Source organism: Xiphias gladius, chromosome 22 (assembly GCF_016859285.1).
Source record: "Xiphias gladius isolate SHS-SW01 ecotype Sanya breed wild chromosome 22, ASM1685928v1, whole genome shotgun sequence".
Taxonomy (NCBI): domain Eukaryota; kingdom Metazoa; phylum Chordata; class Actinopteri; order Istiophoriformes; family Xiphiidae; genus Xiphias; species Xiphias gladius.
Genome location: NC_053421.1, coordinates 628186 through 772364, shown reverse-complemented (window position 1 = coordinate 772364; position 144179 = coordinate 628186). Strand labels below are relative to the sequence as shown.

The 144179-nt window shown below is 39.1% G+C and overlaps 6 protein-coding genes across 17 annotated transcripts; 3 read left to right on the top strand and 3 right to left on the bottom strand.

Annotated features, from left to right (window-relative positions):
• Positions 1-3407: 3407 nt before the first annotated feature.
• On the top strand, positions 3408-16261 carry kpna5 (karyopherin alpha 5 (importin alpha 6)). Of its 4 annotated transcripts, XM_040118165.1 has the most exons (14): positions 5414-5652; positions 7351-7484; positions 8236-8337; positions 8513-8612; positions 9217-9311; positions 9768-9899; positions 10779-10867; positions 10955-11054; positions 11187-11350; positions 12652-12730; positions 12852-12977; positions 13066-13193; positions 13600-13778; positions 15505-16261. In XM_040118165.1, exons 2-14 carry the CDS (start codon positions 7356-7358, stop codon positions 15690-15692), a joined length of 1611 nt encoding a protein of 536 aa, XP_039974099.1. In that variant the 5' UTR covers positions 5414-5652; positions 7351-7355; the 3' UTR covers positions 15693-16261. The 4 variants fall into 4 exon arrangements, with proteins under 4 accessions (XP_039974098.1, XP_039974097.1, XP_039974095.1 ...); XM_040118164.1 differs by lacking the exon at positions 5414-5652 and adding an exon at positions 3408-3470 and having other exon boundaries at positions 13600-15610; XM_040118163.1 differs by having other exon boundaries at positions 5411-5670; positions 13600-15610.
• A 13902-nt stretch (positions 16262-30163) lies between these two features.
• gprc6a (G protein-coupled receptor, class C, group 6, member A) lies at positions 30164-40655 on the bottom strand. The gene is made up of 6 exons (XM_040118276.1): positions 40369-40655; positions 38878-39172; positions 35840-36643; positions 34619-34834; positions 34193-34316; positions 30164-31281 (listed from the first exon to the last, which is right to left on the bottom strand). The coding sequence occupies exons 1-6, from the start codon at positions 40566-40568 to the stop codon at positions 30164-30166; spliced, it is 2757 nt and encodes a 918-aa protein (XP_039974210.1). The 5' UTR covers positions 40569-40655.
• Positions 40656-43573: 2918 nt separating this feature from the next.
• On the top strand, positions 43574-49403 carry cnih4 (cornichon family AMPA receptor auxiliary protein 4). 5 transcript variants are annotated; one of them, XM_040118835.1, is made up of 5 exons: positions 43574-43683; positions 44714-44782; positions 44962-45074; positions 46483-46623; positions 46749-49401. In XM_040118835.1, exons 1-5 carry the CDS (start codon positions 43615-43617, stop codon positions 46774-46776), a joined length of 420 nt encoding a protein of 139 aa, XP_039974769.1. In that variant the 5' UTR covers positions 43574-43614; the 3' UTR covers positions 46777-49401. The 5 variants fall into 5 exon arrangements, with proteins under 5 accessions (XP_039974769.1, XP_039974771.1, XP_039974773.1 ...); XM_040118837.1 differs by lacking the exon at positions 43574-43683 and adding an exon at positions 43694-43810 and having other exon boundaries at positions 44736-44782; positions 46749-49402; XM_040118838.1 differs by lacking the exon at positions 43574-43683 and adding an exon at positions 43838-43876 and having other exon boundaries at positions 44736-44782; positions 46749-49402.
• A 3268-nt stretch (positions 49404-52671) lies between these two features.
• Positions 52672-73802, bottom strand: wdr26a (WD repeat domain 26a). Of its 2 annotated transcripts, XM_040117090.1 has the most exons (14): positions 73129-73802; positions 71707-71806; positions 71444-71500; positions 70194-70330; positions 67208-67305; positions 65842-65998; positions 65025-65163; positions 64774-64914; positions 63261-63380; positions 60684-60829; positions 57575-57653; positions 57334-57463; positions 55892-56086; positions 52672-55243 (listed from the first exon to the last, which is right to left on the bottom strand). In XM_040117090.1, exons 1-14 carry the CDS (start codon positions 73407-73409, stop codon positions 55221-55223), a joined length of 1803 nt encoding a protein of 600 aa, XP_039973024.1. In that variant the 5' UTR covers positions 73410-73802; the 3' UTR covers positions 52672-55220. The 2 variants fall into 2 exon arrangements, 1 of the variants encoding a protein (XP_039973024.1); XR_005706382.1 differs by lacking the exon at positions 52672-55243 and having other exon boundaries at positions 56025-56086; positions 56675-57463.
• Positions 73803-76095: 2293 nt separating this feature from the next.
• Positions 76096-123974, bottom strand: adcy3a (adenylate cyclase 3a). 3 transcript variants are annotated; one of them, XM_040117192.1, is made up of 22 exons: positions 123734-123974; positions 122400-122820; positions 121578-122292; positions 114056-114205; positions 107903-108033; positions 105560-105671; positions 103029-103156; positions 102415-102573; positions 101175-101340; positions 100820-100939; positions 100249-100391; positions 93292-93453; positions 92778-92865; positions 89623-89739; positions 88784-89070; positions 88524-88605; positions 86592-86750; positions 86105-86251; positions 85658-85771; positions 85284-85410; positions 82912-83036; positions 80654-80833 (listed from the first exon to the last, which is right to left on the bottom strand). In XM_040117192.1, the coding sequence occupies exons 3-22, from the start codon at positions 122250-122252 to the stop codon at positions 80654-80656; spliced, it is 3372 nt and encodes a 1123-aa protein (XP_039973126.1). In that variant the 5' UTR covers positions 122253-122292; positions 122400-122820; positions 123734-123974. The 3 variants fall into 3 exon arrangements, with proteins under 3 accessions (XP_039973125.1, XP_039973126.1, XP_039973127.1); XM_040117191.1 differs by having other exon boundaries at positions 76096-80833; positions 121578-122820; XM_040117193.1 differs by having other exon boundaries at positions 121578-122820; positions 123739-123974.
• A 5387-nt stretch (positions 123975-129361) lies between these two features.
• On the top strand, positions 129362-142562 carry preb (prolactin regulatory element binding). 2 transcript variants are annotated; one of them, XM_040118256.1, is made up of 10 exons: positions 129362-129559; positions 132452-132611; positions 133221-133419; positions 135039-135292; positions 136840-136920; positions 137035-137162; positions 137260-137433; positions 140869-140941; positions 141044-141203; positions 141304-142544. In XM_040118256.1, exons 2-10 carry the CDS (start codon positions 132477-132479, stop codon positions 141396-141398), a joined length of 1299 nt encoding a protein of 432 aa, XP_039974190.1. In that variant the 5' UTR covers positions 129362-129559; positions 132452-132476; the 3' UTR covers positions 141399-142544. The 2 variants fall into 2 exon arrangements, with proteins under 2 accessions (XP_039974190.1, XP_039974191.1); XM_040118257.1 differs by lacking the exon at positions 129362-129559 and adding an exon at positions 129567-129807 and having other exon boundaries at positions 141304-142562.
• Positions 142563-144179: the final 1617 nt, after the last annotated feature.

Here is a 144179-nt window from a genome sequence, read left to right as displayed (position 1 = left end):
CTCAATTTGAGATGTAACCGAAATTTAAGTCTTCTTTTTTTGAATGTTAATAAGCAATGGGTAATGGGTTTATTCTCTTCTGCATGCACTGGTCGGGGTTTTTCTTTGGATTTTTGATTGGACCTACAGAATTCTGCATGGAGGCCCCTATGGTATGCTTGTCCCATCTAGTGTAGTCCTGAAGACTGAGTGGACCCCCAAAAACTCCAATACCCTAACTGGTTGGATTACAAATATTTTAGTCCAAATTCTGATTGGAATGTCTATTTTGTAACATTTTCTTCTAATTAAATAAAATTCTATACATGCTTTCTGTTTCAGTGCATTCATTGCTAGACCAAAGTTACCTGAGGCCCTGATTTTGAGCAATCTAGATGGGTGTTTCCTAATTTGAATTGGTATTTGGTTTCGTGAACCATTTTGGTTTCGTGGGCTTATTTTGGAAGATCGTGATTTCAGATTTGTTAAAATTGCCTGTCAAGGCCCAGTTCTGACAGTACTGCTCCAGGAGGTCCAGATGCTGCTGTAGCCCTTGTTGTGTGGGTGACAGCAACACCAGGTCATAAGCATTGGCAGAGTTTAACTTCTTTATTGTTAAGGATTAAGCCAGGGGTTCCAGATTGCTCCAACTGCTAGGTCATCAATGTAGATGTTAAATAGAGTTGGAGATAAGCTGGTACCCTGAAAGATGCCTCTCCCTTCAGTTAAGAGATCTGTAGTTTTGCCAATTTTTACTTCACATTTATTACTGACATTTTTAAACTTAATTATGTCATAAAGTTTATCCCCTACACCGATCTGGAGAAGTTTATAATACAGTCAAAAGGACATTACCCTGGGCCTGGTCTTTTAAATGTCCCATATTTTAACACTTATAGTTATATCTTTACCATTTATGTGTGTCTATTAAACACTTCAGTCATGGTGTTAACAAAAAATAGTGTTAATTTGATTTTACCCCTCTTTTCTGTGGGCCTCTTTCTGTCCCAATCATACATGGGCAGGTTTTACTGGTAGGCGGAAGTAACCGCCCACTATTCATCAGCAAATGCTCTGATAGGCTAGGCACAGATCAACTCACAAGGTGGCCTGGGATGAGATTTGGCAGAACGCTACGGTAAAAATGGCTGTAGAATCAGTATGATGCAAAATGTGGACAGTAATATGCATGTACAGCCACTCTCAGTTTATACTAATCAACTAGCTCCGCTCCAAGCACACCTTTATCTGCCCTTACAGCAACCATACCATCACTGCCTCACTCTCGCTCGCCCACACACACTCCGCTAGTTTACTGTTAGCCATTAGCCGGCACAATGCAGTTAAAACAGTAGTGGTACCTAAAACATGCAAAGACCATCTAAAATTGCAAAGTACTTGCTCTTCAACACAACTGATACCATAACTTTCTGTCTTACAATTACAGTTAGTAACACAAGATTGTTTACACTGTCTTACCCAACCAGACAACTTAGCTGCCGTGCCTATTGGTTTTCTGGTTTCAACGTAGAAACCGGATCAAATTTTTACTGACTTGTAAAGCTGAGGGGCCATCTTGTTGTTCAGGAGCAAGAGCAATGAAAGTAGTAAGCGATTTCATATTTTCACAGCTTTTATTGAACACCTCCGAGTTAAAAAAAAAACACTAAACACAACCTTTAATGCTAGAGATGAATTCTGAGTCTATGCTCTTTAGTCCAAAAGCTGAAGAGTACAGAGTCTGAATGTAACATGAGCTAATAGATAGCGATTTCATGAATAGTTTCTGAAACACCAGATAGCGCAACTTGGACAAATCATCAGTGATGAACCCGGGGTCATAGGGTATTTCAGGTCTTAGATAATCAGACACCCTCATTCAGTCAACCAAGCTGGGGTTGATCAGTGCCCAGCTTGTGTCCAAGTAGCACTCCACACCATGGATCACCCCTCTCAATCCACAGCCACCTCAATGCTTGTTCTACAGCTTCAGTGATGTTCTTGGTGGCTCTAACCACTTGCTAACTTTCAGCTGCCAGTCTGAAAGCTGATGCTAGCAGCCAAGTTGAGGCCCTGAGCTCCACCTGGGGTTTTTCTCCCATCCTGACAAAGTTGATGTTGTGTCTTGTTAGGAGCTGATGTTTGCTCTGTTGGATTCTGGTGCAGATAGTGTCAGCTACTGCAATCAGCTCCTGGTCATGGCGGCACCTGTACCTCCCCTCTCCCATGGCTTGTGGGCAGCAGCTCAAGATGTGCTCCAAAGAACCTCATGCCAGGCACATCTGCGAAGGAACTGACTGATGTTTTGTTCGAAGCCCTCCAAGATGGTCATTGGAACTTCATATATCCGCATTGACAAGAGAAGTCTTGGCAGGATACCATGCGGATAAATCCATGCCTTGAACTTCCCTGGAAGTCCTGACTTATCCACTGCTGATAGCCATACTTTCAGCTCCATACGAGTTGACTGGACCAATGCAGTGTCTCTCAAGGTGCGGTCGAAGATTTTCCACAGGCTCTTCACAGGCTTCCTCGACACCAATGGAATCTGGACTCCTCCAAAAGAGAAGAAGTGTTTGTCAGACACCCCTCGCTTCCTTGGGACCAAGGACCTGGATTTGTTTGGCTTTAAACTCAGTTTTGCCCATATAATGAGCCTTTGTAGCCCTTGGAGGTACCACTGGCATTCTGGCACTGCTGATGCTGTGACAGTCAGGTCTACCATGAAGGCTCTCCAAGATGGTTAACGTGTGCCAGACACTGACAGGGGGCCCCTACATTCCACTTCTGCTGACTTGATGAGAATGTTCATCGCCAAGGCAAACAATGACACTGATATCGTACAGCCAGTGATGAGACCTTTCTCTAGGTGATGCCATGCAGATGTTTTTGTCCCACTGGTGAATCATAATAATAATCAATTACACACATAGATCATATATAATGGCTCATAAAACAGTATGTTGAAATATAAATTTAATTCAATGATGATTCAATACAGAAAGTACAAAATACAATCAGGAAGTAAAGAGCAGGCAACAGCCTAGTTAAGGTTAGGCTGTGCCTTTCTGTTATTTCCTTTGTTTAAAGCTGTGTTCCCCTCTCCTGTGTCTCTTGTTTGTCCCCAGTTTGTCTCTCTCCCTGTCTGTGTGTGTTTGTGTGTCTGTTTGGGCATGGCTATCTGGTTTCCTCCTGCCACCAATCCACCTACACACCTGAAACCCATCCACTAAACACTCAACACCTGCACTATAAACACCCCAGTTCTTCACTGTAGTCTTCGCCAGATCATTCAGTTTGCCAAATGGTCCATTCTCTGTCGCTGCTTCTGTTTGTTTGCCTTGCCAAGCTCCATGTCTGTCTGCAACTTCTGCCGAAGACCTATTAATCCCTGCCTGCTTTGCTCCACTGTTTTTCCTGGCTTTACCCCCAAACCCTCACCACTACTAGTCTACAATAAACCTGCTTTTGAACCTTTGAATACCTCTAGTGTGAGTGCTGTCTCAGAGTCCAAACTACAACGAAGCCTAGCAATGTATGTCTGATGTCTGAGTAGTTGGCCAGTACCTGTGCATAGGTAGCCTGCATCCCAGGGAGTGGCATGTCTTGATCCATGTCAGGCTGTGCTTCTGCATAGTGTGCTGCTCCAGATATGTGCTCTCAAGGTCTGGCTCCACTGCCTGCCCAATTTGGGTGGGGCTCTGCTGGGTTGGGCTCCGGTTAGCTGGACTCTGGTTTACTGAGTTCTGGTGGGTTGGGCTTTTGTAGGCTAGGGTCTGCTGGGGTGTGCATTCCAAATTGCAGTCTCCTCTTCTTTGGCCAGTTTGATTTGTGCTGCTATCCATGGTTGGGCTGTGGCTGTCCTGTGGTGGGGTGTGGGACTGGAGGCTCTCTGTCGGCTCTTGTCCTTCTCAGGTCCTCAGCAACTAGCATCCAGACGTAGTCCCGGTCCAGGTGGACGCCTGTGTGGATTTTGTTTAGTGATGCAGTGTGTAGATGATGATGTTAGCCCTAGTGTGCTGTCTGAGCCACCTTGATGATGGCTTCTGCCACGCTCTCTCATTTGTGGCACTCTGTTACAGAGTGGATGATGATATTGTCAGGGTCACTCAGGTGTGTCTCTCTGCTCCATATCCTTTCTCATCTGACATAGTTTAATTTGTTCAATGAAGCTCATTTCAGTTTCATTTCGTCTTTCAGCTGCTGAATTTTGTCAGACTCCAACAGTTTCTTTCTTTCTGAATTCTGTTTTCTCCACTTTTAGAAGGGAGAGACGCTCCCGAATGCACTGCACTGACACTGGTGTGTCCTGGGTGTGTGGGGGCTGTTGAAGCGGGCTGGTGGAGGGGTGCTGGAGACTGTGTGGACATGGCAGGTTGGAGCAGTAGTGCTAGGAACTGAAGGCTGATCGGTTGAATCTGATGGAACTGTAAGTCTGGTAGTTGAAATCTGGGTGTTTGAGTCTGATGGAGCTGTAGCTGCTGTTGCTAAAGGCACAGAGGACTTTTCCCACCAGCAAGAGTTTTCAGTCTGCTCAAGTCTCTTCCAGTTTTGCCTGAGACCCATGAACCATCACTGTGCCTGTGTTGTGAAGACTGATGTTGAATTTTGGTGCGGTGTCTTTAAATAGCTGTCAGATGCGTTTGTTGCCCATCACTTTTAAGGTCATTATATTATTCATCGAGAGGGGAATGCCAAGCTCCTGGGTGCTCCGTAAAGAATGCCAGGTCTGTAATTAATGCTGTTTTAAAGTCTTCTCTGAGTTTCTCAGGGTGGTCTCTGACCAGCTTGCTTCTGTATTTCTTTCTCTCTGCTTCACTGGTCATATCCCTTTAGTAGTGGATCAACAGACTATCTAGACTCCATCTATTTGGTTGTAGCTGTTTTGGCTACACTTTCCAATGGAGAAAAATTACTGCTGTGTTCTCAGTTTTATTTATATACAGAGCTAAGTGGTACACCTATGTCTTTACATGGATGTACCAGAAGTCCAGTTTTTCTTTAAATAAAAATGTTCCTATCCTTCAGGAATGGTCTGTAGATGATAATAATTCATATTCTTGTTTCTTTCCCTGGCTTATATTTGTTGTTACTTTTCTCCTCCTTTTGCTGTCCTTTTTAGTAATTATGTCCTGGTCTAGGTCTGAGATTCCATGGCAGTGGGTAGCTGAGAGTTGACGGTTGGTGCTGTTACCAGTTAGTTTGCAAGGTAGCTAGCTTTTTCCACAGATTTGTTTACTTATTTTAGTTTATTGGTTTCTCAGATTGACTTGAAACTTGCCAACTTTATTCCCAAATTCTTAAAGTTTAATTTAATATCAAACTTACTACTAAACGTGATGTAAAAGTTAAATACATTGCTTAAATAGGAGCTCATGATTTGTTTCTTCTTCTCTCTCTGTTTGCTATGGTCACAGATAACTCAGATCAGCTGTTCTGGAACCAAAAACTCGGGATTTCCCATTTCAAGGGTCATCAACTCAGAGTAAAGGGTTAATATGAGAGTTTGTTAAACCTGGCGGGATGACCTAACACAGCTGACGGAAGTAACTCAGGGTATTGTTGACGCGAGGGGCTTACTGGTAGAGTTTTAACAGGACGCCATTTTGCTCCTGGAAACGGAGGGAGAGCAGCAGAGGTTGTAGCGATTAAACAAACTGTACGCATCTTCAGGTAAATCAGATATATTCAGTGAGTAAGATTCAGTGTTATGAGAGTGTGCTGTTGAAGCTGATGTGGTTGTCATTGAAACAAAATACAACCGAGATATGTGACACAACGCAGCGTTAGCTGAGGAACTAGCCATGAAGCTAGTAACTGACCACGAACAGCCCAAACCCATGTTGTTGTGTTGCCCGGAAAGGTATCAGTAAAGTCAACTGAACAAAGTGCTACTGGATCATTAGTCTTAAGTATGTGCTTTTGGTCCTCGGCTGAACAGGTTCGGTCCATGTCAGCCATGACTGTTAGCATTTAAAGCTAGCTGGTTGTTGGAGGGAGTTGAGCACGACCTCCTTTCCTGTGCGGGGACCGCTGGTGTAACGCTGCTTAACACGGCCTACACCGTAGAAGCCTCCTACATGTGTTATTTAAGACTAGAGATGTAACTGTCTGTCACCATGCACGACCCTTCAGCGAACAGGACCTTCAGCGTTGGCTCGCATGAACGTGTTGTGGTCTGCATCTTCATCGCCCACAGCGCAAAATCATACAATGCTGGGTGATACAAACTTTGAAAATCCTCATTGATTGGAAACCGACTCGTGGTCTATCTGTATAATAGAGATGGAGATTACAGCCACTTTAAATGTTGCCTAATTTCCAAATTGTGGTGCCTTTCAAAAATCTCAAATTACTAGTTATTCATCATCAAAAAGTAATGAAGTCCACATCAGTCTGGATGTAGAGTCGAGCATTGCACCATCTCAGCTCTTAGCTTGGCTTTACATGCTGTTGTTGGTGTAGACTACTTTATATAAACACGGTATCTCCATATTCTGAGATTTATCAAAAGCCAGTCAATCCATTCTTTATTTATTTCTTCTCCTCGGTCAGCTTTAATTGGTTTCAGAGCTGTATCTCAGACACAAATGGGTGTGACTATTGGGCTGGACCAATCTCTACATCTGCCAGTTACTATATAAGTGCAGCAGGGAACAGTTCTGGGCCCAGTCTTGATCACCATTAATATAAATTATATACAGTGTATTGTCTCTGTCTGCAATGATAGTGTTGTAACTGTCGCTGTAACTAATTCATTTTCCTCTCGAGTGACTCCAGTGTCTGACTGATGCGTCACAAATCCTGTATCAGACATTGAATAGGTGTCAGGGTATGATAGAAATGTGTCTCTGGGACCCATTCTACAGTGCAATTAGTATTGTATTTGTTTTTATTGTATTTTGTAGTGATTGTATGGACTTACTTTATATCTGTAATTTTTGGGTATCTAGTTGATAAATCTGAAACAAACTGCCTCTTATCTTGTTTGAAATTACTCTTTTGTTCCTAGTTCCTGAAAAATAAATGTAATGGAACTTAAGTAATAACAATCTGCAAAGCCACCTACACGACTATTTTCAATAATTGTCCCATACCTCCCTGTAGAAGAGTCAGTATTCTTTACTGTTGATGTTTGTTTTTTGTAATATTATTTATTTTGTAGCATAACAGTAAATAGTTTTGCTGTTTAAACAAAAAAAAAAAGCATGCATACTCAATCAACTTACCCTGTTTAAATTAATTAAAAATAATTAGTATTAAAGTTTTGCTGTCTTGAACAAAATGCTGTCATAGAGTCATAGATCCTCAACATTTAATGAACGAATGCACCTTGACCATAACTGCATGTCTTTCACCCTGACTCTTCAGACACAATGGCGAGTCCAGGGAAAGACAGCTACAGGATGAAGAGCTATAAGAACAAAGCTTTGAATCCTCAGGAGATGCGTCGAAGAAGAGAGGAGGAAGGAATCCAGCTACGCAAACAGAAAAGAGAGGAGCAGGTAAACACTCTTTCACCTTGAACCACTTGTTTAAAACCCTTTTTACATTAGGGCTCTATTTTAATTGCATAAGTGCAACTGCAAATGCAAAGTGGTAGGTCTTGGGTGCACCTGTCATTTTGGTTTATGTTTATGCAGCAATGCAAAGTGCAAAAGGGCTGGCTGAGGTGGAATATATAGTATTGCCATAAGTATTTGGACACTGACACAATTTTCATAATTTTGCCTCTGTACACTACCACAGTGGATTTGAAACAAAACCATCAAGATGTGATTGAATTGTAGATATTCATCTTTAATCCAAGGGGTTTAACAAAAATAACTGTTTTAGGTATTAAACAGATATAAATACTACTTACTTCTTTAAAAAAAACACAAAAAAAAAACCCTACACCATCTGCTTTTGGCTACAGATTTGTGGTGCCACTCTGCTCCATCCAGACAGTATGATTTCCTGAAATAGTAATTTCTCCAACTGTTGATTGGTTATTGTCATGCTTCACTGTGATTGGCACAGCTTTTTCAGACCGATTAGACCAGTGATGTGGCTGGCTGAGAGTGTACTTGTTAATCACCACACCATCTGATCTACAGTTAGGTCCATAAGTTATTGGAAAGTGACACAATTTTTGTAATTTTGTCTCTGTACAAAATAATAAATTAATTAATAGTTTCACCATCTGTTCATCAAGCCAAGGTGATAAAATATAAACACCAGGTTAATCATGTGACCTTGACTCTGTGCCCACAGCTGTTTAAGAGGAGAAATGTATGTGTACCTTCAAAAGATGATTCAATGCTGGAATGTCCAATCCAGGATCCAGACATCAGCTCCACAGTACCTGTTGCAGGTGTAAGTGTTTTATGTTGAGTTGAGTTTAATGTTGTGTTCCTTCCTTGAATGTATTCATAGTTGAGGCCCCAATATCAACCTTATCTGACTAAGCTCATTTGTTTTTATTATTGTGCTTGGCTACAAACTGATTTGAACATCGTTCTAATGATATCTAATGTTGATTTTTGTGCAGGATGGGGTAATAACTCCAGAAATGGTTCAGATGATTTTTTCAGAAGACCCAGACCAGCAGCTAATTGCTACACAGAAATTCAGGAAATTACTCTCCAAAGGTTTGTGTTGCATCCTGGGAATCCTAATATTTATATAAATTATTTGATCTGAATTTCAAGTAATAATCTCTCATGGCTTTATTTAAGTATCTTTTTTTACCACTCCTTTATTGATTAATACAACAGAGATTAAACTGAATGAATAAAGCGCCAGCTTTCGGATGCATTAGTAACATCATAAGTGAACAGACTGGTTGAAAAATGATGATGATAATGCTGAAATGCATCAGTCGCAACCACCGAAGATGCAACTATTTAAGTTTAAGTAATTAAAAGATACAAGATACAAAAAAGAGAGTCTTGATATTTTTGAAAAATACACAAATTTGGGCGATCAACTAGATACTGTTCAGTAAGGTTTCACCTGCCTGAGCAGTAGAGTCAAGTAGAATCACTTAACTCTCTAATGGTTTGTGTTAGTGTCATATTACAAGTTAGCTTTATATCCAAGTACACTTTATGTTGAACAACAAGTTATACAGGCCTATAATCTCTCCATGCACATTAGTTGATCAGAACCACTGCCTTCTTTTAAATCTCTTTCATTTTTTGAATCAGGTTACATTCAATAAGAGATGAGATCTGATTTTTTTCCTCTGCACAGAACCAAACCCACCCATAGATGAGGTCATTTCCACTCCTGGTGTTGTGAATCGTTTTGTGGAGTTCCTGAAGAGGAGTGAAAACTGCACGCTGCAGGTAAGAGCTCCACAGCACCGCACACGGCCTGTGTGCATGAAGCTATGATCAGCATGACATATCAGACATCTTTTTACTGATTTATCTGATGGTGAAGCCTGAATGGTTTCACTGTCAGATAAAAAACTATGGTTTTCTAATAGATGTGTTACTGAAAACACATTTTGTGTTCACCATGGGATGTGAGCAGTATCCAGAATTCAATTTCTGGCTCTCAGAGACATGGTACATCTCAAATGTTCCTATCCACAAGAGCTTCTATCAGTCAGAGTAGTGAATGTGTTTAATATATATGAAATGTCGATTAAGCAGTATAGAGGATAATATTTTTTATATTGGTTTATCCATTTGTACTTGCCCAGGAACAACTGTCATGTTTTTAACTTGCTGGGTGGTCATTTCAGACTGTGGATTGATTGAAGTGCCATGTGTGTATTATGTGTGTGTTTCGTACAGTTTGAGGCAGCGTGGGCACTAACCAACATCGCTTCTGGTACCTTCCTGCACACCAAGGTGGTCATTGAAACAGGAGCTGTTCCCATTTTCATTGAGCTGCTGAACTCTGAGTACGAGGATGTCCAGGAACAGGTGTGAGGCTACAAGATAACATATTAAACATGGGCAAAAGTGTTAAACCATAAAACATTTTAAATGTGTCTTTGTTAAAACAGATGCTCTCTACATGCAGTGTTGAAGCTCTTGCCTCAAAATGCAAGATTACTGTTTTACAGTGACAAATATCAAGTAGGCTGTGCAATAGATGGCTGATAGTTCTCTCCTTCATTCAGAAACTAAAAGAAAGCCTTTCTACAGCTGATTGGACAAAAGCAACCACTAAGAGATGGATAATACAGCGATATATACCATGAAAGGATGTACATTTATTTAATATTTCTGGTGGTATTACACCATGTTTCAAATCAGTAACCAGGATTGATTTGTCATATTAGGTATTATTGGACTTTTGTCAGGTTTTTGCATCAGTGTGATGAAGATGACTCATAATTTATTGAATAGTTGAATTTGCTGATTTGACAATTGGAAACAGACAGACAGGAATGTCTGGTTCTTTTATCCAGAAACAGTTTCTGATTAGATTTGCAGAAAATATGTAATATTACAGCATTAGTTCTTTTCCAATACTCACCTGTATAATGAACCTTCCTTGCTGTGCTTTTTTAAAACACATGTCCTGCATTATTAATTGCCTTGTTTGTGGTGTTACAAAAAAGCTGCTGCCTTTCTTTCCCTTGAGAGTACCTGGAACTTTGATTTAATATCACCTCCTGAGCAGTGCTGAAATTTAGGTTCGGGGACTTGCCCCCGAAGTGGGGGGGTTCAGTGGAAACAAAAAGAGGAACCTATGACAATGGATACACTATGCTATGGGTTACTAAGTTCCAGTAGTGGAATAGACTGATAGACTTTGATATCACAACCACTAAGTGACTGTGTGTTGTGTTTCAGGCTGTGTGGGCGTTGGGGAACATTGCAGGAGATAATGCTGAGTGCAGAGACTATGTGCTCAACTGTGGCATCTTGCCGTCTCTACAGCAGTAAGTGTCCTTCCTCTGTCTGTCTGAATGTTTCAAATAGTACATTATATACATTACAACAACTGGATCCCTTGTTGTCATGTCCAGGCTACTCGCTAAATCCAATCGTCTCACAACAACCCGGAATGCAGTGTGGGCTCTGTCAAACCTATGCCGAGGGAAGAACCCGCCACCAGATTTTGCCAGGGTGAGTCCAGTTGTCATGACTAAACTGGAATAAGGCCTTATTTCTGCTCTCAGAATTAATTTTTGTACAAGCTCTGGTATTAAACTGGACCCCTTTTTTTTTTTTTATGTCCTTGTCTCTGGTGTTTGTCAGGTGTCTCCTTGTCTCAGTGTGCTGTCCAGACTTCTGTTCAGTAGTGATCCAGATGTGCTGGCTGATGCTTGCTGGGCTCTGTCCTACCTTTCTGATGGTCCAAATGAAAAGATCCAGACGGTCATTGACTCTGGGGTCTGTCGCAGATTGGTGGAGCTGCTCATGTAAGATACTGACAGGTCCACATTATAGGAGAGTAGTTAGTTCTTGATTTACTAGAGGAAGAGCAGGCCAAGTTGAATTGTCAAAATATCAAGCTGACATGTATGTGACAATGCATGACCAGGTGTCCTGTTACAATAAAATTATGGAGTCCATTATTCTCTTGGGACACTCCAGAATGTATTATCATATTTATACTGAAAAACAAAAAAGATCTTCGTCGTTTATAACTATATAATTTAACTGAATGAAGGATTTTAGTCATCTGACAAGTTATCAGAGAACCAAGCTGAACAAATGACAGTGGCAGCTCAGCTCTCAGACAACTGCCCCTCCGAGAATTCCTGTGCCTTATGAACAGTGTCAGAGAAACACTGACTTTTTTTTTTTTTTAAATGTGTAGTCAGTGTTTTTACCAAATTTAGTCACTGGGGCCACTTGTTTTGGAGAGGAGGAGACATCTGTGAATAATTCAGCTGACTGTAAAAACCTCCTGAACGACTGACACTGAAGGAACCTTAACCAGGAGAAGCTGTCTAAGGATGGCAATGGTGGTGAAGACACCAACTCCCATGATCCCACGCTACTTCATGAAGTCACCAAACTCAGTCTTTTGTGATTGTTTCGATTGAGAGACCCCTCGAAGCAGAAATTACATACTGTGCGTTTAACTGTGGCCTTTTTGGCTTTATTGATCATCCTTCGTGGAGATTCAGGGAAACAGGGACTCACGTAAAACAGTGTATATCAGGGCAAGCAGTGAAAGTCCGCAAAGGCTTTTATAACAAAACTTTGTACTCGCCTGTGATCCCAGCGCAGTCAGCCATAACGGCAGTTCCATATGGCTACTTTCTGTTTGGGTTCAGACTCAAACAAATGTTTGAAATGATTCATGTGAAAAATATTAATTTGTAAAAGCTGTAGAAGGTTCAGGTTGCCTGCTCTGATACACATTGTTCTGCACCACTCCTTGTTTCCGAAAATCTCTACAATGGGCCAGGCGAGTACGAAGGTAGTACCACCCATAGAGCCACAATGGCCACATTTATGGGAAATATGTCAGGTTAAAATATACTGGAGTGTTCCTTTCTACTGTTCTTCTTGTCAGTAGAAAGCCCTAACCTGAATTAATGTATGCACATGTTTTTAGCAGATTCATGCAGAGTGTAAAGATGTTCGTTGTTGGAAAAACTGATCATTTTTAATTTAATATTTTCAGTTTTGTTTTAGTGTGAAAACTCTAAAACTGAATTTTAGAACAACACTCTAATCTCAACATTGTGCACTGTGAATTTTTTTATAGGCACAGTGACTATAAGGTTGTTTCTCCTGCTTTACGTGCGGTTGGCAACATTGTAACGGGAGATGACATCCAGACTCAGGTAGAGGCTCAGTTACTCACAGTTTCCCTCACTTAATTTTTAAACGGATTTAAAGGGATCAAATACAGTATTTAATATAAATTTTGCCCTCTGATATCTGTTTGCATGTTATTCATCTTAGGTAATCTTGAACTGCTCAGCTCTGCCATGTTTACTCCACCTCCTCAGCAGTCCCAAGGAGTCCATAAAGAAGGAGGCGTGCTGGACTGTGTCGAACATCACAGCAGGAAACAGAGCTCAGATTCAGGTAAAGGCTGCCTCACCTGTGTTTAGTGTTTCATCTCTGAAGAAGGGCTGCTGTTCAGTGCAGCTGACAACGTTTCTTCTCTTGTCAGAATGTGATTGATGCCAACATCTTCCCAGTACTGATTGAGATCCTTCAGAAGGCTGAGTTCCGCACAAGGAAGGAGGCAGCATGGGCCATTACTAACGCCACCTCTGGGGGCACTCCTGCACAGATAAGGTTTTTACAAGACTTTCACACTCTGGTTCTCAATGATGCACCAAAGGCAGAGGAACACTGAGAATTTGAGATTTCTCCCTGGATAACAGGGAGCGTAACCGGGAATTATAGGAATGCAGTACACATTTTTTCCAACTCCCACACATTCAGTGCATTGAATAAAAAATATAAATCAGTATTCCAGAATTGATCAACTGATTTGGTTAGATCTGCCTGTTGGTAATGATCTAAAATTAAACAGGCTTGTATTTACAGTTTGAAAGTTTAAAAAAAAAAAATCAATAATACAATAAAATGAGCAATTAAAAAAACAATAAACAAAACTATCAATAGCCAAGTTAATGAAACTAAATTGAATAGAAATTGAAATGGTTTATTTGATTAACAATTCTCCTTTTGTGAACAGGTATCTGGTGTCTCTGAATGCTATCAAACCCATGTGTGACCTTCTAACAGTGATGGACTCTAAGATCGTGCAGGTGTCTCTGAACGGTCTGGAGAACATCCTTAGATTGGGAGAGCAAGAAGCCAAACAGAACGGAACAGGCATCAACCCGTACTGTGCTCTTATTGAGGAAGCTTACGGTATAGTTCTGCAGCACATCATGGCTAAAATGCCAGAACTGGACAAAATACATTACTCACACCATTGGCTTCTTAGACAGATGGGACAGGAATTTCATTTTTTCTTTGCTGCTACATTCAGTGAGCCAACATTCTGTCCAGTTACATTCAGGTTTTTTACTCTGATCAGCCTCTCATTGAATAGTTTTCTTGTTATAATACACTTATCTTGTTTCTGGTACATGCACCAATGAAATAATCTAGTAACTGATAAAGTATGTGTGACACATAATACACACACATTCCTTACAATACAAAACATTCAGACAGAACCAAGAAAAGTGTTTTTTTTTTTTTTTTTTTCTTTTCTTTTTTCTTCTTCTAAAAAGCTCACAAGCACCATGTGCACATACATATCTGAGGTTTAGTTCTACTCCCACTTGGATTATTAATATAGCATAAACTGCAAAAGACGAAGTAAACTAATAAAGAAGCACATTATTAAAGAGGTCTGACCTTTGAATCAGGCTCTTCCAGTCCAAAATTATTTGTAATCGCTTTCACCTTGTCAGCAGTAGTTTCATTTAAAGTCATCCTGACCCTCCAAATAGCTAAATAGACAAATCGCTGTGGAAACTACACACAGCTCTGAGATGTCTCAGTGTATTTGTGAGCCAGTGTCACCACCTACATTCTTATCACATAAAATTAAGCTTCCTACACAATGGTGAAAGTTTTTTCATTCAACCTGGCTTTCTCTATCCACTTCACTTAACTAACTAATTTACCGTTAGAAATATTTAATAGCACTTCCTTCCTTGTAATGGATGGTTACATTTCAGGTCATGTAACAAACAAATTCTCAGTTTGAAAAAAAAGAATCACTACCTGTGCATGTTTTGCTTCATTGGCCTTTTAATTCTGCTTGTTGTTGTTACCTCAGACAGCTAAGTGAGAACTTTGCCTGAAGAAAATACTGTGTTAAAATGAACAAAGTGTCAGTGCAATATAGGCCTGCCACTAACAACTACTTCTGCATTGATTAATCTACAGACTATTTTACCGATAAATTGATTTATCCAAATGATTAATTTTCCTTCTGACACTTGCGGTGTCAGAAGGAAAATTAGCACGCCTGTGTTATCTCTTCAGGTGCTCAAGCATAGCGCAACTGCTGCTGTGGTATGCCATCGAAACTTTGCATAGTGTACAAACCACCTTTTTGTTTTGTGATAATCTGAAATACTACTTTCGAGGCCTTGGGTCTTTAGAAACTTTTATACTGAAACAAGGCGGACCATCATTTTCTAAAACTGTAGCGCTGACTGGAGCTGACCAATGACTGGAGTCAAAAACGTAGTGATGTTTAAGAAAAACATGTTATAATGAATTGAAGCATTTTTAGAAAAATTTTTTAAAAAGATGCGTCAGTTTAAGATATTGATGTCAATGTCATTGATTACGGCAACTAATCATGGCAGCCCTACTGCAATGCAGGAAATGGCTTATCAGAGAAGTACAGTATTTCAAACTGGTGTGGTGTAGTAGTATAGAAGTGTAGCACAGAAATAGACAAGACACTATGAGATTTAAGGCACTACAAAGCCATGAACTGATCTTGAATTGTATTATCCTTGACGCTTTGGTAATATCATTCACCTGACATTCATGCAAATAAAGTATACTGAATTGAAATTGAAAATAATTGAATAGAATGAACTGTGTATGTGTGCGTGCTCCCCTGCAGGCCTGGACAAGATCGAGTTCCTGCAGAGCCACGAGAACCAGGAGATCTACCAGAAGGCTTTCGACCTGATTGAACACTACTTCGGCGTGGAGGAGGAGGACGCCAGCCTGGCTCCACAAATTGACCAGAGTCAAGGCCAGTTTGTCTTCCAGCAACAAGAAGGACCCATGGAGGGTTTCCAGCTTTAACCCCACCTCACCTCCACAGCCCCTTCTTCCTGGTCTCTGAGCCTCGGCCTGCTGGCCTGCCAATTCTCCGGGGACCTCACCTAGTCTCTGCTGGGCCAGCTCCACCAGCTCCTCCCCACACCTCCACCTCTAATATGCCTTCACAACACAACACATACTCTGGAGAGACAAAGAGATTTGTGAAAATTGAGATGGAAAGTGAGAGCTCATTTGGCTCCTTAATACTGTTTAAGACTGTGGTATCCTGAATGGAGAGCTCAGCTTTGCTGATTTCCATCCCACTGATGAGATGTCTATGCCATGTTAACGAAGAATTCTCTTTTTTTCCTTATTGCTACAGTATGATGTTCCTTTGACTTCCTGTGATATTTTTTTTATCGTTCTAAATGAAGTTAATAATATTTATGTTACAATTAGAAACTAGTGTCTCCAAATCAACACCCATATCCCTTTTTGAATGTGAAACTACCTCTTCAGTCATCAGAAATAAAGAAGCCGAAAGAGGAAAGAGGGAAAGAAAATCCCTAAATAAACTGAGCATCAGACTGACCCCCCCCCCTTTTTTTTTTTTTTTTTTTTAATTTTAAATTTTATTTTTTTTAAATTATGGCTAAAATCCAATCTTGAATAAAAACCTTGGTATTGAGATTTGGGTGTAGTGGCTGACCTGTCAGCAGTCTGTCTGGCAGGTAGTGGATGTACATACAGTACTACTTTACGTCCTGCTGTTGCCAAGTCTGAAGCAGCTGCATTTGCTCTCTGGGTTTTTCTCCTCTCCTGTCCTTTTTAGCAGGACTTGACAAGCACCTTGAGACTCGAGGTCTTTTATTTATTTGTCTTCTGAGAGCTGTGGAGAAGCTACTCTTTCTCTTCTCCAGCTCTGACAGAGGGCAACTGCTTCCTGGATTATGTAACTGGCCTACTGGCCAAAGTTAGTTTTAAATCTGTAATAGTGTTGGCTGTTCAATAGTGTCTTTGCTGCTTATTTTAAATGTTTTTTTTTTTTTTTCAGAAAGCAGTATCAGAGCAGGATGGGTGCTGTCTATGTTACAGGGTGCAGTGTGTGCAACAATCTTGCTAGTTAAATGAGATCTTTGTTCTGTTTTCTAGTTTGTCACTCTGAACTATCAAAATGATATACCTTAAATTATTTTTTCTGCATGCAATCATTTCCTTGAGGTGATGGGATTAGACTTGGGAGGTCTTGTATATTATATATACATGTAAGAAAGTGAAAAGTATGTAATTGGCTGCAGGAAGGTGTGATATGCAATTATGTTTCCTGGCTGATATGCAGTTGTAGTATATCAAGTCCATCACTGCTTCCTCTTTATGCATCCTTGCAATTTGTCTCCCCTGAACCTTTTTGATTTTTTTTTTTTTTTTTTTTTTTTTTTTCTCTCCCCTCTCCATGTTCTCATTTTGTGGTTGAAGTCTTAAGATCAAAGCACAATGTTTTTTGTTTTTGTTCCTACTTTTGGCTCCACCCCTGAACCATGATTTGACAGTTTTTCGATACATACAAATTTGAGTACAGCAACATTAATTGGTGGACAACCAAACAGGAAATTAATCTATATTTATGTGAAATGGAAAATATTTGTAATGGAGAAATTACATCAAGCACATTTAATTGTGTATAGTTTTCTAATAATTCTGGTTTGTACAATTGTATATCATTTTTTAGGTTTTTGTAGTGTTTTTGTTTTCTCCTCTTTGGGAATTAATTTGCTGTGTTGTTGTGGCTCTCACTAGAAATGTACAGGAGGGAATTACTGTATGCAGCCACAGTCTGTGGTTCCTAACACTGACTGGATCAAAGAGATCTGAAAGTGAAGCTAGCTCAGGCTGTGTGTAATGATGCCTGGCCCCTCTGTGTGGGGATGCACACTTACATTGTGTAACAAGAATTAATAAATTGATCTGTTGGGCTACAAACCATACACACTTGCTTTACTGTTTTTTTGTTGTTGTTTTTTTAAGTTGACTCACGTTTACTGGTGAATTGAGTTGGGAAATATTGTACTTTTTACTATACTACATTTATTTAACAGCTACGGTCACAATATGATAAATTGTTAAACACTTACCAACCCAAGATGAAAAGATATAGTTCAAATTAGCTCTATTTCTATGAGCTATATTGACAAAAGGATGAGTACTTAAAGTATATTTTACTCTTGCAAAAACTGTACTTCTAATGGAGTGTTTTAAAATTGAGGTATCGCTTATTTATGTAAATAATACAAATTATTGTATAATACAAATTAAATGCAATTAACTAATGAAATTAATTCGTATGGCCAGAATTTTTTTTTGTTTTTACAATAAATCTCTCAAAATAAAAATGAATCATTTTTGTACAAAACCTTAGAATTGCATTCATTTTTAGGAGGAAATTGTATTATGTGTAATTAGAGAAAGAACCAACAGACATATGAAATGATTGCAGATTTCATTTTTGGTCGATACACTTACTGGTTTAGTAAGAGCAGACTGGAACAGTAAAATAAGAGGACATCTGCTTATTTTCCAGGACGATTTAAATGCTGAAAAGCTATTGTTGGCTATGCTAGCTTGTTCTTCATGTCTGCCCACTACAACTGGATAGATGTTGTGTTTAGTCAGTGCAAATAGAGCATTTGAGTATTTTGAGTAGGCATGAAGTTAAAGATGACACATTTCTTTAATATTTTAAGCAAGATTACTTTATTTCCACCTTTAACAGTTTCAAAAAAACAAAAGTTTGGGCACCCTGCATGGTCAGTGATTAGTAACACCCCCTTCGGCAAATATTACAGCCTGTAAACGCTTTTTGTAGCCAGCTTAGAGTCTTTCAGTTCTTGTTTGGGGAATTTTCGCCCATTCTTCCTTGCAAAAGGCTTCTAGTTTTGTGAGATTCCTGGGCCGTCTTGCATGCACTCCTCTTCGGATGTCTATCCACAGATTGTTGATGATGTTTAAGTCAGGGGACTGTGAGGGCCATGGCAAAAGCATCGGCTTGCACCTCTTGAAGTAGTCCATTGTGGATTTTGAGGTGTGTTTGGGATCATTATCCTGTTATAAAAGCCATCCTCTTTTCATCCTCAGCTTTTTTACAGACAGTTATGTTTTCTCCCAGAATTTTCTCGTATTTAATTTAATCCAATCTTCCCTCTACCACTGAAATGTTCACTGCGCCAGTGGCTGCAACACAAGCCCAAAGCATGATCGACCCACTCACCTGCTTACGAGTTGGAGAGGTGTTCTTTTCATTAACTATTTTAACTTCCTCAGTCCACAGGGCTTGTTTTCAAAATACATCAGGCTTGTTGAGATGTGTCTTTGCAAAATTTTCATGCTGAATTTTGTGTGAGGATGCAGGAAAGGTTTTCTTCTGATAACTCTTCCTTGAAGGTCATAATTGTGCAGGTGTTAATGCAAGGTAGAACTGTGCACCACCACTCCAGAGTCTGCTAAATCTTCTTGAAGATCTTTTGCAGTCAAACTGGGGTTTTATTTGCCTTTTCAGTAATCCTATGAGCAGTTCTCTATGAAAGTTTTCTTGGTCTTCCAGACCTCAACTTGACCTCCACAGTTCCTGTTAACTGTCATTTCTTAATTACATTATGAACTGAGGAAATGGCTACCTGAAAACGTTTTGCTATCTTCTTATGGCCTTCTCCTGCTTTGTGGGTATTAGTTATTCTAATTTTCAGAGTGCCAGGCAGCAGCTTAGATGAGCCCCTGGCTGCTGATCTCTGGGACAAGGTTTGAGGAGTCAGAGTATTAAACAAGCTTTGAAATTTGCATCACTAGGCCTTTCCTAACAATGACTGTGAAGAAGCCATAGCCCTAAACAAGCTAAATAAGGTCTGAGACTTCAGCCACATTATAACCGGTAACTGGTTTTAATGTTGTGGCTGATCGGTGTAAATACAAATTACCGTAATCTTGCTTCACTTGTCTTAAAAAACAATGTTGTGATAAAATGTTTAAACTGATAGTTCTAACACATGCCAGCCACCTGAAGATGGCATGTCACCAAAGAGGCAAGATCATTGGTGGACATCCTACCCTGTCAGTTTTATCTGCATACACCTTTATTAATGTGACTTAATGAGTCACATCCATTATTGCCATGCCACCATGATGTTTCACGTTGTTAAATGCAAGCTCCTCATTACTGAATAAAGCTGATGAAAGTTTGAATGACTGGAGAAACATCTTCAAACCTTAAATCAGAATTCAGAAAACAATACATCATTGTTATTTTTGCATTTTTTAAACAGTGACAATATATGATGAAAAAAATAACACCTTTATGAGAATATACTCAACTTCCTCTTGTATCAGTCACTGAGCTGACTGGCACGCTGCACATTCTAACACCAATACAAAATATACAGTCCAGATTTGCACAGTTACACATTTTTTGTTCTTCAGGCTCTGAGCTTCAGCACATTCAATTTGAAGCTAGAAAATGTGCTCAGTAGAGTCCAGACCTCCACAAAGGCCAATGTCAAACAACATACAACAGAACATAGACTTCAGAAGCAAAAATTCAAAGTTATAGTAAATGACCGAGCCCCAATATCTGAAGGGTTCTTCTCTGGCTCGTTGTTCGGTGCAAATTGGTTCAGTAGTTTTTGCATAAATCCTGCTGAAAAATAAACAAACGAACAAACAAACACATGGATAAACGCATAACCTCTTTCATGGAGGTAATGTAGTAATGTATACCACGTTCAAGTGCCAAGTCTCAGTTTTAATTTGAGTGGGTTAAATCAATATAGAAAGAACTGTGTGGGAGGTATAGCCCTTTAAACAAATAGTGCCCAAACTTTAGGGGTTCAAATTGAGGCTGCAAATTGAACAGACATATTGGTATTTATAGATGATAATTCACTGCTCACAGAAGCAACATAAAAATTGCAGAGGTATACAGGAACATTCTGTGTGCTCAGATTCAGCCAAATGCATCCAAAAGCAACTAAATAGCTTTTCATGGTGAAGAGGTGAAATATCCTCGACTGGCCAAGTCAATCACCAGACTTGGTGAAGACCGGACTAAAGGCAGAGACCCCACAACAAGCAAGAGCTGAGGTGGCTGCAGTGAAGCTCTGAGAGAACATCACTAGGGAAGATACAAAGTGCTGATGTCCGCGGGTCGAAGGCATAGATTGAAAAATTTTCTGCTAAATTTTAAATACAATGATTTTGTTTGACTTCATGTGTATCTTGTAACTGTTATACTTCTTTGTTTCATATTTAATGCAGAGCTGCCAGTCAGAACTTAGCCTGATAAAAAACCTCACACCATAACATAGGATGTATGCAACGTAGAACACACCCCCTTTTTTCACTCCTGTTTAGTCCTTTCAGTTCCTTAAGTAGGGGTGTCTTTAATTTTCCATTCAGTACAACATTATTCCAAACCCTATTCCATCCTTAATATATACAACCAAAAAAAGTTCCTCTGGTTTATTGCATTGTATGAGTATATTGTAACAGGGTCAAACTGGCAACAACAAGCAGCCCGGCAATTTGCTGTCAAGCGACCCAATCTGATACACGAAATTCAAGCTGACACAAAGTGTTAGTCAATCAGTGAATCATTATCAATCATATCAATCAATCAAGGTTTTCCTCCTGATGTTTTTGTACAGAAAGCAAAAATTGAAAGCTGGATTAATGTAATAATCACCTGAAACGTAATTTGACTTAATAGCCTGCTTTAATTAATAGAATTATTTAAAACATTGCAAAACAGTCAACAGTGTTTGAGCACAGAAATAAATTAGAATCAGCAAACTCTATCCACAGGATCACATTATATCCTCACTATATATTCACACAAATTTGAATTCAATTCATTTTTATTTATATAGTGCCATATCATAACGGAAGTTATCTCAGGGCACTTTTCATGTAGAGCAGGTCTAGACCATACTCTTTATAGTTATATTTACAGATATCCAACATTCCCACAAGAGCAAGCACTTGGCGACTGCGGCAAGGAAAAACTCCCTTTTCACAGGTAGAAACTTTGAACAGAACCCGGCTCATGGTGGGCGGCCGTCTGCCCCGACCGGCTGGGTTGAGAGACAGAGAGAGCGAGAGAGAGAGAGACAGAGAGATAGAGGGAGAAAAGGGGTGGGGTGGGGGGGGGCATAGCAAAGTAGATGTATAACATAAAGATGTGTAACAATAATGAGACTAATAATAAAACTAATAATTATAATAATAGGGTGAATAATAGTACTAATAAAACTAAATAATAATATAGATGTTATTATAATTAATAATTATAAATGATAATCATAATATTTGAAGCAGTGGGTGATGAGCAGGATCATGGGGGCAGTAGGTGATTTGCAGTCACAGATCCAGACTCTCTAGCACCAGGGGCAGAAATACCTGCAGAAAGCGACAGGAGGAGAGAGGAGACAGAAAAAAAAGCACAAAACTACGGGAGAGAGAAGAAGTCAAGTTAGTAACAAGCATTTATGCCATATGAATGTGTGCAGATGGAGAGGAAGAGGAGGAGAGAGGAACTCTCGTAATGGGAAGTCCCCCAGCAGTCTAGGCCTCTAGCAGCACAACTAGGGGATGGTTCACGACAAGCCTGAGCCAGCCCTAATTTTAAGCTTTATCAAAAAGGAAGGTTTTAAGCCTACTCTTAAACGTGGAGAGGGTGTTTGCTTCCCAGACCAGAACTGCAAGATGGTTCCACAGTAGAGGAGCCTGATAACTGAAGGCTGTGCCTCCTACTGTACTTTTGGAGACTCTAGGAACCACAAGCAAGCCTGCATTCTGGGAGCACAGTGTTCTACTGGGGTAATAGGGTACTATGAGCTTTTTCAGATATAATGGTGCCTGACCATTAAGGGCTTTTTAGGTGAGGAGGAGGATTTTAAATTCTATTAAGTATTTTAAAGGCAGCCAATGCAGAGAAGCTAACAAAGGAAAAATGGTGATCTCTTTTCCTAGTTCCTGTCAGTACTCAGCATTCTGGATCATCTGGAGAGTATTTAAAGATTTGTTGGGACAGCCTGATAATAAGGAATTACAATAATCCAGCCGAGAGGTAACAAAAGCATGGACTAGTTTTTCAGCGTCTTTCTGAGACAGGATTTGCCTGATTTTTGTAATGTTACACAGGTGGAAAAAGGCAGTCTTTGAAGTTTTTTTTATGTGAGAATGAAAGGACATATCCTCATCAAAGAGAACTCCGAGATTCCTAACAGTGGTGCTAGAGGCCAGGGCAAAGCCATCCAGAGTAACTCTATCATTAGATAAGGTGTTTCTCAGGTGTTGGGGGCCAAGCAGAATAACTTCAGTTTTGTTTGAGTTTAACAGCAGAAAGTTGCTGATCATCCAGGTCTTTATGTCCTTAAGGCAAGCTTGAAGTTTAGCTTACTGATTGGTTTCACCAGGCTTAATTGACAAATACAATTGGGTATCATCATCATAGCAATGGAAGTTTATGGAGTGTTTCCTAATAATAGTGCCTAAAGGAAGCATTTATAGGGTGAATAGAACTGGTCCAAGCACACAACCTTGTGGAACTCTGTGACTAACTTTTGAGTATACGGAGGATTTATTGTTAACGTGCACAAACTGAAATCTATCTGATAGATATTACCTAAACCAACTTAGATCAGTTCCTTTAAAGCCAATTAAATGTTCCAGTCTCTGTAATAGGATATGATGGTCAATGGTATCTAATGCAGCAAAGGTCTAAGGTCTAACAAAGCACACTATATTTAAACGAAATTCACATAAAGAACACTATATTTACACGGTATCAAACAAGCCATATTATACTACATCACACAAAGCACACTGTATTCTTGATATATATCACACAAAGCATACTACATATTCACAATGGTTTTCGTTTGTGATTTCCTTTCTGAAAACTAGTGTGTAAAATGTTTGGGTTTCATATGTTTTAGATCTGAGATTATACCATGAATGGTGAGAACAGGCCTGAAAAGATACTTGAAAGGTGCTGGTCATCATGGATGATGGACTCACACAAACCTCTGTTTGTTTGTAATCCCCACATTCTGTTATTACTGTTTGTAGCTGTTGGAAAAATTCTTATGCTCATGGCTATGTAATCACCTCGTATTGACCTCGTATTATTACTTGTGTGAGAATCTGTACAACTCTCTCATGACAACAGAGGCTGCGCCCAGGGGAGGAGGTGAATACCAGAGAGGAACAGGGCACTCTTGTTCCTCTCCTCAAGGCCATCTCACTTGTCTATTCCTGTATGATAAGCAAATAACTATCTTCACCATGTGTGTGATATATGTCAGCGAGAATACAAGCGTCTGTCCATCTGGCATTATAAAAGTTTCATGTGAACTCTGTATTTTTGAACATTTGCACTGCAGATTCTCTGTGTGTAACTTGTTCCCTTGCTGCAAGAATAAACAACCTACTCTTGTGAATTTCAGATGGTGTTCCTGAGTTTGTTTTAGAATTTTCCTATCAGTAGCTGCGACTCAATATCCTAAAGTTAGGAGGGAAACTGGATCATAACATTAGCGAGACATATTCACATGTTGGGTAAGTCACTAACTGCCTGTTGCCAAGGAGACACCCTTACCTATTAATAGCCACTCAGACAGTGGGCATCAGTTGGCGAATAATGCTAGCTGTTAGCAAGTACATTTTAACACAAAACTGCTGTGGTTTCAGATCGCTCACAGTAATCAGATCAGCCATATGCATGACAATGGATATCACATCAGAATACCAAAAAGTCTTTGCACCTCACTCTCACGTGAAGACATCTTTCCCTCCCTCTCTACCCTGGTCTTGTGCCGTAGTCTGTTCCCCTGAATAGTGTTTTTGTCATGTTACAATAGTGCTGTATGCTCTCTCAGATGTTAACCAAATTAAATGCACAGGATCTTCGGCTATTTGCACTTATGTCTGTGTTCCTTTTACTGAAAATAATAAGTTTGCAAAGGTAAAGGTGACAAAAATGTTGCATTGACATGATATTTCAAGTTTAATCAACACTTTTTTTAGTGATACAAAGACATTTGAAGTTGTACAAACCTAAATCCTAGTTGTGACAACATAAGATGACTAGTCAGCCAACATTTGCTGATATCTTCAGTTGCACAAACATAATATTAAACTATCCAACTGAGCATCCTGTTGAATCAATTTACTATTTTCAGGTGCTTAAACATAAAATAAAAGTTGGTTCAAGTAATTATCTTGTTGAATCAACTTACTGTTTTTAACACAACCAGGGTACTTTTTGAGAAATAGTTCATCTTATTTACAACTTGAAATTCATTCTTGCCCACACAACTGAAGTTTCTGTTTTCTAACAGTATCAAAAGAAAATTATCACTACCAATTTTTCATCACCTTCAGAAATATTGAGAGATTAAACAAAGAAACCATGTAAATTTCATACCAATCGTATTAAAAAAAAAGAAGCTATTTTTACGGAGTCTAATGAAATGATGACTGAATGTTTATAACTATAGACTTCAGGCTGTATATTGTTTTTAATCAGGACTTTGCCTTAAAAATCATTACAATGTCTTATAGTTTTCACTTCAGCTGTGTGAGGGTCATGCCGTTCTCTGTAGGAAGGCAGAAATTGGTATTAAGTGTTAAGATACTATATGTGAGTTTTTGCTATCACTACATAGCAAATGTTAGAATTAACAGCTGTTTACTTACCAGTCGAGAAGGAATGTTGTGAGTTCAGCTTCAAACTTCATTCCCTTCCTCACCAAGAGGTGCTCCAGCGGTGGAAAGCAACAAATTTTAGCTCTTGTTTTGGTTTTTCTTCTGACACTTTTCAGCTGAAGTTGAAGAATGCTAAGCATGCTAACCAATGAGCCCTGGCCTGGCCCATCTCATAATAGTACTTTGCGATAGTGAGTCACTGTAGCATCCAGTCAGCCCTCAGTTCAGCATGAGAGGATGAAGAAGTAGTGCTGCCTTGTGAGTGTATCCTAACCTCTTGTCTTGTAAAAGCAACTACGGCTGAAGCTCTTGGCAAGCGACTATTATCACCACCACCACCAACTGCTCCAGGCAAAGAAACAATGTTCGGCGGCAGAGAAAACTTACATATTGCATTTTTAAGTAAAGCAGACACCATCTTAGAGTCTGTTGAGAAACCCAGCTTTTATTTCACTTCTCTCCATCGCGTTATTGTTGGACCAAAGGTTATTCTTGTCTCGCTTTGCTCCGTTTGTCACTGTCTTTTTTTGCCTGCTCTGACCCTTTGTTGATATTACTCTTTTGTTTTTCTTGAATGTTCAAAGTTTGGGTAAATGGTGACTGTTTCATTTCCTCTGGCATGTTTGTTGTGGTCACCTTCCTTCTTGTTGTTTTTGTGTTTATGGTGGCTGACAAACAATTAAGTGATACACTACCTGCACCCACTTCTATGCAGCATGTCTTTAGTGTCTGTACTTTTCCCTCAGAACCTTTGCTTACACCTTGTTGCTTGGGAACACAAAAATGACCAGCAAAAACCTTTAAAGTGCTCATACTTGACCACTTTAGAATAGTATATGTCGAAGCCAGAACATAAGTTTGGATGGCCATTGTACATTATTTTTATTGCTTACATATCTAACTTTTTTTTTTTAATTTTTTTTTATAAGAACAAAGGCACTTTTTGTACATTTAAAAGTAACATAGTCAGTCAGGTTACAAATAATTTTAAGTTGAACCAGCTTGTTTGTTTTTACAGTGTAGATTCCATCAATTCCAATAGCTTTCCCTGTTTTAAAACTTCAGCTACGCCTTCCTATGTTGGTAGATCAGTGATATTTATTTCAAGGTCTTCAAATGTAAGTTTTTTTCAAATGGAGAAGTGGGATCTGGCAAGTTGAGGACAGATAAAGTGTTCCACTAATTTCATTTTTAACTAATGATACCATGGCCTCCTTTAGTCATACTGTATTTGATGGTTCCCATTGTCAACGTTCCTCCTTTACTACTCTAGTCTCCTGTGTAGGACGTCAGGTGAAGGTGTTTTGCTGAGCCTTGCTTGGAAAGCTTCACATTAAGCTTTGGGGGTTCCTCTTGCCTTTGGAGAGGTTTGTGGTATGCATGTAATAAAGTTTTATACATTAGTTATAAGCCATTAATAAAAACAAATTTGACCACTGACCTTTTGGAAGAGTGCTTCATAGAACCTGGACTAAAACTCAATAATTGACACCTTTTTCAACAGTTTAACATTCACAACAGACATAATGAAGTATGGTAAGAACTTTGCTGTTGGCTTATGAGAAACTAAATATCATGTGACCATCCATTAATGATTTTATTAGTGACTTACTTTGTTTAATAATGAATTTAAAACAATTATAACTCCAGATATGTTGTCTTCTGAAGCTATATTAATACTTAATCAACATTTATGACTGCATTAGTACTGTATTTGGGTTGTTTTGCACCTCTTTGTAGTTGTTGTCTCTTTTAACTAAGCTCTGTGACAAACAAAAAATATTAACAGTCAATTCAAACAGAGGCTCAGGCCCAGAGGCCCATTGACCTCTCAGGCCCCTAAGCCTGTGGCCAGCAGGCCTGTTCGGTAATCCATCCATGGTTATTACCTAAAGATTTTATTTAAACAGCACACTGATGCAACAGAGGCTTTATTCAAATGACAAAATGGAAAATTCCCAACTAGAAAACTCCATTGTCATAAACATTTCATCTATGCTGTACAGTTTTCTTTTCGCATCTTGTCAATCCAAAAGTTGATTTTATTAATGGCTTATCATAGATTTATAAAGTATTATACTTTATAAACATTAAGTAATCAATCATTAGTGACTGTTTTAATAACCATTAATAAGCCATTCATAACAATTTATAATCCCTTTTATAATAGGTGGCTTTTTAGAAAGTGCTGCCAAAACAATTGAAAACTACTAGGAATGGTGCACAATATGAAAAAGAATTACGTAAAATAAATAATAAGGTATTATAAAAATGATCCCCAAGTTATTCAAAATAATTTCATTTTAGAATTGTGCACATGTGGACTGAAATTTTGGGACTGTCAATAATTTTTAATTTATTTTAATGTATGAATATAAATATAAAGAACTTTGGTGTTTTTTTAAGTACAGTAGCCCATGAACTCATATGAGCATTTTAGGATGTTTTGAGTCTAACTCCTGGCATCTTTAAACATGTCAGATGAAACACTGGAATACCTGTCAGGCTGTTTATTGTTAAATGTGATTATTTCCTTGAGTATCAGACAGAATGGATTAGAAGACTGGAATTTCAGCTCACTTATATCCCATTACAATGTGGCATTCTTTCCACAGAGCAGGCTGGAGTTTACGTTCCCCACAGTTGTGATGGAGTTTCAAGTTTCTGTTGAGCTCTTAGGCTCGTATTCTGCCTACAGTCATTAAATAATGGTCTTAGGGGGCCTTTTTTGTGCAACAAACGGAGACCCAGTGTCACTTCAGCTGTCCAGTTCTCACAACCCTACTTTCTCTTTCTCATTAACATACACAGGATCTTGACTCACTAAAAATTATTTGAGCAAAGCTGTGGTGCCATCTAATTTTAAAAGTTGTCATGGTTTCCCTGTCCCTTCCTATTTTCTTAATGTATGTTGCAAAACCAGACAGACAAGTTCAGAGCTGGTAATTTTCAGTGTGAAACTTGATGACGAGCAGCACCTAAGGCTGTTTACCCTCTCATCCTACCAAGCTGACCACAGTCATTTTCATGCGATAGATTAATTGTCTTAAATGTCATTCTCATTTGTGTAATGGATGAACTGCCTTATTAAAAAATGCCTTTGTTTTGTCTCTGCCAGCATGACATGACACATGACGTACAAAAATGTGGAAATGTGGAAGCAGATTAAATAATCTTTGCAAACAGGTTAGCAGATAAAACAAATTTTGCAGAGAAAAAAAAACTTAGCCTGTTGTTTACAGCAGTTTGCCGAGCTGTCAAAACAGATACATCAAACTCAGACACAACCATGAGAATGGGATACTACTTCATGGTCTTTGGAAGTGACCAAAAGTCAAAGCCCACTTGAATCCTCAAGTACATGAGTGCAACCAAAAGATATGAAGTCATTACCTTCTGCTTTCTGCTTCTGTTAAGACACATGCATAAATTCAAAATTCTGAACCATTTGGTAGAATGTTGCTTACCTAACAGAGGAAGCCAAACCTATATTCATCACTGACTGAACAGCATCCATTAGTACATTATGAAATGAGATAAGTGTGTATGTTACATCAACGGACGATGGCCATAAAACATTTAAGGCCAGATGGAGACTATCAGACTCCACCATCAGACATATCTTTTCATATCGCATTCATTTACTGGGAATGCTGATGTTTATAGGCCCATATATCTGGATAATAAATGTCTATAGATGTGTTTTGGAACAAGCCAGTATCACTGCATGTTGTAATGGGTTTGTACATGCTTTGGTGCCAGGGACAAGGGCCTATGGGTGTCTTAATCTCTGTCTGTCTCACTCAATGGACAGATAATTACCTGATGACATTGTTTAGAGAATAGTCAGTCATGAAAGTGATGTGAGTGAGTGGTGTTCATTCATTTCATTTCAAAGTCAGGACTAGAGGCAAAACGGTTAACAATATCTTTGTCCTACTTCTTACAGACTGTATTGTATTTCCCTGGGGACAGCTGATTTCTGTGCTCTTGACATCATCATTTTTTTAATATATCCCGGGCAGCCAGTACTTAATTCCTTCACGTGGGTGTTTAGTGGCTCTTGGTCCGGAAGCAGAGTGGCTGACATAGAATAAACAGGAGGCACAATTTTATTTTTTCCCATCAAACCTGCAAATGTTAATTTCCTGCTCATATTAAAGTTTGTATTATGAGTAAACCATCTTGTTTATGCCTCTTTTAGTTTTTAATAGTGGAATGAGTTGTAGCATATTTGATTTTATGTTTCTATGTCTTATGTTTTGTTTAATATGTTGTATTCATGTGTTTCACTTATGAACAGTGTTGAACGGTGTTCATGTTCTTGTGATGCATTTATGTTTTGATAAAAACAAATTTCCACCCTGATGGACAATAAAGTTGAATTAATTTCTTATTTGAAATATAGTTCATTTCTCATTTTTAGTGTTAAATTAAATTTGAATCATAATGATGGGATTCTCCCAGACCTCTTTTGTGATTTCTGTCAAAGCCACTGGGACTGATCTGACATCTGATTTGCTAAAATCCACCAATCAGAGAACATGATTCTGCTGCTCTGGTTTCTGGTCAGAGTTGACATGTCTTCATGGTTTAAGTAAATTTGCACTTGTTTTCCTTTTAGGATATTCACTGTCATAAAGACAAATGAAAAATGAGAAAATACTTACACTCAGATCTTGTAAAATGTTTAATCTTTAGAATGAATACTTATAAGTAAGTATAGAAGATTTCTGAGAACCAATTTTAAATAATGACAGTTACATGCTGGTGCTTCTTCTGAGGCAGTGTCTTGTTACTGAACCTCTGTGCAACCTTGTGCAGCTGGTCCCGTCTCTGCAGTATGTCACCAAAGCAGGCTTGAGAGGATTAGCTGCAGGTACAGAGAGGGACAAAGAACTGATGATGAAGTGCTGGTTCCTGGACTGTTGCTCTGACACTGAAATCCCAGACATAGAGATGGAATCTGTGGTTTTGCTGGAATACTCATACAGATTCTTCCTGAAAGCACTTTTGGTGTTTTGTTCCTTCTTAAAAAGGATTATATAGCACTTTGGGAAGAAATGACAGCTTAGGATGCCATAGTTGGAGATCAGAATCACCACCATCTCCACAGCCGACAGGTACACTCCTGAAGTGGTGACGTGGACAGGAACAAAGAGCAGCCAGGAGATAAGGTAGAGCAGCATGCTGAAGGTGATGAACTTTGCCTCATTGTAGTGCTGTGGAAGTCTACGTCCTTTGAAGGCGCAGATGAAACACACAAAAGCTAGGACAGCTATGTAGGCTAACATCACCCCGAAGGCCAAGTGTGAACCCTCATGACATTCCTCCAGCAGAGTAGTTGGTTGCCTGATGATGTGATTAAATGGGCTTTTGAGGACCAGCCAGCAGATGCAGGTAACTGCCTGGAGGGCCACACAGATGCTGACGATGACATAAGGCTGGTAGACCCTCCGCAGAACCTCCTGCAGCTCAGGATTGAACTGGAAGGCAAGAAGGATCTGCAGGGTCTTGACCAGGATGCAGGAGACACACAGAGTGAAACTGATGCCAAAGAGCACCTGCCGAGCCTTACACTGGAAACTGCTGGGCCGACCTACAAACAGCACGGCACTGATGTAACTGATTACCAGAGAGAATAAGATGACCTGGCTCAGCGGCCCTCCAGCAGCCTTCACCACAGGAGTGTCACGCTGATGTAAAAAAAGAGCTGACACTATCAGAACCAAGAGGATGCCCAGAACAGAAAAGGTCAGTAGCACCACAGCGAAGCCATCCTGCCAGGAGAAGTAGTGCAGGGCTTTGGGAATGCAACTAGAGCTGCCCTCAGCAGACCACTCTATGTTCGTGTCACAGCTGAGACACTGGTCCATATCTGCAGAGATAAAGAAGCACAAGCAGAGGTATAGACAAAAAAAAGTCACATGCAGGCTCACAAAGATTTGATCTGACTGTGCAGAGAAGCCTAAACTGGTTTTTCAGCTAACCTGGTTTTGGGCCCATGTATGCATCATAACTGGATGAGAATAACCAGGGAAGCGAGAAATCAAAGCCTGGATTTACGGAATTTATTGATTTAGTTGGTTTTAGAGTAAGTTTCTTCTGTCATCTGACTTTACGTGCCTAGTAGGGAGTTCTCAGGCATTCAGATCTTTATGGGTCATTTCCATGTTGATGTTAGATGAAGCCTATGAGGTCACATTGGAGTTGTGAGGGTCACATGACGGTCATGTGAGAGCTATTAACAAATGAGGAGTTACTACCTGGGAAGGAACATCATTAGTTAAGAAGTGTCACACCAGTTCACACTTTGTGGCCCATGTATTGTTCTTTCACTATATTATTGTGAAGTAGTATGCACGTTTAAAAGTATAGAGCAGAAAATTGTGGTTTCTTGTTTAAATAACTTTTTGTTAATAAATGTGTGTGTGTAGTACCTTCTTCTGGTGTGCTGTCTGTTCACTCTCATTGAGGGGCTCTACCCAAGGAAAACTAGCAGTATTCTTGAAGAGCATTGCCGTATTACAATTCTGTATACCCAATCCTATCCTCTGGCAACTTCACAACTCCACAGCCAACTGGGAAAGGTTTATATTGATTTACCTCCATATCGAGTGGGTTAAATATTCATGTAATAGGCAGAGGATTATATGTGTTTGGGGGACATAGAGACAAGTTCCAGGATTATTGTTGCTGCCTCCTGATATTTTCTGCCCTAGGGGTAACACTCTTTAATGGCCAAAGAATCAACCTGATGTCCTGGCATTTGTTGTAATGCAGTAAAATGCTGCTGACACAACACAAGCCTCAGGACTGCTACAACTTCATTCACACAGTGAAGGGCTGGACATACTCCAGATAGGGATATGGACAGCAAACACACCACTAGTTTTGTTTATACTACACTGGGTGTCTGCATACACAGATATGTTCAGTCATACAGATCATAGCTTGCAGCTATGCGGACAGTGAAAGTTCATCTAAAAAGAGCAGCCTAGACGTTCCTCTCTCCAGAAACTTTTTCCAGCTCCTCCTGCGGGATCCCGAGGCATTCCGGAAGACCTCCAATGGAAGGCGCCAAGGAGGCATCCTATTCAGATGCCCGAACCAACTCTACTTGCTCCTTTTGATGAAAACGAGCAGCAACTCTACTCTGGGCTCCTTTACCCCTATCTCTAAGGCTCTGCCCAGCCACCCTTCAGAGGAAACTAATTTCAGCCACTTGTATCTGTGATCTCATTCTTTCGGTCATTCCCCAAAGCTCATGACCAGGGTAGGAGCGTAGATCAACTGGTAAATCGAAAGCTTTGCCTTACGGCTCATCTCCCTCCTCACCGCAATGCTCAGGTACAACGCCCACTTTACTGCTGATGCTACACAGATCCGCCTGTCAATCTCCCATTCCATCCTACGCTCACTCGTGAACCAGACCCTGGAATACTTAAACTCCCTCACTTGGAGTAGAAAGTCCATCCCAACCCAAGGGAGCAAGCCACCATTTTCTGGCAGAGAACCATGGCCTCAGACTTGGAAGTGCTGACCCTTATCCCTGCTGCATCACACTTGGCCACAAAAAGCACCAGTGCATGCTGAAGGTGATAGTCTCATGAAGCCAACAGAACAATGTCATGTGCAAATAGCAGAGATGCAATTCTGAGGCCCCCAAACCAGACACTCTCCTCCCCCAGCTAGGCCTTGAAATCCTGTCCATAAAGATCACAAACAGCCCATCTTTGCCAGGTGTACGAGAATTACGTGCCTGATTAACTGACCCTGGATCTGCTATAAATGATCCAATCACATCTCTGTCTTGAATTGCAGATTACAACCTCTAATAAACTCGTTGTGAGTGTTTGTATGTTTTAGTGTCAAACTGTTTTGTTTGTTTGGTAAGGGACAAAACTGCTTCACCTGTGACTTACACAGCTAACACGTTAGGATGCATAGTGTGCATTGTAACCTAGCTGGTGGTCTGCCTGAGCCGAATATTTTGTTTTTTTGGTACCTGTGAACACTGATACAACCCAGGATGCAAAACGGTTGGAGATAAAAATGTAAAGCTCATTCTGAGGGTGAGTACAGGACATTAAGATAAAAACAATAGGAGATCAACATACCTTTTTCATACATTTTGACATCTTACCAGGAAAGGCACATGTGTACTTATAAAACTAATGATGGCTCAGTTCCATTGTAGGTTCCACGAAATTCACATCACTGAGCCAGCAGCCACAATACCAGAGCTCTGAATGCAGCCTTTATTAAAGTTATTAATTACAAGTGCTTTTCCTGCTCTGACATATTTGACCTGTGTCCAACCACAGCTTCTAACACACATACACAATGGAGGCTTTAGACATGGCCCACTCAGATTCCATGTCCCCAAGCTCCCCCAAGATGTGTACAAAGTTCTTCAAGAGGTGGGATTTAAAAAATCTCCTGGACAGGGGACTCCACTAGACATTCACCCTGACTACACGTTTGGGTTTGCCGGGTCAGTCCAGCCACCTCCCTTGCGATCTGAATGATGGCAATTTTAAAAATGGAAACCACCACCACCGATTCAGAATGTGATTGGATCAAAGTCCTTCATTGCACCTTGAATGTGATCACACTTTTTTTCACACACTGGGATCACACAGTTATGAGCACCCATACCATGATGACAGGTGAAGATAGGACTCATGTCAACACTTGAATCTGACTTTTAACCAGAGCATGGCTATTAGTCACTGTGCATGTAAATGCATCCATCCATGTGTATGGGGGGGGGGGGGTTGTCTTGCCTGTCTCATTAGAGTAGTAGTTCTCAGTACAGTTGATGCACTCATAACAACAGGCATGTTGACCCTCAGCCGTTTTCTTGAACTCTCCAGGGACGCAGCTATTGGAGCATTTTGAGATGATGTTCTGAGGAAAGCAGGGAGAGCCCATGATTATAAACCATTCACCATTACTCTATTTCATTGTTTTTGGCATTTTTTTCTTGTATTTCTTAAATGTATTGTATTTTTAAAGTATTCTACAAAACCTATTCTTTTTTTAGAAGACTCATACTGGATGTAGTGTATATTTAAGCTGAAATGCTACTTTGTTAGTATTGCTTAAGTCAGCTGCAAGTCTCCATGTTTTCAGTAAACACACTGCAGTATTTGTGTGTGCGGGTTTCTGTGTGTATAAAATTACCTAAGGGCAACAGAATGAGGGCCTACCTTTAGGTCCCAGAACTGGCAGGTGGTGCTCTGGTTGGTATTGGTGAAGTTGTTGGTGTGCGGATGGTACTCAGCCACAAAATCATGAACATGGATGTTCCCTCCAACTGACCTCCACATTGTCACTTCATAGCCCAGGTTGATGTCTCCTCTGCAGTCAAACTTATAGCTCTTTTCTCTAACTTTAAACTCCTGCATCCACAGAGATTTCAGGACCTACAGGACATGAGACATTTCATTATCAACATAGTACCTTGGATGAGTCTATTAAACCACACCATCTTGACTTGACAAGGACAAACAGCCTTTTCCTAGCTGAGAAACTTATCAATGCCTATCACATTTGGCCATGGTGGCTGCTGGTTGCTTTTTGCACTTCAACTCCACTCAGGCTTCCTGTCAGGTTGGTAGAGAGCAGAGAAACCAGAGACCTCTGGGTGACTGTAAAGCCATGTTTCTCTACAATATACACCATCTGGACCCTCTTGACCCATTTGGATTCAGCCCTTATCCTCTTTAGTCAAATACACTAGACAGTGGAGATGAGGAGGCATAAATCGTTTTTTGGGATATATGGTCTTAATATAGAACTAGAATTACTGCCTTGCGGTTGTATGCCTCCACCAACCAGTCAAGTTGCAGTTTACATCCATGTCTGTCCAGACTCATACAATATATGTACTGAAGTACTCAAAGGTGTTAAGTGTATTTTATCCTAATTAGCGTATTGATTCTTGTGTTATGGCCAAAAATGGTCACAAGGTCAAGGTCTTGAACTTTGACCTCCAAAATCTAATCATTTCATCCTTGAGTACAAGTAATTTGTGCCAAATTTGAAGAAATTCCCTCACGGCTTTCCTGATATTTCACATTCTTGAGAATGGGACGGATGGAGGGACAACCCGAAACCACAGCTGTTGTCGGCAAGGTGGTATAAAAACACCTGTTCCAACAGTTTCACAGGTGTGAGAGACAGGTTGTCTCAACCCTGTATTTACAGTAAGTATACCAAGGTATCATATTTAATGTGACAATGATCTGTCTCAACAGCCATAACTTAATCGTCAGCTTTTATGTGAATCTAACCTTACCCCTAATCCTAGCTGCCTGTAAACCTAAACCCTTATCCTCATCCTAAAATTAACCCATGTGGACCCTATAAATACAGCACAAGAGCATACAGACACACCCACACACAAACAAACACTTGTGTGTAAATACCTCCCAGGGTTGCACTGTGCCTGGTGTTTTGCAGTCTCTACTTCTGCAAATAGACGCCACAGCCTGAGCGATGGCGCTCACAGCCAACTCAACACTGAAGATAGTGTCAGCCAGATAGTGTTTTCTGAGTCTCTTCACACCTTCAGACACCAGCTCAGTGTCTGTAGAACCTTTACTGGCATTTAGCTGCATGTAGAACTCCTGCAGGAAGGAGTTATTCCTTGTGTATTCATGTCCAGCAGCCTCCAGCCTGCTCAGGTACTCACGGAATGATGACAAGTCTCCACTTTTGAAGGTGAAGCCCACAACATGTCCTATGTCCTTCAGGGTTAAGTTTCCTTTCACAGAGCTGGAGGAAGACCAGCTGTCACTGGCCACCCAGACTCGTCTCATTGACCACATGTTCTGTCCTGCTCTCAGCGTCTGATTCTTAAGCTCCTGATAAAGGTACATCATGTGAGTCGGCTTGGCAAATGACACAATCACCTGTACCTTGGGATTCTTGTAGATGGTTTTGGCAGCCTGTGTGATAGCAGGGAATACATCCTGACTGGTCACAGATTGAGGCAGAATTGATTTGAAGGCCACACAGATCCCCTTTGCAGAGGCCTGGGACACAAAGCGGTCAAGAGCTGATTGGCCATAATCTCCATCTGTGGTAACTATTCCCACCCAGTTCCAGCCGTAGGTGCCGAGCAGACTGACCATGGCAGCTATCTGATGCACATCATTTGGAGTGGTCCTCATGAAGGCAGGGAAGCGACTCTTATCACTCAGAATGACAGCGGTTGATGAATAACTGATCTGGAGAAAACAAAAATAAGTATTTAATTTTCAAAGATGTGATATTTCTAATTTGATGGCCAATAAAGGTATGAATGATCAGCCTGATTAACTGTCCCTGGATCTGCTATAAATGATCCAATCACATCTCTACTGAGATCTTGACCTGCAACTTACAACCTCTAATACACACGTTGCAAACTGTTTTGTTTGGTCATAGATTTGCTTGGGTAAGGCACAAAACTGCTTCACCTGTAACTTACACAGCTAACACATTAGGATGCATACTGTGCATTGTAGCATCATTGGTGGTCTGTCTGATGCCATAGTAGTCAGAAAAACCCATCTCTGGATGTACTGAGAACAGATTTGTACAGTAAATGTCACAAACTCAGTTCTGCTCATGCCACAGTTTGCATTTGAGTGTTTGAGTGTACATGTTTCACCTAAAATTCAATTCTGTCTTTGTCTGATTGTTTTATTTGTTCAGTACCTGTAAACACTTATACCAGGATGCAAAACAGTAGGATGGTGAAATGCTGATGATTTTACTTTTGCTAGATCATGAAAACAAAGAGGATAAAAATATAAAGCCTGTCCTTAGGACACAAACAATAGAAAATCAACAGACCTTCTGAAGCAGACATTTTGACATGTCTTACCAGGAAAGGCACATGTGTACTAATAACACTAATGATGGCTCAGTTCCATTGAAGGGTCCCAAAAAGCCATGTCACGGAGCCAGCAGCCACAATACCAGAGCTCTGAATGCAGCCCTAATTAAAGTTATTAATAACTTGATTTTCCTGCTCTGACATATTTGACCTGTCTCCTTTCCTGTAACAACTTATGGATCATTTGCATTCTATAATTTGATTTTTCTTAGAACACAATGACTAATGACCGTTGCCATGACAATTTCATTGTAGTGAGCACCTGACATAGTTTTTTGAATGTATTAGTTTGTAATTGTTTTAAAATTGCCTATATGGCTCACTAATCTATGTTAATATCTGTGAAAATGCCTGCTTGTGTAAACTGTAATTAGATTCTGTGAATGTATGTGAATGTCTGCTGCGCGGTTGATGTACCTCTCAGATTTAATTTTGTGAAATGGCCTTAGATTTTTATTAGGGCAACTCTGAGCAGCTTGACACACCTGATGTTGGTGACAAGTTAAAAAAGACTTAATCCTGAAGTTGAATGACTATTAGAGTGTTTGTACTGCAATGTTTTTGTTGCTTTAATGAAGTAAGTTAAAAAAAAAATCCATATATTAGAGATGACTGCCAAGAATGATCAAGGAAGCCATCTTTGGAACAGAGACAAGGGTTACCTTTTCCCCACCATAAATGACTTATTAGTTATCACATGACCAAATTGCACACTCAGGTCATGCAGTGACACCTTAGCCATCTCCCCTCGTTGAATGAAGATCATAAAAGCTAGTAATGGACCTTTGAGCTTTGATGATTTTGTTACATATACTGTTCCTAAAGGATAAAGTCGCATGCTCAAATGATGGTTCCTCCTCTACACAGCATGAATGCATACTAGTTGATGTTGCTCAAGTGTTCAATGGACGGACCAATCAAATTGCACAAACCCCCTTCCTGTGGCTCTGCTGCTATGAGGGCAGAAGTAAATTTTTTAACTGTAAATAATTTTTATAAGGTGATGTTTTTTCATCTATATGAATGTACATTTTCTACATGTTAAGTGTCTACACGATCAGCCACACCATTCAGCCAAAACATTAAAACCGTTAACTGGTTTTAATGTAGTTGCTCATCGGTATATATGTTAATCCCAAAACAAATGTACATTTCCTAATTTCATCGCAGGGCCAGGGGACTGTGCGAATATAGTACGAACAGTTCTAATGCAACACACCTACACAGATGCTAAGGTGCAGGTCATTTCTGCTGCAAGTAAGACAATAGGTGTATAACAAGAGAAGTATTTCCTTCTCTCATTGTTCCATTTAAAGTTCCACTCTAAGAGAATGCAACTGATGCAGCTGTTTATTTTCCTGTTCATCTGTTGTGCCTCACCTTGAAACAGTCCTAGCCTCTGTTATCTAATGTAACAGTAAATCATGCATCAGCTGAGAGTTTATGATCGCAAAAGCTCTGGCTGATGTTTATCAGTGTCTGTAACAATCAATGCTCTGTCCACCAGTCCTACCACAGAACCTGGACTCCTACCTGCTCCCATAATAAATCAACAGCATTTTCCTGTTTCTCACAACTTACTTGAGGAATCATCCTGAGTGTCAGTTGCCTGGCGATGGCAATGGATGTTTCAGAGTAAGAGGCACCTATAACAGTCATGACTGGCTGGCCACAGGTGGAGGTGTTGCCTCCCGTGTGGCAGTTGGTCTGTTGGATGAAATCTGCTGTGGCTCTCAGAGCTGTGCTGACATCAGAACAGGAGTCTAGGATCCGGTAACCCAGAGTGATGTTAAGAGCAGTCAGCAGAGGGGATTTATTAATGACTTCTATAGCATTGATCATAGCCAGAGCTTTCATCAGGCCTTTTTCTTCAAACCTGTGTGAATAGTACAGTGTCACCATTTGTTGTTCAAATAATAAATACATTGCAAATGTTATAGACTGGAGAAATTACAAGAGACATGCAAGCAGGGACAAGGAGGGAGAGAGCAAAGTTTGCTTAGTATTAGTTTCTAATAGAAAATTCAAGTAACTAATAAGCATTTCAAAACTCAAAGCTGTTTCTTTTTATTCTAACTTCTACATATGAGATTGAAGCTGAATTATTCAAAAATAGTATCCCACACCCTGTTTCTCAAAGTGTTTTCATCAGAATTAGTCAAACCCCCACAATATTTTTTTTTCTGTGTAGAAATACTACTTACTAGTTAAATTTTCTAAATCAAAATGACATCTTGAGGAGAATAACATCAGCGACAGAATCTAAGTCATCATCTTTGCTCTGAGAAAGCCACTGATGAAAAGTGTAAAATGTACTTCAAGGCCCCGAAAAAGTTAGTAAGCATGTGCTGAGTTAACATTATTTTGTGAACGTTAACAAAGCAGTTAAATTAGTACGGTCTAGAACCAACTACAGCTACAAAAGTACTCATTTATTCATCAGTAGTTTTGACACAGGCTCTCTTTGACTGACAGAGAGAAAGTCATACATGTTGCTTCCTCAACTAGAAAGGGATTAATGAAACAGTGTCCGTGTGGCCTGCTGCACATATTCGAAAGTACAAAACCCTGCTGCTAGTGTCTTGACTCTAAAGTAGATACATATGTTGTATAGTGTTTATTTGTTATGGAGTATTTTTATATTTTGCCAGTACTACTTATATGGTAAATGGACTGCACTTATATAGCGTTTTACTAGACTTATCTTCCACTAGAAGAGCTTTACACTACATGCCACATTCACCCAGTCAAAAACACATTAATGCATACAGCACTTTCTATACATAGACACACTCACACACCAATTGGGGCAATTTGGGGTTCAGTATCTTGCTCAACGACACTTCGACATGCAGACTAGTGGAGCCAGGGATCAAACCATTGACCAGTTAGTGGCTAGTGTATGACCAGCTCAACCTCCTGAGCCACAGCCACCTCTTATATTTAAGTACAGACTCTAAAAAATATTGACTATCATGTTGATTTGACTCCTGAGTACTCACAAGACTTAACTGTCTTATTAAGATTCTTGAGAATCTTAATCATTTATTTCATTAGTTTGAATGATCTCACCTGATACATGGCTGTGCTTGGGGTGCAAAGGAGTTATTCCTTTGGTCTACATCCTCATGAATGGGAAAGATTCCTCCGATTATGATATCTCCTGGGGCTGTAGCTCCCAGCACTCTGGTGTCCTTTTCAGTGGCATGTCCTATTTCCAGAATAAGGAAAAGTGTAATGTGAAAATAGATTACAAGAGCAACCCAGGCCATGTCACTGTCCTCTCTGCTGTTTGTGCTCTCAGCTCTCTCCCCTCGCTCTGTGGCTTTTCACCTCCAGCAGAGTGATACTCTCCTTTTTAAGCATCTTCACAAGGCTAAAAGAAAAATCTCATTGCTTCCTCTTTCACACTTCACTATTCTCATATTCTCCCCTGCAGCCCTGCCCACTTCTTCATGACTGACAGCAGGCGAGTCACTGTTCTGCAGAAGCAGCTTTCGTCATATCTGTTGTGCGTAAGTATTTTTTTCAACTGATAGAGCTGACAGAAAATATAATTATGGGACACCTCATCTTTCACTGGTTGGAGACAAACTGCATGAAAACAATCACACATACTGTCAGTATTTTTGAACATGAACACATTCTGTGTTCTGGGTACCACTTTACTGTATGATATTTGTTTAACTAGGAAATTATGGGGTCATTGTTGATACTCAACTTTTGGTACTAAAAATGCAATTAAACATTTTTGATATTAATTAATGTGTAAATGGGGACAGTAACTACCTCCGATTTTCTGGATAATTATAGTCATACACAGATACATAGATTATCCATTAATGTTTGATACAACAGAGCTAATAATCAATAGTTAATAGTGGGCCCAAGTATTACCAAAATCCAGAAGACACTGATAAGCATCCTGCAAACAGGTAGTAGGGTAACTACAGTTATACAACTAAGAAATGTTTTCATGATCAATTCATCTGTGTATTTTTTTTAAATAAATAATCGATTTATCATTGAGTCTAAAATGTCTGAAAAAAGGAAAAAATGTTCATTACAGTTTCTCACAACCCAAGACAGCATCATCAAATGTCTTGTTTTACCCAAACAACTGCACAGAAAACAAAAAAACCTTACAATGATAGAACAGAGGAAAACAGTAAATCATCACATTAGAGAAGCTTCAACCAGAGAACGGCTTAAACAATTAATAGATCATCAAATTACTGACAATTAATTTTTTGCAGATGTTGATAAAACCGTTATTAGTTTGAATACTAGGAAGTAGACATTGAAAAGTAATTGTGTTGGTGACTCTAAAACAAGGCACTGACAGTTCATAACAATATCATAGAGTACCTTTTTGTCCTTTGAACTGTCTGGAGTCAGGCATGATGAAACAGAAACACGTTATACAAGCAGGTCTGCAGTTTGCACGTAACCCAAGCAGTGGTTAGGTCAAACCCTGAAGATTTTGAAGACTGGACAGCACAAAAAGTATTTATTTCAGAGCAGATAGAAGCAGGACTGTTGTGCTGTGTTTCCTAACCCAATTTTTGGTGCATTTTATTTGGCCCTTGTCATGCATGAGGATATGATGCACTCTCAGATAATAACAAGCCCCTGCCCCTTGCCTCTGTAGACTGTGTCACCCCATCATCTGCTATTTTCTGGAACTGTGAAAATTCTAATCTCCCCACAGCCCTGCAGCACATAAACTCCCATCTTTTAATAAGATCTTCATTTAATAAGATTATTAAAGATGATATTTTTTTGTCTTTAGTCAAAGCTATGTTCTGAGGAGTTTAAGTTACAGGGGCATGAAAAAGTTTAGTGATACCCCCTTTGGCAAGTATCAGAGCTTGTAAATGCTTTTGTATGTTTTTCCGTTCTTGTTTTGGGGGACTTTTGCCCATATTTCCTTGCAAAAGGCTTTTAGTCCTGTGAGATTTTTGGGCCATCTTGCATTCACTGCTCTTTTGAAGTTTATCCACAGATTTTTGATGTTGTTTAGGTCAGGGGACTGTGATGGCCATGGCAAAACCTTCAGCTTGCACCTCTTGAGGTAGTCCATTGTGGATTTTGAGGTGTGTTTAGGATCATTATCCTGTTGTAGAAGCCATCCTCTTTTCATCTTCAGCTTTTTTACAGACAGTGTGATGGTTGCTCCCAGAATTTGCTGGTATTTAATTTAATCCATTATTCCCTCTACCACTGCAATGTTCACTGTGCCACTGGCTGCAACACAAGCCCAAAACACGATCAACCCACTCCTGTGCTTAACAGTTGGAGGGGTGTTCTTCTCATGAAATTCTGCACCCTTTTTTCTCCAAACATATCTTTGCTCATTTCAGCCAAAAGTCCTATTTCAACTTCATTATTCCACAGGACTCGTTTTCCAAAATGCATCAGGCTTGTTTAGATGTTCCTTTGCAAACTTCTGACGCTGAATTTTGAGGTGAGGACACAGGAAAGGTTTTCTTCTGATGAATTTACCATGAAGGTCATATTTGTGCCGGTGTTGCTGCACAGTAGAACAGTGCACCACCACTCCAGGGTCTACTCATTTTTCCTCAAGGTCTTTTGTAGTCAAATGGGGGGTTTAATCTGCCTTTCTAGCACACCCTACGAACAGTTCTCTTAAGAAAGTTTTCGAGGTCTGGAAGACCACGCTAATTAAGGTCTGAGACCTTGGCAAAAGTTATCTGAGAGCTCCAATCTCCACCGTTCCTGTTAACTGTCATTTCTTAATTACATTACAAACTGAGAAAACTGCTACTTGAAAAAGCTTTGCTATATTCTTATAGCCTTCTCTTGCTTTCTGGGCATCACTTATTATAATTTTCAGAGTGTTAGGCAGCTGCTTAGAGGAGCCCATAGTGTTTCACCTGGCCTATCCTAACGATGACTGTGAACAAGCCATAGCCCTAACAAGCTAATTAAGGTCTGAGACCTTGGCAAAAGTTATCTGAGAGCTCAAATCTCTTGCTCCTTTCCCTTTTTTTCACTCTAAACTTGTACAAAACAAAAATAATACACTAATCTTGCTTAAAATGTTTAAAAGGAATGTTTCACCCTTAATCCTTTTGGAGATGAGTTCATCTTCTGGTCACGTTACTACTCAGAGTAACAGAAATTTTGACTAGGATTTGTCTTTTTCATATCCCTGTATTCTGACTAGTAACTGTGGCTGTGCCTGTCCTGTCCGCCAGGTGGAAGCACTGCATTAAAGTGACCGTCGGTGTCTCGGGCCGCACAGGATTTAGAGCTGGCCGGAAATCGAAATGAGTCAATGACGGAAGAATAAAAATGGAAGCGGCAGTGTTCATTCTGTCGCTTGTGGACTGCTGTGCACTGATTTTCCTCTCGGTTTACTTTGTATCCTCCTGGGCTGTGTGTTTTCTGGCGGATGTCGAGTTTATGCACCTAAGCGGCTTACTGAATCCCTTCGTTCATATGAACATAGTAACGCGGACTAGCTGACCGGTTATTCGCCGTGTTCCAGGTGTGGGTGAGGCCAGTATAAACTGAGATGAACCGGTTTCTGTCCACAGAGTAACGATAGGACAAGGTGTGGTCACAGAAACCTAAAAACAGCACTGCAAGCTAGGTGGAAAGTCTAAGTCAACACAGCCACGGTGGCAGATAAAAGGCTCATCTTGAGTTTCCTTCCTCTGTCTTAGTTACTGACTCGGCCGACGCTTCGACCGAATATGTGACTATTTAACTTTGACTTGTGAGTTAGCAGATGTGTTTGCCTTTTACAACTTTACTAATGGCCTTGTAGACAACACTGGCATCGCGAAAGGCTTTCCGTGTGGAGCTACTGACTCATCAAGTAGCATTTATCAAGACAGAATTAGAATTTAAGACTGTCTCCAACCTCCATTTAACGGTTTAGATTAATAACCGCGTAGAGACAATATAATCTATGTGGCAACGCTTAGAAAGGAGTTCTTTGATTTTTAAAATTAAGAAAAAGTTACTTTTTCAAGCATGTTATCAAACCTTTATACAGTTTTAATGTGGAGTAAACCATCGGATGAGCCAAAATAAATGTACTGAATCAGAACCATGGGATGAATTCAGTCATCCTATATAAATCAGAAGTACAAAGTACACAGACCTGTTTTAACATGGGCATCACTATCAGCTCGGTGTGCTCAGTACTTAAAAGTTGCTAGAAATCTGTTTGTAATCCATGTCTGAAGTAAAACAGTGTGCAAATTCGATCCAGTTTTTGTTCAGCAGCGTTAGTTAGCTGACATACGTCAAATAGTCACACAGTGATAATATCTTTGAGGGTGTCTGTCATCAGTCTGTTTTGTTGAACGGAGTTAATAGAAGCAGGGAATGAAGACGTTAACAAGAATCTAGGTTTTCTTTATTACCTTGACTTAAAACTCAGATTATCACCCTGTCTGATCTAGAATGTGACTACATCAATGCTAGAGCCTGCTGCTCCAAACTGAACAGAGTAAGTCACAATAGTCTGGATTGTTACTGATTTACATATACATATACCTCAAAGATTTGGACTTTTAAAAAAATAAATAAAAATGTTGATGCCTTTTATTTTTTGTGCCTTATTACTGTTATTTCTGATTTTGATGTTTGATGTTTGATGTTTACATGTTTGATATGTTGTCTTTCCAGTGGGTAATTCCAGAGATGGTTGGCCAGTGTCTCTCCACTATGCTGATGCTGGTCTCCATGCACTGGTTCATTTTCCTCCTCAACCTGCCTGTAGCAGCCTGGAACATATATAGGTATGTTTATACTGCAGCTGTTTCTTGCAGTGCCTGTGAGATAAAAGGCTCTTCTGTGGAGTAGGGTAATATGACAATATATAGTGTGAGACAATAGAAATATAGCTATACAGTTTATACAGCAATAGGTACTATGTTATTATCTCTGGGTGAATTAGGGCATTGAAAGCAGTGTTGCAAATTGAGCATGGCTGCTTCAGTGTTTACCCTACGATTGCCCCCCCCCCCTCCTCAAGAAACCAAAGAAACTTTTTAAAAAATTGTTATGTTATATTTATGTTATTTACCTAAATTATGTGCATTTGTTTCATCTCAGCTCAGTGTGAGAGTCTATACTGTAATTTGCTGTAATTTATAGTCACATTTCTCCTTCTGCTTTCTGTTTCACTGTGTATGTGTCATAGCCCCTCCCCACACATGAGGAGCTGAGCAGAGCAGAGGAGAGACAGGTTGAGAACTTGTTACGTTAAGTCCAATAAAAGCTAAAAACTTAAAACCAAAGATAGACAGATGTCTACCCCAAACGTCTGACAGTCAGGCCAAAATGTTTTTTAAATGCACACAATGTGGCGACAGTGACAAGTAGTGTTAGGCAGAGGAGGAATAACAATCCTACTAATAAATGGATAAATCTCTCCTTCTGCTGTCTGTCTGTCCTTCAATTTTCTCAATCAGATGAGCAGTTGCTCATCTGATCGACTTTAAAATTGGCGGGTGTATTGCTGAAGACCCAAAGGTCAAGCATCAGCTTGCAAGACTCTAGTTATTTATTATTATTATTATTATTATTATTATTATTATTATTATTATTGTAGTGCCAGTCGAGCTGAAGCATGACCTTTGATTACGTCGTCAGTGACATCAAAGGGTTGCCTTTCAATTCCAAAGAAAACATGGTTAACATGGTTAATTGTTGTTTCATAGAACCCTCTGTCAGTTGGATGGTTGTGTAGGGCTTATCTAAATTATTTTATGTCTGTTTTTTCTGTTTTTTTTGTTGTTGTTTTTTTTTCTTCAAGAACTGCTCATCCAAAAAACGTCACAATCAACACTGTGCCAAGTTTGTAGTTGAGCAGATAAGCGGTTGTCAAGAAAATTGAAGGACAGAAAGAAAGACAGAGATTCCTCTATTATTAGTAGGATTATTATCAAGCAGTCAACCTAGGGGAAACACTGTGGCCTTATGGCCTTATTAGATTTGTCAGGTATTTCATTCACTGGATCTGGTCTGGTTCACTGGAAATTGAATGATCAGGAAATATACAGTAACATAAAGATACTGCAACATAAAATTACATAGACAGTGAAGATTTTATCCATATCTCACACCTCTGGTCTGCTGTAGGTAAGAACACAGGGTTCATGGTACATTGAGACTCCTGGGTTTAGTCTATTCTTGTCCCTGCAGGCATGTGAAGGTACCGATGGGAAACATGGGCGTGTTTGACCCCACTGAGATCCACAACCGCGGTCAGCTGAAGTCTCACATGAAGGAGGCCATGATTAAACTGGGTTACCACCTGCTCTGCTTCTTCATTTATTTGTACAGGTGGGAGCAACAGCATCTGCATTTGACATTTAGTGACATGTTGACGGCTTGCAGCAATCACCTAACTGATGGCTGTTTATACGCAGTCAGTTATGTATTAACACATTAACCACCTTGTTTTCCAGCATGATCCTGGCTCTGATCAACGACTGAAGTACTCAGCAAGCTCTCTGACCCTAGCTGCCAAATTCCAAATTCCAACTCAAGGGTTTGCTTTTTTTCCCCCCTCACATCATGCTCATGTACTGTATGCATCAAATCTTTCAGAACAGCCAAGAGAACAAGTTTGCTATTACTGTGGTCGTACTGAGGTTCACACTGTCATCTGTGTCATCAGAATCACAGAGTTTTTACTTTGATACAATACTAATGTTGATATTAACCATTTAACACTTCAGTACCATCGTGACAAAATTCTATTATGAAGTAATAGGGGTTAGGGTTAGTTCAGTTGCACAGTTGGGGACACAGTGGACTGTTTGGTGTTTTAGCTGTTTGATTGATAAGAAGCAGACAGATAAATGACTGTTCAGCCGAATCAGTACGTTGAATTGGGTGGTAGGACTCATGAACAGGCTGTTCAGTCATCAGTTTTTCCTTAATTTCCCACTTGTGCCTTTCTTTTTTGCTTCATAATGTCTAATAAGGTCTTTGCAATTTCTTTTCAGACATCTTCTCGTTTAGAGTTCATATTATGAGACTGCTGAATAAGTCACACCTACATGTTTTTTGGATCACAAACACCCTGACAAGATATTTCCTCTCACAGACACAGTGCACACAGATAGATGACAAATGAAAATAAAACTCAACATAAACTAAAAATAGTAACTTTTAACTATATAGTACATTTCAAAAACAAAGTTAAAAAGTGCATTACAATAAAGAAAAAGAATAATAAGTAAATACAATCCAAAACAGACAAGATAAAACAAGGTCCACTAATTTAAACAATTAGGACATTTAAATGGGGACACTGAGTTAGTGCAAAATGTGTGAATAAGGTTCAGGGTGGAGAGCACTGTATAAGACATCCTGCCAGTATCTCCCACAGGTGTTCAGTTGGCTTCTCCTGGTGGCTGAAGTCCAGAACAAATGATTTTCACCAGTCACCAGTCCGCATGTCCACATTTCAGTCACCGGTCTTTCTTGTGTGGGTTTTATTTATTTATTTATTTTTTGCTTGCTTGGTGTGTCACTCTGTCTAGTCCAACACTGTTGTTGCTCCTTCATTTCTCTGAACTCCTGCAGTTCCAACCTTCTCCCACTTTACTGTAACAAAATTGATTTTAGGCTTGTATATCATATTTGGTCAAAGTATCAAAGGTTTTCAAAAAATTTCAAAAGCTTTGTATTGGTATTGAAGTGTAGAGAATACACTGTTATTGTGACAACATTGGTGACCCTCAAATGGTGGATCACTAATCTGCCAGACTTCCAGCATCACACTTCATTACTGATCACCTACCAAAACTCAGCAGACACACACCACGTACACACAAGTTAATAAATATAGTCATATTTGCCTCCATATTAGTATACACTGTACACATGCACTGTATGTATTTGTATTCATCACACATCACTGGGCAGAGTGAAGGACAATCACACTAACCACACACATACACACATTTGTCCTGTCTCACTGTGTCTTGTGTCGTGTTGGAAGGATGTCTGAACTGGGCTGTTAAGTGTTTTGCCATAAAACAGGCTGTTCTAGCGAGTCTGGAAAGAAATTATACTTTATCTGAGTAATGGCTGTTGTATTGTTACCGTATGAGTGGGAGTTTGGATTGACCTCAGTCATGCACCGATGTTGTTTACTCAATGACTTTTGCATTGAACACACACTGTATTTTAAAGTCTGATGTTCCCTGCATTAGCAGGTGTCTCAGTTTTTCACTGGGATGATGGATGTGTGCACTCCTCTTTATGTGATTAAGTGTATAGACAGAACAGTCATGACTGTACCATACATTCATACCTGCTCTGTACTATGAAAGGCCTGTTCTGTGAGCCACAAATACAGGTTTTCTGGAGTCATTTCTCTCTTCAGTGTGGGTGAACTGGGAGAACTGATGGTGAATGAGTTCATGTCTGATTCATGCTATAATGTCTTATGTGGTTTCTTTTTTCTTAAGTTTCTTTTTGGGAAGGAAATATGGTGTTTCATAAATAAACATGAAAGACAAGTTGTTTGTCTTCATTTGCCTCAAAATGGGCGATTGCATTGATTTATACAGTACGCTATATACTGTGTGAAATAATCTTTATGAATTGAGACCTAATGCAAGCAACTACAGATGATAAGTTGTTTAAGCATTTCTTTAGAAGGAGAGCTGAAGTTGTACCTCTACTGTGTTCTTCTCCGAAGGAGTTTCATTTTTCTTTCACCTCTGAAACTTTTCAAATTTATTCTATCTTTCAGAGACGTGTTAATAACACCTAATTCTGATTTTAGAATCCATGTTATGTAAAATTCGATAGTGACGTGAAGATTTGTTATTAAGCAAAAAATGTTATTGGAAAAGTTCCTGCATTAGAAAAGGGTCCTTACATGTATTAATGGTATCACAGATATAAACTGTACATCAATGAATTTTAGTTGGCTTTGAGTCAGTAATAAATTATAAGAAATTTATTTATGATGGACTACTGTTGATTTATAATGATTAATTTCTTTTAGTGTGCAGTCATATGATCTGCACGCAGACAATGACAGTGCTGCTGGTCATGGTTCAGACTTTTTCCTCTTGTTGTATTAATCTTAAGCCTGCAATAACTGATTATTTGGCCACTCGCACTTGATCCTGCCGCTCCGGAGTCAGAGTATTCAGAAAGTATTCGGACCCCTTCACTTTTTGCAAACTTTATTGTGTTGTGGATTTCATTTTAAATAGATAAAATTAACATTTTTTTGCCCATCAGTGTACACTGAATAATCCATAATGACAAAGTGCAAACATGTTTTTAGAAATGTTTGCAAATTAATTAAAAATCTAAAACTGAAATCTCTCATGTACAAAAGTATTCAGATCCTTAATTCAATACTTTGTAGAACCCCCTTTGGCAGTAACCACAGCATCAAGTCGTCTTGGGTAAGTCACAACAAGCTTTACACACCTAAATGAGTTTATGTCATTATTCCTGGCAGCTCCTTTCAAGCTCCATCAGATTGGATGGAATGCGTCCGTGAACTACCATCTTCAGGTCTCTCCACAGATATTATATGGTGCTTAAGTCTGGGCTTTGGCTGGGCCACTCAAGGACAGTCAGAGACTTGTCCCAAAGCCTCTCCAGCGTTGTCTTGGCCGTATGCTTTGTGTCATTGTTGTGCTGAAGGTTGAATCGTCGCCCCAGTCTCAGATTGCGTGCACTGTAGGAGAGGTATTCTTCAAGGACCTCTCTGGATTTGCCTACATTCATCCTTCCCTCAATTCTGACCGGTCTCCCTGTACCTTCCACTTGGAAGCAACCCCATAACATGATGCTGCTTCCACCATGCTTCACCATAGGGATGATATTAGCCAGGTGATGAGCAGTGCCTAATTTTTTACCAGACATGGTGTTTGGAGTTCTGATTGATGGAGTGCTACTGAGACGGTAGTCCTTCCGGCAGGTCCTCCCATCTCTCCCAAGTTCTGAAGCTATGTTAGAGTGGCCCTTGGGTTCTTGGTCACCCCCCTGACCAACGCCCTTGTGAGCTCCTGGAAACACTCAGAGCTTTAGAATTGGTTTATACCCTTGCCCTGATCTATACCTCGCCATCATTTTATCACAGTGGTCTACCGAGAGATTTTTTGACTTCATGGGTTGATTTTTGTCATGACATGCAGTGTGAATTTTGAGAGTTTATATACACAGCTGTGTGCCTTTCTAAAATTGTTAGATTTGTCACTAGGTGATTTTGTGAAAAAGTCTTTAGGGGTCTGAAAAGTTGCTGAATCTGGTGACAAAGGTGCTAAGTTGGCAACACTGCCTGTAAATGCCCCCTGATGACACCATAGAAACTCTGCCAATTCATTTTGAAAGAGCAACGGCCAGTGGGTAAACTCCAACACTCGGCTGGCCAACCAATTGTGTAACTTCAGCACTTAGTCATGCAGAATTCGGCTAACCAGTGGTGTAACTTGATCACTCACTCACTCAGTTACAGACATTCATGTTTATAGGGCTTGCATCACAATTGGGTTCCAGCCAAAAATATTCTTTATAATTATGCTGGTTTGTCCAATTACTTTTTAGCCTCCTAAAATGGAAGGACTACAGTAAGGTACATAAGTATTTGCAAAATGACACATTTTTTGTAATTTTGCCTCTGTACATCAACACTATGGATTTGAAAAAAGCCATCAAGATGGGATTAAAGTGTATACTTTCAGTTTTTGTTCAAAGGGTTTAACAAAGATATTCTATTAACTGTTTCATACCAGGTGTGGCCTGTTCTCTCATTATTTCATGACAAATAAAGCAGATGAAAGGTCTGAAGATGATTCCATTGGTTGAATTTGGATTTGGTAGCTGTTCATGGGAACTATTAATATGCTGTCCAAAGAGGCGTCGATGCAAATGAAGGAGGCCATCATTAGGCTGAAAAAACAAAACAAACCTATCAAACAGATGGCAGAAATTTAAGGGGTGGTCAAATCCACAATTTGGTACATTCTTAAAAAGAAGGAATTCACTGGCGAGGTTAGCCTTAGCCAAAAAGCCTGGAAGACTACGGAAGACAGGGATCACAGAATTCTTTCCTTGGTGAAGAAAACCCCTTCCCAACATCTAGCCAGGTCAAGAACACACTCGAGGAGGTTGGCTATCATTGTCAAAGTCTACAATCAAGAGACACTTTCATTAATGTAAATACAGAAGATTTACTACAAGGTGCAAACTACTGGTAACACTCAAGAAAAGAAAGGCCAGATTAGGCTTTGCCAGAAAACCACTGAGAAAGCCTGCAGGTTCTGAAACAAGATTCTTTGGACAGATGAAACTAAGATTAACTTGTTCCAGAATGATGGGAAGAGAAGAGTTTGGAGAAAGAAAGAACTGGCTGATGAGCCAAAGCATACCACATCATCTGTCAAACATGGTGGAGGCAGTGCTATGGCATGGGCATGTATGGCTGCCAATGGAACTGGGTCACTGGTGTTTATTGATGATGTGACTGCTGATAGAAACAGCAGGGTGAATTCTGAAACGTATAGTTCTATACTATCTGCTCTGATTCAGCCAAATGCTGTACAACCAATAGGACAGTGTTTCAGAGTACAGATGGATGATGACCAAAAACATATTGCAAAAGCAACCTAAGAGTTTCTCAAGGTAAAGAAATGGAATATTCTTCGATGGCCAAGTCAGTCAGACTTCAGGCAGTCATTGACTGGAAAGGATTTTCTTCCAAGTATTAAAAATAATCCTTATACTCCTTATAATTATTATTTGTCCAATTACTTTTGAGCCTGTGAAAATGTGGGACTGTACAAAAATCTGCAATTCCTAAATGGTTAATGTGATATTTTTGTCAAACCCCTTGAATTAAAGTTGAAAATCTACACTTCAATCACATGTTGATGGCTTCGTTTCAAATCCGTTGTGGTGTACAGATGTAAAATTACGAAAACTGTAACACTGTGCAAATACCTATGTACCTAACTGTATATTCCATATTGAAACATCTTCAAATTAACATTTAGTATCATAAGTTAATATACTAACATTACATTATATTGATATTAGTATACAGATAGATGTTTTGTCTGTCTAACATGTCTCACTCTGACAACTTATAAGTCACAACATTTAATGGTTAGAATGGTGAATCTACTTACTGGGCTGAGGTCAAATTTTACAACAGTGTACTTTAATGGACTGAAAAAAAACAAACAAAACCAAATATAATACAATAAAATAATGTAACGTCCACAGTGGATGCAGACTGAAGGGGTTACGGTTAGACTCAAATGTTTTTTGCTCAGGTGTTGTTCAGTCATATATGAAAAAGAAAAACTATGCTAAGTTTAGATCAAGTGAATGACATTTCCAAGTAAATGACATTTTAAAACCCTGAATGCTTTATTTAAAATATGAATACATAACACTTCTCCTACAGAACAATACAGAACAGTACAATCACTTTTTGTAATAATACATTTAAAATGTAAAGTTGTTTCTGGCAGAAATTGCCTGCAAGCAAACAAAGTTCCTACTTTGGCTTCTTACAGCGAAAAGCGAAGCCTGAAATACTCAGAATAAAAAACCTTAAGAAAGTCACAGAAGCTAGACCGTCACATCTGTGATTGACTCAGAAGTGTGTGTGAGACATCTATTGTTGTGTGCCACTAGTGTGTGTGTTCTGTGATGAGCTGGTGACGGTGCCTGGGCAGATAAACAGGGTTCCCATAGTACTCGCTGTTCTGTAGTTATCATCCAGGACTGGAAAGGTTTTGGAAAATGAATTGTCATTCTAATAAACTTGTCAACAGAATCTGTAGATGCAGTTTGGAAAAATGTTACAATAAGCAGAATGAAATTTGATTTTGGCTAAACTCTAGTTTCTGAATCTCAAAACAAATTTGTGTTAGCAGGTGAAAATGTCAACTTGTATTATATTACAATAGTAGTACAGTCAAAAATATTTGGTATGAAGAGCAGCTAACACTATTTTTTTTTAAATCTGTAAAAACAGTTGTGGGAACCCTGAAACTAACCATAATACATGCCATATCATACAAATATACAGCACATATTACATTAAACATCATATCAGGCAAGACTGATCTTTTAAATCTGACAGGAAAAACCTTGTAGAAGTTCATAATTACTGAATGTTACAGTTGTGTACAAATGTGTTACACAGTGACTGTTAAAGACACACATTTTGTTACTGTGTGTCCTCTCAGGTCACTGGTAATGTGTTGAACTCAAAGGATAAGGCTACCATTAAAAAAAAAAATAAATAAAAATAATGAACAAATCTCATTTACAGACCAAGAAACACGGACAGTCTTCTACTAACAAGCATTGTACGTGTGTGTATCAAGGCATGATAAATCTTATTCCTCTGTGCAATATAGCTCCAATGTTGCCCACAAACTATGAAAAACACATAAGTGAGCCACACTGTTGCACTAGTTGACATGTTCCTTCATTACCATGAGCACACACACACTAGTTTATTTTGACTCAGTCCCACACACACCATCCTTCTGCCCCATCCTGCTGCCCTGAAAACACTATTTTCAGTTCCCTACAAATACATTATTTTCTCCTGTTAGTTTGATAAACACTACAGTGAGCAACTGTTTTACGAAATTAACAAGCCTTTTTAAGAATTAAACTATTTGTGAGGTGTTTTTAAAAATTCATGTCCTTAGTAGGAACCAATGGGCTTGGAGCTGAGAGCTACAGACAGTTGAGAAGTCAGAAAGTTTTGAGAAACAGACAGAACACAATGTTGGATCTGATCTTTTTACATAATTTGAAGACAGAATGAAACGGAGAATAAAACAGTTGACAGTTGAGCTGGGGCCTTGGGGGCTTCACTGGGTCAGGGAGTGTATCCTTGAATGTCAGAGCACCACTTGTAGTAAATCAAAAAGAAACAGTGATAAATGAAACTTAAAACACGTAACAACTAAACCAAATTAAAAGAAATTCATATGAAGTATGTTGTTTGTATGCAGGGAGAAGTGGCAACAGGTTGCAACAGAAAAAGACATAGAGCAAATAGTGAAGCCAGAGCAAAGATGTAACAGCAAAATAAAGAGCCAATCCGAACTGACAGCATAAAGGTGACTACACTCAGATAATCCATATGCAGAGGTAAGGGTTGACAGATAATCCTTTGAACTCTATAGGCTTCCACACATCAGCTGCTGTATATACTCTCAGAAGGCAGCCAACAACTCAACATATTTTAGTAGATAAGCAGGACATACTGCAAGTGTAAAACACAAGCTAGCTATCAAACACATTGCCCTGTGCAATCCTATGCAACGTGCTCATCAAATACTAATCTTTCTTCTTTACGCAGGAAAGCTGAAGGGAGAAAAAAAAAACAGAAGGTGTTTTGCATTAAAAAAATGCATTTTCAAAGATCCTCCTCTTCAAGGGGGTGTTACAGCCATCAAATGTTTCTGCAGATAAAATCTCTTAAAAGGGTCAGGAGTTGAAAGAGGGATAGAGCTGAAGCTTCTTCATTTCAGCAGCTCAGACACAGACCTGAAGAAAATTAAGAACACACGCCTCCACCAGTCACTGGTACGTCAAAGACTAGCACTAGTCAGTGAACTACTCATGAATAAATAATGTAGCTGATAATAAATAAGAGGAGGTGGGTGGTCCTGGATGGTGCTGAGGTCCAGACAGGAGGAGGTGGGTCAGATACTGGAGGTCCTGAAGCCCAGCTTTATCTAGCTGGCTCTGCTCTTAGTAATGTGACTGAGTCGGACATCTCTGAGTGGTGACATCCTGACACGGAGCACTGCCAGCCCCGCCTCCAGGAAGCAGCTGTCCAATCACCAAAGCTTCCCAAGCTTCATCCATTCAAGTGTCTACAGAGTCTTGAGACTCCTCAGGTTCAGAGCACCAGCAGATCATCAGCTGTCCATGCTGCAACATACTGGCAGGACAGGAAAAAGACAGAAATCACATCATCCTGATAGCTCACCTGCTCCACTTAGATGTGCTTATCAGACGTCCATCATTGGATGAGCAAGAACTTCCTACAGTTGAATGCCCAAAAGACTGCAATGTTGCTAGACTCAGACCCTTTTGATAAATTTTCCCATTTATCTCAATGGTTGCACAATTTCTCAGAGCAACTCAGTTAATAATTTGGGTGCAGTTTTTGATCACTCTCACTTTTAAGCCACGTATTAAGTACATTAAAACTGCCTTATTACACCCACGTAACTTAAAAATATGCAGTTATCCAGTTCAGATACTGAGATCCTTGTACATGCGTTATAACATCCAAAATAAATTACTGTAACATTTTGAAAGAAAGGTCCATTATCCAACTTCATATAAGACATGGAGAGTTAATTTCACTTAATTTCAAATCAAGACTATAATATATATTAATATTGTTTTTATTTAATCGACATTCAGAACCTGAAACATCCATGTGGTCGGGAGGCCTGATGAAAGTAGTGGCTAAAAGATAATGCAACAAATACAACAGTGATAGAAATGTGCATCCCTCAGCACTTGGATTTCATACACTAATGAACTGTACAACTATGAATACTAGTTTTAATGTTCATACCATTGAGCCCCTCTCCATCCTGGACATCCAGGAAGGGGGCAGGTCCCCAGATTCGGACGGTTCCATCGTCTGAGGCGCTGGCCAGCAGTCCGGGCAGGACTGGGTTCCAGCTCACACAGTTGACTGTGCGGGTGTGACCAGTCAGCTCTGCAATGGGAAGCTCACTGTGCCGGTGCCAGATGTAAACTTTGTGGTCTGACAGGTGACAAGAGAGTTCATTAGCTACTACCAGTTTACTGGATTCGACTTAAAGGGCAACTCCGCCAATTTTACAAATGAAAAATCTGTTTACTCATAATTTGGAATACTTCTCAAGCTGGAATTCTGCTTTTCCAGGCTGCAAGCAAGGTGAACATGCACAATGTTCGCTCAGAGATGATCACCTGGTTGTTTCTTTTTATACTTGTATGTACAACTTGTATAATGTTTACTTTGCTTGCTTGTCATGCATGTCGGCATGATGTTTTGTTGGGATTGAGGAAATGTGTGACCTAGGGTTACCCATAACACCATTCTCTGCATGGGTTTGCAGAGATGTTTTCATATTGTTCTATGCAAAATTTTAACACCCTTCTAGTCGTAAAACACACAATTCATTAACTCTTCTGTTGTAACGCAGATGAAGACTTGCCATTAGGAATTATCAGCTGATAATAAATTCTCTGATTCTTTAAATTTCCACTGTATGAAATGTCATTAAGAAATGGCAGGGTGAACTGTGGAAGTCAAGACAAGAGCTGGATAAAACTGAATTTCTGCTGCGCAGAAAGCCAAAGCCAAAACCTGAAATGACTGCCGAGGAGCTGCAGGAAGGTTTAGCTGATGCTGGAGTGGTGGGAAACTGTTCCACTATGCAGAGTTGATGCACAAACAGGGTCTACAAGGAAGTCATCAGAAGGAAACCTTACCTGCGATCTTAAGACAAAAGTCAATGTCTGCAGTATTCAAAGCAACATCTATATAAGCCAGAGTTGTTTTGGAAACAAATGCTGTGGACAGATGAAGTTAAAACCAAGCTCTCTGGCCACAATCACCAGGTGTTTTTTTTTCAGAGAAAAAAGGAGCATAAAACCTTGCCAGCTGCCCCATGTTGGTGTGGAAATACTCTACTTTGGGGTTGTGTGGCAGCTAGTGGCACAGAAAACATTGCACAAATAGAGGAAACAATGAAATATCAGCAAATTCTGGATGCAGATGTCCTGCAGTCAGTCAAAAAATTGGAAGTAAAAAGAGGCTGGCTTTTTCAACAGGACAATGGCCCAAAGCAGACCTCAAAATCAACTGGAATAGAGTTTGCAACCTGTGAAAATTTGCCAAAAGGGGGGTGGGTGGGTTACCAAGTACTGACTTAGTAGGGTGTCCAAACTTCTGCAATTGCCACAAATACTGTTTAATTTTTTTTTCTTTTCTTTTGAATTTTGCTAAATTTCATGCTGTCTTGCCTTCACTGCCACTAGCAATGAAGTCTTCATTGTGCCCTCCGAGGCAGGAGTGGATGGTGTATACGCCCTGGGTGACCCCTTGGTACTTCCTCACCAGCACCCGGTCCTGCAGGTCCCAAAGGTGCACTCCCTATAAATGTACATGATTTCAAAATCACATTTCAAAATCTGTAGTAACTAGTTCAAGTTCAAGTTAAAGTACACTGTGGTGTGAAATGTGAGGAGGTAACAAGCTGCTCACCTGATAAGCAACATTGAGCAGAGCTAACCTTCCATTTTTGGAAACAGTGAAAGACATGATGGGACGGTCCTCCTTCACTCTGGAATGATACAACACACAACATGATCCACAGGCAGAGCAAATACGGCTACACAGAGATGCCCACTGCTTCAAGACAGAAGAAAGTACAATTATCTCCCTGTGGTTGTATGCCTCCACCAACCACACAAGTTTGAGTTTACATGCATGTCTGTCCAGACTCATATAATACATGTAGTGAAGATTTTGTAGGAATTTAATAAAAAGGCAATAAGTATATTTGCAGAACATTATGATGTCACAGTGAAGTTGACCTTTGACATTTTGGATATACACTGATCAACCACAACATTAAAACCAGTTACCAGTTTTAATGTTTTGGCTGAATGGTGTATATAAACAGTACATACAATTAGGTAAATAAGAAACTTGTGTCTGTTCAAAGACAGACACAGGTTTCGTAATTTTGCCTCTGTACAACACCACAGTGGATTTGAAACAAAGTAATTGAAGTGTAGACTTTCAGCTTTAATTTAAGGGGTTTAACAAAAATATTGCATTAACCATTTATTTTTACAACCATTTTTATACATACTTCATTTTCAGAGTCTCACAAGTAAGTGGACAATTGACAATTGATCAGTTTCATGGCCAGGTGTGGTCTTGTTCCCTCGTTTTTTCATGACAAATGAAGATGACAAAAGGTCTGGAGTGGATTCCAAGTGTTCAAATTACATTTGGTAGCTGTTCATGGGAACTCTCAATATGCGGTCCAAAGAGATGTCGATGCAAATAAAGGAGGCCATCATTAGGCTGAAAAAACAAAACTAACCTATCAGACGGATGGCAGAAACTTTAGGGGTGGTCAAATCAACAATTTGGCATATTCTTAAAAAAAGAAGGAATGCACTGGTGAGCCCAGCAACACCAAAAAGCCTGGAAGACAACAGAAATATAAAGTGGATGACTGCAGAATTCTTTCCTTGGTGAAGAAAACCCCTTCATACCATTTGGTCAGGTCAAGAACACTTTCGAGGAGGTAGGTGTATCATTTTCAAAGTCTACAAGCAAGGGACACCAACCTGCTCGAAAGTGTTCTTGACCTGGCCAAATTTTCATCCTACAAGAGTAGGTCATTTTCTAGTATATGACTGGACTGCCCTTTATCTGTTTAATTCTCTCCTACTGCCTGTGCTCACATATATAGTATTTTAATACAGCAAAATTCCCAATGAAACTGTTGTCATTTACATGTTTTTGCTGCTTCTGTTGTCAAACAAAGGAACAAGTATGAAATAGTGACTTGAAATGCAGCCCATTAAGACCACATGTTTAGCAGAAGTCACTTCCAAGCAATTTCCAAGCTGCTGCTCTGCACTGCTTTTATGATTTTATAACCATGATGTTGTCTGAGAGAGAGGTGTGCCTGCAGAGGAAAAGCCCAACCTCAACCTCATGTGGCATTGTTTGTCCAAAAAGTTGCTATATTTTTGCTACGTGCTTTTTTGAAAAAAGTCACTTAAGGCGGTGGCTGTGGTTCAGGAGGTGGAGCTGGTTGTCCACTAAACGGAAGGTCGGTGGTTCAATCCCCGGCTCCTCCAGTCTGCATGTTGAAGTGTCCTTGGGCAAGATACTGAACCCCAAATTGCGTATGTAAATGTATTGGTGTGTGAGTGTGTATAGAAAGTGCCGTATGTAAAAGAGTGCTGTAAGAATATGTGTGTGAATGAGTAAATGTGGCAGTAGTAAAGTGCTTTGAGTGGTTTATAAGACTAGAAAAGCGCTATGTAAGTGCAGTCCATTCAAGTGCATTCCATCAAAGGGGTTTGAAAAGTCAGTAAATCTATTAACAAAGGCATTAAGTTAGCAACACTGCCTTTAAACGCCCCCCTGATGACACAAAAGAAACTGTTTGCGCCAAATTTATTTTTAAAGCGCAACGGCCAATGGGAAAACTCCAATATTCGGCTGCCGACTACTGGTGTGACTTCAGCACTCACTCACTCACTCGGTCAAAGACATTCGTCTTTATAGGGCTAGCAGCGCTATTGCAGTCCAGCCAAAAATAATCCTTATAATTATGTTGGTTTGTCCAATTACTTTTGAGCTACCAGAAAGTAAGTAAGTATAGACTTTCAGGGTTCATTCAAGGGGTTTAAAAAAATATTGCGTTAACTTTTTAGGAATTATAGCCATTTTTCTACATAGTTCCTCCATTTTCAGACGCTCACAAGTACCTGGACAAACTAACATAATTATGATTATAAGTATTGCAGTGTCTGAAATGAAATCATAGAATAAATTAACAATTCGAGATTTTAAAAACAAGGAATCATGGAATACATACATATACACGTGGATATGAGTTTAAATATTCACCTAAATTTAAAATGTATTAACTCAAATAAATCACATATGACTGTGATCAACACAAACGTTGTTTGTACAAGACATATTATGCTAAGACATTTATTGTCACTACATCCTCAGTTTTGGACATACTTCAAAACTTTTAATCTCTGGAGATTAAAAATCTAAACAATCTGTGAATCAATATTGGCAGCATTTTAACAAATCATTAGGTTTCAAGTTTTTGGAGTTAATTTTGCAAATTTTGAAAAATAGAGTGACAGACTTCGTAATTGACCATCAGTTGCAGTGAAGCAAAATTTCTTCATATTTTGCAGATTGCGTTGCAAAAAGATTGAAGTCTCAAGGACCCTCTGCTGATTTTTGACATTTTTCAACTTTTGAGCATTTCTAGAATTTTGATTATTCGCATTTTGAGCATTTCTAGAATTTTGATTACTCACATATAAACCTTGCAGACTTTGATCAATCAAAACTAATTTTCATGAATGAGCGTTTATGTAAAATGGACCAATTTCAAGACAATGTGTTGTATGTATAATTGTATGTATTTCTATGACCTTTTTTTTGTCGTCGGCTCATTTGTGGTGCTGGAGTTCAGTACTCCACTCTGCCTTTTTCCTTCTGTCAATATAACGGGATTAATTTGTGCAGACATCTACAGAACGAGCAGGAAAAGTGGGTGTTGAGGTTACTCAGCCCAGTTAGGGTGGTGACGCACATGTTTCTGTCTGTCAGGTCCTCAAAGTTGTATCCTCGGATACGTCGGTGGGTGTCAGATGCAAGGACTGTCCGGCCGTCACTCACACACCACAGGCACTGCACTCGAACACCTTCCCATGAGTCCAGCAGGTTTCCATCCAAGTCCTGGGAGTCAGGAGGAAACAAAATGCATTCAGGAACAATATCAATACCAGACTGCTGCAGTGAGATCTACGAACCTTACATATGTGATTTGGGATCAGTGTTTTCTTTTCTGTACTAAAACTGAAGATATGCTCAGGACATGATCAGGTCCAAAATTCTGTAGTTTCAGTACTCTTAATGACTACGTGACTCTGAGCTGTGAGACCAACAGCCCGGTGGACTGTCAACTGCTCTACAGCATCCTCCGACAGCAGGGAAGATGAGGCCCAAGTGCAGCATATTTGAACATTCACAACTTTCTGTAAACGAAACAGTGTAGCAGATAACAATGCACACTGCTACTCCCTCCCCTTCACTGATCTGACCTTGTGACACAAAATGAATGGCCATATAGCAACACATAATCAATTTTCAATGGCAATGTTTTTCTAAAACAAAAAATTGAGCCATTATAATGGTTTGAATGATGCTAAAATCATTTAAATGCTGCTCTGAGGAGCTTTATTAGAAAAGGTTTCATTTTGAGGTCAAAACCATTAGGCTGTCTTGCATACTCTGCTCTTTTGAGGTATATCTACAGATTTTAAATGATGTTTATGTCAGCGGACTGTGAAGGCCATGGCAAATCCTTTAGCTCACATCTGTTGAGGTAGTCCATTTTGGATTTTGAGGTGTGTTTAGGATCATTATCTTGTTGTAGAAGCCATCCTCTTAATTTTGCTAAAAATATTACAGAAATGTGTCATCTTTAAGTTCATGCCTGTTGGAAATCAAGTCATCTTTTACTTGCTTAGCTATTCAAAGTAACAGAAATTTTGACCAGGGATGCCCAAACTTTTTCATGCCACTGTAGAGTGCATTCGAAAAGTATTCAAGCCTCTTCATTTTGTTAAGTCTCAGTTTTTCCCCCCTCATCACTCTACGCTCAATACCCCATAATGACAAATCGAAAACAGAATTTAAAATTAAAAAAAAAAAAATTTGTTAAAAAAGGGAAAACTGAAATATCACACTGACATAAGTATTCAGACCCTTTGCAATTACACTTGAAATTTAGTTCAGGTGCCTTTCAGTTCTCTTGATCATCTTTGAGATGTTTCTACACCTTGATTGGAATTCACATGTAGTAAATTCAATTGATTAGACAGGATTTGATAAGGCACACCTCTGTCTATATAAGATCTCACAAATGGCCATGCATATCAGAACAAAAATCAAGCTATGAGGTTGAAGGAACTATATACATATTTACCAACTCTTCAAAAACTCAATAAACACAGTTGTGAAAAAATAGTCAAATGTCTTTTTTCGTCTGACCCGCAGCCCAGATCACAAGGATATTCATTGACTGTTAATACTGTGGACACTTGGTTGGTTATTAATTAAAAGAAACATTTCTCTAAATTCAGAAATAACATAAACCAGCCTGTTTTTCCAGTGGCTGTGAACAACATGTATAGCGGCTAAACATGGAGCTGATCAGAAGCTGGTTTTATAAAAGATTTTCACAGGACTGAGGCTTGACATAATTAATAAATTCCTCTCTGTGCACTACAGATTAATTTTTGGGTGATCTACCAGTGGAGTTTGTGACTATAGACATATCTGACAAGTGATTAACTGGCTTCTTGGATCTTATGGTTCTGATAAAGTGAGATAAAGACAAGTTACAGCCTTACCGCCCTCTTTGTGGAGGGAGGTAGGGTTATACTGTACAAACTTATAATGCTCAAAGTGGACTCAGATGGACTTCAATCCCAACATTGTTCGTCTGTGTGATGCTGAAGGTTTGTCATATCTTTTATGTTCTGTCTTAAACTGAGGGAAAAGAGAATAAAATCTCTGAACATCAGAGTGATGATGAGACCTTGAGAGGAATTCATCATGATAAGGTGCGCACAAAACAATAATGATTGATGTGATACAGCCATGCTACATAAACTCCTGCTACTCCGCTCATGAAAATAACACTTAATACTTTGCTGAAAGTTACTGTTAGTTTCTTTATACAAAGGTCCTCCTTTTAACTCTGAATTGTTTAAACTCACAAGTCAAAGTCTGGACAGATTTTGTTTACATACCAGCCCAGATAAACTCCGATCAAAAACCTCAGTGTTCGATATATCAGAATGTCATTTCAATTACCAAGGTTCCTCTAGTGATCAAAATAACAGCATTTCAGCATTTAAGTTAGACAAAAGACATGAAAAACCGTACATAGTATGTTTTCAAAGTGTGTGTCATTACAGTATCAGTATCAGACAAACTGTGAGCTGGACTGGTACTGGCTGTAGTGCTTAACACTCTGTCAATGCACCTCTATTAAATGTGTTTTTTCCAAATCAAAGAGTGTGATGTAAAGGCACTGCATGCAATGCGCAGAGCCCGTGGGCACTAACAGCACAGAGTGTGTGCTGTGAAAGATACTCACACACTGGTAGAACTGGCCTCTCTGGCCACCAGTGACAAAGCGTTTGCCATCTGGATTCCAGGCCACGCTGGTCAGGCTATCCTCATGAGACTGACTCACCTTGGTGCGTAACTCCCCTGTCTACACAGCAGAGCCGAGAAGAGGGAGAAACATCACTGAAAAGATCAGACATCAAACACTCTACAACATACTGATTTTAAGGTTTTTGTCATGTGATCCTCTTATTACCTGAAAACACAATCTCTTACTGGCTAATATGGTTCTCCCTTCAAGTTTGAATGGGTTTGGAAAAGACTATTTGGAGTGAGAATACAGTGTGTCTGCATTCAGTGTCCAGGTGCTTTTTACATGAAAGAGACTGGGTAAGACAACTGAGCTAGGCTTAGTAAAAGCTGTGCTAGTCAATATTTTAATTTTTTTTGATTATTGCAGCTGTAGGTTTTAAGTTTAATGTGAAAGGAGTCATGTGCAGTTACAAATCCAAAAATTACTAACACCAACTATTACTATCATCAACTCTCAGATCTACAGAGAATTTGGCCTCTTTGAATTCATTGCTTTGGTTTTTTGGTGCCCAAACTCCACTCTCAACAACCTGGTCTCCAGCAGCAGCAGCAAATTATGTGCTGCTATCCACATGATTTGACTCAGACTACTGAAGCCTCATATTATGATCCTTCATTTCTTACATTAGAGTCATACTCAGTAGGGATCTTTTCACAGCCAGTATGAGGAGGAGGGTGACCAAAAACTTTTTATGTACGTAAGACAGACTTCGAAAAAAATGTTAACTTATCCTGTAAGTGCATCAGTTTGGAATACAGTTTGTGCAAAGTCTGTGACAGGTGGACAAGCTGTGATGGCTGAATGTCATGGGGAAGTTGGTTGGCTGGTTGTGGCAAAATCTACTGTTTCTAATTAATTATGAGCAAAAACATATATTTGAGCTACAGCTGGATAGTTAATTACAGATCATCAAATAATCACAATTGTATTTTGCTAAATTAATAAGCATGTCAGTATTTTTATAATGCTGACGTGTTTGTATTATACTGAATTCAGAAAATTAAGAGGTCCACCATTAGTTCATTCTCAGCAAAATAATTAAATAATGTGACAGGCAATGGAATGTGTTTACTGATATTCAAAAATCTCACTACATTTGTCCTATTATTATATAACTGACTTCTATGATAAAATATTGTCTTTGTCTTGCAGGGACCCCCACCTGCTGTTAAAGAAAAATAAAAAATAAAAAATAAAAAAAATAAATAAACATGAATAAAATCATGCAGAGTGATTCTTTATGCCTCATCACAGTTGTGATTGGTCAGTGGCCTGCTGCTGATTTATGTTCACTGTGTGGTGAACATAACTCTTTCATTCACTTACTTTGTTGTTGTTTTACTTGTTTGATTTTTCTGAATGTGGATCACAGTTCAGCCAGCCAGGAAGGAAGCAAATGACCAGCTGACATGCATGTCCACTCTTATCCTGTGTGAGAGAGGTTTACCTGTATATTCCACAGCCACAGCTCAGAGCAGTCATCAGGACCGCAGGCTATCAGATAGGCATCATCAGGGCTCCATGCCAGGTATGAAACACCATAAGCATGACCCTCCAGAGCCTTCATCAACTTCAGCTGCTGGGTTTCCTTTTGACCAACAGACAAACCAGTCATTAACCCAGTTATTTTAGCTCTCACACACCTACTGATTTTTCCTGTTTCGAAATGGAACTAATGATAAGAAAATTATTGATTACCACGTCAACGTGCCACACAATGACTGTGGTGTCTTTGGACCCTGTTGCCAGTTTTGTACCATCGTTGGAGAACTTGCAGAACCAGACTTCATTGCAGTGTTCAGTGAGAATCTGCTGAGTATAGCAGGGTAACTGTTTCCTAAAGATTAGGAACACACACATACATCAGGCAGGCAGATCAAATTTCTTAATGCATACTATAATCTGTTTGCTTATTTATAGATTTTTTGGTCAACTTGAAGCTGTTTACGCACTTGTTTGCAGTTTGTGTATGTAAATATATATTAGATATATATGATCTGAGGTTGTCTGCTGTTTTGTGCAATGTAGTGTTCTATTCAGATGTGCAAAGCTCTCGCTCAGTCAGCTCCCAGTTGTTGATGTTAAAGTTAAAGTGAGACAGATTTTTCAGTAATCATGTGTCCACGCTGATAATGAAAGGTGTTGTAGGCATTCACAATTTTAAAAAATCATGATGGCTAATTAGGCTTGATAAAATTACTCTGCCTAAGGTGTTTAAAGAAAAATGTGGCTTAATTTTCATTTCTGTTATCTGTTTTATTTTTTTGTTTTAAAATCAATATAAAATTTATGGTACCCACGGGTACACAACCTGGTGCAGGAGTCCGTACTTCACTCATTAGTACTGGGAAAACCTTGATCTGAAATTATTCTATATCTAAACATCATTATGAAAATGATTACAAAGTTTTCAATGGACGAAATATTGGATACAATTCTGTAGCACACACAGTAGTCACAGTAATAAATTAGCCTGGTTGGAGCCCTGGTGCAGCCCTGGTGTGTGGGTTCTTACCGGCTACAGGCGTGGTCCAGAAGCAGAGAAACAGAGTCCAGTCCACTGTCAAGCTTGGTGTTGTGGTAGAGGCAGCGCTCCCTCTGCAGCTCCACTGCCTGCTTCAGCAGAGTCTGCAGACGGCGAGGGGGCAGCATCACAGAGGGAGGCAGGTAGGCTGCGCGCACACCCAAACACACACACCCACACACACACACAGTGTGTGATTCTATTTAGTTCAGAACTATAGTAATACTATACTACCATAATATTACTGCCACTGTACAGTGTAATATTCAGCACATAGTATAGTCTACATGTGGTTCCATATATTTTATTTTTATTCTATTTTTTAATTTTTTATTTGGTGTCTGTAGTTAGTTAATATAATTTAGCCTTCAATTGTATTCCATCCATCCATTCATAGTAAGGAACATCCAAGTATGGAATCAACCACAAGACGACATGTGACACACATGGAGCTGCTCTGATAGTTACTGAAGCTGGAATTCTGCTTCTCCAGGCTGCACGTAGGTTAATGTGTGTTGGTGTGTGGTTGTTTCTTTTATACTTGTATGTAGAGCATTTAGGTTTGTTTTCCTCTCCATTTTGAACCCAACAGGAGTTGAATCAATCAATCAACTAGCTGGATGTGCGTATACTCACAATGCTTTGTCAAACCTTCTGGTTTGTAGGTCCAAAGAGACGCTTATATTTGTGTCTTCAAAGAGGTAATATTCCAGCCAGTTGTGGAAACTTTGTACATGTGCAACAAAGTGAGGTGAGGTGTTTCCAATCGGTGTTACATGGTCTGAATATTACCCAAGACAAGGGGGACAATGTTGAACTACTCTACGGACAAAAGTTCAAATTTTTGTTTCATGCATTTAAATCCTTCAATCCTTCAATTAAAAAGGGATTTAATTATTTAAATTGCGTGAGAAAAAAATTCAGTTTTTTTGTAAAGATTTCCATCATATTTTTATGATACACTATATTATCCATATAATATTTTATTCCAAGATAATCATGGCCAAGATTATACTACTACTAAATTCTAAATATTAATAAATGTCCTTATTTGCACAGGTCGTGATTTAACTCTTGTGAAAATCTCTGTTTTGGTAAATTAGCAAAAATCTGATTTCAGGGTGTATAAGAGATTCATATTATCATAATGAGTACATATAATCCAACTGAATCTTACCTAAACATAATCTAGACAGGACACACATGCTAATGTCAAGTAGGTGTCAGCTGCATGATTTCAGAGTGGGCAAGAGAAGCATCATTTTCATACACATACTAAACAGAGAATGACCCACTGCTGTTAATGCTTACAAATCAATGTACAGAAAGTTTGGGGTGTGAGTCAGACTGCACTCACTCTGGAGCTTGTCCAGAAGCTTTGTTCGGGATACCGTGCCTTTGCCTTCCCACTCTGCTTTGGCTCGCAGGTCCTCTGCATGACTGCACATCAGGTACCTTCAAAACACATGATGACATTTTCTCAGCTACCGTCAGATGCACTCATGCCTGCTTTTACAATGAGCTTACATGAATGTATCACTTTGTCAGTGTGTTGATCTCTGCCCGTTCTGTCATGCATTTCATATAATAAAGACTCCTCCTTCACAAATACTATATCATAAACAAGCATGAAAATTATGTTAGATTTTCAGTCTTGGACGAACACCAGTATCAATTTGTTTTCCTATTGATTGTTGCCATTACTGCACATGAAAAGTATAATGCCATCAGTGTATCTGCTAAATATATATTTGGCCAGCTTTGAAAAGTACGTAATTTTTTTGTTTGTTTTCTTTCCAGCATTAAAGTGAGAAAAAACTACCAAAGCTACTCTCATACTAGTACACATGAAGTCCTACTGGCATTTGGGGATGTTGATCAGGTTGACCCAGAGTTCCATCTCAGCAACTACAGGCCACTTTATCATGTCATGAATATCCAGGACATGCTACAGTTGCTGTGGATGTTCATGGTGCCCAGATGTTTTTCAGTGTTTATGGTGACTAAGACATATCCTCTAGCTCCACCCTCAGGCCAAACTGTCAACTTTGCACACAAGATACTGAAGCTCAACCAGGATATTTGTTGTTTGCTCAAAAACTTTCAGATGGTGGGGTAAGATGAACGTTGCAGCCCCTGATGTTATCTTGTGCTGCAGCAAAAGTTAAGTCAGTATCAGTCTTGTTCACACTATTGTTCACGCTATTTTTTGCTGGAGCCTTCTGTGGATGCACCCCCACTGCACCAACACAGTGGTCTCACTGAAATGCATGAGGAGCCCACAAGTTATGATACAGGGTTGTCAGTCTGAACACAGCCTTACTGGGAATTCTTTATCAAAAGCAGGAATTCGGCATCATGTAAGCACTACTGAGGCGTCCATTTGTGCAGTCCACACTGACTCAGACCTCCGTTCAGCCGTCTCTTTCCTCAGCAGCAGCTCTCCTGCCAGCAGCAGAAAGACGACAGAAGGAGGACAAAATGTCTTCACCCGGCTGAGGAGCATCAGAAATTTACTGGACATAAATAGTTTTACAGTGGGCTCCACAAGGAGTATACAGGAAGAAAACTGCATAGTTCTCAGTTTTGATTTGTAGATTTTATCCCACCTCTTAGTTGGAAAGGGAATGCTTATAGTGAACTTGAAGGCTCATAGCAAAACTGGAGTGTTGATTGATCATTGTTGATACCAATAATAAGGGAAAAAACATACAGACTGCAGGAGATTTGTGTGATTTCGAAAGGCTGTCTGTGGAGATTATGCTTGTGGCATAAAAAAATATAGCAAATCCTGTAGTGCCGTGCATCACATGCATGTGTCTTGGAGTCTGTTTTCATTGTTATGTTTGCAAGAAATGGAAGATCCATGAGATGGAAAAGTTGTGGAGATCAGAAACACCGTCTGTGTGGATTGCCTTTTAGTGTGTCAGTGTTCTGTGATGGTCTTGTTGTTTCAGAGAGTTTTCCACACTGACAAGCATGGAATTCTGAGGGACACATTGATAATCTAATTTTGATCATGTTCAAGTTCTGTCACAAAGGGTATTGGCAGCTTCAGTACTGTTTGCTACTAGCCTTCAATGGCCAGTAGCAAAGTGCATGACAACCCAGAGTTAAGACCAGCCGGTAGAGTTGCAGTCTTCTCGCAGAATGCAGGCTTACTTTTGGTTCTTAGGGTCTCCAAAAGTAGAATGGGAGGCAGAGCCTTCATCTATGAGGCTCCTCTATTGTGGAACCTTCTTCCAGTTTGAGTTTGGAAAGCAGACACCTCTCAATTTTTAAGAGTAAACGTGGAGAGGTGTCTTAAAACCTCCCTTGCTTAATGTTAGGGCTGGCTCAGGCTTCTCTTGAAACATCCCTAGTTATGCTGCTATAGGCCTAGACTGCCTTGGGACTTCCAATGATGCACCGCACTCCTCTCTCCTCCTCTCCCTTTCCATCCTTACACATTCATATTCCATTAATGCTTGTTACTAACTTGGCTCCTTCTCTCTCCCATAGTTTTGTGCTTTCTCGTCTCTCTCCTCCTCCTCCTCTCTCCGCCTGTCACTTTCTGCAGGTGTTTCTGCGTCTGGAGAATCTGTAACTGAATCTGAATCTGTAACTGCAAACCACCTACTGCCCCTATGATCCCTATTAACATGCACTGCTTCAATTATTATTATTATTATTATTATTATTATTATTATTGTTATATTTAGTCAGGTTATTATTAAATTATTATTATTATTATTAGTCTTATTTGCCCTATTATTATAATTATTAGTTTTATTATTAGTCTTATTATCATTACACATCTTTATGGGGAACCTGCATTGTATTTTCTCCTGCCCCCCCCCCTTCTTTCTCTCTCTCTCTCCCTGTATTTTTCTTGACCCAATTGGTCAGGGGAGATGGCCGCCCACCATGAGCCAGGTTCTGTTCAAGGGCCTACTTGTTAAAAGGGAGTTTTTCGTTGCTACTGTCGCAAAGTGCTTGCTCATGGGGGAATGTTGGGTCTCTGTAAATATAAAGACTACGGTCTAGACCTGTTCTATATGAAAGTGCCCTGTGATAACTTTGTGTTATGATTTGGCGTTATATAAATAAAATGAGTTTAAAAGAATTGAATGTTCAATCTCTGCTAATCAGTGACAGCAAAGTCAACAGAGAGACTGCCAGAATCATTCCTACTATACCTCTGAGGGATATGACACGTTCTACTACAACATGGAAAAAAACAAACTTAAAAAAGTAAACAATGAACAACATTTGACAATTTAAGTGCAGTGAACTTCTCTGTGCAAATAATAACTCTGCCTCCATCAGTATGACTCAGCTTCCCTGTCTGCTGGTGAACCTACCCGCTCAGGATGTGGATACGCTCTGTGTTGTACTTGAGAGGAGTGAGCTCGGCTCTGAGGACCTGCAGGGCCTCCAGGACCTTCCCATCTTCCAAATACTCCAGATACTTCTGCTGTTGCAGCAGGAACTTCATCCGCTGTACAGGAAGACAAGGACAGGACATGGCCAGAAATAACAAAGAAGGACAGTAGTCATCACGATATCCGCAGGCTGTGTGTTCTGCGACATTTACCCATATGACATCAAGACAGAAAATTCTAATACTTCATTACCAACACACATGACTGAAATGAGTGTTCATTCTTTTTATTTATTTGAAAGGTTCACCAACTATGATCTGTACGTTTGGTGCATGTTTATGAATCACTTCCAGCTGATTTGAGAGAGAGTAATAACCTTTGATGCTGCTTTGCAAAGTTGAAAACACTGTCAATGTGATATTTGGCAATGTTTTCAACTGCCCTGGGTCCCCACAAGTCCAACAGCCCTATCCTGAAGAGGACTCCTGTGTAAAAATCTAGTTCTAAAACCTTTGTACTTACATGTAGCTAATTCCTAAGAAAAATTCATGTGTTTAATCAAATTATCACACAACAGGTATTCCAACATATAAAATCTGTACACACTGCACACAGACTGGAAAGACTATAATTTTAGTGGAGACCAGCAGTGCATTTTTGTCCCCCCAGCAGGTGAGAGAAGACTCTTTCTGTTCTGGTTAAGGCTCATAATTAGTGTTGCATGTCTGCCCTGCTCTTTTCATCTCAAAAGGTACTATGTAGACAGCGTGAACACACTGAAAGCAACACATCCAGAATGAACCAGTTATAACTGAGGCAGTTATAGACCACTCAGACCACTGAGCTCCAGTACCAGGATGTCTTCAAACAGTGAAATGATTTGCATTTTCTTGGCATGCTCACTATATTTTGTTCTCACTGCAGACATAAAGTACTCGCTGAGGTCAGGATTTAAGTCAAGTTATGTTTTCCTGTGGTTGTTTCAGTGGTTGTTCTGTGAAACTGCTGATTTCACAGAAATCTTATTCTTTGATGCTGACACAGATATTTGAACTTTACTGCTAACTACTGCTGGTTTCTTGTATTTTGTCCCAATATTCACAGCTCCATGGTCAAGACTGCTGTGTTTGTGTACTGCACATAAAATGTTGATTTGTTGATGAGACAACACAGCATTAGAGACAAAACTGTCTGTCACTGGTCTGCGGATTGCTGGACTTGCCACTTACCACTATAGCACTTGGAGAATGCATCAATGCCTTCAGCTCATTCAGATCACTCTCAGCCTGAATAAAGAGAGGGAAACAGCACGAGAGTTAAGTTTTACTAGGTTAGGTTGACTAGCAGAGAGTTCAAGCACGGAAACAATCCTGTTTCTTAGCAAACTGAATCCACATTTTCTCCTCTACTTTGTTTAAATACAGTGCATAGATGAATACAGTGCAAAGACTCCTAGGAGTATGGATATGCACTGCAGGTAACTTGTCTCCACCTGGTCCCACTCTCCTTCCATGACATGATTGCGGAACTTGGTGGCAGAGGGGTGCTCCAGTCTGCAGCCAGACTCCTGCATCAGGAGGTCCACCGTCTGACTGTCAACAATGTACACAGCAAAACAGAGAAGAAAAATCAATTTACATCATATCAATGACCTGGGAATGCATCGGGACTCATGATCAATTTTTAATATGGTGACTGGAACTAGAATATGTTCACTGTTGTCATGTGAAAAACTGTTAAATAACACATGACTGCATGGGTGACGCTCTGCACTGAGTGGGCCGAGCCACAGATTTGATTCTTAGCTCACTATTCTGTAACTACTATCTATGAGCAGTGAAAATAGGTAAAAAGGGTGAGTTGAGCAAAAATGCATGATGCCTTTCATTGCTGAATTGATTAATTAATTAATTATTCAACTGACAGAAAATTAATCAACAGGAATTTTGACATTCATGTAATGGGTACAAATCAATGGTTGCAGCTTCTCCAATTTGAGGATTTGCAGCTTTACTCTGTTTATATTGTTATAAAGTATCTTTAGGTATTGGACTGTTGGTGTTTCAAAACAAGACATTTGAATAAGTCACCAACTGAAAACTGGTGATGTGCATTTTTCACAATTTTCTGACATTCTATAGACTAAACAATTAATAGGTTAATTGGACCAATAATAAATAAATAAATAGATAGATTAACTAATAGTAAAAATAGTTTTCAGATTTCCTCTTAGAAACCTCAGTTCTTTGATGGTTCATTAAGTCCCATTTAAAGTACAATACACAGTGTACTGTATGAATATAATAACATGAATTTGGGTCATGAGGTTAACCCCTTCACTTCATCCACACCTTTGACATGTAAAAATATGCAGCCTCTCCCACAATGTGCCTATTACAAAACTAATCCGGCCACAACAAACTTCCTTTAAAAACAAGCATTTTTGAGCCGCATTTAGTATTTTGTCCAAATTTAGGATTTTTTTTGTTAATGTTTCAATGAACATATGACCCACCAAGCTGCATCTGCTTGTTATCACTTACTTTCTGTTGCCGTTCGCCACAGCGCTGCGTCAAACAGAGGTGTGCAACAGGAAGAAAACTACTTTAAAATTTCATCAAAACTTCAACCGTGTCCGGTACTGTCTGATCCACTGCGGAACACCATCCCAGACAGAGCTGTGGAAGGCTATTTGTTTGGTGGGTTTTATACGTCAAATGCACCTGCGGGGCCTACAGATTCCCTACATTTAAACATGATGTACCGGACTGGTTTGTTTTCCTCTCTACACTGGAGAGAAAACAGCATATCCAGAGGTCATCTTGACTGTCCCGGCTGCTTGACGGATCTGAGTGAGACACATCATCTGACAGCTGTCTGATGACACGGTCGTTCAACTGGCCGACTTACTTACTTGAGCCCTAAGTCATGTAGGTGTTGTCCTATCAGCCTGATGACATCCTCCTCAGACTGAGACAGATGCTTCTTCTTCTTGACATCCGACGTGCTGCTAATGTTGTTGAGCGCAGACTGGGCTGACACTCCGTTGTTATCGCTAACAGTGTTTCCATTGTTGGTGACTGACACAAGTCCGTTGGAGTGAGCTACCCCGGTGGAGGACGACTCACCGTTCTGTGCACCGTTTAGGCAGGACAGTTCTGAATCTCGGCCCTGTCCCGCCCCGTTACCCTGCATGTTAAGGCGGTTTAAACAGGTTACACGATATGTATACAAAAGAATTACAGGCGCAGCGGGACACTGCGGGATAACAAAACCACCGCTTCGGCCAGAAACAGGCCCACTGACCGAGATGCAGCCCCACACTGCCCTGTTCCCTCTACGACCGAGTCTCCGTGTTTGTTTTGCGGCGGTGGCTGCGACGATAACCTAGTTTTCGGCTCGGAGGACGAAGAAACGGAGGCCAGAGTTGTTAAGAAAGCCGCATTTTTTAAACTCGGCGGCCTGCGGTGCTGTCAGGTACCATTAAAGCCGCGGTTAAGTTGTTGGGTAGAGGTTGTTATTGTAGCTCTTAGACAGCTGCAGCTATGTTTATGGACATACGCAGTGACGTCGGCGGAAAGTCTTTCACGTCGGTTTGTGCGGGCTGCGTCACCGTTAGGGGGCAACCAGACTTCAAGTTTTTAATCTTACATGCATCAATTTAAATGATTTAAATCATACAGACACAGTGGTCCATTTCTGGATTTATTATACCATTGCTGTTGACGCCATTAAATTGCCTTCATGTGGCAGCTCGTTAAAACACACACACACAAATTTGTTCCACTATCTCCGTGAGGACACTCACTGACATAATGCATTCCCTAGCACCTTACTCTCACCTTAACCATCACAACTAAATGCCTAACCTTAACCCTTACCCTAACCGTAACCTAAACGTAATTCTAACCTGAACCCTAAAATCAAGTCTTAACTCTCAAAAAGCAGTCTGTATCCGTGGGGGACCTCAATTTTTGTCCACATACTGACACAAGTCCCCATGGGTTAGTGTGCATTCAGCTTAAAGTCCCCACCAGGATATATCAACAAGTACACACAGATACACACACCCCTAAGGCCTAGTCGCTCAGACTGTTTTGCCTGAATATGTTATACTGCAGTTAAAGTTACACAGAAGAAGATTAATTCCAGTTGTAATATAACTGATTAATTTCAGGTAAAGAAGCAAGCTTTTCAGACAAGAATGAAAGTTCACCCCAGTGTTAATCCAGTTATCATTCACTGGCAGCGATTATGTTCTTTACATTACTTTATCAGCGGATTTTGTTTATGCTGTCCCTTGTAGTGCAGTGCAGTGCCATGTAGGGAAGTGTAGTGTAGTGTAGTGTATTGCATTATAGTGTATTCTAGTAGAGTTTGGTGTAGTGTAGTGTAGTGTAGTGTATTTTAGTATAGTGTAGCGCAGTGTAGGGTAGTGTAGCACGGTTTCGTGCAGTGCAGTTTTGGGGTAGGAGGTGTAGTTTACTATAGTATAATGTAGTGTATTGTAGTATAGTGTAGTTCAATGTAGTGAAGCCTAGTGTAGGGTAGAGTAGTGTATTGTACTGTAGAATTGTGTAGCGCAGTGTAGTTTAGTGTAGTGTGGTGTTGTGTAGTGCAGCGTAGGGTATGGTAGAGTAGTGTAGTGTAATGGAGTGTAGGGTAGTATTGTTTAGTGCAGTGTATTGTTGGCTAGGGTAGTGTCAGAGACGTTATGAGACAAACCACTTAAAGTATCATGAATAGAAAAGCCTGATGTGCCAAAGATGGCAGCTGTATAAAACATATCCTGCCCCTCCCTCCAATAAGCCAATTGTCTACTTTAAAATAACTGCCTGAGGTCGGTGCCAAGACGGCTGCAGAGCCACTATGACTTGCCTGTAAGGACTTTGGTAGTGTAGCACAGTGTACTGTATTGTAGGGTAGCATAGCGTAGTGCAGTGTAGTGTAGAAAGTGTTTCACTGGACCTGCCTGTGTTGGGGCTGTAGGTACACTTTCAGGCACATGATCAAAGATTATAGTAATATTTAGGTGAATATTTTATACATGTAATAAAACAAACAAACAACAGCTATAAAACTAGTGAGGTTGAGAGCTGTGAAGTAAATTTGCTACTTTTAGGATCAAATTCAAATACTTTTATGTAGAATTTATTTATTTTTTATGTATTTTTTTTTTAATTTACCATTTATGGATAGCTAATAGTAAATAAATGTCAGAAATTGCAGAAAATGTTACCTTTGCCATAATTATTTTAATACAATTAACTTTATGCTCAGAGAAACCTGTTTTTCCCTTTAACTAGGAGAAACTATGGACTTTTACATCTTATTACATTTCTTACAGTACTCATCCTCTGTTCACCTGCTGCGTACCCCAATTTTATTTTTAGATTTGTAACAACTACAAATTTTGTTAATCATTATTACTATTGCTTTATCTCTATATTAATATATTGTAGTGTAACATACATGTATGTGTATAGTAATGTACAGCCTACGATGAGGCACTGTCATTGTATACATTTACAGTATGGTTTTTAGGTTTTATTCCATTTCAGTTCAGATTTTTTAGTTTTGTTTTTTGTTATTTTTTAAATGATCTTATCTCATTGTTAATGTCCTAGTGTTGTTTGCTATGTGATTGAAAGGGCCCATAATCCAATCCATAAGTATGTACAAATTAATGAAAAGTCAAGCTGAGCCAATCTCACAAAAATGCAGCAGCTGTTATGTCAGAGTTTTAGCCTTTAGCTGAAGCACTTGTCAGCCTCTGTTTGAGCTCAAAGTCAGTCAACCTGCAGAGATGTTGAGTTATTTCAGAATGAATGTGCTGTAGTTTCCCCTTTGTTTTGTAGTAATCGTGACACTGAGACTTGTCTTTATTAGATTTCTTTAATCAACTCACCTTATGATGACAAACAACTGAAATGAAAGACGGTACACTGACTGAGAAATTCTTCAACTTAAAAACCAGGATAAGGATCAACTGCTCAGACCAGGCTAAGCAGACCCACAATATGTCTAATTCAATCAAAAACTTTTTTTTAAGAGGAATCAAAGTTTTAATTGAATTTGTACAGAACTGGAAAAGTAACAACTAGAACCACAGGATTGAGGAATTTGGTTGCTTTTTGACTCCACCAGCTGGCCCTGCTGGCGAGGGCTCTCCAGATGGCATTTCAGTGTTCTTGTGTAGGTACTTAGCTCAAAAATTTGGTTGCAACCAAAACCTGGAATCATGCAGAGTTGACATACTATTCAAAGTGCTATTTTGTTCCCAAGCCTGAGATTCTTTTAAAATACAAATAAGGAAACAGCTGTGGTCCATGTTTTAGCTTTTACATCTAAAGCCATTCCTTTATCATTGGCATTTTCACATCTCTGTAAGAAAAAGACAATGTCCCTGTCATTTCCAATAAACAAATCTGAAATCTATATACAATGAGGACATGTTCAGTCCTCTTTCCCTTTCTTTAAATAGAACAAAACATTATATTATAAAAATATGAATTAAAGGGGAAAGAATGATTGAACTTTTCCTTAAGAGAGGAGAGCATCAGGATTGTAGAAGAAGAAACTATTGCACTTTCATCCCATTCTACAAAGACACTAATGGGTTTTACAATCAGCAGAGGAAAGAGCAGTGGCTCCCTAAATACTTTCCTCAAAACTCAAATACAGTACAACTGCTTCCCGCCAAGTGGGTGTGCTCATTCTCCTGCATGACAATGCTGTCATGTCAAAGCCTAGTACATCTTAAATACAAACTTTAGGGGGAGTAATGTCTGAAGTTCCTCAAATGCAATCAAATTTGGTGTGTTGTCACAAGCAAAAAGACAGGTTTGTGACTAAAAAGAAGCCCCATGCTGGGCTTCAGGCTGTGCAGGTGAGCAGACTGACTTGTTAGAACTACTGATAGTTTTTGCCCAGTCTTGTTTGCCACCTATCAATACACTGTTTGTCTGCAACTGGTCCAAAATGTCATACAATTGGCACAGTTTTTAGTTGTTTTTTTTTTTGGTAAGCTTCAAGTGACACTTGACACACTTTTCCCGTGTGCCTGATCTGCTGCGTCAAGCTTTTCCACTTTACTTCCACCTTGGGTAGAGGGACCAAGATGATTCAGTTGGAGGTGAGACCTGCTGAAGCAGTGAGAGGACGTGTCCTCTTAAGAGTATATTAGAATGTCTGTGTCCACATAGCCACACGGATTCAAGTGATTTCAATTCTTTTATCTGTCCAGGTCTCTTAGGGTCAGTGCAAAGACTAAAAAGACACACAGATGACAGCCAACTTCAGGCCAGAAATCACTAGAAAAGTGAGACCTCATTTCTGCCTGGTACTAACATGAGATCTGTATCTGGACACCTTATCTGGATCATTGAAAACATGTCAATGCAGGTGTAGATGCACATAGTATTTGGCTCACATTGTGGTCAGATCTCAGCCAGGTGTACCAAACTATACAAATGTTATATCTGTATAGTTTGGCCCAACAAGTTGAAAGGTCACCTTACCCTTATCATGCCTCTGAATCCTATTTAAAGCTGCCTGGTAAAAAGCTATAGGCAGCTTGTAGCATACTTTCTCAAGAAGTTGTTTAAAAGTAGATGACACTTGTTCATGAAACACTGCATAATAGCACTGTCAAAGCAAAACTGAAAACTACTTTCTGCTGCAGAGAGTCAGCAGCCTCACGAACCTAAATTATGTGTTGAGATCCGACCACAGAGTAGTCAGAGTTGAAATAAATATAAATTAATTCCAGGTGAAAATGCAAAGGCCTAATAATCAGATATCATTATGCAGCTGCAGATCACATGTTACTATATGGTGGAAATGGGGTTTATCCACATCTAGTGCAAACAACATGGAAAGGCTGAAACAAATTCAACTTTTTGTTGCTGTTGTCATTTTACATGATGAAATAAATCACTTTTTCAATATACTTAAAATTCTTTTGTTATTACCAACAGCCTTCTTTTCCACATGATCATCATGCAGTCAAAGGAAAATTCCAGTTTATTACAGCATGCATCCTTTGTCGTTTTTCTAACATTGTAAGCACCAAATTAATTTCTGAGCTCATATGTCACAGTGACATAACTAAAATAGGTCTAATTTGTCAAGAAACATGAGCAGTCAGACGATCAGTCCGGTTGGGAACAAACCAACGGCTTATCAAGATTAACTTGAACACTTTATTAGGAGATCAAACTGAGTGCACCTGAAATGTTGCTAATAATAACTCACTGTACAGTAAGAACAGAAGAAGCAGGAATTGAGTCTGTAATGTGTGATGGATGTTTAAAACAGACATTTTACTGTTAACCTTCTTTTTCTCTTTCAGTTAAGTCTGACACACTCAGAATTTTGTTTCCAACCTCTCTGATCGACTGACTGCTCGTGTGTCTTGGCCCATCATTTTGGTGATGCCACTGGGTTTCCAGATCTTAGCTATTATTGAACTAACTGGAATTACCCTTTCACAGCACCGTGAAAGGAAATGTAGACTTTTCACTGCCTGTAGAGGGCCTTTGCATTGTTCAACTAAATAAAAAGATGGTGATCACAGCCGTGATAGGCACTTCCACTAATCCACAATGAGCGTGAAAAATATTTCTGCCACGTGTCACCTGTCCCTCTCCTAAAACTGACAGTATAGACGTCAGTTGTCCTTCATGTTCAACACAGCTCTGAGGCACACAAACATCTAGAAGCCAATGGTGTAGTTTGCGGCATGAGGTCCAGGAGCAGAGAGGAGAGCAAAGTACTGACAGATCTGACCTGTCCCCAGATCAGAATCAAGGAGAACCAATACTTTGACTGTGGAAAAATACACTATAACAAATGCACACACTCCTATGCACACCCACGATCACACATAGGCAGCAGCAGGAGACAGATCACTCTTTATCATCACACTCTTGCCTCTCTTTGGTCCACTTCCAAATCCTCTTCCTCATCAAAGACAGAAAATCTGAACTCAGATCAGTGTGTCAGGCTTCTGTACATGTAAATATTTGGGAAATGGGGAATAGTGTCTATAAATTAGGCTGGGCGTCCTAAAACCACTTTGTGTTAATGTGCTGAGGAGATGGCATCAAAATTGGTGTGTTTGCAAAAGGGCTAATGTGTGTCAGTGATCAGTATTCTGTTTCTATCTGAGAGACATCTCTGGAAAGAGATAAAGCCCATCATTGTATTTAAATTATATCACTTTGAATTAGTCATCCTCATGCTGAATGTGGAATCCACACAAAACACATGCAAAAATAAAAATATAATAAAAAAACTTGTAAAAAAAAAAAAAACGAGGTTAACATGTAGGGATTTCAAAATTACAAAATTGTATTTAAACGTTTTTTTTTAGTAAAGGGCTAAAGTATGCACAAAAGGACACAAGAGGTTGATTTTCTGCTGCAGTGTTTAATTCAAAATGTTGCTAAAACTGATTTCTCATTTTTGATTAAGCTGCAGCAGAGGCAGCTGCATGTGTAACTGAAGGCCTGAAAGATCTGCAGTATTAGCCACTATGGGGGCTGTTTTCACTCCGAGGTGACACTCTGTGTGGTTGACAACGCTGGAGAAGCCGTTTCAGATCACTTTTGTTTTGTCACAGGAAAATGTGAGTAGTATGTAATTTGGAATTTAAATTTGAAGGCTGTAGCATGTTTATGCTAGAGGCGACTACCTTACTCCATACTCCAGTTACTAATGAAATTCCTGTAATCACATTCAATTTTCAAGTCACTCAATTAAGTGGGTTATGTTTTTGATTAGTGTATTTGTTAATTAGCAGGATATCTCAGGCTTGAATTAAATTTAGTGAAATGTTAATTCATTGGCCAACAAACAAGTAATTCATTTGGGTGCAAATTCAGGATTTCATTCAAAGAATTTGCAAGTAAGTGCTTTTTATATTTCTGAGTTTCTGTGAGCAGCTGCACATGAATGAAAACTTGTAGCCATCACTAGACTAGGTTACAATGATGTCACTTAAGTCTGACTCTGCTGAAGCCATCTTATCCCACCTAGTTACTTTATATTTACTATTATTTTTTTGGTATTTGTTTAATCTTATATAGTGTCTAGATCTATATGTTTGGGGCTCCTGTCTTTTATTGTAATTTCCTTTCAGTTAATTCTTTCAAATATCCATATTTTGAATTTTGTGGAATTCAATCAACTTGAACATGACATTCAAATTCAAATACAATCTTTACTGGCACATATATCTTTCCATTGACAATTAATGTGTGTGTTCAGTAATGAGTGGTGGGTTGTCACAGGTGTGTATGAAGTGTGTCAGTAGTATTTTAATTTGAATTGTAAACTTTCTGTAAAGTTCAGGTCAGGTTAAGTCCTCTGCCCCCTCTCTGCATTTATCACACTATAGATGTGATTGCTGGGGAGTGTATATGTGAGTGTGGTCCTTAACTGTCCACCACCTGGTGTGGCAGAGTTACAGAGGAGCCGTTGATAAATGAGCCTTGTTTGTCTCTTCCCTTCAGAAAGTAAGTAAGCAGCTCCCCTTTCCCCTTCACAAAGATGGGCCCCCTCCTCACAAAGCGGAAGCCATACTCCTTGAGGATGTTGTAGCAGTCCTCCACCACCTGGGGGCAACACACACACATACGCACATGCACACACACGCAAAAAGAGTAAATTCCAAGGCTATCAAATGTGACAGGTATTTAAAATTGCATGAATTAAAGCAGCACCAAGGAGATAATGAACGTGGGAATTTGATTATATCATTCCGAACTACTTCTTGAACAGAAGTAGCATTGAATCTTTGCTGCAACCAAGCGAAACACTATGTATGATATAAAAAATAAGATATCATTGTGTAATTGGCAACTGGCCTTACTTACTGTATATGTACCCTATGCATAAAAAACAAGGGAAGGTCATTTTGAAAAATTTAATTAACTCATATTGTGGTTGAATTTTTCATTTTGATGTCAAACTCACTGAATGAAGCAGCTGTACATTCAGCGAGCACTTTATTAGAACCATCAAACAATGGTTGATTAGTATTAAGGGGCCAAAAGTGTGCCCATACAACATTCACCAAATCATTACACCACCACAAGCAGCCTGGACTGTTGACACAAGCAGGTCACAAGCTGCTGACACCAAATTCTGACCCTACCATCTGGGTGCCAAAGCAGAAATCAAGATTCATCAGACCAGGCTACCATTTTCCAGTCTTTAGCTGCCCAGTTCTGTTGAGCCTGTACCCACTGCAGCCTCAGATTTCTGTTCTTGGCTGGCAGGAATAAAACCCAGCATGTCTTCTGCTGTTTTAGCCCATCCGCCTCAAAGTTGGACATGTTGTAAATTCTGAAATGCTTTTCTGTTCACCAAAGTTGTAAAGAGTCGTTATATGAGCTACCATAGCCTCTCTCTCGCTCCAACCAGTCTGGCCATTCTTCTCTGACCTCTTTCATCAACAACGTGTTTCCGTCCACAGAACTGCTGCTCACTGGATATTTTTTTTTTTTTTTTTGTTGTGTGTGAATATCCCAGGAGATCAGCAGTTTCAGAAATACTCAATCCAGCCCATTAACTAAAGCTCCTGACTTGTATCTGCAGGATTTTATGCATTGCACTGCTGCCACAAGATTGGCTGATTGGATAATTGCATGAATAAGTAGGTGTACGGGTGATCCTAATAAAGTACTCGGTGAGTGGAGTTCCTGCAGGCTGATGACTTTTCAGGATTCAAAGTCCACATGTCAACTTGTAACAAAGGAACTAACTGGTGTGAAAGAGCTGTACTATAAGCTGTATTCCTTAATTTTTTTTTGCAACTTGGAGGCAGAATTGGCAACAACACCCCTGACATAGTACTGTCTTACGGTTGTTATGATAAATGTCTGAAAAACTACTTATACACCAGCTATGTTCACCAGCTGGTCTCTGACTGTTTGCTGCTGAGAAGGTAGTGAACAGTGGCTTTTTACAGCTTTTTCTCTGAAAAACAGCTGCTGCTGGAAACTAAAGAGGCTAAAATTTGGTGATGATTTCCTCTGGGTTTGTCACTATGAGCGACTACTTTCACATTACACTTAGTCATTAAAACTGTTGTGTTCAAATTACTATAAGTGCGGCTCTGATTTGTTTTTTTTGCTTTTCAATGAGACTGAGCTTTATTCACTGGTACATTTAAAGAGCCATAGCATTATCTGTCCTTCTTATGCATACTATTAAAAGGACAGTGGTTTTTTTTATTCTTTAAACCAAACAAACTGCAGTCTGTATCATCGTTAGTGGCAACAGGTTTCTTCAGTATGGTATAGAGAAGGCACTGCTGTCATATTTTTGCTATTCAAAAAACAAAATCTTCCCATACTGTTTGCCCATTGCCTAAGGATGGTTTATGAAATTTATATTTATATTATATTTATTTATGTCATTCAAATGCAATGTTTCAACCATTTTAGACAAAAAAATTCAAAATAAATGTATTTTCAAACAGTTATAGAACATGGACGTGCAGAATGTAGTGAGGTGAAACTTCTTTTAATCATTATATGAAAACATACACAGATAAAAGGACTCTTTGGCTGGGTTAAAATGACCTAGGATAAACCTGGATTAAAATATGGTTTATCTTGAACATTCTGAAAGTAGTGTAAACAGTACTGATTAATTCAGGGGCCTGCAGTAAAGCCCAATGCTGTACCTGGATGTTACCCATCACCCCTGTGGACTCCATGCGACTGGCCACATTCACAGTGTTGCCCCAGATATCATAGTGGGGTTTGCGGGCTCCGATCACTCCCGCTAGCACTCCACCCTTATTCAGACCTGAATGAGAGATGACACGGGTGACATGTGAGATTAAGACTGTTAAGACTATACTATTGAGAACCTCGCACATCATTAACCTTAAAGAATTTTCCTATTTTTACATCCTACATCTTGTTTTTATAGTTTTGCCCGTCTTTCCGTTCAGTTATGGTGACATTTCACTCAGTAATGTGAAGGCAGTTACACGAGTAGCTACAGCTCTATTACAAAATGCGGGAGGACAAACAACTCGAGCAGTCAGACTACGAGACAGTTTCTTTAAATGACCATATCACTGGTTTTTCATATTTTAGCATATTGACTGTGTATCACATACTTTACATCATAGCTTTGCATTTTAGATTTTTGGATATTTTATTCATACTGTTCCATTTCATATGAAAGTCTATTAGTAGACTCTTTAAGCTTGGTAATTTCAAGAGTCTACTGTTTAAGTGCAGTTTTTTTGAAAGATCTGCAGCGCGATACAGCGCAATTGATGATGCAACTCTGACAAAAATGAATACAAACCTGATGTTCACTATGATGGGTTATAAAACTCTAGCAGTTACCTCACTTGTGGATCACCAATGGATCAGGTCAAAGAGTAAGAAAAATAAGTCTAACAATTAAAAACAATATAATGTGCACTGAGTTTTGTTTGGCAAAAATGTGAACGTAAACTTGATTTGTAGTTACAACAAGAAATCCACAGTTGAATATTATCTAAACCAGTCATGTCTTTATCCATTGTATTGTAAAACTCCATGTGCTTACAGGTTTTTCAAGTACAATAGGTCAAATTCTATTAAGAAACCTTCAGTTTTACTAACTAAGAAGTGGTTTAGGTAATATGAATAAACTTTGGACTTCTCCCCCTCTCTGTTGGGTTGTGACGTTGTTCTGTAAACTCTCTCTTTTCACGACATGAGTCGAGTGAAAAGTGAAAAGAAGAAATTTTGTTGCACTTAAGTTGGAGAGTAAAATGTGTTCTCACAATGATGCAGAAAAACATTGAAACAACAGTCAGTTTGTATAAAATATAAATTTTCCTTTAAAGGGTGCACTCTGTAATTAGCACACAGTGACAGCCCCAAATTGAAGCAAGAGGTTCAGTAAATATTTGAAGGTGATTTGACCTGTCCACAGAATGCTGGCTTATCTTTAAGGCCTCATTGAAGAAGATATGAAAGAGAGGGGAGAGTCAAAGATCTTTTGAAGCTACTGACAACTTTTAATTGAATGATGCATGCAAATGTACATATGGAAGCTGAAACTGATCACTTGATGTGTGGAGAAGTACCTGTGTCTAACCAACACTGCTGACACCACAGGGTGGATCCATGGTGTCTAAGTGAGTAAGACAGGGAAACTTTGATACTCTCTCAGATATTTACCTCAACTGCAGAGAGAACTAGACTTTTCCTTTTCCTAATTTCTCCTGTATATTAGATCATATTTTTGTAAGAAGCCTCCCTTTTTTCTGATTTGGCCTTTCCTCACCCAGCAGGGGGTCCAGGTGCCTATCCTGGTGCTTGCCATCTCTCACCTGGATTACTGTACCTCCCTCCTTGCTGGAGGGAGCTTCATCCTTCCCCCCACACCACTCCTCTTCTCTTTATCACTACGCTGGCTCCCTGCTGCCACCTCACTTAGTTCAGAACTCTGGTGTTAGTCTACAGGGCAGTGAAGGTAATGCTACTTCTTACCTCCAAGGTAAAACAACTAATTGCCTCCTCTGCCTCTGGACATCTAGCTGTGTCATCACAGAGGATCTTGTGGTCACTCATCTTGCTCAGACTCTTCTATGTTCTGGCTCCGCACTTGTGGAATGAGCTCACCTTCTACTGCAAGCTAAACAACCACCTTTTCACACTATACCCAAACAGCCTTTGCTAACACCCACTTATGTGTTGTTTCTTTGAAAAAAAAAAAAAAAAAAAACATCTATAAGTACTTGTACTGTTGATCTGAACATGCTTTTAGCATCCCCTGAGCATAGCCTTTTTAGAAAAGACACACTCCCAATTTTGGATGATATAGTATCTAGCTCTTGCTCTTATGTGGCTTGAATGCACTTGTAACTTTGTTGTCATATTGTACAAAAGCATCTGATAAATGAAAGTAATGTAATGGGATGTAATAAATTGGTCTCATTTGACTCTTCGAAATTGACAGAAGTACAACAGCACACACACACACACACACACACACACACATACAGAGAGAAAGAGAGACAGAAACAGGTGAAAGGTTAACACGTACCAATCCGTAGCATGAAGTTGTTGAATGACTGGTAGTTGATGTTCATGAGTGTGACCTTCATGGCCAGAGCAAAGTCTGCCAGTTCTGCCAGGTGCTGCCAGCGCTCTCTGTCAGACTGCTCCTCCTTCTGTCAGTCAAAAACCAAACAGCTCAAACTAAACCTCGATACCACCATTATCATAACTTGTAAAAACCATCAGCATTTTGGCACAAGGGACATGACTATTTGTGAGTCCCAGGAAAGACCCAGACTCTATACTATATCATGATATGAACATTATTTAGATATTAACACATTCTATTCTATCAGCAAAGTGATGCAGAATTATTTTCAAGTTGGTTTGATCAGAGACACACACTGAAGCCAAGCTGACCTTCATGCAGGTGTAGCCATTGCTGACATCTGGGGTGACACCTGATGCTGCCATGTAGGTGCTGCCGATGGTTTTAATTTTTGTGATGCAGCGGAACTGAGGTTCATCCAGCAGCTGATATGGATACAGATAAAAGATTATGTTAAATACATAAAGTAAAACTCCAACTACTTCAGAAACAGCCATTGTAAATTTGGCCAAAAGGAAATCTTAATAGTCAGCAAATGTTTTGACAGGTAGGATAATGAATGGAATCTGAATCTCTACTAAACGAACATACGTCACCAGCAAAAAGGTTGTAAGCATGTTAAATGGCTTTTACATTTGAATGACTTCTAAATCCAGACAACAGTCAAATGTGTCATGTTTGGTCCTATTACAGTCTTGTGCTGTGTGTATCCAGCCTGTTCTAAAACACACAGAGGCAGAATGAGGAGAGCAGCTTACACTGTCAAAGTCTGAGATGATCTCATTGAGGAAGCGTAAGCATTCGATCCCTCCATTATTGATGCTCTCCTCTGTGTAGAAGTCAGAAAAGTTTGGGATTGAGGCAAACATGACTCCAATCTCATCATACGACTGGCTGTACAACTCCTGGAATAGGTCACATTAACAAGGTGGTCAGAACATTTGAGGAACTGATGATTACAACCTTAATGTTGATGAAATACTCCTTGATGTTACAAGAAATCCTACAATATGATTTTATAAGATACAATTAAGGCAAGAATACTGCAGATAATCATGCTGGGTTTCCAAATAGGTCACAGGACAACCTGACTTTTCTTGAACAATTTAGCAGTCTAGCTGAAAAGTTAAAACTGACAAGCAAAATTAAATAACACTACTTTTGGAATTAGCAACAGTATATTTCTTTTACACACACATGGTGAAGTACGGAGTGATGTGGTGTCCGTGGAAGTGAGGATCTTACCTCATCTCTTTTTTTGGAGCCCAGGAAGTGTCGAGCCACATGTTCAGGCAGCATGTTGGTCACCAGTGCTTCATTCCAGCGCCTCATCTCATATACTTTCTCCTTCTGCTCATGGACCTCAATCTTCCACAGGAACAGGGTTCTGGCAAGTTTCTCCACCTTGGATTTGTAAGCAGATATAACTGAAATTTTTGTTGGTAATCGATACACTTACATGAACCATGTTAATGCCAAGAAGTGTTCAGTGTTTCATTCAGTAGTCTATTTTGGGAAAAGCTTTCAAAAGAGCATTTATTTTGCGTGAACTAATCTTTATTTGCAAATGCCAAAGGAAATTACATTTGCAAACCAATCAAATGTTTTGCATACACATATACAGCTGTCCCCCACCTCCCCATGGCAGTATCCCTCTTAATAGCCTCCCCCCATTGACCCACCCCCCAGGTTCTCATGGACTGCTTGACTATAATTCATTAAGAAAGGTATAAAGTATGGTATTCTTAAGTGGCATGTATGAGTATTTAAAAGAATTTGTGGCATGAATTTGGAGTTTAAATATTATACAGAAATGAACTCAAATAAAGTATATAAATGATAACAGACTTGATGCAAAATTAATATTCTGATCACCAGATCATCATCATCATCATAACGGCTGCCAATTTACTGAGAGATTTAATAAAGTCTTGTGATTTTTATGGGCATATTTTGTCACAGCATTTTCAATATTACAGGTGTTAGGAAAATTCTCTAACTCTGACAGCTGCTTAGGGATATTCATGCAGCTCTCTGTTCAGTGTCATCCTCTGTTGAATCCAACAGTTTAAGTGTATCACTTACTTTAGACTTATATTCTCTTGTCTAATATCTTTGTGACAGTCACGTCCCCTTGACTACCTAACATATCAAAATCAAAATCATTAATTTGTAGCATAGTAAGTGTAAATTTTTTCTGTGCTCTTGCCATCAGCTCTTAGAAAAGTCAAGAAATGTTATTCTCTTTATTTCCTGGTTCAGACAATGGTATTTAACCTGTTTGGTTCTGTTTGGTCAGAGAGAAAAACACTGCTCCACCTGGGCATCTCCTCTGATGTGTGATTAACAATCATTAGTTCCAATGAAAGGTGACTTCTGTAAAGTACTGGGCAGTGAAACGCTATTACAGCTCAAACATTTTTCCCCAGCAAACTTCCACACAGTTTGTCACAAAGAAAAAGGAGATATGTCTCAGCATGAATTTTAAGCAGAATTGGAAACAAAACAAAAAGAGCAGTGAATTTTCAGGAGAAGTTACAGCAACTAGAGTTTAGTGGAGCTCAGCAGTGGGTGACTTTTTTTTCTAATCAACAGTGAAATGGAAACAATTCATATATTTGTTACCTCCACGTGTTTTACTGCTACAGCTGTTGGAGCAAACATATTATGTTAACAGTCTGTTGCATTGGTCACCCCCTCTCTCTCCCTCCCCCTTCTCCTCCCCCTCACCCTCCCCTATCTCTGAAGCAGTACACAATGTGGAGCTTCTTGTTCGTTAGAATTCTGGTGTACAGTTTAAGGCTGTGAGTTACCTGACACTGTGTGCCGTGTGTGTTGCCATTGCAACCTACAAAACAAGGCTTTGTTGTATCTGTGGTTCTCATTGATATAATTTACATTTGACTGAAATGGCCGTACTGTCCTGACATTATAAAAATCACTGATGAATTTTCATTGTTATCTGATGTTTTCTGAAACTTTAAATGTTTTGCACAGAATATCACGTTATCCTTCATAACAGGGAAGCATTGCCAAGCTACTCTGATGACACATTGTTGGCCGTAGGATGAATGTTTTCTAATAGTTTTGGGTCCTCTAACTCCATTGTAACACTGCTAGACCTGTTATCTTTTTGTATGCTGCTTAATACAGGGAAAAGAGCAGACATGAACTTACATGTCGGGAGAAATAATAAAAGCTGACCATCATAATGAAGATCATAATTGTCATTGTGAACTTGGAGGGCACCAGGTATGACCTGCAAAGAAGAACATTGACATATTGGCAATTTCTGCTGCAATGCTAGTGTTTGAAAAACCCAAACACTGCAATTACTGTATGTAAAGGTACTGAACACATGATGTGTTTATCTTCTATTACTGAGGTGTAATGACTTGTGCTTTACAAAGATCATAATAGCTTCTTTTTGGCGTCACCTGTAGTCCTGGAATCGGACCATGTCGTAGTGGTCGAAAATGTCTCTCCAGTAGTAGATGTTCACGATGCCGGTGGCCACAGTGATGAGCATCATCAGTGTGAGCTTGACCATGTGACTGACCTGAACCAGCATGGTGGTAGCCATCAGTGCCAGCACGGCAATGTAGCTGTAATATTTGGGGTTGTCCGGGCAACCATCAGGGTCAGACCAAGTGGAGGAGGACGACGTAGAGGAATGAACCATGGTGGGTCGGCCTGAGCCCGGGACTCGAGGCAGACAACTTAGCTAGACAGTGGAGAGACAAAAAGTCATGAGTTCAGTATTATTATTAACATTATTTGTAAAACTGCACTCTATGATCTACAGTTAGGTCCATAAGTATTTGGACAGTGACACAATTTTGCCTCTGTAATGGATTTTAAACAAAGGCATCAAGATGTGATTGATGTGTAGACTCACAGCCTCTGAAAATGAGAGACTATGTATAAAAGTTAATGTAATTCCTAAATGGTTAATGGGATATTTTTATTAAACTCCTTGAATTAAAGCTAAAAGTCTATACTTCAATCACATATTGTTGGCTTTGTTTAAAATCCATTTTGGTGGCGTACAGAGGCAAAATTACTAAAATTTTGTCACTGTCCAAATACTTATGGACCTCAGCTAGAATTTTGATGATTTTCTGTCACTGTTTCCTGACTCATCTTGGCATTTTGTATAGTAGATACAGCTCACTGAAAACTTAGCATAAATTAGCATACATTTTATATCAAACAAATAATTCACTCAGAATAAATACAAACCTCCACACTAGATTAGCAAGAAAGAGCAGCTCACCATATCCATGATGTCGGCCATGGTGAGGATAAAGATGGCTGCCATGGCCCAGGTGTTACGAGCCCAGCGGGTGTGGTCAATCCAGGTGGAGAAAGACACCAGCTTCTTGGGTAAGACCTACCACAAACACCATTCCAGTTAGGAATGTAACAGTTCAGTACAGCCTATAAACCAAACCATTTCACTCTAAAGCTGTATTCCTATTCCATGCTACACAGGGATGGGGTTCAATAGCATTTTATCAAATTCAGATCCAATATCAAATCCACTCATTCAATCTGGATTCTTTCAAATACCTTATCATATTTGATTAGGTTTTCCTCACAAATTTAAATAACACCTGTAGCCTACTGTACTTCATGAGGTACATACTCTAATGCTCCTGATTCAGAACTACGAAGATGATCAGATTCAAATGTTGATATTATATGAATCAAAGTTTAACTGGGATTCTTAAATTGATACGGTGTCATCAGCTGATCATTCCTCTAGGGAACAGTCAACGCTCTGTTGGCACCTGTTGAATTACAAAAACACACTGTCGTACAGTGGTATTACAAAGTGATGGATCTATTCACTCAAAAACAATCTTTGCCTGAATAGAGACAGCAGCTGCAGAGAGCACATTAGCAAGAGAATGGCCAAACTTTTCATTTAAGCAATTACAGAATTAACATTAATTAGTTGCAGCTTATCCAATCCACCACTGCTGATGTCTGCCATTTCCACAGCAACTTCAGAAGTCGGATAAAAACCAAAACCCTGCTACCTGCAAAAATGCAGTGATAAATCTTAGAATCTTACTAACATTTTAGTTTTCCCTTGTTCAGTTTCCAAATTTGAAATAGACAGAAACTTTCACACAGTTACACTCTAATTAATGTTAACTAGTATAGTTTAATAATTTTATGCACATTTTAGTCATTTGATTACTGTCAGTTTTAGTCAATGAAAAGTCTTGTAATGGCCTAAGGGAAGTGACACTGTGTAGCAATTCATACTACTGACTATCCATTTGTACTTTCACGTTATCATTTATTTTTTTATTGATTGGGGAAAAAAAAGTAACATTTCTTTTTTGAAAAGGGTAAATTCTATCAATTGATTGTTTCATTCTCGTCGTGACAAAACCATCTTTGTCAAACAATATTTTTTAAAGAACTTGGTTCCATGGCAGGAAAAGCACAATGGGAGCTAATTAACATGAATGATTACTCCCTCTCAGGAGCTATACACCATACCAGAGCCCTGGACCTGGGACACCTAAATGGAATGCAGCCATTATTCATATTATTAGTTACAAAAGGTAATTTTCCTGCTATGACATGTCAAATTGTCTGGAGTGAGATAGCTCTGTGGTTGCTAACAGTGTACAGTGAAGATGATCACATTCATACACATGTGCCTCTGTTAATGGACTGTGTTGTGTTCATGGAAAATGGTACAGTAGGCTTATGACAATGTGATATTTGATGTAATATTGATAGGTAGTCAGGCGCCCTGAGCATTGTTTATAGTGAGTCTACATTTTCTAAGTCCATGTGATTGACTGGCTAAATGTGTGCGTGTTGCTGACTGACCTGGGCTGAGTGGAGCCTGTGACAACGGCAGTCAATACTAGCCTGCCTCCTGGATATCAATACATCTGAATTTCCATGATGAGGTGGAATCGAAAGAATTGCTCCATGCCAAGTACACCATACACACGAGTAAGTATAAACCATGATGCCATGCTTTATCCCAATACACTGCACTGTCATAACATGAAAAATGTCAGTAGTTACACCCATTTGAAACATGTGTTTTATGTATTTATGTATATTTATGTATATATTTAATATGAGCACAAAAATATATTTTTTATTGTCACCAAAGACAATATCACATCTTCTCAGCTTCTGGTAGAAACATTTTGCAATACTAACAGTATCTACATGCCCAGTAAAGTCTTCAAATGTCAAGATTACAGATAAAGGATTTCAAAAGAATAGTTAAATTCTGGAAATTCATTCTGGGAAATATGCTATGATAAATAAGCTGCACACAGCTGGATGTTACCACATGTAACCTAAACTTGTCATTTTTACATTTTTTGTTTGTGTGATAGAAAATGAGAAAAGTAAGTGGGTTTATCATTTAAAATATAATTTTTTAAAGAAGAATTCAACCCAGATTCAGCTCAAACAGATGGTCTGTGTCTTATGCAACATGTAATGTAAACAGAAGAGCAAGGCTTCAGTCTCTTCATGACCAAAGATGGTAATACTGTACTGGACTAGTGTTGATTAATGAAGTTAAGCTGTTGTTGGGCCCTTGGTTTCCTCCTTCCTATACATATGCATGTGAATGTATGTTTGGCAAATTCACCATTGGACGGAACAAATATGTTGATATGTACTGACCAACCAGAATGAATTTCTTTGTTCTCTAGACAACTGTAACAGATTAGGTTTGCTCTCTGTTTGGAGAGACAGGGGTGTTTTGCCACCTTATAAGTTGCTGTCTCCTATTATTGATCAATAATAATCACATTAATATTCAAATCCGTCAGTGTCTGTGCTTTATTTGAGTCTGTGTCCGGAGTGTATACAGAATTTCCATCACATTTGTCTATAGTTTAAACAAACAAGATACAGCATTTTAATCAGTGAGCTTTAGAGATGTTGGTTGGTGTATATTTTACCTTTGGATAGAGCCAGGCTAGCCTTTTCCCCCTGCCTCCAGTCTTTATGCTGAACTAGGCTAACCAAATCCTGACTCTAGCTCTGTACTGACCACACAGATATGAGATTGACACTCATCTTCTGTAAGTATCCCTTCTCTCAAAACATTTAAAACATTTATTTCTCTGAGGATATTTCCTAGAACATTAGTCCATAACTCAAGGTACATTTGTGCAACTTGAAACGCACAAATGTGCATGAACTGTCACAAAGTTTGCTAACACATACCTGTGTTTGGGCTTAAGAGCAAACAGTCCCTCTGGTAACAAGTCATATTTCCAGGCCCAACGAAATAAACCCAGCAGACTAACCTGACACAGTTGTTGGCAGTTGCCATATCTGGAGAAGGTACTGGAAGCACCAGGTAGTGAAAATGATGACGAACAAGACAAAACAATCAATGTAAAAGGATAAAAATGTGCTGTAACTCACTCTAGGGAAGATGGCAGCCAGAGAACATATTGTCAGGATCAGCAGCAGGATTTCTCCCACTACAAAGGTGATGTAGTTTGCAATCAGCCTGTTACACAACACATGAACACACAGACAGACCTTGAAAGATATATACAGCACTGATAGCAATCAACAAGTCCAAATTCTTTGTCCAAGTCCAGAGTCTCTAACATCTGTGTTAAGTCATTACCAGCTATATGCAGAAAGCAGTACTGCAGTGAGCAATATTACAATGAGTGGGGCTGCACGAACTATGCAAAATGCAGAAGTGATGGATAAAAATGTTTGAGATCTCAAGATTGGAGGATCCCTGCACAGAGTAAATAATTATATGAATAGGATCATTTTGCCAATTTAAAATTAGTGTCCAAAGAGTATTGTGTTCTTCTGCTTTTTGGCTGGGGTGTCTTAGCCAGAGTGTGGCATAAATTAAACATGGCCACATTGTGAATAAAAAAGTGTAAGGAAACTAGTGCTGGCCATGTGAACTGACCAAGGGTCTATGAGTGCCTCCATAGCTGCAGTGAAGAACAGGACCACACAGGAGCAGCAGAAGGCAGCTCCACTCTGTTTCTCCTTCTCCACAGAGTAACGAGTTTCCAGGTGTGGATCCACAAACCTCATGGAAAGCCTGTTGGTGTGTTTCCCCTTCAAACTGATGACACAAGAGAACCTCAGCAGTTTTGTCATATTTAAAATATTGGTATTACATCATCTATAGTTTACCTGAAATTAATAATTATACATTTTTGAGCAACACAATATATATTTTGTAGTGGGGAATCTCAGACTAGAATACATTGTTACACCACTGAAAACCGATGCTGTCTACTTGTGCCTATCACTTTGTTGTGCTTTGTGTGCAAACAAGTCAAATTTGGGAGAAAACTGTGACTTCAATATATTTCCAAACTTTACTTCTTACTTTTTGGGCACTGACCAAAATGTGACCTTAGTACTAAGTATTAAAACCTGAGGTACTGAAAGTGCTATCGAATGTCATTCATCTTTCAAATCAAAGTTCCCGTCCAGGCCTTAGGAGGTAGAGCAGCAGTTTGATCCCTGTCTGTGTCCTTGAGCAGGATACTGAAACCCAATTTGCTTCTGATAGTTAGGCCAATGCCTTGCGTGCATTGGTGTAAGAGTGTGTCTAAATCGGTGAAAGAGATGCAAAACTCTAAATTACTTTGTCTATTAAAGTAGAAAAATGCAATAAAAGTGTTGATAAATGTAATGATCCAAAATATGTAACTATGAGTCTCTATTACAGAAACTGGAACATTTAACTGGCATTAAAGGAACCGCACTAACATGGATTAAGTCCTATTTATCAGATCAGTTTGTACACATTAACAATTCTCCATATATGCAAAAGTTAGTCATGGAGTTCCACAAGGTTCTGTGCTTGGACCAATTCTATTCATGTTATATATACTTCCTTTAGGCAATATTATTAGGAACATCTCCATAAACTTCTGTTGTTTTGCAGATTATACCCAACTGTACTTGTCAATGAAGCCTGATGAAACCAATCAGTTCATCTAAACTTCATCTAAACTTCAAGCATGCCTTATGGACATAAAGACCTGGATGACCAGCAATTTTTGCTATTAAACTCAGACAAAACTGAAGTTATTGTACTTGGCCCCAAACACCTCTCTTTGATCAGGATATGCCCTTTAACTGCCACATAAAACAAACTTCAAGGACTGCCTTTTTCACCTACGTAACATTGCAAAAATCAGGCACATCCTGTCTTCAAGAAATGCAAAAAAAAAAAAAAAGCTAGTTCATGCTTTTGTTACTTCTATGCTGGATTATTGCAATTCCTTATTATCAGGCTGCCCCAAAAAATCTCTAAAAACTCTCCAGTTGATCCAAAATTCTGCTTCACGTGTACTGCCTGGATCTCAGAAAAGAGATCGTATCTCTCCCATGTTAGCTTCTCTGCATTGCCTCCCTGTAAAATCCGGAATAGAATTTAAAATCCTCCTCCTCAACTACAAAGCCCTTAATGGTCAGGCACTATCATATCTTAAAGAGCTCATAGTACCCAGAGACTTCAGCCATCAGGCTCCTCTACTGTGGAGCCATCTTCCAGTTTGGGTTTAAGAGAAGGCTCAACGCATTCCTTTTTGATAAAGCTTTTAGTTAAAGCTGGCTCAGGCTTGCCTTGGACCATCCCCTAGTTATGCTACTATCGTCGAGTGTTCCCTCTCTCAAAGTTACCTGAGGCACTGATTTTAAGCCCCAGGTAATCAAACTATAGGGTGTGATCTAGATTGGCGTTTCCAAATTTGAAATGATATTTGTTTTCCTGAGATCTGATATTCTTTTGGAAGATAATGATTTTAGGCTTGTTATTGTGGCTACCAGGGCCCAGTTCTGACAGTGCTGCGCCAGGAGGTCCAGGTGCTGCTGTAATCCTTGTGTGGGTGACAGCAAAACTAGGTCATCAGCATAGAGCAAAAATTTAACTTCCTTATTGTTAAGTGTTAAACCAGGGGTTCCAGATTCTTCCAACAGAACTGCTAGATCAATAATGTGGATGTTAAATAGAGTTGGAGACATTTCTAACTTTTTTTTGTGTACATGATGATTAATTAGTGTATAGAGTGTAAAAACAGTCAACAGTGCAGTGATTTGGTATTAAGCCAATTTACCCTTTATTCAGGGCATTGTGGTCCATAAGGATGGCCAGCATCTGAGCATTGATAATTTTGTAAAACACCTTTCCCAGATTACTGCTCACATAAAATGCCTTGGTAATGTTAGTTTTTCAAAAAGATCTTTCCAAATGTTACCATTTTGTAGGGTGTGGTTGTCTTTTTTCTTGTTTAAGGTGTTCCATCTCTCTCAGAACTCATTAGGATCAAAGGACTCAGTTTCTCTTAGCTTCTGATCATGATGTTGTTTTTTGGAACCCAACATTGAGGCCAGCCGTAGAAACGCAAATGTCAGCTCCAAACTGAATGACTGACTGAGTGATGAAGTTACACCATTGGTCTGCCGAATGCTGCGGCCACTGATTGGCCCGCCAAGTGTTGGACTTTCCCCACTGGCTGTGGACTAGGGTTTGACCTAGTCTTGTTTCTTATGTCTTATTATCTCTTTGTATTCTCTCTGTGTTTCAACATAATTTTGTCTGTGTTTTGTGGGTGACAGTGTTTCAGGTTGGAATGCTCTCTTAATTTTTATCTAACATGTTTTTCAGTCTCTGTGTAGATGTACAGCTGTTCTTAGTAAGACCTGCTTTACTGGCTGATTTATGATATAATTAGGGGTCCAAGTAGCGGGGCTTGGGGCCAGGCATGCAAAGCTGTGTATAAGCCAAACCCATTTCTGCCAATAATTTTTTCTGCATAATTGAGATATATGTAAAACCTACTTTTTCAAACTCCTCCTAGGCTATGGGTCCGATTTGCACAAAACTTTGTACACAGAATCTATGCACTCTCATGATCAAAAGTTATTGAAAGAATTTTGACAATCCAACAAATGTGCAAGTTATAAAGGAACAATTTCCCATGGGTTGCAGTTAGAACAGGAGGTGTTGTATATCTTGGCAAAAATCACTCCTATTAATATGAAACTGGGCTCAGTGAATTCCCATGTTCCACTGAGGCTCTGTGCAAAATAGTGCACAGAGCCTCAGTGGAGCTGTGCACATAGCTTCTAAGGACTGACTGTTGGATCACTTACCCCAAAACTTGAAACTTTGCACATATTATCTATGGATGCTCATGAGAACAAACTATTAAAAGAATTTTGATCATCTAAAAAATGCAAAAATTATACAGGAACTTAACTTCCTGTAGGTTGCAATTAAAACAGTAAGCGTTGTATATCTTGGCAGCAAACACTCATATTAACATGAAACTCGGCTCAACCCATGGGTTGAATTTAGCTGTTCATGGGAACTTTCAATATGTGGTGTCAAAGCAGGTGTCAGTGATTACAACTTCAATGAGAGGATGAAGTGGAACTATCCCTCTGGTCATGAAAAGAGAAACAAAACACCATGAGAGTGAATTGTGGGAACAGAAATCAGGTAAACTTGTGTTTTCTCCTCTCCAACTTTGATGTCAGCAAATATCAGTAACATTAAGTTGATTTGCTAGCTTGCAGTGCATCTTTCCCTAGTCTGCCTGTCTGGCTAAGATCGCTGGGCAGTACGTCTCTTGGTCTGTCTGTTCCAGGGATGTGTTCTGTGACTTTGTGCCTGACAAGATTGAGAGTGAAATATAACTATATAATACTTATACTTAATATTTAATTTGATAAATGCTACCAGGCTGTTTATAAACTGCAGCTTGGAAAATATTATGGCGTCATGCGTGAACATGTGTTCATAAACGCATAAACGAACAGAAATTTCACCAGCAACCTCTGTGGAGAAATTGTCCAGACATATGTGTATGATGGCACTCTTCATAGGGGTACATCATTTTAAAACAAAACAAGGATTGTCTAGTCTTTCAGTCAAGGTTTAGTTACAACTCTGGACCAATGCAAGATGTAAAGCAATGGACTGACATTGACTCTTGATTAAATATAGAATTTAAAATGATTAGTTGATGAGCTATGCATACAGGATGTGCATCTCTCAGTAAATGTCATTTTTTAGTATTAGAATTTAGCCAAGCCATAGTATAAATGGTATTTTACAGTATATTTGAAAATGTATAAAAGGAATTCTTGGGAATCAGTTTAAATGGGCCTGGTACAGCTGATTAAATTAATAATAAAGCTGCAGCGTAGCCTATAGACTCATGTTTACATTGTATAGCCAAAGTAAATTGTATAATATTGTGAGGGCAGGACTAATTACCAGGCAGCAGAGCCAAAGTTCTGTGTTATATTTTATTGATTTATATATTTTATATTTTCTACAATTTGTTATTTATGTTAATGTTAATATTCAGTTATTTTACGATTTTATAGAAAATATTATATTCAATAAATATTGTTTCTTTATACCTCATTCTGCTCTGTATAAGTCTGCTTATTCTTAGACTGACAGATGGAGCAAACTGTTTTAAAAGGAGGGAGGATTGTATTTGGAGCACTGGGTGTTCATTTCACGAAGAAAGACAGCGACAGTGTCTAGTTGTAATGTCTGTAAAACGGTAATTTCAAGTAAGGGTGGAGACACCAGCAATATGCTGAAAAATCTCTTTACGAAACATCGGAATACAATGCGTTTGACACTATGCACAAGTGCCAACCCAGCAGCACACCTGTTACTGAAAAATAAATAGTAAATATTATAAATATTAAATATCCTAGGTTATAATAACATTAGCACCACCCAGGCAGGCTTAGAAGATTTTTTCGACTAAGAAAACCTAAGTGAAAACGAAAGCTGTACATATATCCCCTCATTTCAACCATTTTAGATGATGACAGACTCAAAGACAATGAAACAGTTGCGTTGATGCTGAAAACCTGTGTAGGCTTACTTTTTTCCCACATATAAAATTGACCAGGAATCTTTAAGGGAATCGATGAAGAATCTGACCGATAAGCAGAATCAATGGCATGGCATTGGTATCAATAAAATCTCATCAACTCCCATCCCTACTTGTCTGAGCCAATTTGATGATGGCCTCTGCCACTCTCTCTCCTTTGTGGCGCAGGTCATTTGTTCCAGTGTAGATGATGATGTTGTCAGCGTCAGCCAGGCAGTCATGACAGAGGGCTCTGTCAGTGTGGGGGACACCAGAACGTCCCCACTCTGTGACAAGGAGACAGCTTTCTGTGCTCAAGGAATTTGCATTGGAGTCAATGAAGATTGCGGTTTTAGGATGCTGGTGCCAGAGTGGTCCCTATTCCTCTCCAATTGGCTCTACTCTAGCTGGGCAAGGAGTTGTATGTAAGGCTGGAGGGGTAATGTTGTTCTGTGGAGGGCTGGGTTGTCTGGCCTGTAGTGCTGACTGGCCGCTGCGGCCAGTCTGTGGAGGGTTGGCCTGTGGTGTTTTCTGGTTGCTAGGGCCAGTCTGTGGAGTGATGGTTGGTGGCACGAGAAGTGTTTCTCTCTGCTCCATCACCTTTCTCATCTGACACAGTTCATGAGAGTGCATAGAGTGTAATTTGTATTATGAAGGTCATTCATATTTTCACTCAACTGTCCACAGCAGTATTGGTTTCTTAAAAAAGTTTCCTTTCATCTTTCAGGTGCTCAATTGTGTCATACTCCAACAGTTTGTTCTCTTTAAATTCTATTATTTCCACTTCTAGGAAGGAGACACATTCCTGAATGCGCTGCACTGACACTGGTGTCCTGGGTGTGTGAGGGCTGTTGAAGTGGGCTGGTAGGGGAGTGCTAGAGGCTGTGTGGACATGGGAGGTTGGAGCACTAGTGCTAGGAACTGAATGCTGATTGGTTGAATCTGATGGAAGTTACTCTGGTAGTGGAAAGCTGGGTGTTTGAGTCTGATGGAGGTGTAGGTTCTGTTGATAAAGGCAGAGAGGCCTTTTTCCCAAGTGCAAGAGTTTTCAGTCTGCTGAAGTATCTTTCAAACTCTTCCAGTTTTGTCTGAGACCCCTGAACCATCACTCTGCGCCTTTGTTGTGAAGATTGATGTTGAATTTTGGTACAGTATTTGTATATAGCTGTCAGATGGATTTGTTAATCATTTTAAGGTCAATATATTGCTCACAGAGAGTGGAATGCCAAGCTCCTTGGTGCTCCATAAAGAACAGCAGATCTGTCACTGCTCTGTCAATATCTTGACGATCTAGACTCCATCCATGTGGTTGTAGTTGTTTTGGGTCAATTTTTCCAACTCAGAAAAATTACTGCTGTTTTCTCAATTTTCTTTATATACAGAGCTAAGCTGTTTAGCTATGTTTTTGATGTATCAGAAGTCCAGTTTTTCTTCATATAAAAATGTTCCTACGCTCATGGAATACTCTGTTGTTAATAATCATTCTTGTTTTTGTTTCTTTCCTTTTTTTTGTCTTTGCTGTTGCTTTCCTCCTTCTTTTGCTGTCCTTTTTAGTAATTTTGTCCTGGTTTATGTCCGATATTCCATGGTAGTTGGTAACTGACAGTTGACTGTAAGTAATGTTACCAGTGAGCTTGCTAGGCAGCTAACTTATTCCACATTTTTGTGTACTGATTTTAGTTTACTGGTTTCTCAGAATAACTTGAAACTAGCCCACTTTGTTCCAATTTCCCAAATTATTTTGAACACTATTAGAGTGAGATGTAAGTTACCAGCTGTTTCTACCCTGGCCTCATGTATTTGTGTAATTAGTGTATACCAATGTGTCATAACTAAAAAAGGGGCAAATTAATGATTCTAGCTCAGTGTGTCAACGTCAGGTCCTCTGACCACCTCTAACATGACATAGGTTAACAATGAGGAAAGCCATATCGTTAAGGTTTTTTGCATCTACAAGGAAGTAGGTATTTATGGTTCAAACAGAGAAAGTGTTCACTTACGCTTGGACTGTCTCTCTCTCCAGCAGAGCCTCATTGAGCAGTTTGTTGAGCTCCTGTTCGTTCTCCTGAGCATCAATCACCCTCTCAGCCAGGTCCCGTAACCGCAGCCTTCTTCGAGGGTTAGGGAAAGATGGATTCACCACCTTAAGTTCCAAAAAACAAACAAATGGTGATTGAAGCACCCAAATATTCCATGTCTTCATCTGATATTATGTACATCAATGCCATGTCAGAAATGTTGTCAGTCAGTTAGGTGTCAGTAGCTTGTAGTGCCAGCCAAGGTGGTAGCCTGTGTGTTGCTTTGGTTTTATGGCCAGGGATTAATATACACAAATTAATGTATCAAAGTCCATAGAAGTTTAATTCAATGAAAAATATCTTCAAAGATTTTGGTCCCAAACATCACTGCTATAAATGATTGACTCTAAGAATAGCTAAATTATCAGTATTAAAGTATATTCTGATGGTCCAGCGCTTTTGAATTGTGAGTTGTAAAAAACACCTGCTGGAACCAGTAGGACTCTTGCTACATTACATTTTACTCTAAGTAATGAATTCAGTCCATGGTTACCCTTGTGTCCAGTTCTTCTGGTTCCTCTGGTGTGGTGCAGGCTGTGTTAGCACTGCCATTACACTCTGTGGTTTTGATTAACAGTGGGGAGTTTCCATTGGAAGAGGTTACAGACAGCTTCTAATGTGAAACAAGCAAACAGAAAGTACTGAGTGATTACTATGAAAAGTTGACAGACTTTTATTTTTTCCTTTTTATATTCTTGCACACATGTATTTTACATTTTCAAATGATATTCAAATCTAGTTTTGAGTTACAAAAATTATTCAAATGTGACTTTGAATGTACTATTTCATCACTTTCCCTGTGCATCAGCAAATATCTGCCATGTGGATAGGTGGCAGGTTTGACTCACTACACCGTTGATGCCATTCTTTCCCACAGGTCCTTTAGGAACAACCACTAGGTAGGTCTCAATGCCCCTCTCCTTCAGGTAGTCACAGCGGTCACCTCCGTTCCCTGGCTCCACATTAAACTCACCATGAAGACACTCCACTGTGCTCTGTGAGATATGGACGCGACTGGTCCACATATAGAGAGGGTTTCAGATTAGACAGGTCATTGATCTATAAATTACATTTCTATAGACTATAGACCCATGAATAGTCCTTATTCCAAAATCATTACCTAACCATTTGAAACTGTGGTATAATGTTGCTGTATGCAATCAGTCAAATTCCCAAGAGGAGGCTCAATTTTACTTACTGAATCACAGTGCAGAGCAGAGCAGTGCTAACATTTGAAAGAACTATACACTACTATACTACAACACAGAGTGAAAATGTTTGCTTGTGGTTGTAAATTTACATTCTTTTGTCCCATAGAAATTTATTTTTACATGATATGTAACCAAACTACATGTGCTGATGAACTCAGTGAGATGTGGTTGAAAGTTCTGGAAAACACTAGTAAACAGAACTTGAATTAAGATTTTGAGATTGTCTTTCTTGTTAAACTGGTGAAGAACATCCATGCTCAGTTACATTTTGTTTTGGAATGGTTTATTATTTAAAACTGAACTAATCAGTATTTTTTATATCAAAAATTGTTTCAGTTATCAAGTGTCACGTGAAAACTGACACTTCTAGTGGTGAACCCACAGAGAATTTTGTCACTAGCTCTGGACTTTCTCTCAGCTCTACAGATCCTTTAACCTCTTTTAGCTCATTGCTTTGGTTTTATGGCCAGGGATTAATAAAGTTATCCAGATATTTCTCTGAGATATTTATAGTAGTAGTTATAGTAGTTAAATCCTCTAAATCGGGATTTTCTGAAAAGTCAACAGAGTTGATCAATGGGAAGCTGGTAGAACTAGTTTAAGTTAAAAACAAAATAGAGGTCAGTTAAATATCTTATATTGTGAACAAGGGATAAAAATGTAAAAGCAAAGTGGAAAATTAACAACAAATGGGTTAAATGATGTTTTAAAAACTTATTTTTTTATTTTCAAAACGACCCAGGGACCCAAATAAATGGGCTGAAAGCAACAGAGACAATTTAAAAAGATGCTCTAATGACAAATATTGGACCAATAGTGGAATGGATTGAAATAACTTTATTTTAAAATCCTGATGGGAGTTAATGTCTGTTCTTACCCTGGTATCCCTCCAGCTTCCATTTTGTTGGCCACAGTGACGTCTGTGGACCAGACGTCATACTGCCAGCGTTTCTGACCCAGCACTCCTCCAAGGACTGTGCCAGTGTGTACTCCAACCCGCATGTCAACATCTGTCTGGGTTTTCTCTCGGACGTACCTGTGTTTAGTTTATAAAGCAAACACATTAAATAAAAAGCAGCAGGAGACAAATAGCTTCTGGTTTTGTTTTTTCCTCTTTCAAATCCCTGACTTCTATCCCACCACAAATACGTTCTCACCCTTCCTGATATATCTCATTGAGAGCAAATAGGTATACCATCATACACAATTGTGTGTGCGGTCTGACCAAAATGTTACATCACAACAAATTTGAGCTCCATGATCTCTCATTGTTAACCAGTGTTCCGTTCATTTTAATTCACAGCTGTAGTGCTGTAGAGTCAATAACAGTCCATCACAGTGATCGATCCCACACTGTGGACCAAGTGACTAACCCACTGCATCAAGTCAAAAAAGAGCTGACACTGACTGATCTTTAGACCAGACCAGCCTCACCCAGACTTATTCCAGTCTGCTCTCTCCAGCTCCTGATCCCCTTCTCCCATGACTCACGAGATGGCCTCCACCATGGCCAGGCCCATCATGATGGAGCAGGCAGCATGGTCCTCCCTGTAGTCCGGCAACCCACAGATACAGTAGTAGCAGTCTCCCAGGATTTTGATCCTCAACTGGTGATATTTCTGAAAGGGTAGATAAGGTTAAGTCAGAGAGGTGGACCCAAGAATGTACAAAAAGAAAAGTGGGATATCTACAACCTTAATGATGTGTCTTTTTCAGCTATTTCAGTCAATAAAGAAGTGACTGACCTTTTAAAAATTTTGTAATTGTTTGTAGGGATGCAAACATCTGATAATGACTTTGTTGGTCTGTCTGAACACCTGACTTTAAGTAGGTGTTTAGACAAAATCCAACCTCAAATTAAAAACACACAGAGGGCGGTGTTGGTGGGGGCATGATGTACTACAGCTACTGCTGAGGAAAGACATACACCATGAAGAGACCATACATATATACAAATCCATACATATAGGCATGTGTGTGTATATATACATATATATATATATACACATATACATATACACATATACATATATATATATACACATATACATATACACATATACACATATATATATACATACATACGCATATACATACATACGCATATACATACATACACATATACATACATACATACATACACATATACATACATATACATACATATGCATATACATACATATACATACATATGCATATACATACATATGCATATACATACATATACATACATACGCATATGCATACATACACACATACATACGCATATACATACATACATACACGTATATATAATATATACATACATACACATACGCATATACATACATACACGTATATATAATATATACATACATACACACACGCATATACATACACACACACGCATATACATACATACACACGCATATACATACATACACACGTATACACATACATACACACGCATACACATACATATACATACACACGCATACACATACATATACATACACGCGCATACATACATACGCACATACATACATATACATACACATACATACGCATACATACATACGCACATACATACATATACATACATACGCATATACATACATACATACGCACATACATACATATACATACATGCATATACATACATATATATATATAATACACACGTATATAATACGCATATATATAATACACACGTATATATAATACATATATATATATATATATAATACACACGTATATAATACGAATATATATAATACACACGTATATATACGCATATATATAATACACACACATATAATATACGCATATACACACACACATATACACACATACACATACTATATACACACACACACATATATACACTATATATACACACACACACATATATACACTATATACACACACACACATATATACACTATATACACACACACACACACATATACACTATATATACACACACACACACATATACACTATATATACACACACACACACATATACACTATATACACACACACACATATACACTATATATACACACACACACACATATACACTATATACACACACACATATACACTATATACACACACACACATATACACTATATACACACACACACATTATATATACACTATATACACACACACATTATATATACACTATATACACACACACATTATATATACACGCACACATACATACACTATATACACACACACACATACATACACTATATACACACACACACATACACTATATACACACACACACATATACACTATATATACACACACACATATACACTATATATACACACACACATATACACTATATACACACACACATATACACTATATATACACACACACATAATATATATATACACACACACATATATACACACACACACATATATACATACACACACACACACATATATACACACACACATACATACACACACATACACATACATACACAAACACATATACATACACAAACACATATACATATATACGCATACACAAACATATATACATATATACGCATACACAAACATATATACATATATACGCATATATATGTGTGTATATATACATATATATATATATGCATAAACATACAAAAACATATATATATATATGCATAAACATACACAAACATACACAAACATATATATATATATGCATAAACATACACAAACATATACATATATATATGCATAAACATACACAAACATATACATATATATATGCATAAACATACACAAACATATACACACACACACACACACACACACACACACACACACACACACACACACACACACACACACACACACACACACACACACACACAGGTAATGGATAGACATTCTAAATGTCTATACATCCATCAGAATGTTTGATCATTTCTTGTAACCTTGATGTAACATGAAAAATGTATACGTGTATATAACTCGAACATGTAAAATTTATGACATCACTGATGTTGGGTAACAGTGTGAAACTCACTGCAGCCAGTTTGTCAAAGCGAGCAAAGAGCTCATTGAGCAGTTTGACCAGCTCCTGAGCGCTGCAGGACGATGATAGCTGGGTGAAGCCCACAATGTCTGCAAACAGAATACTGAGGACAGATACAAGACCACACATTAGTACTGACATCAGTCGCATTAACAGTATCATCCATGCACATGTTCACTGTTTCAACGTGTCATATTGTTACTAATATGAGTTGGAATCTGTGACCAGACTACAACTTTGGAGCAGTGGTTATTTTCTGTAAAACAGCATAACTCTAATGATGACTGGCTGCACTCCTTTTGGCTGTGGTGTCATACTGCCTGTTATTTAGTGGCATGGGTGAGGAATCCCAATTAAATGGAGCACAGGCAGCACAGGAGGTAGCCAGTATGGCGCTGAATCCTTATCAGCTGAGAATCAAAAGGCAGCATATGGTTGATATGCTATGTTCAGCTTTAATTTTATATTTTCACAGCTTAAAGTGTTGGCAGAACATGAAAAACAACCCATGTAACATATGTGTTTAATTGACTGCATTGTTTATGATGCATTTCGTGCATGTGGTATTTAGTTCACCACATCAACGTCAGTCGACAAAAAAATTCGCTTTTTTGTGTACAAAAGTGAAATTTGAATGGAAATCACAGCCACCTGGCACACATTGGCCACTTTGCCGGTCAAGGTTTGGAGTGCACCCACTCAAGCTGCACTAGTAGGTGTCAGTTGACCTAATAAAGCCATCAGAACTTTAGTTTTGTCAACATTGATATATGTATGTCATAATATAAATGAGGTCAGAATTTGTGTTGAGTTTAAAGAACTGCTTAAGCTTAAAGTTTACTATTATAGTAGGAGATTCAGAACCTGAAATGAGCAGCAGAGAACTGCAAACAGAGAATCTATTTAAATAAATCAATAACAGAGAATTAAACAATAGTCTTGCCTGTATGAATCCTCATAAATCAGCCAGTGTGAAATCAGCACCATGTCTTACATCTGTGATGTATTATTAACACTGAAAATAGAGGGCTGTTTCTCTGAGTTTGCCTCGCTACTCATTCCTGCGGATGGGTCTAATTGCTGGTGTTTGAGATTGTAAATGCTTGCACCCATGCTTTATTGGATGGTGAGGCTTCAGGTAGAGAAATTAGTTTGTGGCTTTTCCTGTCTTTGTTAACACAGGTTAACAATCTACATCACCAATCCGTTCCATTGGATTTCATGTAGCTCTTTGGAACTGGCAGTTTGTGTCCAAACAGGGCTTAAAGTATATGTTCGGAATTTTTCAAATTTATCTGCTCAACAGGGAAACACAAAGCTTGAATTTTATACTAAAAAGAGACTGTTAAACTGAAATATGATGTATTCCATTAATTTGTCTGGGACAGACCAGTGAAGCCTCGTTTTAACTTCAGAGAAACTTTGGAATTTATTTTTGAACAGGAGGAGGCCTGTGGATTTTGTTCTCTATCACTTCCATTGAAAGCACATTAAGAAGGGATCTTTTAATGGCCAGTATGAAGATACAGAATGATCACAGCATGAAGAACCTGTTCCAATGTTCACATGGGCACCTTACTATTGTTTTAAGATAGTTTTGCAAAATTGTGAACCTGTCCTTTAACTACCTGAATTATCTCTGCACCAGTTTCTTGTTTACTTATTTATCAGCAACAGCTCTATCTTTCAGGTTGTTGTGACTGCTGAGCTGTTTTTTTCTGTACCAACACAAAAAAATTTTCCTGAGAGGGAGCGCTTTTCTTTCCAATCTAACTACAGATCTGACTTCTGATACCAGAACAAAAGCACGTGGTCGGTTCTACTCAACCAACACTGTTGTGTCGATTTTATGAAGTGGGCTGCCTGTTTATAAAAGACTGGCATGTGATTGGTTAGAAATAGTTTCATTTTTGTGTTGCGATTTGGGTTATTAGTATGTTAATATTGTAACTAATCGACATTATATCAAAGTTTATCATTTTCTTATGTTTAGAATTTTTTCAATCGTGATCAGTGTTAATTTTTGTAACTCATTAAATATGAAAAAAAAATTGTGTTCACTTGTTTGCTTAACATGAACTGCTTTCATTTGAGAGTTGATGATATCTTGGACTTTGCTGGGTAGCCCCTGGAACCCTCTCAAGGATCCATGTGGCCAACTACACCTCACTATGAGAAGCACCTTGCTGAATACACAATCAAAACATCAACCAGACAAGATTTGTGTTACATATGAGCATACAAGGCAACAAACTAACCTGTTCTGGTGGTTAAACACGTCAGACAGATATACAGCAGCCAGAATATCAAAAGGTAACAGAGGTACTTAGTTACCTGACGTTTTCATGCCTGTACATGTACATAGTATTGAACTGCTGCATCTCTTTCTGACTGGGCTCCTTCTTCATGTCCTGAAGCATCTCATCAGCTATGTGCTTCGGGAGGATAGAGAGCAGCAGACGTTCCTGTAGAGGACAAACACAGACAAACAGAGCACATTGTCACAATCTACCCCTTGAATGACTTGTTATGGACTCTGTGCTTCTTTTTTTACTCTGTTATGACTTACATGTTGTGTATTTGGTTGCTTTACTTCCTTTCTTTGTGTTTTTTCCCGCTTGTGATTGCCTGCCCCGCCCCAATTAGTTTCACCTGTTCGCTATTACCCTTGTCTCCCTTGTGTATTTAACTCTCTGCATCCCCTCACTCTTTATCAGTCTGTCTGTTTTGCTTCCTGAGTTTGGATTTCCTGAGTCTTTCTTGCTTGCTTCCTTGCACATCAGTTTTTTTTTTCCCACCCGTCCGGACGTAAGCCTGCTTTCTTATATAAAAAAAACAACTTCTTTGCATCACCCTGCCTATGTATCTGCATTTAGGTCCTCTATTGTGTTTCCCTGCAAACGTGACAGTATGTACTGACAACCACGGATCCAGCAGGCACCTTTTTTTAAGAAGAAGAAATTTTGATTTCTGTTACACTCTCTTGTGCATTCATGGTGAGTGTAGCTTTTTGGCCTGCGTCACCGGCATGCGTCTGCAGCCAGCCTCCCAGTTGACTAGCCTCGAGTCTGCACCCAAAATGGCTAGCATCCTTACTGGTCCTCCTCCTGAGCCAGCTTGCCACCTGCATTTTCCTGCTACCAAGTCAACCAGCCTCCTTTCGGATCCTGACTCTGTAGAGCAGTGCCCTTTCTTTGGGACTCGTCTGGCTATTGCCCCAAGACATCTAGGGGTTGGAGACCCTAGTCAAGCCTGCGCCTGATCCCCAGCCAGCGGGTCCGACGAACATCCAGCCCAAATTCCCCGTTTGGCGTTCCTCTTTTAATGTAGCCATTAAAATAGGGTAAATTGACTGACTCAACGCAGGTTGGATTCATGGATTCATACTGCTGACACTATATTCTTTCCCTCGCATCTGCGTGCCACAGCAAAAATCCAGATTCATCAGAGCAGGCTTATCACTCTCTGAGTGAGATGTTCAGCTGGATTTCATTCTTATGGCTGTGTCTTCTGTACAAAGCTGGAGTCAGGAGCCTAGCTTAGCATAAAGACTAGAAGCAGAGAAAGCGTCTTCCCCTGACTGTACTGTATATGGGAAAACTACCATTTTTGAATCATGTTTGTGCTATATTAACATTAGCATAGGGTTGGAAAGTATAGTATCTTTCAATAATAACTGACCCTGTGCTAATATTATTACAGGCTTTCCATCTCATCCTCTTTTGCAAGCTGTTCGTCACCCTGTATCAATATGGGGGATGGGGGATGGGGGGGTAGTGTGCACCCACTGAGAGAATGCTGAGCCATTTCACTGTTAAGCATTGAGCCTCTAAGGGTTATTTCATTATTTCAGAACTGACCACTGCAACTGACCACAAAAGCAGTGGTCTTTGGCTTGTCATTTCGAACTTGGACACTGAGACTCAATGGTAGCCTGTGGATTGTTTTTGTTTAAAAAACAAACATGAATATAGACTTACCAGTAATCATGTTATTAGGAACACCATACTCATTCTGGGTAGGCCCTCCCTTTGCTCTCAAAACTGCCTCAGTTCTTCGTGACACGTATTCAACAAGATGTTGAAAATATTCCTTTGAGATTCTGGTCCATGTTGACATGATTGCATCACTTCATTTCTGCAGATTTGTCAGCTAAACATTAATATTGCCAATCTTCCATTCTACCACATCTCAATGACGTTCTATTAGATTCTAATCTGGTGACTAGGGAGGCCATTAAAGTACACTGAACTCATTTGCATGTTCATGAAACCAGTTTGAGAAAAATTTTGCCTTGTGACATGTTGCATTATCATACTGGATGTAGCCGTTAAAAGAGGGTAAATTGACTGTTGACTCAACGCAGGTTGGAATCATGGATTTATGCTGATGACACTAAATTCCTTCCCTCACATCTACGTGCCACAGCAGAAATCCAGATTCATCATAGCAGGCTAAGTTTTTTTTTTTTTTTTCAGTCTTCAACTATTATGGTTTTTCTGAGACTGCAGTGGGCACCACTTTTATGCATTGCACTGCTGCCACAATTGGCTGATTGGATAAATGCATGAATAAACAGCTGTTCGGGTGTTCCTAATACAGTGCTCGATGAATGTATTATGGAGCCCAAATTGTTTAACACATTGTTAGCAGTCTTCTTATTCCATGCCCTTTCTTGGCCTATTATTGACACCTCACATCAATCAGTGGAATAGCATAAAACCATTGTAAGCAAGTGGTATCACCTTGCCTAAATGTTTGCATGCCTGCATGTGCACCTCTCGTGCCTGTGCATGACAAACAAAAAAAAGGAGGCTAGCTTGCGTGCTGTGTGTTAAATGCTGCCACTACAATGTCATGAAGTCACAATTACATGACTCTTTGGAGGGCTTTTTATTTGACACGACAGATACAGGAAGTGACACCTGGGCGAGATGAGAGGGAGACGGGGAAGAAAGAGAAAAAGAAAGAAGAGAGAGAAAAGTAGATTTAACTAGCCAACAATAAGTGAGATAGATTTTTATTACCTATTGATATTCACTCTGACTTCCAGCGTACTACAGGAGCACACCACCCAGGTGCCACAAAACCCTTCATAGTCAGATTGGCCATTGGGCATACCGGAACAAATCCTGTTGGGCTGCTGCATTGGTGAGCCAATGGACCATCAAAAAAAAAAATCAAAGTTTTTACCGGCCCTCTCTGTGTGCCTGTCATTCAGGTTGCATGCAAGTTCTGGGAGTGGACTCTCATCACTGCCTCCCTGTTGAGAAACTTCAGGCACATCAACCTAGGAGGAGGTACATTGGGCAGACCCAGAACATGGTGGAAGGATTACACATGCCATCTGGCAAAGGAACACCTCAGGATCCCCTAGTAGAGCTGGAGCATGCAGGTAGAGAGAAGGCTTCTGGGCGCCTCTGCTAAAGCTATTCCCTCTTTTGTACATTCCATTGGAATTACAATTTTTACCTGTTGCACACGGCTCACACAAAGATGGCAGCTTGAAAAGATGGTGCTTAGTAGTCATCTAGGCATGTTTCTCAATCTTTCTCTTGTAATTGTTTTAGAAAAAAAAAAAAAAAAAGACGCTAAGTCTAAAATGTAGAAATAATTACTACACAAGAGGCACAGACTAGAGTTAGATCAGGAGTAGAATATAGGGGAGATGCATAAAGCTTTCCGACAAAATGAAGAAGGCATACATGGTGTGAACCGCAGTCTTTGTTTACAAGGAGCTGAATGGCCTGAAACTGTCAGTCAGCCTGGCTGCAGAGATCCTGCACAGACCAAACTGATGTGTCAAATTAAACAAAAAGCCTCCATTACACACACACACACACGCACGCACACACACACACACAATTGACCTGTGAATACATTTTCAAACAGGCCTTCACACACATACACACACTGTGTACATGGAGACGAGGTGGGGTGGAGGGCAGCATGGCAGCCTTCAATATTCTTATCAAAAACCTGAAAGAGAAGCAGAGAAGCAACAAGCGGTTGAGCGAGTTGGCTCTGTGATTACAGCTGACACTGTCTCAGGAGGCCGGTCGCCATGGTAACTAGCGGCGACAGATGCTCCTTGATTGGATGACGGCCCTTGTTTCCCAGCAGCCCGTGCTTCTCCATTATTATTCTTTGAGTTTCTTCAACTCATGGTTTTATCAGTCCTCTTGTCTCACAACATCTTCTCTCTCTTCTTCATTTTCCTCCATAATCACCCCATATCTATCATCCCTCTCTCTCCTTTGGGCTTTTTCCTTGCTCCCTCAGTCTCTGTGGTAAAAACCATCTGTTCCATAAATAGTAGTGATGGAGAACACCCAGTGGCCACAGATGTGAGGAGAGGAGGGGAGCTGACTGCTGACACAGGAACAGCTCTAGCCTAGCCTAGCCTAGCCTAGCCTACCCAAGCCAAGCCAAGCCAAGCCAAGCCAAGCCTAGCCAAGCCAACACAAAAACATATCACACGGTGCACGTTGGTGGCTAGGCCCTAAACAATCCAAAGAGGACCAGATCAAACAGATATACAGTACACTGCAGATCTAACATTTGAGGGATGCTTCGTAAAGCAAGATGACCAGTTAAACCAGGCTCACTTCACTAAACCAGGATTATTTTCAAGAAATTCTGCCTCATAAAGTAAATGTAAATAAGTCTGACTAAAGTTACCATGGAAACATATCCCTACAGACTAACCCAGTCCTGGTCATGTTGTTTTTCCAGTTTAGCTTCCCCTCCGGCTTAGCCAGTGTTACAATCAATGTGCCTGACTAAATCTCATGCTACCATGGTAATAATTAGCAGGTATAATGTTTAAAATGCTTACCACTCATTTGCTAAATTGAACTTAACACAAAATACAGCTGAGGCTGATGGGAATTTAAGAGTCAGGATCACAAAAGTTATTACAATTTCCATGTGGAACATAAATGTTTGTACCAAATGTCAATGTATTCCATCCGATAGTTGTGTGGATTCACTCAAAACAAAAACTGTAGATCTCCACGGTGGTACTAGAGGAATGTCTGTACCAAATCTTTAAGCAGGTGTTCAGTGACGACTTTGACCAGCTGAAGGAACTAAATGAAAAGCCAAGTCAAGTTAAAATTGTGAATCTGTGTATAGATGGAGTTTTTGTATCCTCTGAACAATTAACAACGAAAAATAATTACCTTGCACCCACTTTTAATCAACATTTACAACTGAGGAGTTTCATCAAAAAACTGTTGAACACCTTTCCACATAAGCCTCGAATTAATCCTATCAACACATTATTATTAAAACTACAGTTACAGTTTACAAATGAATTGCTGAGTTGAACCCCCAATCTATGGACATTTTTAATGTGATATGGGAACAAGATTTGGGCCCTCTACTTTAGACTTGGAAAGCAATACTTGAACAAGTCCATGACACCTCTTCCCGTTGTAGACATGGACTCAAGCAGTTTAAGATTGTAAAGCCCTCTTCTCATGCTTGGTGGCTGAAAGATGTCATGTTTCATTTAAAACTACAGAAAATCAAATTTACTGTAAGAGGAAAGTCTGATAAAACACCATTTATATCCTATTTGTCCGTGGTCACTGGAATGTTACTGGTGAGTAATGGACAGAGTCTGCCATTCCTATAGTCCCTGTCAATTATTTTCCATCTTAGATGAAAAGGTTGATTCATTTGCTGTCTGTCTACAGAGAAGGGTCTAGCCTAGATTAGTACAAACACTAGAAAGAGGAGGAAGCGCTAGTCCAGCTCTGTTTAATGTGAAAGAAAAATCCATTCCAAAAACTTTTAAAGAAGTCTCAATTACATATATTTTCTTGTTTATTATCTAAATTCAAGGCTGTTGACATTAAAATGAAATCTTTTAATTTTTATTTATTTGTTATTTGTATTTGAATGATTTATTACAAATTTAAAAGATGTCATTTTCAAGTTTAAATATACATCAAAAAACGCGAAAAAAAATAAATAAACATCTACGTATTGTCAAGTATAACCGTGCCATGATTATAGTAAAACTGAATGTTAAACAGACTGAATTTTCAGTTTCTTACTGGCAAACAATGTACAACTCAAACCCCACAATGAAAATACAAACTGGACTTTTGAATTATGTCCAGATGTTAGGTAATAACAAATGAAAATTAAATGTCAGTTTGTCAGTTTGCATAGTGAGTGCTGAATAATGGTAGCACCTATCATCACTCATAAAAAAAAACCTGTGGGCTGGATATAACAGCTGATTAGCTGAAACTCAACATTCAAAACTCATTCCCATGCTTGGATTCTGGGCTGGGTCTGCCATGTGTAACAGAATTTTGGCTTAGGCTAAGTCTGGCCTGGACACATTGAGGTGGTATTAATATTGATCTTGTGAGCTGACTCTGAGCACAAGTAAACTACCCTTAAAAGGTAAAAATGTTCCTTTAACTCACCAATACAAAAACCAGAATGTTGGACTGTTTGTCCTCTGACCTGTTGCTGGCTCTGCTCCTCCAGGTTGAGTTTGACCTCCAGTGACTGTCTTGCCTCCAGAAAGGCCTTCCGATGCTTCCGGTCAGCCATGTAGTATGACATGACGCCCACAGTGATGGCACAAACATAGATCACAATGTTGGCCAGCAGCTTGAAAGTAAAAAGAATGCAACAGTTAGGGTTCAACATAAAACAAGCAGCACTGAGGGGCCCTTTCACCTTTGTGCATGTCGCGGTGTGTGGCAGTTATTGTGCCTTGCTATAGAGCAAAAGGGTTGTGAACCCTGATATTTCAATTCTGTATGAAGGAGCAGATTGTTATGTTATGCGAATGGACCACGCACACATAGTTCGCTGTCATAAGGAATGAGTGAGTAAAATATTTCCTGTGTGTAGTTCGTGGTGATTTAGATTAAATACTATCAATTGTCCATATATTTGATCAGATTCACCTGCTAGGAAGAATACATCAAATCGTGGATTATAATTTCCTGTTCCCAGTAGGGGTCGCTATCACTATGACTCAAAGTATCAACAGGGTCTTAAGGGTTTCCTTAAAATATGTAATGTAAACAACACAATTTTTGTAATAATAATAAGGATCATAATAATGATCATAAAAACAAATATGAAATTTGAGGCAGATTGGACAATGTATATTTGAGTTACAACAACTTCCAATTTCATGGCGAAACATCGAAATTTGCAGCAGTCGGTGCTTGGGCCCTAATAAACTTGGTAGTTTCAACAGGGTCCTCACACCACTAGGTGCTCACGCCCTAAATAAAGCTGCAAGCAGCGTTGATTGGGCCCTCGCACAGACGTGCACAGCGGGGCGCTGGTGGGATGTCAGTTGACGCAGCCGTTCACTTTTGCGACCATTGGAATACAAAGAGAACTGGATTGTTATTGTGCTAATGTGCTGCAGTAAGCATATTGTTACATTTCCGGTTGCTGGTGTTTCTGTGTTACTGCATGTTTTGCTGCTCTGCCTCTACCCAGTTAATTTTGCTATTTTCTTCATTAAAGCGGCTAATTACCTGCTGTACATTTCAACGTATATTAGTTCTACTCAGTCAGTCTAAGCTCTCTCCTTCTTTTAGCGACTTTCTCACCACTTCAAAGTTGTCCAACCCAGTGTAGCCCCTATTCCCCATAGAATAGGGCCCTCAACAGGCTGGCTCAAGCTTGAACCATCCCCTAGTTATGCTGCTATAGGGCTAGACTGCCAGGGGGATTTCCCATGATGCACCAAATCCCTCTCTCCTCCTTTCCCTCTCCATCCATACGTATTCATAACCCATCACTGCTTGTTATTAACTTTGCTTCTCTCTCCCATAGTTCTGTGCTTTCTCATCCCTATCCTCTCTCCTCCTGTCGCTTTCTGCTGGTATTTTTGCCTCCGGAACTGCAGAGTCTGGAGATGTAACTGCAAACCACCTACTGCCATCATGATCCCGCTCAACACGCACTGCTTCAATTATTGTTGTTGTTGTTGTTGGTCTTATTATTAGCCCTTTTATTATAATTATTAGTTTTATTCTTAGTCTTATTATTATTATACGCCTTTATGTGGAACCTGCATTCTGCCCCCCCACCTCACTCTCTCTCACGGGTACCCACCAAGAGCCCGGTTCTGTTCAAGGTTTGTACCTGTTAAAAGGGAGTTTATCCTTGCCACTGTCGCCAAGTGATTGATCATGGGGGAATGTTGGGTTTCTGTAAATATAACTATATAGAGTACAATCCAGACATGCTCTATATGAAAGGTGCCCTGAGATAACGTCTGTTACGAATTGGCACTATATAAATAAATTTGAATTGAATTGAGCTGAATCGAATTGGAATTGAATTTACCACATTGACAAAAGCAACGGTCTAGTTTCCATTCAAACATTGCACAAATTTTAATGAATTTTCAGACAATCCTTAATGAGATGGTAGGCTGATGGAGATAAACAGTTGTTGTCACTAATCCTCCAGTCGGTGTTATTAAACCATTGCAGAAGAGGAGGACATGAGATGAGGCAATTAAAAAGCTCCAGTCAAAGATAAAATAATGAGAAAACCATGTGGAAAACATGATGGAAATCTGACATTTGTTTGTTTCAAGTATTAATGTGAGGAAGGTTCCAGTTTCCTCGCTCCAAACATATCAAGCGTTTTCATCAACAGATCAAAAGTTCACTGATTTTTTCCAATGACCCATTCAGGCCCATTGTTAATAAAACTACTGCCCCCTCAACATCTTTTACTGGCTCCTTTTTTTGTAAGAAGAAAAATATTCATAAGATAATATACAGGTTAAGATTCTTACACATTGCCTTTTAAACACAAGCACATCTTGTTTGCCACTGATGGGAACTAATACCAAGGTTAGGATCATTTTATTATACAGTTCTTTTCCCCTTTATTGCCAACATTTGTTTCTTCTAACCTCTGACTAGCAATCAACTGTTTTGTAAAACCCTGCTTTGGCATAATGGGAGACAATTTTGGCTTATAAGGCCAAGATTCATTCACCTATATCATGATACAATTCCTCTGAGTGATTTACAGAATGTACAAAGAATATGATCAAGATATTAGAGCCCAACAGATATATTGGTCTATCTGCTCTATCACAGATATATCCATATGTTTTCCGATATGCACCAATATGAAAACTTTTTTTTTTTGCTCGGGGTAAATAAAAATTGTGTCATCACATAGTTTTTCCAGCACAATGCGCTCTGACTCCTTTGTTTACAATACTCATGTAGCAGAGTACGCATTAAAGCTGAGCAAAATGTGGTTGGTGCAGAGTTAAGCGGTGTCTACTTTGTAAAATACATTGCTGGAAAGTTGCTAAACAACGACCCCATCATTTTCCCTTTTGAATATAACTGTAACATATATGTATGTATATATCTGTAAATATATATAAAGAATATCGGCGGATATATCGATACCGGAATATTTGAATCCCTAAAATCAGCATTGGCCACAAAAATCCAGTATCAGTCAGGCTCTACAAAGATATCCAGAAAACTAAATTGAGACCACAATAAACTAACAAAATGAGGTTAATGCCAAGCATTTATTATATGTTAATCCTTTCTCTCAATGTCAGTGAGTACTGTGTAGCTGATAAAAATTTTGCAGAATTTATTCCTATACAATGCAAGTGTTTCCCAATGATCAAATATTACATAGTAGCCTTGTACAGCGGTAGTAGCTACTTTATGTTAACTCATCAAAACTGATCTGGATCAGAAGTCAGAATACATGATGAGCTTGTTTAGATCTTTGGTGGACCACTAAGTTGATTCCGTCCATAAACCGTTAGAACAGAGCAGTCCTTACACCAAGCTGCTTACAGTGTGAACATGTGCCACAACCATCTCATAAACCATCTGTGTACTGTGATATTATTTAATGCACTTAGACAAAATTAGGTACTCTGACTTCTGAAACAAGAAATAATGTTTCCTTTTTCATATTGAGGGCTTAGAGAAAACTGATTATATATTATATATTATATTAAACATTTTGATGGTTGGTCGTTTTGATCCTCTGACTGTAGAAAGTTTAGAAATTGTGTCTGACTGTTTATCAAAAAGCCTCTCAAGTATAAAAGTTTGCCTGGTTGTGCATTGGCAGACTAAAGTCTATTAACAATCAAACGCTGTAAGTGAGACAGCTGTAAACAATCCTGAAATGTTAATGTCCAATGAGTATATGGCCTTGAACACACTGGCCACTTCAGATATGTTGTATAACGAAATGTGAGGAATAAGTGTTTTTGATTTTTCTACAGCTATTGTTTCTCTTTCTGCCCAGCATAAACACTTGTGATATCTATTTACATGCATGTACGTGTGCATTTATAGATCGTGCTTAGACTTAGAATTAATCATTACGCAGCTATCAGAGAGTGAGCAGTTGCCATCACTGCCTTGTTTTCACAGCTTTCACAGCTTTCACTGAAAGCACCTTTCAACTCAGGCACTGTTCTACATTTTTGTTAATGTCAACAAATTCCATGGAAAGACCAAAAACAAACAACGTGTTAGTCTCAATTGAGAGCCAAAGTGAAACTGGAACTTCTGAACCAGAAGTCAGAAAATCTCACTGACATTTGTATTAAAGCAAATAACAACAGCCTTTGACATAACATTACTAAAAGTATGTTGTGTGATCAGGACAGTGATTATTTATAGAACACGATCCAATGCTGCTGCTAATTCGATATTTTTGCTTTTATCTGTATTTAACAACAAACATTTCCCCTTAGCCCTACAGGTTATTTTTCAGCTCGACTAAGTGGACACATAGGAGGAAACAGAGCATCTGTGGGGGACTATTTTCAGTGGCTGATTTATACACATTTGGCGCTCTAGTGAGTATTTGGGGCAGCAGGACGGTGTCTGTGGGACTGAGTCAAAAATAAATTACAGTGTGTGTGTTCATGGTAATGAAGGAACATGTCAGCCAGTGCAACAGTGTGGCTCAGTGATGTGTTTTTAATAGTCTAGAAAACGATGGAGCTCTATGGAGAAGAGAAATACGGTACAGTGGTTTTCAGAAAGTATTCAGGCCCCCTTCACTTTTTGCACACTTTGTGTTGTAGATTTAATTGTAAATGGATAAAACTATCATTTTGCCCATGAATCTACACTCAATAACCCATGATGACAAAGTGCAAACATGTTTTTAGAAAATTTAGCAAATGTATTAAAAATCAATAACTGAAATCTCTCATTTACAAAAGTATTCAGAGCATTTGCTGTGGCACTTAAAGTTGTGGTCATGTGCATCCTATTTGCTTTAATTATCCCTGAGATGTGTCTAGAACTCAACTGAAGTCCAGCTGTGGCAAACTGAATTGACTGGAAATAGTTTATAAAAAGGCTCACACCTGTGTATATGGATTGTTGAGTGTAGATTGATGGGTAAAAAAGGCAATTTTATCTATTTACAATTAATTATATTAAAATCTCCAAAAGTGAAGGATTCTGAATACTTTCTGAAGCCAGTGTATAGGCTTTACTTGTTAGCAAGATACATTCATCATTGGTTTGGATTCATATCATTGTCTTATTCTACTATCTATGCTCTATTCTACTATCTATGCTTACACCAAATGAAAAAAATGCAGTGTCATTCTAAGACTCAACACTCACCTATTATGTTTGTCTAGCGTGTTGATTTAGGTGCAATCTCAACAGGCAGCCATTCAAGTTACACAAATCGCATTCTGTTTATATGTTATGAATTTAACAGTATCAAGGCCCCCATTGTTGCTTACGGCTTTCTGATTACACTATAGGCAAATTTACCCGCGAACTTTGGTGGGTGGGGAAATTATGTGAATAAATCAGTAAAGCAACACTGTTTTCTTCCTGTATACTCCCCAGTGAGCCTACTTGAAATCTGTTTTTGTCCAGTAAATTTCTGTTATTAGTCAGCCTTTTGATGTTAATTCCAATTAAAACTGAGATAACAACCCTCATGATGTCACAATGATGTCATCAAGATTATCTCAATTGAATTGTATTGTATTTCATTATACAGAAAGGTGTTTCTCTTATTTTGTCCACCCCATTTATATCAATGAGGGTAGGGTAAATAACAGGAATCCCTCTCTAGATATTGTAATACAGTTGAACAGCACCACAAACTACACCCTCTAAAATGATCATACTGTTGAACCAACACCTCTTTAACAGAGTTTCAACATGAACTTAACATTAAAGCCTTCATGAGTGTGGATTTATTACAGGACTGTTGTATTAGACTGCATTGGTTAGGTGATAATAAATCAAATTAAAGTTTTCGGTATTAAGTCATCCCCTCCATCTTTTTAAATACTGACTTTTGAGCGATTTGCACATTTTGTCTTGCTATTTTGCAGACTATTTTGTTCAGAATTAGTTACTGTTTTAGAAAAGTATCTGATAATGATGATTTGATTTTAAAATGCAACAATGGTTGATGAATTTGACACCTAATGCACTACTTGCATTAATTTGGTACAGTTGTCTTTGGTTGACTTTGAATGCTAATTTTTCTCACGCTGAAAATTTGGTGTGAAATTGAGCCATAGCAATAGTAAAATATTGAAATACAAATAGTTCTGGACAGTTTGGACTTTTAAAGTTCAAATAGCCCACAACTTGTACCATACATTCTGCATTGTGCATCAGAATGTGCATGTGTAGTCCATGCAGCAGAAGTGGTTGTTCATTCGCTTATGCAGACATTGGTGTTTGTGTAGCGCGGCAAAAGGTTAAGTTTTAAGTGAAGCTCTCTGCTTTTGCGGAGTTATGAGCAGTGACCTCTAAGCAGAATAAAAATAAACACTGAATGATACAATTTTCACATATATCTGTTTTACAGTATATAAACTATTGCATTAGATCCAATCATAACTTGCTGTCAACATTTCCACCAAGGTCTTTAATGCGTCATGGACTTGTTTAGTTTAGACCTCTCTCATCAGGCTCAAGTTGGTCTGGAGGAAATCTCTTTAAAACATTTGCAGGGTGTCTCTTTGGCCTTGTGGTCTACGGCACATACAGTGGGATCGAAAAGTCTGAAAAACTAATCATAACAAAAAAACTGTTTTGATAATAATATGACTAGAGTTTGGTATTAAACCTTAATACCTTTTTGGTACAAAGTGAAATGTGTACATAGAAGTGCAAATAGAACACAGTCAAGCACAGAAAGCTTTTAATGTTAGACTGTTAATTTTTCTGGCTGATTTTTGGATCAGATAGTTCCTGATTTTAATCGTTATCTGCCAATTTGATACCGTCTATTATCAAAGTCTGCACTGCTGCTTGTGTTTAGATAATAAGTAACATCTGAGAACTTTGGTTTCTGTTGTCAGTTTTTGCCTGTTTATTCTGACTAAGGTGTTTATATGGAGCATTTTTATTCTATTTGGGCTTTTAAACTGATTATAATCAGAATATTAGGCTTCATGTAAACGCACCTAGTGATAACAGTCAAAAGGCCAAGAATAAGATGGTTAGTGGATTTTAGTTGAAATGTTTTTTTCAGCTGCTGTTTCTAAAGGTCAAGAATGAACTGGTTGAAGTTATGTAACTATGGATGGTGCTAAGAATCATGATAAATTTCATCTGTTGATGAGGACTGTGTGAGATGGTCAAAAGCTCCAGAACAAGTAGTGAGTTGAGGCTGTTTTGAAAGCAGTGTCATTTTTAGAATCAATACCAAAAGTCAGTTATCATGTGTACAATAATGATCCCCCAGTTCAGTCTATATTCTGTAGAAATCCTGAGTACGCAGTTTGATTGGTGCCGAGTTTGAAAACATTTCTCTCTGGAAACAGCAGCTGTGGCTGGCTTTTGGCCTACTGCATCTATGAACCTACTTTGGTGTTCAAAGTCCTGAAGACTCTGGAGTGAATTAGAGGTCTGGCTACATGAAAATACACAAGGGTAAGTAAATGTCAAAACAACCATGTATTTCTCCCTCCACCCCACCTTCCTTCTTCCCTTCCCACTCTTACCTGTCTGCCAAGTACTGCCCCCTGGATGTCCTCCTGCTGCTGTTGGGCAATGGTGACACCAAGTACCAGAGTGTGGACCCCGCATGATACAGTAGTGATGAGCACAATGGGTGTCAGCCTCAAAGGCAGAGTCAGGAAAAAGGAGAAGCTGAAGAAAGCCTGCCAGCCCACAGTATCACTGGCCTGGTGGAAGCGAGCATAATTCAGACCCAGGTAGCAGAATATCTGAGCTGCTATGAGCACCCATAGGGCGTAGGGCACCACCCGTCTCGAAATGCGGTCTGGCAACAGGCTGAAGCGGCACAGCAGATAGAGGATAATATCTGCTGTGAGTCCCACTGATGCTACTAAAACAGAAGCCAGCTTGTCAGAGGTGTAAACCACTGCACACATGACGATGATGTAGCTGTCAAAGAGGGCGGCGAACACGACGAGCACCAGTAGGGTTTCGTGTCTCTGCCGTCTGAAGTAAGTCTGGTAGAGGTTCTCCAGAGACTCGGGTGCAAAGGTGAGGCGCATGAACCGCGGCAGACAGAGGCAGCATCCTGAGCTCCGAACCGTGACCTCATGTGTTCGCCCCACTGCCTGCCCGGGGTCCGATGGCAGCGTCACAGAGCAGTCCGCTGAATACTCTGCCGAGTACTCCGGCTCAGAAAATGCACGGTTCCGAGGCATGGTGAACACTCAGAGCATCTGCTTCCTGCCTTCTCCTTTTCTATCAAAAAATGGAAAGCTGTTTGTGGTCCAACAGGAGTTGACCAAACACTGAAAGAAGTTTCAGGTATACATCATCTGCTGGTTTATCTTATGCTAAGTAACCACCTTTTTTCCCGACAGCCCACACACGGCATGAATCACAGCAGTGTGTTGATTGTCTGCACCTGTGCACTGGAGAGCTGTCTTCTTACATAGCTGCGGTTGTGGTCACTCCATGTAGTGCTGTCATTTGACTCACTTAAGCCTGTGACATAAACACAGATTGGGCACGCCTACTTTTTCAGCAATGTGATCTAAAGAATGTGCACTTTTTATTTCCTCATTTCCCTTTACATATGTGACCGTTGCACCAGCTCCTTTCCACCTTTGTACTCCACAGTTATGTACCATGTCAGAGCTGTTGAACTCATTAACATTGGATCAGCTATCAGCTTTTTATATTTGTATGACTTCCTCTATCTCTGTCATTCGTCTGGGTTGGAGAGTGTTTTGCATTTTGGCCTTCCATGGCTCCGCCTCACATGGCCTGAATAGAGAGGGACACAAGAGGAAGAAATTCACCATGGCTAAATCTCTAAACCACACAGATGACCTTGTTTTGCGTACAGCAGCACATGATGATCAGGGCAGGTACAGTAGTCCATGATTCCTGCAGCTGGCTACTGTAAGCCACTCTCTCCTCTGTGGGAACAAGGCATCACCAACATCCATATCAGAATCCAGCAGTTTATTACAGGTTTTATAGTTCTGCCAAAATGTAACTAAATTCATTTAATGTATTTGAAGAGAAACCTCACTTCCTGCCTAACATCATTTTTTTCCAATAAATTTTGAACCGGTGATCCTATCATGCTTTTTCACCACCTTTCATCAAAAATATTTCTACACTGAAGTAAATGGCAGATAGCAGATTGAAATAAATTCAAGCCTAACATTTAAAGTTGGTACGTCAAATGTCTTCCGAACTGAAAAATTTGTCCTAAGCTTTGAAAAATGCATGAGTAATATGATATGGGATTTGCACTTTGCCGGTAAAGCAAGGCCGCCGTAAATTGGCAGATTTTGGCTTCAGGGTCTCTCCATTCAGGGGCTAGGCTCTTTGCTGTAGGCCTATCTAGCTACATGTTGCGCTCAGTCAAATACACAGGCTGTGAAAACACATTTAAAACACTACGCTCCTGGGGTCTGGAGACATTTACACTGTCACAATAACCACAATGTCAGCGATACAGAGGACCAATGTCCGCCACTTGGTGATCCAACAAACCTGTGTAAATGGCAGTCTTAGCATATTTATCTGGATTTGATTTTCGGTCAAGTTACAATTTTTCTGTTGTCTAATTGCCATTCCCTTGTATGCCGGGCGTTGACTTTTTGTCCCCCTTCTTCCAGATGCTGTGAAAATCATGAACATAATCTACACTGATGCATCCGCTTACCTTACCGTGTGTCACGTTACAGGCAGATTTTACCTCCTTTGGGCGCTAACGTTATTCAGATGGAGGGATAGTGGGTGTCATCAGGCCAACTGAAACACAGCACTCTACATATATTCAACCTGAGCCTGGAGGAAATCAAAAGATTGCTCATAGAAAGTCGCCTCGACGGTTCCACAAACCCCCACTTCTGTTTCTTTTGGTCTTGGGTGTTTTTCCGCAGAAGGCACGGAACTGTCTCATTGTTAAGCTACACACATGAAAACGATACTTCCCGTCACTTTCGAAATAAAAACTTTGCTTGCAAGTGTGGCTCTTCAACCTGTCTTGAGTAACGGGGTAACAGAGAGCAACAAATCTAAATTGCATTACATTTGGCACATTTATGTCTGTAGCATCTCAGCATAGAGAAATATTACAGCTTATTCTTGTTGTTGCAAATAGTAGTTATATACAAAAGAAAACTTATCTCAGGGTCTGCAATCTAGGCTTTCAAGAGCCTTCAGCTTTAGTGGATGGAGTTTGAATTTTTTTGTCATCTCAGCACAGGTCTATGTAAGAATGTATTCAGTAGACTTAATTAGCTTCAAATGCTTTAGTAATAACCTCTTTGACGTCTCTTTCACAGCCTTTATTGACAAATGAAAAGACACAGTTAATGCACAAACAACTGTTGCTTGCGAAAAGCTAAATCCAAGGTCTCAAACACCAATCAAGCTTCAGCAGATAGCATGGAAAAATTTAAAATCTTTTAAAAATCAGTCTTAACAAAGTGATTTGGATATTCATTAATGCAGTACCCATCTTTCTTTTATTTTGACGGTAACCATACAAAATGCTTCCGTATTTACTCTAGCGTTTTCTGTCTAACTTAACTCGGCCACTTCTCCATGTCCACATTTTCTCCCCCTGTATCCCCGCCCCCTTAAATCACCACTACCTCCTTCTCTCCGTGCTCCTAGAGGTTAGGATTAAAAGGACAGTTCATTCCAAAAACCAGCTAATATCTGTGACTGTATGAATGAAGAATGCTAGCCTTCCTGCCTACTGGTTGCTGCAGCCACTGTTGGTATCTGCTGAGGAAGCCCCATTGTTAAGTGAGGGTTTGTTCCTTTGCTCAAGGGCAATTTAATGGAAGTTGTTTTGGGAGAAATTTGCCTTATTTATTGAAATTCCCTATGTTTCCAGATGGACTGAGTGTCCCAGGAAAAGTCATTTTTGCATTATTTCTTTTATTATAAGGGAATAGAGTTACAGGAAAATCGACTGTTTTAATCAATTTTCATTCTCAAAACCTGCAGTAAAGACAGACAACAGCTCCATGACAGGGTCTGATCCTAATAACAGTAATTATTATTATTAGTCCTGGGTGCATACATGAAACAATTTATATTGTGGCTGAAAAGGTAAATATATACAGTATCATATACACACACACATATATATATATATAAAAATATAAGTCTGTGTGTGTGTTTGTGTGTGTGTGTGTGTGTGTGTGTGTGTGTATATATATATATATATATATATATATATATATATATATATATATATATATATATATATATATATATATATATATATACAGAGTTTCTATACACCATTCAGCTAAAACATTAAAACCGGTAACTGGTTAATATAGTGGCTGATCGGTGTATGTCAGCATTTGCAAGACAATAAAAGACTTATTAATAAATAAATGAAAAAAATTTTTTTTAAATATTGTTAAAACTATTACAGCAATTATCTCCTCAAACACAAAATTGTCTAATCTGTCAGATGTCAAATGATGCAGCATACTTTATTCCAACACATAATCTGCCTCTACCATCAGTGGTCCTGGCTCCTCATGTTAAGCATACAGTTTATTAATTACAGTGCAGGCTGCTCTCTGTGGTAAACCATCTCCCACAGTAACATTGTTAGGGGAATCCAAAGGTAAATCAATTACTGATGATGCATCCACAAGCCTGGCAATTCTCTGTAGTCTAAAATGTCTAAAACAAAGGTTTATTCAACATGACCCCCCAGACTGAATGTGACATGTTCCTATCATGTCGTATGGTCTCTTAATCCACAAGCACATCATGAGGCAAGTGTGTGTCTCTAGTTTTGCAATGTGACCTTGACAGTCAGTTTGGGACACTGTAACTGGGTGATGATGTTGATGAAATGTTTCTGGTCGATGGACAACAATCTGCATCATGATCAGAGGTTTACAACAGGGTTTCAGTGGAACAATCAATACAGGGCTACTGGCAGTGTGGTGTCATTGACAGGAGCTGGTGTCAGATGGGTTCCACGTGGACACATGAATGTACTGTTAGTGTTTTGTAGCATTGTGCAGCCACATCAGCTTTCAAGCTCATTCACTACAAGGTTTAAGTCTGGAAACAGCCACTGGAGAATAACTCAGACTGTACAGAAACATGCTAAGCAATCAGTCACACCTCAAATTTAACTTGATGAAGTGTTGATCAAAAGCAAAGAGCAATAACAGCCCAGGAAGTGGTGACGTCCAAGCAAATTGTTTTTTTTCTTTTGTTTTGCTTTGTTCTACTTCCTTTGTTGTCATTGTTATTGCTGTTTTTTCCACTTTAGACACCCACTTGGTTTCACTGTTGCTGTAACTGTAACTGGTTTTGATATTGTGGCTGGTTGTGGCTAATTGGTGTATAACCAAATTAGAGTGAATGGGCAGCTGTGGCTCATGTGGTACAGCAGTTCATCCACTAACCTCTGTGTTGGCGGTTCAATCTCCTTCTTCTGTCCACATGTCCGAGTGTTCTCTGGTAAGACACTGAACCCTAAGTTGCTCCGAATGTGCAGGCCAGTACCTTGCATGGCAACTATGTTGCCATCGGAGTGTATGTGAATCTGTGAATGAGAGGCAAAATTGTAAAACGCTCTGTAAACCACTAGGGTAAAAACGTGCTATGTACGTGCAGTCTTTTTACCAATGATGAGCTGAAAATACCTTCTGTCATTTTTGTACTTGTGAACAGAGGTCAGAAAGACAGAGGATTCAAGTCAGACTCAGTCACTAATCTGATGACTTCAGACTTGACTTGAAAAGATCAAAAAAGACTCGACTTGACTTTGACTTCAACACCAATGACTTGTGGCTTCACTTGGACTTCAACCTTTTGACTTGGAATTATTTGATATTTTCCCATGGCACAAAGACTAAAAGTAATGTTATAAAAATGAATGACAGAGAATCAACTCTTCATTTCTCTCACACCAGATATGCTTTGAATCAATTAGCTGATCATTTTGCAGAGGGAGGTAAAGGAGCGTTTGTTAGCGCAAAGATGAGAATAGATGATAACTCAGATTATCACATTCAGATGTAATGACTCTGCTGTGATCAATTAAAAGAGGCTGCAATATGAAAAATATCTAGTCACACTGGACACACCTGATCAGTGTAACTCCAACCACACCATAATTTTGAAAAATGCTAAAAAGTGGGCAAAGGGGCTGAGACGGGGCGTGGAATGTGTGAATGCAGGAGTTGCTCAGAGACCGCAAGGCACCTATGTTAGAGGGGTATTTTGAGGTGGAGGTCTTTTCCCCTTCAGAATCCCCTGAAGTGGACATTAGAGTGGTGGACCGATGGTTTTCCTGAGCCGTATCAATTTGAGCTGTTGGCTCCGCCCCCAGTAATGCCCGAAGCTGGAGCTCTCAGAGCTGAGCATGTAGTTAGAATAGCAATCTCATGAAAAATGCAGATTGCAAATGTACATAGCAGCATGTTGCTAGCGAAAGACCTGCTGCCATCTGGAACCATTGCAGAATCATCTGACAGTCTGAAGGGAAAGAATGCTTTCCGGTGGTGCTTCTACGGCCGTCAAAACCACAACTCCAAACCAGTGTGCCAAAATTGAAAAATACTAAGGATGCATGTATTAAAACAGTAGATGGCCTGTTGAGCCATTTTCAACCCATGAAATGCCGATTTCTTTTAACTTTGGAAAGAAATGTCAACATCAACAAGAGCACAATGGTTTTCATCACAGTACAGTCATATCATTTAGTTTACAGCTCAAAAAACATGTTTAAGTGTCTTTAAATTTCACAAAGTTTATTTTAAATGCAGTACATACAAATTTCTAAAAAAAAGTCATCATTTCTGTAAATTTACTAAGCCAATTGTTACTGTGTTTAAAATATTTTAAAAGGCTTTAAATTGCTGAAGGATTTGTAAAGACTGTTTGTGAATCAAAACATAACGCCCTCAGACTTTATGGTAACTTTATCTGACTTCTACATAAATGAAAAATGTATTCTATTGCATATACAAGACCATTTCAAACCATTTGGGACTCATAGTTCATTCTTGACCTGGGAAATAGCAGATGAAAGAATAATCTCACTTTATGGCCCATGTAGTAGCTGTTTGGAGCATTTGATTATATCACATGATCATTTCCAGCAGATGGCCCAACTGTCAGTTTTTTCTGAGCACTTTAAGGACTTCTTGTACATGTTCATGCATAAGTTGAGCTTCAGAATTTACTACAGTAACTCATAAATGTAACAAAGATACAAAAGAAGTAACATAACTTTCTGACAAGATACCATACAATTCTCAGATTTTACCATTAAACTACCAACTGCAGTGTTATTGTAATGTTAGTTTGTCTATTATTTGGCTATTTTAAAAGATTTTATTTTCAAATCCTGTTTTAGTCAACTCTTTAATATTAGTAATATTATAGAAAGATTATGTCACAGCAATGTATTGTCAAATTTTAATTTCTCACAGTTTTGGCAACATTACTTGTTATCACTGTACCCTTTACCTGCCTTAACTACATTCTTTAAAAAATTTGATAGGAGCACTCTGAATATGGAGACGACTTTCTTAAATACGATCTGTCTGTGTAGCACTTAAAGATGATAGATGACACAAACCCTTGTAACTATATATATTACCATGCTACTGAGCATGGTAAGGCAGCTATCTGATAATGATGAGAGATGTGCATGTGAAAATGAAGGTGTGTCAAATGATTTTGAAACAGAGTCACCGGTTATTACAATGTGGTTGTCTTGTGGTCTGTGTGTTTTACCCACGACTTTAGTGTTCTTGTATGAATTTGTCAGATACGTCAGGAACAAATAGTGCTTTATGATAACGAGTCTGGGGAAGTTTGACAGCTGTAAATGGAAGTAAGGGGAATTTCGGCAAAATTGGTGTTCTAGACAAGTGCTCAAATGTTAAATTTGGTTGGAAACTATATTTTTTGTCACCTCTGTATTGATAATTAAACTGGCAGATATAGTTATATGGTTGAATGGCTGTACACTAAATACTTTTCGTAAGAAGTTTAATTTTTGATTCACCCCAAATATATCCAGTAAAACATTGTTATAGAGGGTTGGAAAGTAAATGTTCTTGAGAGTTCTTTGGATCAACAGGGGACTAATTGTCATATTTGTCCCCAAGATACCTTGATTAGTGCTGAACTCTTAAGAGTTCTTGGCAGATACAACAGAAGCAACAGCAATGACAACAACAGTAATAATAAAATGATGGCCTACACAGACATTTTTCTTAGTTTTCTTTTATCGTGTGGTTAAAACAACAACAGCAACAAACAAACAACGTTCTTGCCCTGACGTCAGAACGCAAGGTACGTCACCAGACGTTGCTGACGTGTAGGCAGGGAAGTGGCTGTTGGCTGTGTTTAGCTGACAGTTTATAGCTCTTCCTCTTCATCATAAGCCTTTGTCATTGACAGCTCACTACGAAAACAGCTGAGATAGTACTTAGCCGTCTGATAAAACAGCAAAGCAAGACTAACCGGAAAAGTGGCACAGGTAGGGGATTTCTAATGAAATCACCGGCAAGAGCTAGCAGGCTGTAGTGCTAACTGTAGCTTTTACAGCTAGCTAAAAGATACGGACATATCTGCATTTAGCGGTTTGAGTTTAACACTGACGTTTACTCAGATTTCTGCGGAATACAGAAAGGTTTTTATTCTTGTGTATCCCGTGGTGGTCGTGGAGCAGAAGAAAGAGGAAAGACTGGACATCCAGCAATCACTGACTCAGCCGTCCATCTCACGGTTTGTGCTGGTTAAACTGAGGAGACTGTGAAAACCACGGCTGCTTATCAAATCATAATCACGCTTATCATTTCAGCCGTAAGACAGGCTCAGAGGCTTTGTCACCTCATGCTGAAATTTTCTTACATGCTGTTTTCAGTAACTGAGGCTTGCGCAGCGATTTACTTCACATAGATGGTGTTAGAATATCGTTGGGGTAGTGCTGGAAATATACATTCAGTTGCCTTTGTATTAGGTACACCAAGCAAAAAACAATATAGTGCAACACAATAGTCCCACCTTCATGAAGGTTCTGTTGGCTTATTTGGGACTGTGTCATCCAGCCTTGGGTTTATGGCGGGTCTATGGCATAACTTCTTGTGTGAAATGGGTTGAAATGACGTGCAAGTTGCACCTCAACCACAAACCAACCAGATTTACAAAAAAATCAAATGTTATTGAATATAATATAATCCCGTAACAGACTTATAGAGTACTTTTTATATGCATCCTGAAAGTTATATTTGCATAATAACCGATTTAAAATTATGTAGAATCGTTGTCCCTCTCAAGTTCTGTCAATGTACTGCACTTGCCTACCATTTTCCAAATTTGCTCAGTCTTTTTCTGAAAGATCTCCAACTCCTGTATTACTTTATTGGAACATTTGGATTATATTTATTTTTATAATTATGCACACTGGAAGTTGTCCTTGTATATTATGTGTTATAGAATGATTGTCAAACAAAATCTTAATCCAAATCCAGAAAGTATTTATTTCAACCTCCTGTGCATGTCGAGCATCTTTCGAAGAGAAGTCAGTCACAAAGTCGACTTGAGCGTCACAAATAACACATGACTAAGACGTCTTCGTACATTTATCGGGTTAACAAAAATATTGCATTAACCGTTTAGGAATTACTTTTTATAAATAGTCCCTCATTTACCGAGGCTCAAACAGTAATTGGACAAACCAACATAATTACAAATATATGGATTACTTTTAATATATGGAAGGCCAGGTTTATGGGTCTTTCTGCCCTCAGTTTTGTCTTGGGTAAGTGAAAAGCATGCTCAAATGGGTTAAGGTCAGTTGAATGACTTGGCCATTGAATATTCCACTTCTTTGCCATTAGAAGCTCTTGAGTTGCTTTCACAATGTGTTTTGGGTTATTATCTGTACTGTGAAGTATCGTCCTATCAGTTTTGCAGCATTTGGCTGAATCTCAGCAGATATTATAGCCCTATACACTTCAGAATTCATCCTGCTACTTCTATCAGTAGTCACATCATCGATAAACACAAGTGACCCAGTTCCATTGGCAACCATACATGCCAAGTGCCATAATACTGCCTCCACCAGGTTTGACAAATGATGAGGTATGCTTTGGATCATAAGCTGTTCCTTTCCTTCTCCATACTCTTGTCTTCCCATCATTCTGGTACAAGTTGATGTTGGTTTCATCTGTCCAAAGTATCTTGTTCCTGAACTGGGCAGGCTTTTTTAGATGTTTTCTTGCAAAGTCTAGTCTGGCTTTTCTGTTTTTGAGTGTTACCAGTGGTATGCACCTTTTAGTACATCCTCTGTATTTACATTCATGAAGGTGTCTCTTGATTGGAGACTTTGACAATGATACCTATCTTCCAGAGTGCTCCTGACCTGGCTAGATGTTGGGAAAGGGTTTTTCTTCACCGAAAAAAGAATTCTGCAATCATCACTTTATTGTCTTCCAGGTCTTCCAGGCCTTTTGTGTTGCTGAGCTCGCCAGTGTATTCCTTCTTTTTAAGAATGTACCAAATTGTTGATTCATGCACTCTTTAAATTTCTGCCATTTGTCTGATAGGTTAGTTTGGTTTTTAGTTTTTGTTTTTTCAGTGTTTTTTCAGTGTGCGCGTGTATGTATGTAATGTGTGTGTGTGTGTGTGTGTATGTATGTAATGTTTGTGTGTGTGTGTGTGTGTGTATATGTAATGTGTGTATATTATATATATATAATATTATATATATATAATGAGTGTATTCAGAATAGCGGATTTATTTTTTGTCTTTAGATGATGTAATTGATTAATCTACTCATTTTGTATCTTTACACTGCACAGCTTTGTAGTGGTAATAATCTGTTTTTGAAATTCCCAAATACACAAACCCTGCCCCCAGTAGTATTTTCTGAGTGTTTTTGGATATGCAGCGCTTTAGCCCCAAAACAGATGTGCATTGCTAGTATTTAAAAGTTGATATTACACAAACTCCGCATCATCGATTAGTTTGTAGACGTATCATTACCATTATATTTCCTTTAAGTGAGATTGGTGGGATTAATAATGACTGGACACTGGATATGAAACATGTATGAAAACAGTTATAGGACTATGCAATCATTACATCCATGTTATGGGTATATGCGGTATTTAAAAGTGACAGGAATCCAGTCACGGTATGGTCAAAACGTTGCAAAAAGTTTCTTTCTGCTAAAAGCCTACTGTTGGAATCCACCTTATTTGATTTTGTCAACCCAACTGAATAGCTGTGTATTTAAACTTGCTCCAAGGCCTTCAAACAACACGCCTAAACATAGCTGTTTTAGGGGAGAAGCAACCTCCCTGCAAACCCAGTGGATGGATGATAGAGGATGTCAAAGATAAACTAACACTCTCTGTTTTCCAGAGGTGGGCTTGAATACAGCAGCTTTATGGGGAAGAGGAGGGTCCCAGATCTGTACAGAGCCCCCTTTCCCTTGTACTCCATTAAAGTGGACCCTAAAACAGGGCTAGTGATCACAGCAGGAGGAGGAGGGGCCTCCAAGACAGGCATAAAGAATGCTGTGGTAAGTACTGAGGATCAGGTATTTTAGTGATTAAACTGTTGTTTTAATACAACACTACGGTGGCTGTGAGAGCTCTGCAACACATTAAAACTTAACACACACACACACGCACACACACATAGACAAAACACAAAAACATGAAGAAAACAGCTTCACTTCATTCTGTATGTGGTTGTGTTGTGTGAATTCAGTTTTTTTCTGTGTTTTTGGTATTTGCATGAATTACGTTGCCTTTCATGTATTTGGATGTCTTTTGTGTACTTGGTAGGGTTGTGTGCATTTGCTTGCATTGCATGCATTTGGTTGTGTTTTCTGTTTTTCCAGTGTGTTTCTATATTTAGATGTCTTCACTCTCTTTGCTTGTGTTTTTTGATTTCACATGTGTTTTCTTAAGCTGTAGTGTATTTACCTTTCAGAGCCACCGTAGAATACAGCAGAATACATTATAATACTTTTACACACTGCATGTTTATTGTAAAAGAAACATTTAAAGTTGGTCAACTTGCAGTGTCAGCACTAGAACATGTTCAGTCTGTGTGTATGAATGGAAATCTGGAACCCAGACGTTGTGAGTGTGTAAACCAGTTGCCTCATGACTGTGTGTTTCAGCACTTCCTGGATCTACAGCTGGTTGGAGAACAACAGTACTGTGCCAGCCTCCTTCACTCTCATGATACTGACACACGTGCCACCATGAACTTGGCTGTAGGTGATGGTGTAATCGCTGCAGGACAGGATGGGACCTGTTGTCTGATGAGGTTTCAACAGTGCACGCAGAAAGAAGGAGGCAAAGCTCCTGCTAAAGATGGTGAGAATTACTACTACAGACTGAAGTATATCTGCTGTCACAAAAACATATGCTGCATATATTGCACTTATTGATATGTGGCTGACTCATTTGTTGATTGCAAGTACATATGTGTAAATTTCCATTTACTTAGCCATAATGACATGTTTTTTTAAAGATGTGCAGAAACTAGCCAGTTCAGAATAGATTAAGTTAATTTCTAAATGTACTGATGATGAAGGGGAGTATTCTCTCTCTTTACATTTCTACAAAAATGTGTTTTCACTTGAAGGCAGTGGTATGACATCCAGCATCTCACAGGGAAACTTTCAGAGATCTACCGGCTGAAGAAAACAAATTTCACAACTAGAATAGCACTCAGTTGAATGCATACCTCCGTCAAGGTGAAATGTTAAGTGAGTGTGTGCAATGTTAAGGAAAGTGATTGATTAAAAAGTCCTGACTCTGCCTCTTTAACTGTATCTGCACCAAAATGTAATGGATTCCGTTACCCATGCACCATCCAGCTGCCAAATAAACAAACTAACAAACAGTCATGGGTGAAAACATAACCTCCTTGGTGGAGGTAATAAAAATGTTTAAAATTTCAAACCAGGGGCCTATATCACAGAGCGTTTCTGACTCAGTCTGGCTGTCTTTGTGTTACCTGGCTTCACTGAGCCTAACATCAGTGATCTGAAGAACTGCTATTATGAGGCTCCTTATCAGATGGTTTCCATTTTACAGGCTATGAGCAGAGAATGTTCAGTTTTAAGTCATGTGTGTTATCATCGGAATTATTAATAGAGTATCTAATTATATTAAACAGCATTAGAAAAATTACATTATTGCCATAGTAAAAAATTGATATTCATTGTTGTAAAATAGTATTTACTGTACAATATAATCACACTTACTAGAGAAGCTGTAGGAATATTGTCCACAAAATTAGTACGGTTAAGACTGATAATTGTTACATTGACCTTTTCAAATATGGTTGGCATTTTCATCATGTTCAGTAGTGTACCCTGTGTATGGAAAAATATGCGGATGATCCTTTTATTTTCCACAGGGCCTTCACGACACAGGCTCCTGATTAAATGCTACATTTTTTTCTACATTTAAGTTGAGGATTTTGTAGTCTTCTTTAGTGACTTTGGACACTAGTAATGCTGTATTAAGTACCAACATAGGACAGGCACTGATGAAGTAGTGTTTTTAGACATCAACTTCTGTACCAAATGTTACAGTTACAGCTTAATTAGGGAAAAGTAAGTAGCTGAAATGAAGAGTATCCGTAACAGTATTATAGAAGTTATAGGTTATCAGAAGTTCACAAAATGTCAGTATTGTACATCCCTTTCTGAAACTTCGATTAAGCAAAAGTGCACCAAATTTCACAAATGTAGAATCTGACTAAAATTTGGCCTTATCTGCTTCCCATAGCCCCAAATTGATGCAACAATTGGTTGTACAACAGATGCGTAATGATTCAAAACATGGGCTGTAAGAAAAGGCAGATATCACCTTTATTCATATACATATACTATACATCTAAACTTGTCTTAGTTCACAAACCCCTGTGTCTTTCCCAATCAGGCTTCTTTTTAATCCAGTAAAACTTTGTGGTGTCTGTGCAGTAGGGAACAGTGTGCAGCAGGGTAGTGCCAGGCGACGAGCTGGGAAAGGAGACAAAGGTGGACGGTATGGAGCTGCAGCCTCTGGAGATATGTCAGATTTGAAGGATGAGACAACTCACATCTCTGTGACTGGTTTGGCAGAAGTGCAGTCAGACCTGAACCCTCAGGACCCACTCCAGAAGGTGGTCAGGTTCAGTCCTGACCTGAGCCTTCTGCTGACAGGAGGCACAGACGGACACGTACGGGTCTGGGAGGTAAACATTGTTTAGTTGTATTTTTCACTTTAAGAGTATTTCCACACCTGCCACATCTGAGTGGTGCATTCAGGTTTCGGAGCATGTACTGTGTTAGTCTGATTCATTTGGGAGGTGAGGACTATACTTTTGAACTTGAGTATGGATATAAAGTGGATGTTGGCATGTGAGCCAGATGGTGGAAATGCTCCTTATTGTGGTCTGTCCTGCAGTTTTATGATAGTACAGCATTCCTTAAACTAATTTAACCCTACCAAAGCCCCACGTATTGCTGAAATGATAAGGTGATAAATCCATTAGTAACCCTTTTTGATTATTAATTGATAGTTGAGATAATTTACCAATACAAATGAGCTGGTTATAAATTTTCAGTTGTAAAAATTCTGTGACTTTTCAACTGTTAGGGTGGAACATTATCTTTGCTGCTGTAGCTCATTCACTTAAATGTTAGAGTTGAAGTTGATGAGTTCCCATTTGGCTGTCCAGAAATGGCCTTTTGCACACAACTCAGCCATTAATTGTAGACTTTTGGACTATCTTTTGGATTGTAGAAACCTGGGCATTTTCCTCTTTTATCAGTCCTGCATGTTTTATTTTTATTTCCACCCAGAAGGTTGTGTTCGTTTTTCAACAGGGTAACACAAAAAGTTCCAAACTGATTTGCACCAAACTTAGCCGAAGGATGGAGCATGAGCCAGGGAAGAACCCAGTAAATTTTGGTGCGGATCCAGTGATAGGGGTGGCTCCAGGAATTTTTTATTGCTTACCTTAACATTGCAAGATAGGGCATTTTTTTAACGTTCTTGTCAATATTTGGTCTTGGTGGAGGTATGCACTCTACTGAGTGCCATTCTAGTTCATTATTAGATCATTTTTTGATTGTTGTAGATGAAAATCCTAGAATGGTGACTGTTTCTGAAAAGTGCGATGTCTACCACCAACGATCATGCAGAAAAGGAAATTTAACAATTTTCTCTTATTTTCATCATTTTGGCCCTCTGTCCTATTGATTAAATTTCATTTTATTTTACTAAAGAACTTCATTAATGAGTTCTGGGGAAATGAGGACTGTGTTAGACAGTTCAACAATAGAGTACAAAAGATATCAACATAAGCCCTCAGAAAGTTTTAAACAAGTCCACCTGTCCATAGGCGCTATTAGGGAGTAAAATGAAGGTAGACACTAAATGTATTGAAAAAACCTTTGTACGTATCCCATTACCTTTTGCAGACTAACTGACCTACTATTGAACTGACTATACTATACTGGAGAATTATGTGTTTTGAGGTAAAGAGGAATTTGTTAAGGTTTGTTGGACTGCGCTGTAAAGATGTTGTTTTGTTATTTCAGAAATCAGTCTTGTAACTGGTGAACAAAATCATAACCAAAAGGAATGATGGGGGAAACTGCAAAAATACAAAGATGATTTATCTTGATCATTCTAATATGTTTTGATGTTGTTGTTTACCTTAATAAGCAAGTGTATGTAATAGAACATATGCACTTTTGTTTTTACCTTGATTGATTGTTCTTGATTCTTGTACAGTTTCCATCCCTGAAGAAGAAGTTTGACTTGAAAGCACATGAAGGGGAAATTGAAGACTTGGATATGAGTCCAGGGAACAAGGTAAAACACTTACACCTTTGGGTGTGGATATTTAATGTGGGCTCTAAATAATGACAAATACTGTGTACTGATTCATTAGTAATGATCGGTATGTTGTGTTGTGTTCTCATGCAGCACCTGGTGACTGTTGGCCGGGACTTTGCCTGCAGTGTATGGAGTGGCAACCAATTGGCTATGGGTCTTAAATGGCATGAAACCCTGCCTCAAATGGCTGAGAAGACTTATCGATACATGGCTTGCAGGTTTATTCTGTGAAAGAGCACCCCAGCTTTTCACCTCATCATATCCATGTCGATGATGTAACAGTACTATCCATCGTTGTATTTTCATGTGTTTCAGGTTTGGAAAGGTAGAGGACCACAAAGAAGCCCTGAGGCTTTACACAGTCCAGATCCCCCATAAAAGAGACAGAAGACCTCCTCCTTGCTACCTCACCAAGTGGGACGGCAAGAGCTTCCTGCCTATGTTGACAGCTTCCTGTGGTACTGAGGTCATCTCCAGTCTGGCTGTCAGGTAACTGATAAGTTCATAATATAATATGTTAACCGTTAACCATGGATGCTGAGAGAAACACAATGATGACCTGACACACCCTATGCCCCACGGTCAGTCAGGCTGCTTGCTCTCAGTGTCTCATTACTTGCCATGTACTTCCTTTTTTCTAGTGTTGTGTAATTTTCTGATCAGCCGAATTGGATGCCACTATAAACTACACTTTCTTATTAAGTAGCCAGTATCTCTCGGCCTATATGTTGGTAAAGTCCCTACTTGATGATTATCATCAGGTCAAGTGGCTCTAATGGAGAAATACCTAACTGTATTTGCAATGTTACTGCCGGTTTCATATATACATAAACTCTGGTGTCAGTCCAGTAACTTTTGGTTATGATACCAAAACAGTACTGGGTTTTTTTTTTTTTTTTTTTTTAATCAGAATAAGTCTGATGATACAGTATTTTCTATGTTTCTTCTTGTCAAGAATTCTCATGTGCACAGCCAAACCAACACTGAATGTCTACTAACACGTATGTGTGTGTATCCAAAGCTTGATATATCTTGTTCCTCTGTGTCACACCACAGATAGCATTGTTAAAAATATTTGTTTTAGGCCTAGGAGATTTATTTACAATAGAACCTTATGGATGCATCAGCCACAAACAGGCCACAGCCTATCTGAATGCCACTCAGGAAAAGGATACAGGGCTTAGGGCTAGTTTACGGTCTCTCAGAAATATTTCTTAAGATGTGGTGTCCGACCATGTCGGAAATCAAATATGTTTATAGTTGTTACGTACAGCTGCACTGGAGGACGGAGTGAAAAGCCAGCCATGATGGAGAGGAGGGAGATGCAATATTTTTTAAAAACGGGGATAACGCATAGTTAGGCGTATAGTTTCACACAGTCTCTCCTGGGAGACATTGTTAGTGTTGCAGTCAGTTGTTCACATGAAAAATGCCACAAATAGTTGTAACAACTGAAGAAAGAGAGCTAAAGAGAGGTTCCTCTCTCACCTCCACACAACTGACCAATCATGGCGTTAAGTGGGTGTGAATGTTGGATTGTCTATTTTGGAAAGTTACAGAAAATGGTCAACACAGACACTCCCTATTCACCATCAGAAGGTGTAGGGGAAACGGGCTTGTGATGCTGACCAGCCATCTGACAAGCAGTTCGTACAGAGTAACAAATCCTGCTTTATCTGTTGCAGGTGAGCTGAGCTAGCTTTCCACAGTCGCTTCACTCGTTCCACACAGGGTCCTCCACCTAATCACATGGCTGGGCCAACTCCACTCAGGTCCGCCTCTTGTTTGGACAAATGTGCACTGACCTCGGTTGGCTTCAGTTGATTTAGGTTTCTAAATACACACAGACAGCAACCACCAAAAATCCTACAAGGATGAGGTTCATCATTCATTGTCCATCATGGTCTCCACAAAAGCCTTGCTCTGTGTATTCATCTGTAACACACCACTCTCAAGCAACCATACTCTGTCTACACTCTCAATCTCTGTGTCTGCCCTCAGGCCTGCTCATATTACATAAGACCTGTCGTAATGAGACTGGCAAAGATCAAAATAAGAAATGACAACCTGTGACTGTGACTCTGTGTCATGGAGATTCATTGTTGTTTAGAAACAATTGAGCCACACTGTTGAACTGGAATACATATTCCTTCATCACCACGAACACACACACAGTAGTTTATTTGACTCAGCCCCCCATATACTGTCCTGCTGCCCCAAATACTCAAGTGAGTAACCACAAATGTGGATGAATGCACTGCTGGGATTTATTGACAATAATAAAAAAAAAAAAATCCAACTTATTCTTAAACGGAGTGTTTACACTTTTTCATATGTAACCCCTTTTATGCAGATGCATAATGTCTGAACACAAACTGTCATTCAAAAACTTAGAGCTTGAATAAAACCCAGTTTTATGTAAACAAATCCTTGGTTTAAAACAGAAAATGTATTATTAAAAAATTATTAAGCCCAAGAATCTGACAAGCATTCAGCGCTGACTATTAGCACATGACAGTTTTGTTTTTTTTTTTTTTTTTTTTTACTCTCTTGTACAGATTCAGTTACTCCTAAGAAAGTATTATGGTTTTATAATCAAAGGACCATACCAGTGGTTTTGCATGTTTAAGCTAAATAACCTTACCTTACTTCATCTAGTTTTTGTAATTATTTTATAATTAAGTTCCATGGTGGAGAAATACATTCCTTCTGTGTTGGTTTGGTCAGCAGAGCAGATATCTTGCCTAAGAGTAGTTGTGATTGGACAGGCATGTCTGACCCATACATTCTGGAATTTGAGGTATAACATACATATATATTTTTGATAAGGTTCCCTTAAATTTGCAACTGAATCTACTTGGCAGGACATTTTACAGAGGAAAATTAACAAGTCACTTCACTACTATTTCTTTTTCCTTTATCAGCTGACATGCATTGTCTGCCGTCTATTGGTTCAGAGGCTAGCGTTCTGGTTGATCTGAAGATAAGGCAGCACTCTCCCCTTTTCTTGCCCTTTCCTGTATCTTTCTGCCTTAGCACCATTTCTTTCTCAGTATACACTGGCTCAAACTGATACAATACAACATTTCTGTAGAAAGTGAAGTTCTTTCCTCATCATATCGCCGTGTGACATTTTCTTGTGAAAATGTCACTACTTTATAGAGTTACTTCTTTAGTAACTACTTTTTATTTAAATGGTATGCACACTATCCAGTTCTGATCATCCAATGAGAATGCACATCTGAGGTAAAAAAATAACTTTAAAACTTATGACTAGTTTTTGCAGCATTCATGTCTGATAATTGTTCGTGTCCCCTGTTGACTTTCCTAACATCACATCTTCTAAATACAATTCTGTGTGGCAGCTGAATGGAGAAACTGCATCAGACCTTCACATTAGCATGTGAATGCACCACCACAATTTTAACACTATTAAAACTCTAAAATTACATAACTTTAATGAAAAGCATTGCGGAACTGTTTCATTTTGATGGATGTTGAGCAGTTTTCAACTCTCTGCGAGTTGATTTTGATTGTGGGCTAAGAAGAACTGAAACCAGCAGGCCCCTGGAAGGAAGGAAAACAAGTTTAAAGATTACAGTGCCACTTGCATGGATTGTGAAATGGTTGCTAGTAATGTAAGTTGTAAGCCTTTGTGCATAAGTGATTGTGCAAACCACTGGTGTAGACTGTTAAGGGCGACTAGATTTGTATTGTACAGTGTTCACCTGTCCAGGCAAGTAAAAAAAAGTAGGTTCTTTCTGAAGCCTGTTTAAGTTGGACAGTAGAGAAAAAGTGATCACATATACATTGTTGTCTTAAAAGTACTTTAGCATAGCTCATTTGGTTTGGAAAGGTTAATCAGACTGTTTAGGATCAACTGTTTATTTCTCATAGCTTAAGATGTTGATTTGTCTTTGACAGTGACTCTGGAACATTTCTTGGTGTTGGAACTGTAACAGGATCAGTATCTATCTACATCGCTTTCTCCCTGCAGGTAAAGAGATTGTAGACACACATCTCAAACTAACAGATGCATAAATCAACCAAGCAGCCCTGCTGTATGATGGTAATTTGCTCTTACTGTTTGTTTGTGTAGAAGCTCTATTATGTACAGGAGTCCCATGGTATTGTTGTGACAGACCTGGCCTTCCTGCCTGACTTGCTGAAAGGCAAAAATATCAAAGGGAATAATGAAACAGCCATGTTGAGTGTAGCTGTGGACAGCCGCTGTCAAGTACATGCTCTCCCCAACAGAAGTAAGTCCTGCATCATCATCCAGTGAACACACTAAGACTGTGTCATAACCTCAGACCCTCTCACTTTATCTTTTGTCTCTTTGTTTTGCATTTCTTCCAGGGTCCTTTCCTATCTGGCTGGTGGTGTTCTTCTGTGGCCTCATACTAGTGGGAGTCATCATCCTCCTACAGTACATCTTTCCAGGATTTATTTAAAACATGCAAGGGTTGATGAAGCTTGGACACAATTTCACATACCTTATTTTGCCACTGTCAACATCAGCAGTCCTCAGTCCAACATCCAGACATCCCAGTGCTGTATGACAACTACCAGCTGAGCCTGTGAAGGCTCTTGCAGCTGCAGTGCTGACTCTGAACAGCTTTTATGACACCCTGACATCGTCCCCCCTCAGCTCTTTCTCAGGGTTGTTCCTCTCAGACCTGTAAACCCAGTGGAGTCAAACCAGGGCAGACTGAGATTTTAACTGTTTTGATATCTATCAATTAACCCTTAATCTTTTTTGGATTCATGTTTGAGAGTTGAAGGACTTGGGTTCATGAATGTTTAAGGATGGGGTCTTTTTATTGACATATTTAAGGAACAATGTAAAAATGTATAAATGATTGGCACATAATGTGTCTGATTGTTTTGTCTTTACACACTTTGAATTAGTCGTTCGCTTTAAATAACTGCTTTGCTTGCTTTTTATTTGTTTTTCCAATTTATCCACTAGTGGGCAGCAGAGACTAGACGTTCAAAGTCCTGAAGTAAAGGGCTGCCAGTGAAGATTAAGTGTTCCACATGCCAAAGTGCATTGAATTTTTGAACATATGGCTGCATGATTTATTTTGATTTACTGTGCCCATATTTAGGGTTGCCCAGTGTTAAGTAAACATTTCTAAACAAAGTTGCTGCATTCTCCACAAATGGAAAATCATTTGATATCATTACAACAAAGAGATGTGGGTAAATTTGGTATAAGCATACAAGAAGCAGAGATTCTGTAAACTTAATGAAAATGTTATTTTTACCACAAAGAAAGCTGGATATTTGCTTCTTTTATGAAGACATTGCCATGTTTAATTTAATATAAAAATTCTGACTGCAAATATACTGCCCAGCATATGTTCAAAAATGTGAACGGATTTTTAAAATGATTCCTATATTATTGTAACTAACTTTGTGAAATGATGGAAGAAATAAAATATTAATAAGAAAGGTAGTTTAAAAAAACATTTGGCCTCCCTATATGCTTCTTGAGCTCTCTTAATCTCTCTGGTGACCAGGGCACCCCTTCACAGCTAACGCGATATATCCTTCCACTTTCCATTAAAAGGCTTAACACAGTCATGTTACAGAGGCACAATGCAATGACCTTAAAGCTGCTACTTAGTGCTTTGTACTTGATTTATTATATATCCCAAAATTGGTGGCACATACAGAGCCTATATAAAAATCCAGCCATACAGGTCTTCATTTTTTGGATACATTTTTAGAAACAAAAAGCCCAGTTTGGGAATAGGTAACTCAAACAGCAAAACTTCAAACAGCCTGTGTTCTCAAAACATTCCATATAATCAGAAAAACCCTCAAACATAACAAACAGAACAACCCTCCTTTTTAACACAATTACACCAAAGTACTTGGTCAGAACTAAATGTTTTAGTCAACATCTTTCTCCTCCAAATCTTTCCTGTTATTTACATCAGGTCATAGATTTTTATCCAGATGGCACCTACTGTAATAGTTTCCCTAACCAGACACTTAGTACAGAAAAGCTTTGTGTAACAAATTACACTTTGACATTTAGTACTGCGAGTCCATGACGTCAGAGTGTGAAACTGAACATGAGATTTCCAATTGTTATATTGAAAGAATTAGCTCACGTTCATTAAGGAACAGATAGTTGGTTGACCATTGGTTGTATTCTTGGATAGGATGCTCTCCTGAACAACTACTTTTCAGTAAGGTGGAACTTCATATTATCCAATATGAAACTGGCAACCATTGCACTTTCACAGATTTCACCTAACATTTGCATATCCCTGGACCTCACTACTGCACTTTTTTCTCTCTACTTCCATTTTTATGACATATAACAAGTGTTCAGCCTGCTGTGAACCTTTACATGTGACCACATAGTGGAGTCAAAAATTAAAAGAAAATTCAAATGAAAACCAAGGATAAGGCTGGCAATACTATATATTTTGTTACTGTGAACAAATGCCAGAAAAAAAACAAAACCAATAATGTGTTGGTCCAAGCCCACTGGTTCCTACTGAAGGTGTATAGTAAATGTTTTTTAAAAAAACAAACAACTCACACTATAAAATATCATACATGAATTTAGTGGAATCAACTAATATTTTCTAGTCCACTTAATGTAAACATGTAAGTTTTGTTAATTTCAAGTTAATTCAAATTAGAATGTCTAGTTTTAATTTTCAGACTTTAGAACTTATAAACACGAGTTGTTCTGAATTGAGATCTTGTGACGTAAAGTGATGAGTTGAATGAATTAACCTTTGAAAATTCTTCATTCAATAAATGAATTTTTTAAAGAAACAAAACTAGCATATTAACAGACTTACCAGAATGCATTGTTTGAGTGTTAGAACCCCTTTTTTGTAGTTTGAAGAAAACAGACATGATGGAAACCGGCTGTCTGTCTTTAATACATGTTGAATTGAGTCATGGTTGTTTCTTTTCATAATAATGAAAACAATCCTAACCACAATGAAGGTTAGTATAGAATTCACTCTGTGTCCCTGCATACTTAGAGTTTAACAAAGTCACTGGTAGCAGCCCTGCATATTTTCTTTGGACTGACTTTGGTACAAAATCTTTCCAACAGGTACAGCTGTAAGGTCTTCATGTCTGTTCTTCAAGAACTGACTCTTTAAACTGAGAAATGTAAAAGGAAAGTAAATCTGTCTGTAATGACTGTCTGTGTGACTAAACAGTTGATTGAAGTTAAAATCTGAAGTTTATTGAAC

Coding starts and splice junctions, on each gene's coding strand:
- kpna5 (XM_040118164.1), top strand. CDS start 7,356: ATGGCGAGTCCAGGGAAAGACAGCTACAGGATGAAGAGCTATAAGAAC. Junction 9,312..9,767: donor GTGAAAACTGCACGCTGCAG/GTAAGAGCTCCA, acceptor TGTTTCGTACAG/TTTGAGGCAGCGTGGGCACT. Junction 10,868..10,954: donor ATCTTGCCGTCTCTACAGCA/GTAAGTGTCCTT, acceptor TGTCATGTCCAG/GCTACTCGCTAAATCCAATC.
- gprc6a (XM_040118276.1), bottom strand. CDS start 40,568: ATGGCCTGGGTTGCTCTTGTAATCTATTTTCACATTACACTTTTCCTT. Junction 39,173..40,368: donor CAAGCACAGCCATGTATCAG/GTGAGATCATTC, acceptor CTATTCACACAG/GTTTGAAGAAAAAGGCCTGA. Junction 34,317..34,618: donor GCCAGTTCTGGGACCTAAAG/GTAGGCCCTCAT, acceptor TGCTTTCCTCAG/AACATCATCTCAAAATGCTC.
- cnih4 (XM_040118835.1), top strand. CDS start 43,615: ATGGAAGCGGCAGTGTTCATTCTGTCGCTTGTGGACTGCTGTGCACTG. Junction 43,684..44,713: donor TTTTCCTCTCGGTTTACTTT/GTATCCTCCTGG, acceptor CTTAAAACTCAG/ATTATCACCCTGTCTGATCT. Junction 45,075..46,482: donor GCAGCCTGGAACATATATAG/GTATGTTTATAC, acceptor TTGTCCCTGCAG/GCATGTGAAGGTACCGATGG.
- wdr26a (XM_040117090.1), bottom strand. CDS start 73,409: ATGCAGGGTAACGGGGCGGGACAGGGCCGAGATTCAGAACTGTCCTGC. Junction 67,306..70,193: donor CGTATCCACATCCTGAGCGG/GTAGGTTCACCA, acceptor TGTGTTTTGAAG/GTACCTGATGTGCAGTCATG. Junction 65,999..67,207: donor GCTTCTGGACAAGCTCCAGA/GTGAGTGCAGTC, acceptor GTGTGCGCGCAG/CCTACCTGCCTCCCTCTGTG.
- adcy3a (XM_040117191.1), bottom strand. CDS start 122,252: ATGCCTCGGAACCGTGCATTTTCTGAGCCGGAGTACTCGGCAGAGTAT. Junction 100,392..100,819: donor CAGAAGAACTGGACACAAGG/GTAACCATGGAC, acceptor TTGGAACTTAAG/GTGGTGAATCCATCTTTCCC. Junction 83,037..85,283: donor CAACTTCATGCTACGGATTG/GTACGTGTTAAC, acceptor TCTCTCATTCAG/GTCTGAATAAGGGTGGAGTG.
- preb (XM_040118257.1), top strand. CDS start 132,477: ATGGGGAAGAGGAGGGTCCCAGATCTGTACAGAGCCCCCTTTCCCTTG. Junction 135,293..136,839: donor GACACGTACGGGTCTGGGAG/GTAAACATTGTT, acceptor ATTCTTGTACAG/TTTCCATCCCTGAAGAAGAA. Junction 140,942..141,043: donor ACATCGCTTTCTCCCTGCAG/GTAAAGAGATTG, acceptor TTGTTTGTGTAG/AAGCTCTATTATGTACAGGA.